This window comes from Polyodon spathula, chromosome 26 (assembly GCF_017654505.1).
Source record: "Polyodon spathula isolate WHYD16114869_AA chromosome 26, ASM1765450v1, whole genome shotgun sequence".
Taxonomy (NCBI): Eukaryota; Metazoa; Chordata; class Actinopteri; order Acipenseriformes; family Polyodontidae; genus Polyodon; species Polyodon spathula.
The window spans coordinates 9332862-9477040 of NC_054559.1; the positions used below are offsets into that span (position 1 = coordinate 9332862).

Here is a 144179-nt window from a genome sequence, read left to right on the forward strand (position 1 = left end):
CAAATATTTACAACCGACAGTATCTAAAACATTCTACCACATGGCAATTTATATATATTGATTTCATTGGGGACATGTTCTTCCAATGATAAATACTTGGTGATTGAATAAGACTTTATGTTGCTAACCTTAATGTTGAGACCATCTGTCTCCTGTTGTAACTTTATTGCTGTCCCCCTCACTCTCTCCCTGTACCATGTTACCATGGAGATCTGTTCATGAGCAAACCCTATCATAAAAGTCACCATTTCTATTATTTGCCTAACACAGAGATACAAATGCATCACACCAATAATAAAGATTTAAATTTAATCTACAGGGTAACAATTTAAAAATAAATACTTTATGTATATTGGATTAAATTTGTTTTTTAATACAGTAATAGACAATAATGCCACACTAGTTCAGTGTAGTCAATCACAGCCGGTCTAATCCAGGTTCAAAACATATTCTTAAGTATTCAATTGAACCAGTTAAAGCTCAGACCAGGTGTGATTCTTCCATAAGCTGCAATGATAAAAGATGATGCAGTTAGATTTTGGCTCTAGCTTCAGATCTTTTTCCTGGTGGTGCTTGGTAATTGGATGAAAAATGTATGATTAGACAGTTCAAATATAGCTCTTAAATCATTAAAACATCACCCATTATAACAACATGTTTTAAAAGCTGTACCCACACATCTGACAGTAAAACACACATCTTAGAAGTTTTGGCTGAAATTATTGAATGATTGCTCTATCATTAGGATTATTGAATGATTGCTCTCTCATTAGGATTATTGAATAATTGCTCTCTCATCAAATCACTTCCTTGTATGTTAATCTCAGGTAAACTCATTTTATTTCAGCAGTTTGCTTCCCAATGAGTCACCATCTTTTCCTTACTTTGCAGAAGTGGTTTGTCCTGGTTTGTCTACGAACATTTTGTTTAGGGCCTCTCTGCCTTTTAGCGTCGCTTATATGCTGCCGTGCTGTGTACCTTGTTGTGCTTTTACTTGTTTGTACAGTCCCGAGCCTGTTACCTCAGCCCCGCTGACCCATCCAGGCTTCAGAACTGGTAGCAACACATTCATTCTTCCTGAGGTGTTTCATTGCCGCTGCGCCCCCTACACTCACGACTGAGTTTGTCCTGTCTACATTAATTATGGCAGCATGGAATCGCGACATCATCTCATTGTGGCTTGCAATACTTCCCTATGCAATTTTGGTAATATATTATCTTACAAAATTAGAAATTGTTGGAAAGTCTTCTGCTGTCTGTCCAATGCTTTGCTCTCCACCTGTGAATAGACTCCAGTAATGGTGTCCGTAGTGATACTTGCATTGAATCATGAGATAGCACGATTGAACCATGGGTTTGATTATCCTATCCTTTTTTTTACTATCCCCAACGTAATTCAAACAGTTGCTGGTATCTGTCGCTAGGACACCCTCTTCTCAAGAGTGAAATTCTCCAGCCCCTAACAGGTTCTTGCAATTGTTGTTAACATAGTCCAATTAAACGTCTTATATATATTTTTGGGAGAAGTAAACCCTCAACAGAGTCATTACCTGAGTTTGGTGAGTAATGCCCTTTACAGCGGTCATTACCTGAGTTTGGTCAATAATCCCCTCGGCAACGGTCATTACCTGAGTTTGGTCAGTAATCCTCTAGGCAGTGGTCATTACCTGAGTTTAGTTTATAATTAGGGCTTCTGTTTTTCGGTTTTTATTAATTTTATTTTTCGGTGCTTATTTTTAGCTATTTTCGAGTTTTAAGTAAATAATTTTTTTCAGGGCTTTCGTTTTTGAAATACTGTATGAAATTAGTATTTTCGGTTACTTTACAAAATGCTTGAACGTTTTTTTTTCTGTCAAAACATGTATAATAAGTTGACAATATTTGCACACTTAAGTTGTACCTCCTTTCCTTTTCTGTCTTCCAGACTTACAATGAAATCCCTATGGTCACGGGTACATTCTTCTAGGGTTTTTGTGTGTAGGCATTGTTTTACATTTTGCCACAAATCCTCCATATCTTAACTGTAATACAGCTTTAAATCCCGCTAACAAGCCTCCATTCCTGATTATAATCTCGTTTTAAATCTAACAAGTGAAGTCTCTAATAGAAATGTAGGAATGTGCTGTCATTCAGTAGTTGGGGCGGGTTTAAAGTATTCAGAACGAATCAATGATAGATTCAAATCAAGAATGTGGGACATTGCACAGCAACACTTGGAAATGTATTTATCATTATTTTTGTAGTAGGTTTTATTTTTTAATGGGAAAAGGGTAAAGTCAACATTAATGGATTAACCATTTCCACAGTTTTTCTGGTGTTTTGTCGTGTTTATTGGCTATGCACCAATTTCATTTTTTTGTATCAAGGGTATTTTACTGGGTTTTATCGGTTAAAACTGAAAATCAAAGGCCCTATTTATAACAGAAGTGGTACCCTTGGCAGGGTCATTACCTGAGCTTGGTCAGTAAAACCCTCGACAGTGGTCATTACCTGAGCTTGGATAGTAATACCCTCAGCAGAGGCCATTGCCCGAGTTTGGTTTATAACGGCAGTAATACCCTCAGCAGGTTCAATACCTGAGTTTTAACCATTTCCTTATCAGATATAAGTCACTCTCTGTTATCTATTTGGCCAAACAGAATATTGCTAGTATGTCCAGAGAGGGGTCCATCTCTCAGCTGGGACCACCAGTGGTATCCTCCCACAAGGGGGGAGGGGAAGTGAAAAAAGCTTTTGACAAAGTCGTGTGTAAAAAATTAATTCTCAAACTGAACGCAGTAGGGATTCAAGGAAATGCATGCACATGGATTAGGGAGTGGTTAACATGTAGAAAATATAAAGTACTGATTAGAGGAGAAACCTCAAAATGGAGCGAGGCAACCAGTGGAGTACCACAGGGATCAGTATTAGGTCCTCTGCTATTCCTAATCTACATTAATGACTTAGATTCTGGTATAGTAAGCAAACTTGTTAAATTTGCAGATGACACAAAAATAGAAGCAGTGGCAAACACTGTTGCAGCAGCAAAGGTCATTCAAAATGTTCTAGACAATATTCAGAACTGGGCAGACACATGGCACATGACATTTAATAGAGAAAAGAGAAAAGTGTAAGGTACTGCACGCAGGCAATAAAAATGTGCATATAAATATCATATGGGAGATACTGAAATTGAAGAAGGAATCTATGAAAAAAACCTAGGAGTTTATGACTCAGAAATGTCTTCACCTAGACAATGTGGGGGAAGCTATAAAAAAGGCCAACAAGATGCTTGGATATATTATGAAAAGTGTTGAATTTAAATAAAGGGAAGTAATGTTAAAACTGTACAATGCATTAGTAAGACCTCATCTAGAATATTCTGTTGCGTTCTGGTCACCTCACTAGAAAAAGGTGCGCTAGAAAGAGTGCAAAGAAGAGTGACCAGAATTATTCTGGGATTAAAAGGCATGTCATATGCAGACAGGTTAAAATAATTTAATCTATTCAGTCTTGAACAAAGAAGACTACGCAGTGACCTGATTCAAACATTCAGAATTCTAAAAGGTATTGACAGTGTTGACCCAAGGGACTTTATCGACCTGAAAAAAAGAAACAAAGACCAGGGGTCACAAATGGAGATTAGACAAAGGGGCATTCAGAACAGAAAGTAGGAGACACTTTTTTACACAGAGAATTGTGAGGGTCTGGAACCATCTCCCCAGTAATGTTGTTGAAGCTGACACCCTGGGATCCTTCAAGAAGCTGCTTGATGAGATTCTGGGATCAATAAGCTACTAACAGCCAAACGAGCAAGATAGGCCTAACAGCCTCCTCTTGTTTGTTTAAGTTCTTGATATATTTATATATATGATATATATATATATATATATATATATATATATATATATATATATATATATATATATATAATATTTATATATATATATAAAAAGTAGGTTGGTTTATGGGGGGCTCCCAAGTGGCTGCACCCTATAGCCTGGATGTCGCTGGTTCGAGTCCAGGCTATTCCACTACCGACCATGGGCAGGAGCTCCCAAGGGACGGCGCACAGTTGGCCGAGCCCCACCCTGGGGGGGAGGGCTTAGGTTAGCCAGAATGTCCTCGGCCCACCGCGCACCAGTGACCGCTGTTGACCAGGGCGCCTGCGGGCTTGCCTGTAAGCTGCCCAGAGCTGCATTGTCATCCGACGCTGTAGCTCTGGGCTGGCTGCATGGTGGGCCTACAGAGTGAAAAGAAGCAGTTGGCTGACGGTACAGGCTTCAGTGGGCAGTGTGTGTTCGTCTTGCTGCTCCTAAGGCAGCTCAGGGGTAGTAGCGGTAGTTTGAGCCTAAATACATTTGGGCATTTCAAATTGGGAGTAAAAATTAATTGCCGACTACTAAATTAAAACAAAAACAAAAAAAGTAGATTGGTTTGATTTTGATCCTCATAAACACTCCCTGTAATAGGGAGAATACTAATAATTAGAATACTAATAATCAGAGCACCTCCTGCTGATGGGATATGTTATGTAACTTGATGCATTCGCAAACAAGCCTGTCCCCTTTTTCCTGGCTTGCTTTACTCCTCCACCACCTTTGGAACAGGCTTTCGACCATTGGGTTTTATGTCCTGTCCTCTGGCGAAGGATGAGCAAACTGTTTCAGTGGGGAAAAAATTGCTGGTGTTTTATACTGGACGTGTGTTTTTCAGTCTTGTTTATTTTCAGAGACTGCTCAAAAGGTAGAATGTACTTTTTTAACATGTCAAATATCCATGAGAGAAGAAACAGTAATACATTATGTTTAAAACACATAGCATAATATCATAAACAAATCAAAACAAAATTAAATATTATGCAGATTCAGAGGGTATAAAGTATTCCATTAATACCTGTTTTCTAAAAACAGTTAATATCTATCTAACTGTTAAATCTGACAGGATATTGGGATAATATTCAAACAAAATTAGATTCATAACAGTCGAACCGTAATGTTAATGGTGTGCTTTATTATAAGCATGTTGAAAAATCCCTGCATTTTAATGACATTGTTCAGAGTGCTCACCAATATTAAGTGCATTTTATTTTTTGTTTTGTGTGCAGAACATGGTGTTCTGATCCAGCGAGCTATATAAAGGATGCCTTAAATTCTCAATACCATTTGTCCATTAAAACCACAAATACTTTATATTGGCCTATTTACAGTATAAAGACAGACACTGCTTACTTGGCTAGTTAAATAACATTGGCATTTAAACATCATTAGGATATTAGGCCTTTCTAAGAGTTCAGATATGATGAGATTTTAAGTACTGTTTGCGCCTGTGCTTTTTAGCATTTCAAATCTGCATTAATTTTATTCTCTCCAGCTGCATACGGATGGTGTTGCTAATCTTCAAAGGACATTATGCAATGTTTTCCTACCACACTCTGTGGAAACTATATAATGTTGTTATTGATATTGTTGTTCTAAGTTTATGCAATATTAATTCAGATTAAACAAATGCATCATGATAATTATCCTCCTTGTTTTGTTACATGCCAGCTGCTTTCTTTTTATTTATTTTTATTTTTTTTATTTATTACTATAGTTGTTGTAAAAAGTAATTTTGAGGGACAGAAAAAGTTTAACCCCTGAAAGACTTTTCTACAGAACAGTTAAGTCAGAAATTGAATAATCCTGGATTCTAAACCATTAGAAGATACTTTCGTCTTTCTTTTATAAAGTAATGCCCTTCTGCAATATAATGCAGCAGGAAGAATCATTTTACGCTGTCCGTATTGCACAAGAGTGGTCTGTGATAAGAGCTTTTTTATTTAAAATGTTGGAGGTGCTTTCAATTTGCACCAAGTGTATAGTTGTAACGATAATACAGGAAAGAAAAACAGTGGAAGATATTGATTAACAAAAATAAGGTACCGTGTAGGCTATTTGACATGAAATATGCACTATTATTTTACAATTATTTGACCCTTAAAAGGAATGATTTTAAAATGAAGTGTAAAAGTTATATTTTGCTAAAATTGAACACAAACTTGGAGGGGGGAGGGGTGGGTGTGGTTGATTGTCAATAAATGAAAAACACATGTGGGTCTCTAAAATATGATGTAAATTGCCCTAGATCTGAAAAGGCAAGTTGTGATGGTTTGCTTGGCACTGGTTTGAAGATAGAATGTATTTGCTTGATTAACGTTGATCAGTTAGCTTGTGAGAACAGGTGCTAAAGACAATTGGTCATGCTGGAATGTTCTGTGTTGTAAAAAAACAAATTGCTATACTTTGAATCTATGAACTTATGATTTTAAAAAAGTTATCTCCTCTTGTTAGGGGGCAACACAGAAGTTGACAATGCTAATACTATGCATTTTCTGTGCTTTGATGTATTTGCATGACATTTGCTATGCTTTTAGTTGTAAACAGCTCTATGTTTTGCACCAGGTTAAGGCTATGTGCAGAAGTGATGTTTGTGTCTGTGTGTAGCATGCAGTATAAAGAGACACGTGTTTCTCCACTTGGAATGTGAAAGGGTTACCCCAGGCACTCGCTCTCCTAATGCTTGCTGTTGACCTCAGCTTCAGCAAAGACATTCTGACTTTGTCTTATAGGCTTTTAATAGTAAATGTCGGCTGCCATGTGTGGAAACTGTTGATTGAAAAACACTGATATGGAGACTATGTGTATGTGTGTCAGTGAGCTTTTCTGCTCATGAAAATGTCACTTTGATAAGAAAGAACCCAAACACCTTAAAAGTTAGTCTGTGTGTTTTGGTTCTCAGAGATTGCACGGTTTTGGAGTTGAGAATCGTAAATCTTTTAATGCACAGTTTTTTTCTTTCTGGAAGAGCAATCTGCAAGTTTCCAAATGTTTCAGTGCCGGCACACAAGCTTTCACCATAGCTGTCTGAAACAATATTACATTAAAATACCTCAGTCCTGTCAATTAGTAATTAACACTGCCAGACTCTGCCAGATGATTAGTTTTAAACCAACTTGGTTTTTTATGGATAAAGACATCAGCAATGATAAGGGAGGATTGAATGTACATCACCCACTCATTATATCGCGGGTGTCGGGGTCCAATATAAATGTACTATATATCAAGGGCCGTGATATAACAAGAGACCCATAGAAAAACAAATAGGCTAACACATACAGTACTGTACAAACTCTCCCAAGTTTTATAAGTCACAGGGCAATGACGTCAGCTCCCTAGCAACAAGCCTGTTGGGAGTGGATTGTTTCAATGCAGCAGGTTTGGGCATTTTAATTCGTACTGTGGAGGGTAATTGCTTCTCATCAACTTCAGACTCCAATTAATTTCATGAGTCTTCGTCTCCTTTCTCAAATGCCCAAACCTGCTGCATTGAAACAATTCACTCCCAACGGGCTTGTTGCTAGGGAGCTGACGTCATTGCCCTGTGACTTATGCTAGTGCATTGCTGCTGCCACAAGTAACACCTCACTGGCTAAAATAAAAACTGCTTCAGCAAGTAGATATTTAATTTGCTTTGTGTTATTATACAATATGTGTGTGTATAGCAGTATGATATTAATGCTTTGTTTTTTTATTGTTTTGTATATTTTTGTTTCTGAATGTGCAGTACAAAATAAAATGAACAGTAATTCTAAGTGAAATTGCCTGTGTATATTTCAGCTAAGGCATGCGCAGTTAGACTGTAAAAATAGGGAGCCAACTCCACGACCACTATACATCCGAATCAGCAGTATAGCAAGGGGCGATATAATGATGGGTGGGTGTACTTATAAAATATGAATAGCTGCCTCTCAACACAAGTCTACATTGCTTGTGTTTTCAGTGAGTATTTATTGAAATGTGTAAGAATCCTAATTCATTTAATGTCCTGTTTTGTTCACTCAAGCATGGAAATTAATTTGATCCTGATTTCAAGATGGCGGTACAGTAGCTATTAATTCTCCACTCACAAAAAGCTCAATAAATATGCAAAATTTCCATAGAATTGCCAAATCAATACAACTAGCTGCTTGTTTCTTTGTCCTTATATCCAGTTCGCAATAGATTGTACATCTAGGTTTGATTTAGAATGTGTCCTTGTTGAGAACCCTGAAGGGACATCAAAGCATAGCCCCGTGCACACAATTCCTTGCCACATCTCATTATAAGATATTGTTAACTCAAGCATTGCATAAATCTTCAATAGTACATTTTTAGCAAAACATGTACATAATGTGACTGAAAAGTAATCTCATTGAAATTGCTGAATTACAATTTGAAAGTTTATTCCTGGTGTAAATGTATAACATATGTGCAGGTATAAAGACAGTGATGTGTTTTTATCTAGCAGGAAGTAAAAGACTATCTATATTTTACCACCATAAACAGCCTAATTTTCAATTTTTTGAAATGCAAAGCAATCACACTGGTTACAGGCAGGCACAGTGAAGGCTGGGAGGGCTTTGCTGGCTTCTTAACAAACACCCGTAGAGGACCATCCCTGCCATATGGTTTTGTGCTGTTTCCAAACACTGACAGTTATAAAAAAAATGGAATTTTGGTACAGTGGTTTTCTGATGTGTTCCACAGACAACCAATAGCAGACCACCAAATTATTTAATAAAGCCTAATGTGTATATATTAAAGATAATAAAAAATTACATTACCTTTGAGAACTCTGAGAAACAGGGATATGCCATTTGTATGTTACAAAAAATATACCTTTAAGGTTTCTGGAAAGATTCATTTAATGTTAAGAATTAATTGAAAAAAAATAAATACTGTGTTCATTTCATTTTTACTGCTGTCAGCATTTAGTTTCTCTAAACCTTGGTGAAACATAACACCTGACCTGTTCATTATACAGAGGTATTTTACTAGATTTTCAATATAATAAATCCTAATAAAGTGATGTGTTGAAAAAGTAATATCGTTATGTGGAAATCCCAACAGACAGAATTTGAGTTCAATATGTTTGATTCATGTGTAAGCATTTTATATAATAGGTGCCTTTGAAATTAAAAAATGTTACCGTTTTATTATCAAAAACAGCTACCATCATCAGGAGCTAATGAGAGAAAGCCAATAAAAATATATACATATTGCAATCCTTTTAAAATATTTGAGATAACAAAATGCGTTTTGGACACCTTTAATATATTCTTTTCAGGGTCCTTATTGTATATGAGAGGAACCATTTGTTAACACTTTGTATTAAAATGCTGCTATCGAAGTGTCAAGTAGCGTTTTGATTAATTAAACTGAGTTCCACATGACACCAGGTGTTGAAGAATTAAATCTGACAAGCTGGTGGGTAAATGTAGGTGTGAAATGAAACATTGGTAGAAAACTCTGTGACATTTGGGAAAACTTATAAGGGTGAAACAGTGACAGGTTTACATTATTTTTAGTTTGTTATAATTAGGCTGTGAATAGATCACAGGGCTTTGCTTCCCTAGGCTGTAAGGCCACTGGCAAAACTAAAATATTAACACATTAAATATTAACAAACCTGGCCCTAAATAAAAAACAAAAACAAAAAAACACTTAGCCACAAAGGTATTTAGAGCTGTCTTATCTAATAGAACTATTACTTCCTCTAAACACAGGGACACTTCAGCCCTGATGTTAATGTTGATTAACATGTTGATGTTAATCCATAGCAGGGTCATGTATTCTATACACTTTGGTCATTTTTAACTAAGATTCCAATGTACAGATTCACACAGTATCCCTCCAATCCCCTGTTTGCTCACATATTATTTATTTGTAAATTCTGACAGGACAAGTTCTCAGCAGATATCCGTTTGTCACGACACGCATGAAAAAGAAATCAAGAGTCACAAACTGTGGCGCCAAGGCAGGGGGCATCTCTCAAATCTAAAATGCCAGCCATGTAATTTTAATCCTCTTTTCAAGCCAGACATTGATGTTCACAGAATGTTCACTTTATTTGAATAAAAAGAGGAACTTCTGTCTTTTTTCACTGTGTGGGAGACAGGAAGAAGAGGTCAATGCCTGAGCAATATGAAAACTAGTACAAGAAAGATGGATTTCTCTCCAAAGGCTTAATGTCATGACGTCCAGGGTTACAAAGCACTGCCTTTGCTTTGTGTGTGTGAGCACAACAGCTTTACATCAAGGTATCATTTATCTCTGTAAAACAAAGCTATGAGCGCTGCTGTCAGAAATAGGAGTTACTTAAATTAAAACCCTGGTGTGTGTTTCCTAAATATATTTTTTATGGGAACCATTTGTATTTCAGCCAGAGGCCTTTTGATACTGGTTTTCGAGCAGCTTTTAGACATTTTGATTAAATTGCAAGCACATCAACACACATGGATTTTATTCCAAAAAAGCAAATAAATGTTCGTACAGATATGTCTGCATTACGTTTGAAGGCAGTCCTTTGGTATTTGCATGTAGACATAACATTCTGTAATGAGCAAGCACTTTAGTGAAGCGGTACAACACGGCAACAACAGAAAAGACAACATAGTTGTGCATGCACAGGGAAGGCCTGGCTCCTGTTTAATGTTGAGGATAATAAATGAGACGTGCACACAGTCCTGCCTGAGGTCTCTGGTAGCCTCCGTAGGAAAACAACTTCCTTGGACTCAATGAGCAACCAATTGACATCTATCTATCTATCTATCTATCTATCTATCTATCTATCTATCTATCTACCTATCTATCTATCTATATATATATATATATATATATATATATATATATAGAGAGAGAGAGAGAGAGAGAGAGAGAGAGAGAGAGAGAGAGAGAGAGAGAGAGAGAGAGAGAGAGTAAACAATTGTTTAATCAGAGTAAACAAAATCGTACTATAAGGCAGCATCGGATATTGAAATATAGTAGTTCAGACAGATTGAATGGTGGCCAGCCACGCTTGATGCTGTGGAGTGATGATGGATTTAGCAGCATTGGTGAAGGCGGGAGTAACCCTCCTTTGCTCAGAATGTTCCAGCCTTGGCCTGCTTTAATTTCCCTGGTACTGTAGAGCAAGAGGCTTGTTAATTCTCCACAGTCGCTGTGTACCAGGATCTCTGATACTGAAGTGGTTCATCAATGACCGCAGAATTCATTTCACTTGAACCTGCAAAACGTGGAGTGTTTCATCCGGGGCTGTTGCATTTAGGTCAGACTTATGATAGTAAATGCATGTCTATCCATATTCCAGTTGGCTGAAATAGGCTAGAACATTGTACAATGTAAGAATACACTGTACACTCTCTGTAGCATTTTATGAGATGTTCACAAAAGTACGTTTTGCCATACCATAATGTCATACTGCAGCAGTACATTTGAAAGCTCTTTGCGTTACTAATGCCTGATTTCTATAATTACATCTTAGAGAATGGCTTTATTGTTTTCTTTTTATAGTGTTGTATCTGTGTTAATGTACAGTACTGTACGCTGTTTCAAAAATAACTAAATCAAACAATAATAGATCCAGGACTACTGAACAACACACAAGCGCTGCTGGAGATCACAGATCAATAATCAAAATTATAGCCTGCAGAGAAACCCAGCTGAGCCTTTAGAATGTTGACTTTCTTAGCTCAGTTCGGTTTACTGAGAATTGTGAAGGCTACTTAGTGCTTATATAATGCTGCAGGGAAAGTATCAAAACATATATAAGTGTGGTATGTTTCTAGATATAAATGGTTCCTTTAAAACAACCGTAAAATGGATCGTAGCTTGCTGTTGTTGTTACAAAGGAATCTGCACCACACTGGCAGCTTGTTTCCTTTTGAATGTCAAAGGGACATTGTGGGTGCAGAGGTAATTACACCTGGTCTAAGTGTCTGCTCAAGAACTAATTAAAGCCTTTCCTGGCCTCTAGGTACCATGTTATTACTCTTCACCACGGGGGGAAAACAAATACGGTACAGTTTTTCATTAGTGTTTGGTTACTGAAATTAGATGTTACAAGAAGACCAGCACTCACTTCATCTCTTTTTAAAAAAGATGACTTTATTTATTTATTTATTTGTTTTTAAAACAGCACACATGCAAGCACAGACCAGTGTGTTTTAAAATCAAGTTTATTATATTTTTGTATAATAAATTGGTGATTATTACAGTTAGATCATTTGTTTGTTCTTAAAGGGAAAGTCAACAGCACATAAAACACAAAAGCTGTTTGCCGATAGATTGTTTTACAATTATTTTACAACAGTACTATAAAAAACATGGAACCAGTGAAGGTTCTTTATTTAAACCCTTTGAATTTAAACATGCTATTTTACAATTTCTAGCAAATACTTGCCCCCTAATTTTTTTTTTTTATAATTAAAAATAAATAAATAAGTAAAGCATATTTTATCAGTGTAGTTCAATAATGTATGTTAAAGTAGTGAATATTTTGAATGCTTTGCATTATGGCCATGCATGGTGATTCCCAGAAATATTGATAAAATTATTCCCTTGTGTAGCATGCAAACAACGTCATTTTGAAACTATTATTTAATCCTGAGAGTAAATGAATGATTGGGCTGTAACATGTACTTGCAATTTAGAGTGCTAGACTTGATAGGTAGATGTACTAAGATGGTCTAGTCGCATTGTTGCGACAATTCACAAGGTATGCATTTTGTCGTATGTACTAAGAGAACATATGTTAATGAAGAGAGACGCAATATATTAATTTAAATATTTGTTGTGTCATCTTAGTGAAATCTGTAGCATTGCGAGAGTCAAATAAAATTTTGTTTCGAATAAATATTGAAAGGCAGTATAATCCCATCAGATTCTATAGTGGGGCCCCCACCTTCACCCCCCCCCAAAAAAATGAGTTTCTGTCAAAAAGCTTTTGATAACTCTACAGTAGCCCCTCGCTAGGCCAGACATGTTTGTCTGACAAAAGGAGGCGTTGAATAATAAAAAAAAAATGCAATAAAATCGCACACACATACATTTATAATGCTCAGTGTATTTTAAATGTAAATCATTGCGTTGAAATAACACTAATGTGTTTTGAGTAGGCTACACATTACATTATGTAAAAATATAAATCTGTACAGTAGGCCTACACAGTACAGTAGGAAAATCAAATGAATAGTGGAGCACTTTCTTTTTACTTTAGCCTGTAGGCTACCGGTAACACAAAATAAATCATGCTGCTGCATTGTAAATTCTAAGATTCATTTAAATAAATTTATTAATTAATAATAATATTATTATATTATGATTATGATTATTATTATTATTATGTTATTATTAACCTGGTCTACTCCCTAGACAATTAACACAAAATAGATCATGGTGCTACATTGATAAGTTCTGATACTTATAGGGGGGCAGTCAATTCTCGTCAATTCTCTTAATACTAATTTGAAGGGACCAGCAACAAATTTAGCATTATACCATTAATTCATATTATCATGAGTAGCCTATAAGCCAAATGTATACTGTCAGTTTTTGTTTAAGCTTGTCAGGAGTGCAGTGAACAATTACAAACCAGCTTCACATTAATAGAATAGGTGTTTTCTATTCCTACGCAGATGCTTAGAATGAGCTGGAGGGGTTAGCAGCACATGTGTGCGGTCTACTGTTACTTCCAATACGCTGGGGAAACCAGAAATGTCAGAGAAATAATTTTTCAAGGCTTGTATGCACACCATGCTTTTAGGGAAAAATAGGTTTGAGTGTTCGCCTCAAAAAGGCATTGAGCACAACTGGCAACGCATGAGAAAAATCAAACTGGGGAATGCCAGCAATTGCAACTGTTAAAAACGTGCTTTCAAAATTCTTAAATTGATGCAAGTGTAAGTGTAGCAGTTGCCAGCAGCTTTAGAACATCTTATTATAATATTTCAGAACCCTCATCTCCACTCCATTTTTGTGAATATATGCAGGAACGCCCATAATTACATATTCATCTAAAACTGAACTGCAAAGAAAAACAGCTGCCGCAAGCATTCCCTAAAAAGTTGCTAACAGTTTAGTACATTTCACCCTAGACTTCTGACTTGTTTGCAACTGATTTGCAACTATTGCGACAGGTACACTTTAATACATCTACTCTTCTGTTTCATGGGGTTAATACTGCAGCCAAGTCAATTGGGAGACAGGAGCTTGGATTAAATCAAAATCATGCTGGCACCATATCCATTATGAAGCATAGTTATAGCGGCATCATGAACTTGATTTAATTCAGGCCAGAGAGAGTAGCTGCGTTCATGTATATACTTCAGATAATGGATAATACCCTACGCCCAAACACTTTGGCACAACTGGATGCATGTTTCTGTGTTCTGCACACAGTTGTTGACTGTTATCCTGCACAGACAGCTTTCAGGTAGTTAATCAGTAAGCCAGTAATTGACTGTCATAGAGCTTTCATCTTACTTTAGTTCAAATTAGTCATCTTGGCTGGCTCTAGTCTGCAGGCTGCAGCAGAGGTTGCTATAGAATTGATTAGTCAAAGATGGCAGCGACTGTTACTAAGCAACTGAAAAATTACATAATGATGAGAAAGGGAAATGGTTATTCCAGTGAAGCCATGTGCTTATAGCTTCCTGACATGTTTGTCAACAAAATAAATCAATTGATTTTACACCTCGTTGTTGTCAATCAGATATGTCTGGATAAACTGAAGTTCTAATTAGAAGCAGCACTAATCCGATTTTATTAATTATCGATTTATCCTGTCTGTTTGTTTAGGGTTCCACATTACAGTTCAAATTCTTTCTACATACCATCCAACTTTTTTTTTTTTTTTTTTTTTTTTTTTTAGGTTTTAATTTGGTATCTGTCATTATTGGTCATAATCTTTGGTAAACACTGAGAATAATAAAAACCCTTTACTATAAAACCTTATTTGATCGGGATAATAATAAAGTGCATTTGCTGGAGGAGGTGATAATAATTATTAGGGCATTGACACTTTATGACATTTAAGTGAAATAAGAATGCTTCTAATTGTACACTGTCGACTTTCTGTTTCGTAGTTGTGATAAATATGTGCTCCCAATACCTGCTTATTTTCTTGTTGGTCAAATTGTCAGGGAATCCTACAGATGCTAAAATAATTAAAATAAATTGCTATTCCTGCAATTTATTTTTTTAATGCTATCTCCATTAATTTACAGCTGTCATCTCACTTTTGTATTCCTGGAAAGATGGATGTGTGGGCAGATACAAGCTTTCATTTCATATCTATAATAATAATAATAATAATAATAATAATAATAATAATAATAATAATAATAATAATAAATAGTAGGAATTGATGTTCAGTAAATGTAGCTTCAATTTTTTCTTTGAGAATTTGTTCAACCTGCACCCACCCCCCTTTTTTCAACACATCTGTGTGTGTGCATTTGTGCATGCATGCGTGTATAGAAGGCAATATGGGTCAAAAAGGGTCAAAAAATGCATTCCTAGTAACGTATTGATTTGGACCAATCAGAATACATAAAACAGTACGTGTTTTAAGTAAATGTAAATGAACTACGCATTTTTTACATAGCTGGTCATTTTACAGTAGTACTTAGTCATGCCAGTGTATTCGTTTATAATGGCTTTGTATTCGCTGTATAATTACAAGAGTAGTGAATTTGCATATAGACCTCCTCCTTTCCCCTTCATTTACATAATGTCAGGTGAGAAGAGGGTCATCGAGTAAAATAAACTGAGCTAATGGAAACCCGAAATGTATATGTCATTTTTCATTTGGCTCAATCACAATGTCTCGAGAAAAATTAGAAAATACATGGAAACGACCCCAAGAGCACTTTTAATTGGATAATTTATTACACATACTATCTTTAAATTCATTGGCTCTTATTTCATTTTCAGTGATCTGACTTGCCAAATGACTAAGTTTAATAATTAGAATTATAGCATGTGTCCTAAATATTTGAAATGTGTACTAAATAACGTGTTTTTGACCCAAATGGCCTTCCATATACATGCATGTGTGTGTGTGTGTGTGTGTGTGTGCATGTGTGCTAAATTGCCTCTCCTATGAAACACTCCAAGGGCTGTGCTTGGCTTAGAGGTGAGGGAATGGCAGTGTGAGTGGGTGGTGAGGAGGAGATTTCTGGCAATCCAGAGACAAGCTCAACTGTGGGAGATACCCAGCCTCGCTCTGCTCATTGCTCTCAAAACTAGCAAGCCACTTTTTTAGGAGTCATGGGGTGTGAAATGAAAATGTACTAACATGATCATTCAGTATGAGAGTGGGTGCATGCATTAAGTGATAGGCCTTCGTTATCCAAGTTGCTTTGAAATATTAATTGTCTGGGAGTGCTGTAGAAAATGTTTTTTGTGTGTTTTAGCAAAGACCCTTTAAATCCTCATCACTTTGACAGTAGGTTACTGCTTTCCAACTGCTGTAATGCTGAGATTTGTTAGTTTTAAATAGTGCGACTGTACAGAGAATGAGCTGTGGGTTGTCACTTAAAGATAATATCTCACCAAGCCTCATTCATTATATTATAACCCACACCCAAATATGGTCTTCTGGTCTATATGTTCCAAGAGAATTTCATACAGCATACATTATTTTTTTTAGAGAATCCTTAGGTGAAGCTAAAGCTAAACTGCAATAGATTATTTCTGTTTTTTTTTTTACTTCTTTTAAATTTGTGTTTGTTTGGAGAAATCACCTAGGCTAGGCTAACTGAGATAGGATTCAGCATTTAAATCATTTTGGGATTCATGTCTTCATTCAACTTAATAGTGTTTCATTTTCATCACTGTGCATTAGATTTAAAGTAGCCATCATCCAAGCCCTTGCTATTTTATTTCAAATGATATATTGGTTATGAAGGCTTTTATTTCCTTTGAAGTCTTATTGTTGAAGCCTTGTATATCCTTTGAGTAGCACATGATTGTGTGACCTCAAAATAAGGTCATACCTGGACTACCGAAACAGATTTAGTTTATTATTGAGTGGGCTGTCTACTATTGGTCCTTTATTGTGGTCAAGTAAAGGTTCCCATGTCTTGATTAAATTCCCTCTGTCTTCAGGTACAAGCTTTCCCTAAAAGAACACTAGTTGGATTATCATTCTTTATTGGAGGGCATTGATTTAGATTTTGTTATTTCAGTCGTAACCTCTGTTGCCTGTGACTCTCCAGATAGGTAACCTCTGATTACGTTAGGAGGTCTATACTGCAGTTATAAATGTGAGCAATCAGCTGATGAGAAAGAGGGGAACGTCATGTTGATATCAAGCTTGATTGCAAGATTGATGAGGACTCCTAGCCAGTGAAGAATCCTGGCTTTCTCCACCAGCAATTGCAGAAGTCTTCCATTTGTTCTGAGGAATGCACATTTTCTTGATTTTACAAGCAATCTACAAGCAAATACGGAAATATTGCTGAGATAATTAATCCCCAGCCCCAAATATTATATAATTATATATACATATATATATATATATATATATATATATATATATATATATATATATATATAATGTCATAAATGTGATGGCATCACATGTAGTGTTGCTGAGAACAGAAAATGGAGGTCTTATGACCTAATACTGGAAAAAAAGTTCATATCTAGATTTGGGTATAAATTTAATATAATAATTGGAAAAGAAAGGGTTTTTCATACAAGCAGCCTGTGAGTAGTCTGCAGTATCGTTTCCAGTCATCCCACGTTACTTTAACCATTTGAATTGGTCATCATATTACTACAAAGCATGTATCAGCAGATTAATAAACAGAACACTCTAGTTGGCTCCTGACATTTATTTAGCCCTTACATCCCTGTGAATACGTATAAGAGGATTTTAAAAGGAGTGTTTATTTTAAATATTATTTCAGAGAATGCATAAGTGTAAATAAATTATGTATAGACTTTAATTTACCAGTACACTTTTATGCTTATCATTTGTTTATAAAAAATGTCCTGATGTGTGTAATTTGTTAATGGATTTCCCATTTGTGGTACCGATCCCTGAACAGTAGAATTAATATAACAATGTACTGGAATCTATGCATTTTATAGATTTTGTAACATATGTAAGCTGTATTTTATTATTATTATTATTATTATTATTATTATTATTATTATTATTATTATTATTATTATTATTTATTATATTTAGTGTTATCTATTATTATTATTGGCTTTGTTTTGTTCTTTGAATATAATATAATTTAGTAAAAAGGTTGTTCATAAGGAGCCCAAATGTGTTACTTATGTTTGCATGAAAGACAAAAAAAATAAAAAATCCATTCTCAGTTCCTGTGCATTATGTTTTGCTATTATACTTTTTCATGGATTGACGTTGTTCTGTGAGAGTTTATTACAAGACTAATTATAAAAATGCTTTTAAAAAGACCAAATTCTTCTCATTTTTTAGATTCTATTTAGATTAGTTCAGATATTCTAGTTTTTGTGCACCTTGCTGTATGTGCTCCATGTGCAACCATTGCTGGTAGTGTCACGTGAGCTGCTCAGTGTGTTGATATGTAAATAAATTCTGTTCGCCCTCGGGGTGTATCAACTTCAACCTCCGTCTCGATCTCCTGCCTGTCACTCAGTAGCGAATGCATGCACCCGCTCGGCAGACGGCTACTCTGATAAGCATTAATAACCTGTATCTTTCTAAACAAGTGATTTAGGGGAGCTCCCTAATAGAAGCTCTCAGCAGGTAACTTCACAGGGTTGCAGTGATGCAGCATTTCTCCAATTCCACCTGTCTGTACCAAACACTGCCTCAGGGCATTAACAATCCCTATGAAGGAAGCGTGTGTGAATCTGCAAATCCACCGCTGCTGCTTCTACAAGTGTTAATATCTCAAACAACATTCCAGCTTTCAACTTCATATTTTCAGTATTTTGAAAACTCTTTGGGTCACATCTAACAGCACCATTCACTTTGACCTAAGAATTAAGATGGCCACCTGTGACAGAGACAGAATGATTCTTGCTGATAAATCTCCCTCCTGACCTGTGAAGGCGCTATATAAAGGGAACAGAGTGCCTTGGACGGGAGAAGGGGCGGGGCTATGGTACACCAAGTCATCGACCCGGAAGGGAAGCGATCTGGCAGCCGTGGATTGGAGGAGCGGGTTGCAATCGTTTACCATATTTTTTATCGTGAGTGTTTTGGGTTTTGTTTATTTTTCCGGATTAATTGTACTGTTTCTATATTATAGACGGCTAACACACCTATCGCTTAAGACCAGCACTCAACTCAGATTTCATTGCACTCGTATTAACGTGTATCGCACCACTAAATTCACTGCACTCACTCTGGACTTGTGATAGTGTTTGTGTTTGGTGTCATGTTTATATCATGTGTATTATTTCAGGACAGAACCCTGTATTTATTTAAAGGGGAAGGGACACACGTATCACTTTGTGATTATGGTATTAAAAAGGTACAAAAGCAATGTGATCTTGGATTTCTTTGTATTGTTTTTTTACTGGTATTTGTCAAACAAGCTGTTTAAACTCCTCGATTTATAAACCTGTAATTCGCCATGTCTGAAATTCACTTCTGGTGACATCAATGGTCCGAAGAATCAATCCAGTGTAATGTAAATTGCATAGGCCCTGACTGTGTAAATCCTTTTTTGTAAGAATTCGGGTTAACATAGAAGATCTTTGGTTCCCAGGTATGTGCATATCCCAACGTGACATTCGCCATCTCTGTTATGTTAAATCCTCCAGCCAGTCAAGTTATCCAACCAGTGATGTCACTGTCAATTTGGCAGAAGACGCTAACAAAGTGCCGGTTTCCGTATTTTTAAAAGTCGTTTTATTGTATTATATGATAAATATGATGTGTTTTGTATTGCACATGTTATTTTTATTACTTTGTAAATCATTAACGCACAGTAGTCATTGTGATTATTTGCTGTTGCCAAGTGACAGTGGATTACAAAAACAAGTCATCATTCCACCAGTACTTTGTTGTCTGTCGTTGTATTAAACCCTCATCACCTGTATACCTGTGTACTATCTACCACTTTGCCGCACCACCATATTGGGATAATAAAGGACTAACGCTTCAAAATATTGTTTTGACCTAAAGCTTCAAGGTTTTGGCTTGACCTAACACTTTGAGATATTCGATTGTGGGTATCGTGCATGAAACATGACCCCTTTTATAGATTAATAATTAAAACATGTCTTGTTAACATGTTTGTTCACCACAATAGGAACTATTTTTTGCTGTTTAATTTGATTGTCTGACACCTGTCCAGTGAAGTTCTTTTTGAACTAGTGAGAGTTAAAAAAGATAATACTTAAAACTTATTTGCCAATTTTACTGTTCAAAAAGGATTTGACAGACAGAGGTAAATCAATCAACGTGGTGTCAAGAGGGCGCGGATATCTGGCACTGATAGATGCATATACATTGCAGGCTTAATATTGGAACTGCACTCAGCCACTGCAAAACCATTTTCAGATTTTCATGGAAGAATTCAAATAAATTATGTTAGCCTTTCCTGATGCAATTTTTGAAGGAGCTGTAGCACTGGTGTGGTAGTAAATGGAGATAGTAAGTGCTGACCTAGGATAAGATCCAAAAACTCAAAAGGATCTCACAATCTGCTTGAAGGGGAAGCAGGTACTGCATGATGCTGCATCATATTTAAATGTTAGCTAAGTGTTTTCAGGTTTCTGAACCTGCATCTGCTTATTTACTGTTTCTGGTTTAATAGCATTGGTTACTTAACACAAAACTGGAGTGTCGCACAAGCAGGACAAAATGATGAGAAAAGGTTTAATGTTTTTGTTTTAATTTAATTTACTGTAAAACAGGATATTTTTGCTGCAACTTAATTTCGCTAATGGCCTTCAAGGTCATTTTTTTCTGCAATAAATGTTTGCGCTTCTTTTTCTTTTAATGTACAGCTCATATATGAATAACACTATGTAACACAATTTTTGTTCCTGGGTAGTAAGTGTTATTTCAAAATATCACTATTTCCAATGGGAAAACGGGCAAATGTGTGTCTTTTCATTCACATAAAGTCAGAAAAAAGCAATATATGAATCCAAATTAACATGTATTTATACTAAAGCAATACAGAAATGACTACAGAAGACTTAGAAGTGAGTAGTTTTTCGAGATTTACGATTATACTGTATTTACTATCTTTTGTAGTCATTTTTGTATTACTTTAGTACAAATACATGTTAATTTGGATTCATATGTTGTTTTTTTCTGACTTTATGTGAACGAAAAGACACACATTTGCCCGTTTCCCATTGGAAATAGTGATATTTTGAAATATCACTGTCCTGGTCACAAAAGCAAAGTTTGTGGGGAATAATAGCCATTTTCTATACTTTTGAGGCATAAGCAATTAGGAAATAACACTTACTACCCAGGAACAAAAAAAAAAAAAAAATTGTTACACCGTGTAATTAATTGGGATTTGTTAATAAGAACATTCACAACTCTTTGCAATTATAAAAATCATCTTTCTCCTTCCCCTTTCGTGCTGCTGGACAGTAAACAAGAAAAATCTGGAATCTGCTGGTACGTTGATTTCGGATTTTTAATAAATGCAAAATTAGCAAATATTTCTTGCTCACGAAATGTTCTTATTTTACAGTAATAGGAAACAAGCTTGTTAATCCTTTTTTTTTTTTTTTTTTTTGGAGGTGGGGGGAATTGCATAGTTTATATTTCAAGAATGCTTGCATGTGGTTCTTCAAACATAAATACTGAACTCAGATCTGCATTAATTGGCACATCTTTGGCCTATGTGAGCACAGAGAGGCCCGACCATGAGCTTAATAATAAGTTAAATGCTCTGCTGATCCTTTGCTAAGCCAGACAGTGTGGGGGAGTCCTTTGAACCTCTATGAACCAGCTTTGAGAGACCTGTGCCCTGTCTTTTGGTTGTAGAGAATTAACCATATTACGTAAATGCTTACAATAACTTTAGCAAACCAGGTATTAACTGATCCGTTGACTATGATTAAACAAGCTGTTACCTTATGTGTTTTTGCTTTGCTTAAACTAAGATATATTTGATTAGGTAGTGAGGTAATGCCATCAAAGTACACTGTAGCAAATTAGATATCTCATATGCTTTGTTTTCTAAAAAGAGTTAAAATAAATAATGGTTTGTAAAATATTGCTATGATACATTATTCTAGCGGCATTTTTCTAGTTCTCATGCGGTGACAGTAGGGTTGAGAAAAGTGTATATTTCATATTTATTATTTCATTCTATGTGACAACAGCTGCGCTCTCTCTCTTTCTCTCTCTCTCTCTTTCAATTCATGTCTGTTCAGATTACAATGTAAGCTTAAATTGGGGAGTCATTCCTCAGAAATTCATCGCTGAGGTGCTCCTATTTAATACAGATGCCAATAATAGTATTGTGAATATCCTATTAGGGTTAGTAAGAAACAACAGGACCCAGGGTTTACTTAGTTATCTTTCTTTTCTGAGAGTAGAAAAGTCAACATTAATCTTAAAAAACAAAACAGATCTGTCTGGGTATCAGAGTCTTTATACAGACTGATTAATACACTTTAATAAAATATTTAGTATTAATAAAGATCTCATGATGTTCTATGAGTTATTTTTAAGTTCTAAAAGTAATAATAGTACCAGTACAGTAAAAGCTTAGATTTTTCTAATCATTCAGCCTTCATCATCATTTGTGTGTGTGTGTATATATATATATATATATATTTTTTTTTTTTCTTTTTCTTTTTCTTGGTTTCTTATGAGCCCAGGGACTCCCAATTGTAAATTAGCTTATAGCTAAGTCTGGGTACAATACATCTTGTGACTTGTTATGAATGTTAAAAATTGTACATTGTCCCTGTTAAATAAACCATAAAAAAGTATAAGGCATTTTTTTAGAGAGGAATACATTATTCTAATGGTATAAAATATGCACTAAACATCTGTGAACATTGAACTTCTTCCTGCTAATAGTGTTAGCCCATTTTAATTGTTCTATCCCTCTATTTGCCTTTGCCATTGTACTTGCTTTAATATAGTCTCTTTGTTAAATTTTTTTCTGACTAAAAATCTGTTCCCTTTGAATTAGAAAACAACCACAAACAACATTATGTATGGGATATGCCTGCCCATTGGGTAGGTATCGCTGAGCTCTCTATATCAGAGCTGCCGGTAGGCCCCTTCCTTGGATGACGCACTCTGTCCCGCCCACCGAGGGTTTACAACTGTCATACTGAGGAAGCCATTTCTCTTTTTCCTTCTCAGGATGATATGATAAGAACCGTACAGTGCCTCACGCTACTCGGTGCACACGGTGCCCGGTGATACCACGCTAGTGCACGGGCACACAGCGCCGCACAGTACATGGTGCACATAGTGCTTGCGGTATTGGGTGCTCAGCATGCACTGTGCTCAGTGCACGCAGTGCAAACATTGCTTAATCACATGGTTATATATACATTGCTTGAGGCCCCTCTGGCTATGATACATGGTTAAAATAAATAATGTTTTGTAAAATATTGCTATGATACATTATTCTAGCAGGCCTCCCATAGCCAGTCCCCATCCCCACAGGCGAGAAGGGAGAAGTGGTCTAAACAAGCCAGGGATATTATGGACCTCAAGGCACAAATGGCCTAGGTCCTGGAGCTCCTGTCTCGACAGGCACCTGTGGCTCCAGCCACAGTTCCAGGGGAGGTCTTGGTGAATGGGAAGCCAGACAGCACAGGAGGACACGCTCTCAAACTACGCATCCTGTCAAGCACACTGCTACATATACCCGGCCTATATAAAGGGCAAGCTCTTTGCCAGAGCCCGACTAGCCTAGTGGTGGCTCGTAGACAGCTGTGGCTGTCACAAGCCAGGGTTCCTAATGTGGATAAGGCTGCGCTGCTAGATGCGCCTATATTCCCAGGACATACCCTTGGGCTAGCCGTGGAGGAGATCTGCGTATGAAGGTGCTGGCTTGCCCCCACCTGGGAGGGTAGCAACACTCTACTAGAGGGTTGGCTACGTCTTGGGCCCTCTTCAGAGGGGCCTCGCTGTTCAATATCTGTACTGCGACTAGCTGGCTATTCCGCCTACTTTCTCCAGGTTCTACCATCTTAATGTGGCAGATCCTGCCCTGCCTTCGTTAGGCATGAGGGTCCTTGAGGGTGTAAGCTCACACCGTTAACCCTGGGGTTATGCGGTTCTGATGCATCCCTCATATGCTGCTGTTCCTTCTCCCTCGCAATGGGTGTGGTATACATTATCCCATGTAATGTTGTTGGTGGTCATCTTCGAATTGAAAGGGAACATTAGGTTACTCACGTAACCCTGGTTCCCTGAAAGAGAAGACAACCACCAACCGCGAGGTCACATTGGTTGCCCTCACAGGTTCCATGGAAAAAGAGAAATGGCTTCCTCGGTTTTGACAGTTTTAATCCCTAGGTGGGCGGGACCCAGTGTGACATCCCAGGGAGGGGCCTAACGGCAGCTCTGATTTAGAGAGCTCAGCGATACCTACCCAATGGGCAGGCATATCCCATACATAATGTTGTTGGTGGTTGTTTTCTCTTTCAGGGAACCAGGGTTACGTGAGCAACCTAACATTACATTTCTACTTGCCATTAACTAGCACATATATTACAGAAAGCCCATATTTGTAAAATGTGATTTTTTTTTTTTCTCCAGTAGCATACAAATAAAGCTCCTAAGGGAGAAATGTCAAATGCAATAACAGCACTCATGTTCAACCCACCTAAGAACACATTTATATTGGAAATTCTATTCTTTATTGCTTCTCTTGGTGTCATAATGGATTCAGTACCGACTGCTGTGCTTTGTAAGAAATAAGTTTTATAAATATATCATATATTTTATATACTATAAATGTAGTCTCTCTACTATAATTTTATAATATATAAAAATAAATTTTTCTTACTATCAGAAAGATATAATTTGTTTATATATAAATTTTGTAATATATATATATATATATATATATATATATATATATATATATATATATATAATATATATGTGTGTCACGGATATCACACACAGTGCCTATAGAAAGTCTGCACCTCCTTTCAAAATGTTTATCTTTTATTTCCTCAGCCTGGAATTAAAATGTTTTTTTTTTTTTTTTTTTTCATTTATATGCACATCCTACCCAACAACTTCCAAGTGAAAAAAATAAGTGTCCACCTCCCTTATAATAGCGATCCTAAATTATCTCAGGTGTAACCAATCGCCTTCAAAATCACACACGCAGATAAGTGGCCTCCACATGTGTTAAATTATAGTGATTCACATGATTTCCTTCAGTGGCCCAGACCTAAATCCAATCGAAAATGTATGGCATGGGGGATTGCTGTCCATCAGCACTCCCCAAGGAATTTGTCAGAGCTTGAACTGTAGTTTATCCACTGTAAAATGTATAGTAAGCCTGTTTAACATCAACTTTCCCCAGTGAAACCTGTACCTGTGCTGGTTTTTGGTTCAAATGCCAACATGTTCTGCAAAGAGTGGGTCTTTTATTACTGTTGCACTGAAGTTTAATGTTATGTGAAGTTTTAACATAATCAGGTAGTTCTGTATTTTTACCTTTTTCATTTTTAATATGGATACAAAACAATGCAATGTATAAAGATCTGATTAGATATTTTCTTGGCTCAGGTACTGTATTTGTTTAATACATTCTGCTGCCATTGTTAATGTGAAAATAGTAATGAGGCTTCAAGGGCACTTTGACTTGAGCATTGCAGAAATACATCTGCTATGAAATTAATAGCAAACAGCAGAAATCTTGTTCCATTCAAGACTAATTCTTCAGGATTCAGGGTACAGTGTGAACTGACTGAGGTAGGTCGATGTCAGGGCTAAAGAAATCTCAGAAGAGATTGAGTCAAGCTGTACATAGGAATTATAAGTTGTTCTTGCTTACCCAGAGTATTGCCAAAAATTATTCTTTTTAAACTGGCATTTTAAGATATCCTTAGACTTTAACAGCATCAATCCGGTTTTGTCCAAACAAAACAAAAAAATATATAAATAAAACGAAAAAGGTGAAAGTCTGCTGAGAATGAATTTTACCTGAGGCAGATTGCTTTCTCCATCTCCTGAGACACATAGCGAGAGTACTTTTAACAGCTTTCAGCAGAAAAGGTTTCTGGATAACTGCCTCAGAACTGTTGAGTCAAGTCCCCTTGGGAAACACTTGATACCCCCTGTAATTGCCTCCTAATTGTAGAGGGCAGTTATTGTGTTTTGTTGTAGAATATAGCAAGGGTGTATCAGTCTGAGGGAGGTAATTACATGTGTACAATATTATAAATGGAAAAAAGCCCAATAGCATGGATCTGCCATGTGACAAAGTAATAAATAAATAAATAAACAAATACTTGTTACCTTGCATAAGTTCATAGTGAGCTGTGGTAGAACCATTTTTCACAAATGTAAATAATATTGTTTATGAGTTAAAATTGTACTTAATTAGATTAATTAAAACATTATAGCTCTTGCTCAGAACTGGTGCATGATTGGTTAAAACACAACATGATGTAATTGGTTATAATTCTTTAGTTGCTGTATGCAGTTCTATACTTAACAATTCTATAATTATCTATATACCTGATTATACTGACAGGAATGCCTTTTTATAAGTGCATTCAGGTTACCTGAAATGTATTGTTTTACACATAAAATATAACATATGCGTTCAGACTCCTCAATGGTTAATTGATGGGGCTCTAAAAAGGAATATTATTCATGGTTTTAGTGTTGTTGCTTCAAAAATCACATCATGGGTGATTTGAAGTAAACAGAACAGATGCTGTATCTCTGTGCACTTGGATGATGTTATATACAAGCTCTGCTTTTATACCTCTTTTAGCAGCACAGTCAGATTGTCTTGACAGGGACATTTCATCGCAGGAGCTGCAATAGGAGTCAGGGCTTTCAGCTGAGTTTGCATCAAACCCAATAATAAAGGGAAGGCCCTGTGTCTTCATGATAGCACCAACCAGACTGATCATGTCGCTGTCCTTGGTACTGATTGAGTTACTGGCTCTGAGGTGGTGCGCTGTCTTGAGTCCTCTCAATTCCTTGATATTAGCTGCTGACCAACTTATAGGAGCTGACTGTCACAGTGTTCACTACAAGTGAGCCAGAAGCTATTGGATTCGTCTCTCAGGAGAAGTTAGCTGATGCTGAACGAAGAGCAAGCTATGTCAATGAGACAGTGAGGTAATGAACATGTAAATCCCGCATGAAGAAATCAATTTACACCTAACAATGTTGTTTGTTTACTGGACATATTACCGTTCTTTTTTCTTTTCCATTTATTATGTTTAACCCTTGAGATGCCATTCAAAAGACTGAATATATATATATTCTGTCTTCATCCAGAACATGCTACTTGTGGGAACAATAAATGCTGTATTTTATGATGAGTAACAAACAACTGACAGCCTGATTTGCACTAATTAGTCTTTTTAAGGGGGTCCTCCCTTTTCTCTGTACCACACTGGGTTAAAATGGAATGTAGCTCAAGCAACTGAATTAATGAATGCTTTCTTTGCATCAGCACCCAGCTGTGCTCTGGCCAGATCTATTATATATTATACTGTGTCCTTCTATCCAAAGTCCTCTGCACACATTTCCTGTCACACAGGCATGCAAGACTTACTGTGCTTGGTCACACTCAATAAACCGGTTCATGTTTGAATCCCAGCCTGATAAAAATACCTTTTGTCCTTTTAATGCAAAAGGTCAGCACCCTCATCAACTCCTACCACTGCAGCGTAATGCCCTGCTTCTCCTGCTAAATAAAACCAGGAGTAGCTTATTTACTGTGACTAGAGTTAATGGACTGTTTTATGTGTGCTTTTGAACCCTTCTTTGCACCATGAATACCTTGCAGTCAGCACTTTCATTGAGAACTTGTTTCCAGGTATCCCCCAAGGAGACGCTCAAATAATAGGAGAGAATATTAAGGAAATGGCACACTATTCCATGAGACTTTATAACAACAATATTTGAAAGTGTCCCAAGAAGAATTTCCTAACCCTAACCACAATATATATAAATACTATATAGTACACCTACATTTAGTCCCTTCAGATCTGTAGACTTGTGCATCATGCTGCAGGATTCTTTGCGACATTGTAGCAGGGCGGTAGGAAAGCCCTGCTGTTTAATCATATTGTTTGTTTATTTTTTAGAACGGGGTCTCCCCCTCCGCCCCTGTGTTGTTATTTTGTATTTGTTTATTGTTTTATATTTGTGTTTATAGATGACGGTGAACCGCCATGTGTTTTGTTTGTTTATTATTTTGTATGACAGCGTAGCTATGCTTTTAGTTTTGTTATTGTTTTGCAGCGTGGATGGGAAGCCCCATCCACATTATAAAACTCATGCAGAAGGTGGCCATATCCCGAATTAGTTAAGTGACTAATTTGTTGTTAATCGGGAGATGGTCACCTGTATAAATACCAGCAGCTCTCTGCACTCCAGGTGGATGTTCAGAGGAGGAACGAGAGTAAGCGAGGAGTGAGAGAGGAGAAAGTAAATCTAAAAGAATATAAGGATCCATGAAGGCTACTACTGCCCAGCCGGACCTTAATTCATTTGTGTTCGAGATTTATTTTTGTTTAATTGTTTTATTTCTGCTCTGCCAGCAAGTGTTTATTTTTGTTCAAATATTTTATTTATTTTTTGTTTGCTTTAAATAAAACGGCGCATGCGCCACTGCCCTGTACCTTTGTTTTTGTTGTGCTTTCTTCTGGTCTGGGTCACCGCAACGTCATTTCCTGTCACAGACATATACTGCTGTTGTTGTTGTTAAGATACAAGTCACATGTGCGTCTGTTTGGTTGTACTGTAACAAAGTGCCGTTCCTGATCAGTAAACAATGACATCTAAGCAAAGCATTGGGTGGAATGTCTTTACCAAGCAGGAGAAAACGGAATTTGCAAACTGCCAAGAAAATATTTCATTCAAAGGAGTAAGCACACTTACTTAATGTGCTCCACATTTTATTTATTTGCTTATTTATTTTTAAATAAAGGCTACTTATTTTATCTTTTTGCACAATAACTGGTCATAGAGTTTTCACTGGCATACCCGGTTAGTAAAAAGAGACCCGGGTAACATCAGGCAATTTAAAACCCGACGGGTACCCGGGTTTTCAGGTACCCGGCCCAGCCTGTAATATATATAATTACACTAATTCAGCCTAGATGGCTGTGGAAATGAAATAAACATCCAAAGGCTAGCTTCAGTGGCTTCCAGCTCTAATGAAGTTGAACCATTTATTAAAGAAAATAATGTGAGGGAGTAAGGCAGAGATCAGGCAGAATAACCACTTTGCAGATAAAGTACCTTTCCATTAGGTTAACACTAAAGGCGATTTAATCTTTGGGTTACAGATAAAAACTGCTAAATCCTATTAGAAGATGACAAACTGTATGTACTATAAATGCTTATGCGTCATTCCTATAGGTTTAACACTTAGAACCATTACATTAATGTTTAATTTACTGAACACATAGTACCAGAGATGTTTTTATTTTTTTTTAGAGGCATTAGTACTTGCTTGTGACAATTCATACTGTACAGTTTTTCTTTTTTCTCTTTTGAAATTGTTCATGTTTCAGTAAATAGTAAGGACGCTTTTGCACTCACTATCATCTACGATTTTTTTTGTTTGTTTGTTGCCAAAACCGGAACATATTACTTGCATTTCTTTTGATCTTTATGCATTTTCACTCGTGATTGACCCTTCCTTGACTCTCCACCTCACTTGGTTTGAGCATGTCAGCATGCTCGTAATCCTCCTGAACTGCGCAACTTTGGGGATGTTCCAGCCCTGTGAAGATGTCAAGTGTCAGTCTGAGTGGTGCACCATCCTTCAGGTAAAACCCCTGCCTTATTGTCTTATTATCAACAGAGCCAGCGCGTCCAAGTTTTTTTTTTCTTAAGTTTCAATCTGCTTTGCTTTCTGGTGCCCATAAGGCCTTAAATGTCAGTAGAGCCAAGCTGAAAGTGATTTTAAAGTGTCCTCTTCGTTTCCATTGGCAGCAGATTGATTTTGACGCTCTGTTGTGTGATTCAACCATTTAACATTTTATTAAAATAGTACATGTGAAAAGTAATCAATATCAGACTACCCTTTTGTGACGATGGGTCTAACCTAATAGACAAAAGTAAGTAGTCTGATATTGATCACTTGTCCAATGTAACAACCTTAACATTTTTATGGAATGGACCAGTTTAGTTGTAGACTGCATATGGGACCAGGGACAGCCGCAGTTTGACAATGGAAATCTCTTCCAGCTCAGTTTCACAGTGCAAAATGTAGCATACAAAAGCACTCTCAAACAGCATCAGCTATAACAAAACATATGGACTTGTCCCCTGATACTGGAAGATTTGGTTATCTTGTTTAAAATACATTTAACCACTGTTTTGTGGATGAAGTGTTTTCACTTGGCCCTAAGCCAGATTTGCCTTGATGGATAGACTGGGACTTTTCTCAGATCATAGTTTAGTTGATCTGCCTGCCCACACATGCAGGTCAGATTCAAAAATACATCCAAGAGCACACACAATCTGATAAAGATGAGCATGTTATAGTGCTGATACTCACTCCATGTGCACTATCCTGTCACACTGAAAATGCATAATTAAAGTTGAGTATTATTTTTATACACTGTGAAGGATGAAGAGCATTCCCATTGGACTGTATAACTTAATAATCTTAGTCTGCTAGAGTATGACAGCTCTGATATTAGTTTTTATTAAAATAACATTGGTCTGCATTTTCAATTGTTTGTTTGTTTTTTCAGGCATTTGATGACTTTATTTTTGCATTCTTTGCTGTTGAGATGGTCATCAAGATGATTGCCCTGGGGATTTTTGGACAGAAATGTTACCTGGGAGACACGTGGAACCGTCTGGATTTCTTCATTGTCATGGCAGGGTCAGCATCTCTCCTAGAAAGCCAACATTCATCACAGCCCCTTCTATTATTTTTCACATGTTGTATTTGAGCAATGGAATAGCCTTTAAAACACAGGCTTGCAAATACATTGTAGCATTTTTCTTTTTTTTTTACAAACATAATTCAGACCAGATTCTAATAGAGAAGTCAGTGCTTAATTTTAAACATGAGACCACTTGGATGGCTCAGAGAAGCTTATCAATCAGTGCCACTGATGACATGACATCCGTAATATAGCTGGGCTACTTTATCTTCGCTCCGTTAATGACCTTTTTGTTTATTTGGCTGTCATTCTTACTGACTGAAAGGTGAGGGTTATAAAATCCCTGTTATTATTATTATTATTAGTGTTGAATTTCATTATTTTATTAACCACTGTTCACTACGGTGACTTAGTTGTCATTCTTTGAAAACAGTTCAGCTTGTTAGGCATGTCTTGTAACATGTCTCGTTGTCCTGCTTTTTCCAAAGTACAAATTATTAAAAGGTCAAAACTAAAGATCAGATCTTGTTAAATTTAGTAAACTTATTGCATTCACATACAGCAGTTAATGGTTCATAGCATAGTTTCAGTACAGACCAAAACATGAAAGTTTTGAAAATTGGAATAACAGAGGTCCCTAGCTATGGACATCAGCTTTGGAAGGTGTGCGGAAATTAACTTGTGCTAATCAGCATTCCCGAGATTCAACACAATGTAATACAGCAGGACTAACCCTAACCCTAACCCAGGAGATTGTGTTTAATGTCATTGTTACTCAATCTTAATAAATGCCTTTGTGATTTAGTATTGTAGTTACATAATAAATGCTACTATATTGATATTAAGCAATATTTACCCTCAGCAGGCCCTATCTGTGTGCTTAGTTTTAATTCCAGACCGGAGATTGAACCATTAATCTATTTGGCTAGAGTTTACAGCTTGAATTATTAAGTTTTCATTTATCTTTTTCAAGATAGAATGCCATGGATGTTGGTCTGTTAGAACTTCAGTATTGCATATTTCACACTTCTGAGACTTTTTTTAATTGACACCTCGCTGATTGTTTTTAGGTGAGACTAAAACCCAATTTTCCTGTTCCCGCTGTTAAACAGTGATGGAGCTCCCATGGCGCAGAGGATGATCTTGTGATTGATTTCGGCAGAAGTGCTGCACACAGAGAGGGGGAGGGGTGGGAGGGGAAGGGGTAGGGGGAGTGCTGTTGAATGATTTAGTACCAATTTAGTGCCAGGTGTTGACTTGGATGATAAGAAACGAAAATGTCACATGTGGCTCCCGGTTCATTGTTTTGATTAATCAGATATACCATGATAAGTTTATAAAACCCGAACCTGAACATTCTTTTTATATTAAAAACATTTTCTTGGAGAAATTGTGGAGCCTCCTTTGCTATTGTCTACCATTTCCAAAAAGTATTTTTGTTCTCTGCTTCCTTCTCCCCAATGCCTCCTTTATAACCATCTTCCTTTCCTGGGCCAATCTCAGCCTCAACATCCCAATATTTCAACATAAACTTTTCTAAAGTTCTTAAACCTATGATGTTACACCTACTGTACTTGATATGTTTTGAATGTGTTGTTCACATTGCGTGTTACTGAATTGAATGCTAATTCAATATGATAAATACCAGCACAGCTTTATCTCCTCTTTTGCAGGATGCTGGAGTACTCACTGGATGGGCACAACGTCAGCTTGTCTGCTATTCGTACTGTGCGGGTTCTCAGGCCTCTCAGAGCCATTAACAGAGTTCCTAGTAAGTAAAACTTACTTACAGCCTCACAATTTCTCTGCTCAATCTCTGTGGTACAAGTACAATACACTCAGACTGTTCGGCTGACAACATCACATGTTATTTGTTAAACTGAATTAGTTACAGTTTAAAGTACATGCTTTGGGGATAGTTAGGCTTAGAACATCTTTGTTTTTTTTGTGTTTTTTTTAAATTTGTGTGTCTATTTTAATCTTATTCTTTATTTCTTCATTTGGAAGACATCATAAAAAGAGGACTGTTCAAATTATGGCAATCCAGGTTTTAATCGATCATTGTATTAGTTATTTTGTTACATTCCTTGTAAACAACTGTGACAAAGTGCCTGTCCCAGTGTGTATTTTCTGTATATGTTGCGTGTGGTGTGTTAAATGTTGGTGTATAGGCATTGGTACACGGGATATAAACAGGTCTGTGTTTCACGTGTGTTTAAAAATGTATAATTGTGTTTAGGCACGGGATTGTACATCGATTCACGTGCATTTAAAGTATTTAATATGTGAGCATGAGGTTGCACATAATTCATTCACGTGCTGGGATTCAAGTGAATAATTAATTGGTAATTGAATCCCAGCAGAACAATATATATAGATGCACGTTTTACTCACTCTGGGTTGGGTGTTCGGTGAGTAGGGAACGGGAGAGAGAGGAGGAGAAAGAATTAGTTAGATATATCAATTGCTATTACGTGCCGGTGGGACGAGCACGGTATTTGTTTTTTTAAACTCACCGTTTGTTAAGTGTTAGTCCGTTTTTGTTTGTCTCTTTGTTTTGGCTACCAGTGCCGTGTCCTGTTTTGTCCTGTTTTATTTTGTAATAACAAACTGCGCAGCAGCTCATCCATTTATCATTTCCTCTCTGTACTGTGTGTTTCTTCTGGTCTGACGTCCCCACTACAGCCGTCTTTGTGACACGTGGTGTTAGGGTGGGATAAACAGCCTCCAAGCGTCAGAACAGAAGAAACACACAGTGTCTTGGATTTTAAACTTGGCATCCTAACACCACATATTATTTTAACTGTTTCAAGATGATTTAGTTAAGGATTGACTAACCAGAAAGGAAATACATTGCTTTTCTATTCTTTTGGCAATCTTTTCATTTCTGCCTTGCCCTGTGCTATTGTGCAGCACAGCAATGCCCAGTCCTCTTGGGTGAGATCCCAGCTCTGCCTCACAAGCTTGTTACGAGTTGCAGCTCCTGCACACTCCCTTCTGAGACGCACCGCCACACCTCTCCAGCTTTCATCTGGGTTTATGATGCTGTCTTCATTGTGTGGGTGTAGTTTAATTCCCTACTTGGATAATTAGATAGCACTGCATTTTGTTATGCTCTGGAGCCAAACAGCAATTCTGACGTTAAATATATCATCAGTTGACCATAAAAGCCTAAACTAACCATCTGACATCCTATTTTTCACTTTCTATCCCTCTTATAAGTGGATTTATAAAGAAATTTTTTTTTAAAAAACCCACAAATTTCTTTGCGTTTTGGTGTTATTCATATTGAAGAGGACATGACAATAACAAGACACTAATTTATGTACATAATGTATACAGTGGGTATCAGCCAAGTATGCAGAATGCTAATTTACTTTAAAAAAACAACACAAATTTTGATAAGTCTTTTTTTGTTTGTTTCTGACAAGAGCAATTGTTGAATCATTTTTTTTCTAGGCCATCTAGAGTTCATTTTTCCATAGACATTAAAATTAAATTGCAATAACTGCAGAGGCATACACAATATGTGTAACTTGAGTGCACTAGTGGGAATTTCTGGGTTAGAGAATCCCCATTGAAACAGGCACATTTGCCATGTTGCTTACTCACCACTGTGCTGAGAAATAACAGTCTTATTGATTATCCATTAATTATATATTCACTTGTACTGGTTGTCACAAAACAGAATCATATTTCACTGGTTGTGCCTGCTTCCACATGTCTGATTCCAAACAAATATAATATTATAGCTTATGCAAAAAATATATATTTTACATTAATGAAATGTTACCAGTGGTGTAGTGGTAAATAGAAAAAAAAATGGGTAAACTTCCCTGTTTGGTAGAGTTGAACAGATAGATTGAACAGATTAACATGAACAGATACATTGTTATTGGCCCTCAGCCAACCAGAGCCACCCATACAATCCTTTACCCTTTCAGGTGCTATTCACATGAACAGTCACAGAGCTGATGGTGCGCTTCACTGAACAGTCCTGTGAGTGTTCTTTCGCGGGCTAGGATGAAGGCTATTCACACCACCCTGCAGGTCCAGTGTGCCTAACAACATAGCATTAACAAAACATAAACAACCGATCATACCCACAAACGCACGCACACACACAAACACACAGACACAGAACACGCAGTCCAGTGGCCACGCTACCCTTTGCTGAGAGCCTTGAAATTATCTTGTCTTTAACGCAGGATTTGCATATCACAGGAGAGTAGAAGCGAGTAAACTCTGTGTCCCTTATGAGAAGTGAGTAAACGCTATATTGCCAAATTAAAAGTGGGTAAACAGCATTTACCTGCGTATACCCTCGACTACACCGTTGAGTGTTACTTACATGGTCAGCACACAATTGCAGGTCACCCAAAACTTATTACTAAGCCTCTGCTGTCTCACTTTCTTATGTAGGAAGCTGATGTGGCTTCATTTCTTATTTCCAACTCAGCAGAGTATCCTAGCAACCGTTTACAGCAGATAGGGCCGTCAGTAGCTTTCAAATTACACGCTCATTGGTCAGTAATGTGTTTGGCTTTTAGGTCAGGGCAGGTCCTGACTTGGCAGCTTGTTAGCCAGGATTTTATTTTGATACACGTATGGAGAGGCAACATCAGAGACTTGCCCTTTTTGAGACATTAAGTAAAGCATCATCTTTAAACACAAGGGTTGCTTATTTAATCAGAAGATACGTTGAAAAAACTCCTGAAATATATTACATAACCCCCTCAGAACATATACTATGGCATTGAAGGGGAGTCTGGAGAGGATAGTGATTTAAGCTTCTGCTCATGGGGCTTCATGCAGGTTATTAAAAATGATAAAGTGGGTTTCAGACATTAATATATTATTATTATTTTAACCCTAAACTAATGAAACAGCCTACATGAGCATGAATTTACTAAACGTGAATGTCTAGAGTTCCCCTTCAAGTATGAAATATAGCCATTACCTAGTAGGTGTTTACCTCCTAAAGACCTGAAACCTGAATATTCCATACCAAAGCTGCCCAGCCAAGCCTCTGATAAGGTCATGCCTGCCCCCGATGGTATAAAGGACTGCACACACAGATCTCCTTTCAAGAACTGACCTAACAGGAGTGCCTATTCAGATAAGTACTTGTTGCTTTTTCAGCTATAGATTGTTGCATTTTTTGTTTTTACACAAATTATGCCTTTTTTTTGTCTTGAATTTACTGACGCTATAGCTACTCTAAAGTTGTTAAAATAATTGTATATAAAACAACACAATAACAGTTTAAAAATTAAACATCGGATGAATTTGTTATAACAACTCATTATTCAGTAATTTTGCCAAATAGACCAAGACCACCTCTTTAGCGGACTGCTGGTCACACTTCACACCAAATGTACCAAATTGTACCGAGTGCAGACCAAACCCTCTAAACCAGTGGTGGGCAATTCCAGTCCTGGAGGGCAGGTGTGCCTCCTGGTTTTTGTTCCAGCTGTACCCTAAATTACTTAATTGGACCAATGAAGTGCTTATTAAAAGCTTAATTGGTCAGGTGGAACAAACACCAGGAGGGACACCGGCCTTCCAGGACCAGAATTGCCCACCCCTGCTCTAAACGAACCCAATGTGAACACACTCAAAATTAATTCAATGACAACCATTTCAACAATGTTTAGAATTCTGTTCATGTAAGCTTTAATTATACTCATCTGCTAACCTAATATGTATAAAAAAGACTTTGAAAAGACAGAAATTGATTTTTTTTTTCAATTCAGCTGTAGGGAATTAATTGCATGTATTGAGTGAAGTAGATTCTTACTACTTGATCGGCTTCTTATCACAGACACTTTGGGTCTGAATAGCAATTTAGTTTCTCATGCTCAACGTTCTTCTCTTCATTCTTAGTAATGTCCAATGTGTTTGTTTTTACAAGTAGCTTCTTAAACGCTAGTAAAGAAACTGCTAAGTTTGAAACCTGCTATGTTATGAAAATACTTTTTTTTTATTTTTTCTTCACAGAGTGGGTGGTCTGCTTTTGTTTTCTTAAAAGTTGTGACTACTTGCTGTCAATAGCATCGTCTTCCCCTTTATAAGATTATCATATGCAGAACTGCCACTGTTTCCATGCCTGTTATTGCAGCCACCGCTTAATAGATTGTGCATATCTCAGGGATGAATTTTTTCCATAAACTTAAAAATTTGCGGGCATAACATACACTCAGCAAACTCCAGGAAGAAGGTACTTTCTACACTGTTACAAATGAAACAGCGTCGACTTCAGTACTTTATACACTAACTTTGCAAATCTACATTTACCCTTCGTATAGAGTGAGTCTTGGTCTCACGCTTGATGAGGCAATTGATTTCCAGCGTGGTTCCCTGCTGCCAGTAAAAAAAAAAAATAAATGATCATCTCGGTGTCTCTTAATAAACATGCAACACTGCTTTCCCATCACTTCTCCGGATACTGGGCACCACTGTCTGTTACCTTGTTTTTCATCCTGCAAATAGCACAAAGGCTCTGGAAAGATAAATTTAACAATTCAGTCTCTGCTTCTACTTTATGAACCCCCTACCTCTGGAATTGTCATTAATTGATAACTCCTGTCTGCTCCCCTGTTATAGCAACCTGTCAGTGATGCAGTGGGTAAACTAACCTTTTTTTTGGTGTTCCAGGCCAGGCAGTTGCATGGTAGGTACTAAGGATGTGTAGATATGCTCATAGTAGGTTACGTGCATATCAGTTGAGATGATCGTGCAGAATTGTGGGTTAAAGGTTCATTGGAAGAGATCCTGGCCATCTTTAAATAATACATTGGAATATACCTTGGCTTTAGCCCTTGATATAGCCAGGATTTGCTTATCACAGGAGAGTAGGAGTGAGTGAACACTGTGGTTGTTTAATGAGAAGAGGGTAAAGTTTACCCACGTTTACCCTCAACTACACTACTGATACAACCCTACCGTGATCCCCTTGAATGCACTGTAACTAATGCATACAGTACCATTAAACACATTGCATAATGTCCAGAAGGCTTTCCAGATTGATGACATTGTTACTTGGTCCTCATAAGATAACTACTCAAAAAGGGTTTGAGGTTAAAGAGTCAATAATTTATATAGGAAGATGCTGTATTAAAAATACAAAGTGCAAACAGGGGTACATCGCAGAGATAACACCACAAGCAACAATTACCAAAGCTGGAAAGCCAGATGAAAGGGCAAACAAGCTTGAACTGAATTTTAAAAACCTTATTATGTGGAAACGAGCAAAGACCAATTACCTAAAAGGCTAAGGAAAAAGTTTGATTAAAATCAAAATCCATACAGTGTGTGCCAAGGATCAATTCTGCAAAGAGCTGTGCTGGTTGACAATTAAACAATTGGACAAATATTTTCATTGCGACCCTGCAGTTTCTTAAAGAGCCTAAGGTGAAGGTGAGGGGTGCTAGTCCAAGATCCTCAAAGAAAATAACCTTTTTTTGACAAACAGGTGGTTGTCAATAAAAATTCCCCTAAATTAATCCCTGCGTAAAACACTAGAACCTCTTTATACAGACGGCCGTTCTTTTGGTTGCTCACCCTGGCTATACCTGCAGTCATGCGGGATCTCCACAGATTTCACAATCCTTCCTCTTTGGCTTGTGGAGAACCTTGACTGGCTTTCCAGCCCCTTTTACAGGCATGTGGCCATGGTTAATTGATAATCAACTAGTCAATTAACACCTGGCCACCTACTGCACATCAAGTTACTATTAAGCAGGGCGGGAAGTCTAACCTCATAGACCTGTCTAGCACATACTTAATTTTTAACATACATTTTTAAACAATTGTATTTATAAATCAAACAAAAACACATTATATACAGGTGCAGGGCCTTAGCCCTACCAAATTGTACTAGAAAAAAAATATCTGCTACAAAAAATGTTGAAGGACAGTTTATTGTGATTTGGTCTTCTCAGTGGGAAACATTAAGAAAAAAATAAAACCGTTGCCTTGGGAAACCATTATCAGTATCCAGGTTCAGAGGCACAGTAGGTGAGGGGTTGAAATAATGGGGATGCGCTTTACAACTCAAAGTTTCTTTTGTTTGTTTGAATTTCTGTAGCTGCAAGATAAAGGCCATGTTCAATACAGCTGCAATCTGTCTTTGTAGTAGTATAGTTGTCATTTTCTCAGCTATTATATAAAACAACTGTATGTATTTCTAAGCATATGCATTTTCTTTTAGTCATACCAGACTGCCAAATGTGGAGCAGCAAACAGGGGTGTCATTTGCTATGCCCCCCCCCCCCCCCCCCCCCCACACACACTGTGTGGGTATTCTACAGCCAAAAGAAGTCTTTGTTTTTTGTATTAAGAAAACATTAGCTTTTGGGCTAGGTTTTTTTTTCTTAATTGACGACGGTTGCTATCTGATGTAATTGCTAGCACTCAGAGTCTCAACACATCGATGGCATTCATTAATTTGTGCTTGTTAATTTATTGTTGTCCAGTGATTATATCAACAACACAGAAGTACATTGCATTCTATTATTTCCATAATAATATTATTGCTACCGTGATGAGTCAAAGAGATATGTCAAATATATTTGCCACACCAGGTGGAAAATAGAAAAAAAGAAACACAGCGAGATAACAACGAGGGATTCACCTGTGGAAGAAACTATTAATATTGATTATGCCCAGGTACCACTTCTAAAGAAAGGTACCATAGATTTGAAAATGAGATTTAGGCTCATATGTAGGGCTGTGCTGTGACTCTATTTTGATTTTGGATTCTTGTCATTTCTTTATATTTCAGTTTTCTTTAAAAAAAACAAATAGTATTCGGTATTGCAGTTCTCGCAGAATATATATTAAACACCAAAAAAGTGTGGCACCACATTGCACAAGTTTTAGAATGGTACTGGAAGGCATAGCTGCTCTATCAACTAATCATTGTCTTTTTCACAGTGGGTCGGCAAAAAATTATATTTAAGGTAATTCGCTACTATATTAGATACAATCTGATTGAACTCTACTGTTATAATTACTGTTTTAAACTGTTACATTGCTTAAATATGCATGTGTATGGAAATAAATGATTAGACAATGTTATACATGAAAATCAATGGATTTCTTTTTCAAACAGGGTCAAAACATACCTGTGTACAGCTACTGGGGATGTGAGATTGAGTGATCTTTTGGTTATTGAGAACTAACCTGACAAAGCCAAGAATTTGCCAAGATGAAAGCGAGACACTCCCCTCTTTTATTTTAGTTTGTTCATGATTTTCTGTGTAAACATGTTATTTGAAACTTTGTTACTTGTTTCTGTTTTTGGCATTCAGAAGAATGATCTGAAATAATGTTTCTAGCTGCTACTGTAAAAGGATAAAAATTATTATTTTGTACCGCTGTTTGTTTAATGTAGCATTAGTTACAGTATGTAACTGTGAAATGTTTACTTAACTGGGATATCAGAAGCTGGCAGCAGAGCAATTCAGTTAGCGCTAAAGCCTTTACCCACTTTTTAAACACAAAAGTTTCGGGAAAAACAACGACCATAATGTTACACACTTTATTACTATAAAATGAGACTCAGTGGAATGACATTTTCGAGTTTGTTATAAACCTGTGACGTGCTTTAAGTATACTTGCATTGCACATTTTGTTTAATTTATTTTAAGAATAAGAACGATGTGGATAAAGCACAGCACGCTGTCTCGTTGTAAACTGGCCCAATTACTGACTTTTTTTTTTTTTTCTCATTCATCATGCTGTTTGGGACAGAGACTGTCAATGTTGACACAACTTTGCCCCCAGCCCCAGAATTTTTCTGAAATTATGCCCCTGGAAACAAATGATATGTTCAATGTCTTTGAAATCTTTTTATACCCATCTCCTGATCCGTGATTTTCCACAGCTTTATCCTGGAGTTGTTTTGAAAGCTTTTTTGTCTTAGTGGTAGTATCTTTGCTTTGAATGCACTACCTAACTGAGGGACCTTACAGAGACAGGTGTATTTAATCTGAAATCATGTGAACCACTTTTATTGCACACAGATGGACTCCATTTAACTTATTGTGTGAATTCTGAAGGCAATTGGTTGCACCTGAGCTTATTTAGGAGTGTCATAGTGTCAATCAAAGGAAAAAAAAAATCCCATTTAAATGCATCAAGATTTCAGGTTGTAACACAACAAACAGTGAAAATGTTTAATGAGGATGAATACTTACTATAAGCACGGTATGTATTGTTGTTGTTGTTGTCATGCCAGTAGAGTAAAGAAAATGTATTTTCATTGTTGAGTAAAAAAAAAAAAAAAAAAAAAATGCAGAGCCCTACTTCATTGACATGAGCACAACAAAGCAGAAAGCTGCTCCATTGATCAAGTCTGGAGTAAATGAAGAGACCTGATTTAGAAGCGAAGAAGAGGAGGACTGTCTGGAAGGCAAACGGATGTGTTATATCATGATGTCGTTTGTGTGTGTTTCTTTCTTGCAGGTATGAGAATACTGGTGACCCTGCTGTTAGATACTCTGCCTATGCTAGGCAACGTCCTTCTCCTTTGTTTTTTTGTCTTCTTTATATTTGGGATTGTTGGAGTGCAATTGTGGGCTGGCCTGCTGAGGAATAGGTGTTTCTTAGAAGACAATTTTAAAACGTAAGTACTTGTTTCTGCAGTTAAGTGGCAGCAGTTAACTGCTCCTAGCAAAAATAACTTTTTAGGAGCTGAGGATTTTGTAAAATAAACACTTCAGCCCAGCAGAACAGCACAACAACACTTTACATATCTGACAAACAGCAGCATAGAGACATTTTCACAAATCACTCCTTTTAATTACACTGGCTGGATCACTACAGATTACACTATGTAACACAATTTTTTTTCCTGGGTAGTAAGTGTTATTTCCTAATTGCTTATGCCTCAAAAGTATAGAAAATGGCTATTATTCCCCACAAACTTTGTTTTTGTGACCAGGACAGTGATATTTCAAAATATCACTATTTTCAATGGGAAAATGGGCAAATGTGTCTTTTCGTTCACATAAAGTCAGAAAAAAACAACATATGAATCCAAATTAACATGTATTTATACTAAAGTAATACAAAAATGACTACAAAAGATTTAGAAGTGAGTAGTTTTTTGAGATTTATGATTATACTGTATTTACAGTATTAAAAAAATTGTTACACAGTGTTATCTTACATTCTAAGGTTGTCAAAAACAAGAGGAAGTTGTGGAAAAGATTTGTAAGATAGATGCATACAGCAGGATTACCAATTTATGATCTTGGTAATTAGGTTGTTGATTGGAACAGTAATCAATAAATCATCACACTGTGCCTGTTGGTGGTGTTTGTTTTCTAATCTTGGTTGCTTGGTTATCATCAGGATGATACCAGTAGATGCATTATCTACATTTATATATTACTTATTTTAATTTCATGAGTAATTTGATTGCATTTCAATAATTTGCAAATCCAGATGATTCCTGACTGAAAGGCTTCAAGAAAAAAAGTCCAGTTAAATATGTTTGTTTTTAAAATATAGCCTGTTCTGTGTCCAATTTGTTATCTGCAAAGTACAAAGGGGGAGGTTCATCAAAGATGAACAATAACAAGGTTTTATAAGGATAATGAACAGAACTGAACATCTTTTTATACAATAAAAGCCTTTTCATAAAAGTGCACAGGACAGAAAAGCATAATTGGCAACAGACTGGAAATGTGTTGTGTTTGATGAAAGACGTAAAGTACAAGAACATCAATTCTGAGGTTTGGAAATGGAAACAAATGATTACATTCTAAAAATCCATAGCAGTTACACCATGTAACAATTATTTTTTTGTGTTTACATAATTGTGTTACATAGTGTTATCAAACCTACTGCAACATTTTACCCATTATTAAATACAGTAGTTAATATAATTTTCTATTCATATATAAACTCTGCATTGAAAAGATATCTGTCTTCGGTATGGGAAAGCTTTGCAAGTCTTATGAATTCAGCAAATCTGTAAAGTATAGAAAGCCCCTAATGAGGACAATCTTGACAGTTCTGTCATTTGAGCATCTGGTTCACAATGAAGTTCTGAATTTTTTTATGCCAACTTCTATTGCTTCAGTTGTGTGACTGCAGCTCCTCACACTAATGTTTACGATAGACTTGGGAAAGTGACTGAAGACAGCAGAATGTACTACCATACACTCAAAATTCACTCTGGGGAAGTTGAGAGGCATCTGTGGTTTCATTTTCAGCTTGGTACAGCAATATTTGAACTCAAGCCATGCAGTAAAAGTACAGCAAAGTCATGAAGCACAGTACCCAAATAAAAAAAAAAGAAAAAAAAAATGTATCCTCATTTTTAATGCCATAGAGTAAATGCTACTCTGCATTACATGGACAAGCAAATTGAACCTCTTAAAGAATCTGAATTTAGAGGTATTCATTGGTATTATAAAGGATTTATACCTTATTAATAAATGAATCTTTCAAGGCTAATCACACCCCCCCCCCCCAAGATCCACAAGAGAAAAAAAATAAATTTGCTGTCCTATTGAGTTGATTGACTAAAAAGCCTAGCATGAAAGCCACGCAGCCTCATGCACTATGAATTAAAATATTGTTGGTACTTAGACACTGATGAAACATTGCTGTTCTATTGCAGGACTTACAATCTATCTTTCTTAACCCCGTATTACAAACAAGAGGAGGGTGAAGAAACCCCATTCATCTGCTCCACCAATAGGGACAACGGGATGGTTAGGTGTCCGGACATCCCGCGCTTGAAGGAAAATAGGGTGGAGTGTTCTCTCAGCATGTTCTATGACAGCCACCCACACAACAGTATGGACGTTGGAAATGGCTGCATAAACTGGAACCAATATTACAATGTATGCAAGACTGGAGACCTGAACCCACACAAAGGAGCTATTAACTTTGACAATATTGGATATGCCTGGATCGCTATTTTTCAGGTAGGTTTCAACACAGTTTTTTAAAGTGTCATACCATGATTTACTTATTTGTCTGTTTTTGAGATAAAATAAGAAACATGTGCAGTCAGCGAGAAGCCAAGTCAAGAAGAAGACAGTAGAAACATAATTTCATACTGTACAAACCAGGGCCAGAAACCTATTGAAAAGCAGCTGGATCTCAAGTTCTTAAATGCATCAACTTTACCATCAGTTGACATCTGTAGATTCTTTGTTTAAAATGTTATATTTTTATTCCCCATACTTCATTTAACGCCAGTTAATCTAATATTTATAACATGACATAGATACATCAACAGACCTTGCTTTAAAACGTAATTTTCGTTTTCAGTGTAGTTGCAATATTTCTGCTCTTTCAAGATGAACGCATGGGGAAGGCTTTAGTTACACAGTTGCAACACAACTGTAGGAGTCTATCTCATGCTTAAAATGAATGCTCATACATCTGAAACTACCCTGAACAGATTGAACACCTGCATTGAAAGGGAGGCATATTGAATAAGCTAAACTAGATGCTGCTCCTCTGAGATCACAGTTATCAGTGTAATTGTGGGGCAAGGACTTTTATCTCCTTGCATCTTAACAAGAGAGTGCCTGGAGCCAGATACTTGAGACTTCCATTAACAGTAGCAGCAATATATTAAAGTCAAGTGTTGAGATACGTGTAACTGTGTAATGAAACCGGTTACATTTATACAGTGGTGGGGGATGCGAGCATTGGAGTTAAGAGCTTTTTTTTTTTTTTCTTAAGCTGAGAATGCAATTTTAGGATCTACACCAAGAGCTCAGACATACAAAATCTGTAAAGAAACAAACAAACAAATAAAAACACTATTGCTTAAAGCTGCAATGTCCTTTGGTCATTTTGTGTATTTTATCGGCTATATTTTAGTCTGGATCAGTTAAGCTACATGGAATTTATGTTTTTTTTTGTTTTTTTTTTAACTTTCTTCTGTTAAAAAAAAAAAAAACGATCCTGTGTACAATATTATTGTGAACTTGTTTTACGAAATTGTGAGTGTTACGTTTGCTTACAATTCTCCAGTCTGTCGGTACAACCCCTGTGACAAGAGACTGTTGCATGATTTTGGTTCGCAGTTTGGAAATTGAATGTTGTTTGTACTTATGTGGACGACAACTACCGGGTCATCTCCTGTTCGTTCTAGGAGCCTGTCCACGTTCTCAGTGATGTGCGTGACAAAGGCTCCTGGAAGGCAGCACACTGTTGTAGTAATGTGGTCCATTCTGTGAACTGAACTTGCTGTGTTTCTCAATATGAAGTCCCCAACAATCATGACCTCCCTTCTTTTGCTGTCTGGCCATCACTTTTCTCTTGATGTTGGTTGTTTGATGTTTTGATTTCTGGTGGTTGTGTTTGACAATGTTTTTTTTTTTTTCTTTCTCCCCTGCCTCTGCCTACCTGAACCCAGCTGTTTTGACCCTCTTCTACCTCCCTGGTGGCTTTAAGTCTGAAAGGGGTGTAGACTTCCAAGAATTGTGGGTGGGGCCAGCTCCTCAAGCTCCTTTTGCTGTCTCATTTCCTGCAGCTCCATTTCTAGCATACTTACTAGTTTAAGCAAGTCCTGGATCATGGGGCACTTTACGTACACTTGGTTTAGCTCTGCTGGGTTTTCTCGGATTTCCCACATCACAGGTGTCACAGGTTAATGGCTTGAAGACCATGTTGTTATTATTATTATTATTATTATTATTATTATTATTATTATTATTATTATAATAATAATAATAATAATAATAATAATAATAATAATAATAACAATAATAATGAATTAATGAATTAATTAGTTTATTTATTTATTTATTTGTAAGTTTAAGTTTCTTCAGCTGTCAATCTGCTTTCAAACTGCTTCTAACTGCTCTCACTTTTCAATGATGCCCTTCTTACACGATGTCGCTCCCATGTTGTTGCTGGAAAAACTGCCTTGTTGTGTTCTGTTGTGCTGGTTGCTCTGCCCCTCCCTCTTGTCTCAGAACAGCACTGAATTTGAATCAGCTGCTCTGACTTTCAGTTTGTGATCAGAAGAAGACACGCAGCTGTGAGTCTCTGCTTCCCAATCCTGATGATAAGCCAGCCTGCTGGAGGGAGCTGCCGATCATTTTAATTGAATCTTCCAGCCATTTCCCAGGCGCCACCACGACATAAGCAGTGCATCTAACTAAATTTTATTTTCATTGAATAAAAGAATAAAATACATTCTGTGAAATATTAATACTGTCCTTTGGTTTGGGGATGAGCTGATGAATTTAAAAAAGAAATAGTGAATGAAAGTATGTACTATAGGGGTGTACATTTGTTTTTCTGAGTTTTTTTTTTTTAATATATTTTAGACGGTTATCACATGAACACTGAATGTAAACTTTATATCGGCTTCTGTAAAGGAATGTTAAATTAAATCAAATAACAGCAGCAATGTTATATTTACAGATATGTGTCTATACTTCAGTTATTATAATAATGATGATTTTCAAAATCATTGCCAGTAAATTGGTCAAAACCATGAAAAACCTTTTTTATATATCAAATAGGCTTTTTGTCATAAAACTTTACATGGCTGCTTTACTTTATACCAGATCTACTTAACCAGGCAATTTCTTCATATTGACTCTTTCTCCTAACAGAGAATGAGCATGCAAGGGTTAGGAGAATTCAATGAACACTGGTAAATATTAATTTTATTGTGAGTCAGTCTGACCTTTAAACTGCTGCAGATAGATACATATTTAATTGTGAATCATCAGGGCTCTTCAGCAGTAATGGATCTTGAATTAATTGGAATAGCAATACAAATAGTTTTTAAAAAACATTTTCTTTTTTCATGCCAGGTGCTGTTTTTTTAACATTTAGCTTTTTAATTTAAAGTTATGAAAGTATATTGCAGTGAATCTCCTCCTAACGGCTGATGAGTTAATTATACCTACATTAGCATAAGACATGCCTCTTGACTACAGAGCTGGGTCTTTAGTTGAATGATAAGAGGTTTATCTTTGAACTGTGTGGTTTGCAATTCGCATCCAGCCCTTGCCTTTCCATTTAATGTAATGGCCTGAGAAGCCAGTTCATTACAGTGACACCCAAACAGGGAATATGATTCATTAAAATACTCAGTCTGTTATAAAATAACAACAAAAAAAAAGGTTTGCCATTGTACCCACTTTGTGATTGATCTTCTAAAGGCATAACTGAACTTGTGTGTCTGGTCAAATTGTTAAGTGTAACACTTTTGTCCTTTTTTTGGAAGATTAATTCTGATTGCTGCTGATTTTTGCCTAATTAGATTTCAGTAACACTTGAGGTGATGCTTATTAATGTTTTGTAAATTTATAATAAATACTTAATAACTCTGTTATAGAGTGTTAATAAAGTGATATAGATGGTTTATAAGCATGTTATAGCCATAGACAGAATTACGTTAAACATTCCAAAGTACAATATATGGCTAAAAACGGTCCCCTTTATAAAAATATAATTCCATCTATGGCTAGTACATGGTTAGCATCCCAAAGTAGAATAGGTGGCTAGAATCTGACCCTTTATAAAACTCTAATTATGTCATTGGCTATTGCATGGTTGTAAACCTTCTATGATGTTTATTAACACTATATAACATAGTTATTAAGCATCTATTATATGTATAAAATATTTATAAAACATTAATAAGCAGCACCTTAATATAAAGTGTAACCTAGATTTCAACCATATTATGCTATCAGTGCTAATGGCATTTTTTGTTTTATTTGCTTTTCTAGGTCATAACTTTGGAAGGTTGGGTGGATATCATGTATTATGTTATGGATGCACATTCTTTTTACAATTTTATATATTTTATATTACTTATAATCGTAAGTATATTTTTGTTTTTCAATATACACATCATTACTGCCCTGACATTTTAATGCTGCGTTTAATCACTTTCAGTAATGCTCAGCTTAGCATGATATAAACTACTAATATAGGAATCATGTGCAAGTGTCTTCTGATATAAGCAAAGGAATGGTAATGTACTATAAACACAACACTTGAAGAAGCCTGCATCAGCATCTTTCTGGATATACTATTGTCATACTTTACCAAGAAAGAGGATCATATTTTTTAATAACAAAGGAGTAAACCCAGAGTGCCTATAATCTGGCAGAGATGCCCTTGTTTGATAAAGATGATTAAGAGAGAACCAGGATAGACAGTGCCCTGTGGCTGTCCCAGCTTTGGTGACTGTATTATTACTCATTATGGTGTAAAGTGAGCAGTGTTTAGAGAAAAAGGATGGAGGCTAAAATATGTATCAAAGCAGCCCTGTAGCAATAAACCGTGTGTAAAAAATATGTTGTTTTAATAAAATAATAAAGTTTCTAAAAAGAAACAATTATAGCAAGATCGCCTGCATTAGTGAACAAATACAGCTTGTTTGTTTCTTTGCCCACAAAACCATTCAAGTGCACAGAATAAACAAGTTGCATTGGTGCCTAGAGGTCTCTCCAGACACTTTTAAGTACATGCTTATCAAGGGTGCAGGCGGAGTGTTGCTATAAATGCGAGCAATGGTTTTTTGAATGTAATTGTAAAGTTCTGGGGTTTTGGTTTTTTTTCCTCCAGGTGGGCTCGTTCTTTATGATTAACCTGTGCCTGGTTGTGATTGCAACCCAGTTCTCAGAGACAAAGCAGCGTGAAAACCAGCTCATGCAGGAGCAGCGCGCCCGCTATCTCTCCAACGACAGCACACTGGCCAGCTACTCGGAGCCAGGCAGCTGCTACGAGGAGCTGCTCAAGTACATCAGCCATCTCTATCGCAAGGTGAAGCGTCGAGTCGGGAGGCTGTACAGCAACTGGCAGAACAAGAGGAGGAAGAAAGTCAACCCCAACAGTAGCATCAGTGGTGGCAGTATTAAGAGACAGGGCAGAAGGTGTAGAAACAAGCGTCGAATCCGATCAATCCACCACCTGATTCACCATCACCACCACCACCACCACCATCACTACCACATCAGCAACGGCAGTCCCCGTGCCCTCAGGGGGAACTCTGAGATCTGTGATGTCATGGAGATGAGATCCATGAGACCTGGGAGTCGGTTAATGCTTCAGTCGCCCTCCCCCAATCTTCAAAGCCCCTCACCCGGCACAGAGTCAGTTCACAGCATCTATCACTCTGACTGCTATTTCCAAGGGTCACAGGTCAGATGCAAGTCTTACAATGCAGCAGGGAATGTTAAACACATCAACGGGATTAACGGAGGCATGAACTACCCCACCATCGTCTCCTCCATGTCCAGTAGTAGGTCCAGCACAATGCCAAAATCCAAGGGGAAAAGAAACAGCAATCACCCCATGAGTCTAAGCAAGGAAGCAGGTAATATCAGCATCCCAGATCCCTATGGGAAGATGCACCAGTTTGTGGGAGAGCATGGTAAGGGCTGTCTTTTAGCAGTTACTTGGCCACTGTGTAGAATATAAATCAGACTGATTTACATTTTTGCAAGGAGTACACATGCATACCATATTTTTGTATATGTAGTTCATAACTTTCAATGTAAGCACTTTAGACAAAAAATAAATAGAATAGTAATGCATACCAGTATCATTGAACTTAATAAGCTGCCAGGTTTCAGCCCAGCACATGTTAGTCTCACCCCCAAAACAAATTGCAATGTGGGGACAGCTGTAACTGCAAGCCCTTCTGTGCAGGTGGAGTGATGGACTAATTATTATGTTGTGCTTATGATTACCATTACAGGACAATTCTACATGTTTTCTAGCTTCTGTCTGCCTTCCATCACTCTGTCCCAGGTGGCATCCAATCACATTTATCTCTTGTTGTCGTTCTAGGGGTCACATAGATGTTATATAGATGTTTCTGAAACTGGTGCATAAGCCTCAGTACACAGAGAGTGGCTCAGTTCGGTTACCATATATTTATATATTCATTTTGTTATGTTTTAGTTTTTTGCTCTTAATTAGTTACATGATCACTAAGGCAGATATCTCAATATTCGTAGTTTCAGAGTGCAGCAGTCAATTGTCCTAATTTAGACATTGCTTTAACTGATTCATTTACATTTGTACTAATGTTCTGCCTTTGCCCTGCACTTATTGGTACTGAATGTGTTTTGTACTCATAGTACATTATCAAGAGGAAACACAGCCAGCACTTTCCACTCACTCGTCTCCTCTGTTGCTTAACTCTTTTGTCTCCTCAACTTGTTAGTTTGTTGATTTCATAGTGCCCTGAAGCAAAATCATAGACTTCCACAAAAATCAGCAAAGAAGACACAGATGTATAATCAACGTTAATGAGCTAAGACTGGCACAGAAAGCACACTATCACATACTGCAGGAAGAGGGAGTTTTGCTTTATGTAGTCTTGTAGAAAATCACGACTTCTGCAAAAAGACTTGTGCAGAGACAGTGCACTGAAGCACATCCTAGAACTTGAATTTCTAAAGTAGCTCCATACCTGTTTCCATGCCAAACTTAAAACCAATTAAAGCTCTCACAAAGCCTATGAAGGATTTTGGAATTGATTCCTCAACCTGCCAACAAGCTTAAATATATAAATGTATGCATTACAGGAAAATTCCAGCACTCCTGGATTTGTATAAGCTAAAAGTTCACAAATACTAAGAAAGGAAACGTTTTCAAATCTGGACTCGATCAACACAACCTATACAAATCATCCATCCACACTGCATTAAACAAAAGTAAATTATAGCAAAGTTATGGTTTAATGCAACACAGCTGTGTGTAGATAAACAGAGATAATCTGTGCATGTCCAACAAATAAATAATGTGTACGCTGAAGGCTGCTACCCACCAGACGTGATGCGACAAGCGAAACTGCAACGACATTTTGTGCGACAACTATGGAATTAACCAATCAGAGAACAGCCTCAATGCATGTGGTCCAGCAGGGTGAAGCAGTATCCAGAATGACAGTGGAAACAATAATATTTGCCGTTGGAAAAAAACCTAGAGCTTTATGACAAAGGTCATTGCAATTATACAGATACAGATTTGAAAGACAATATATGGGAGTCAATTTTGAAGGAACTAGATAAGCCTGGAGTACATGATTTATTGCCATATAATACAGTCAGAGAAGACACTAATAATTTCAACATTATGTTGACGAATATGTACCAGTCTTGATAATAGTTTTGTCAATAGTAAGTTTTAATAGCTTTATAGATCTGTCAGTTTTTAAACCTGTGACGTCGTGTATTTGTCACTTCTGGTGTGTATCGTCACGTTGCCGCGAAAGTATCTTGTTGCCCAGTGAAAAATTGCATTGTGTCTGGTGTGTGGCTGCCTTTAGTACAGTATATAAAACAAATGAAAATGGTCAACATTATTGTCATTTTTTTAGGCCCAGTAGACATTCTTTGAGTAGAGCATGTCAAATATCTGCGAAAAATACTAAATAATGCCTCTGTGTTTCAGGTGTGTATCAGACTACCAGCCGCCTCTCTGGCCTCAATATGCCTTGTTCAGTTACCAGCAATCAGCCCAGCCTGCTATCCTGTGAGCTGACCAAATGCCCCTACTGTACAAGCATACTGGACAACCCTGAGTTAGATCTCAGTGACTCTGACAGCGGCGACTCCGACGTGGTTTATGAGTTCACACAGGACCTGAGGCATGGCATAGAGCGCAGGAACTGCCAGTCCAGGAGAAAAAATAAACCAAAGGAAAAAAACAAGCTTGCACAATGCTGGGATTTGTTCTGCCAGAAACTGAAAACGATTGTGGAAAGTAAATACTTTAACCGTGGGATTATGATAGCAATCCTGATCAACACTTTGAGCATGGGGATAGAGTACCATGAGCAGGTATGTTATTATTATTATTATTATTATTATTATTATTATTATTATTATTATTATTATTATTATTATTATTATTATTATTATTATTCAGTATTTTGGAAATTATGAGTGCTTGCACAGTGATGTGTATTCTGTTCTTAGCAGATCCATACAAAGCAAGGACCACTGGGCCAGTTCATGCCATTGAAATTAAAATAGAAAGATTTTGTTTTTTTCTGTTTGAATTAAAACTGTTCAGAAGCTGCAATACTCTGAAAGCCCATTGCTGCAGAGAGACTAAACTGTCTGTGTTTCCTATCTGATAATCTGTGTCAGATATATGGAACTGCCCCTGAGAAATTTACAATCATTATTGGTTTATAAAAAGGTTGTTTTATGTTGAAAGTTTGTCTTGGCAGTTTTTCAAAAAAAATTATTTGCTGCAAACTTCAAAAGATTAAAGTTAAAAGCAATACTGGTTAATATGTTTAACCACCACCAGTGTTTATAGAAAAAAATAGACTTGCCTTCTATGAACAAATGTTTTATTGGAAATGAAGGCTGTTTACTTCTGTGCCCATAGTGATGGTAGACACTTGTAATAAACATGAGTTTAATCATTGAATATCTATATAAATAATAAAAAAGATTTACCAGAGTATTTGCTCTAATGCTTACAACATGCTAAGCATAAAATGTTTAGGACACACAAATCGAAAAATAATGTATAATGTTATGATCCACATAAATTTAGCAATATAGAAATGTCTTCTTTACTTATAAAATCAGGTTGAACTGTTGTATTTTATGTACAGTAGTCGTTGTAGACAAGGACAAGTGTCTAATGCATTCCAACGACTAGCCAATACTTGTGAGATTGCAATCATGTGATTTATAAAATATCCCGCCACTGTTGTGAGCTGAGCAGTCTATTATCATTTGTGCTCCAAAGCAATGTAAAAAGGCTCAATGCACTGCACACAGAGCTCATACGAATCACAAAACTAGCAGGATTTATAATTGCACAACACCCATAGTTACTGTTCCCTTGATAAGATGTCCATCTAAAAAAAAAAATCAAATTAGGTGCCTAGTGTTTACAGGCAGTAAATGATTGAAGTCAAGGTTTTATTTTACCTTGCAAATGACCATCTGTTGCACAGTAATAAATGTCCTGTATTGCAAATGCCACAGTGGTAATTTACTTAATCATTTGTATATTTACTATTTTAAGGTTGGTATTATTTGGATTGTGTTTTGAAGTCAGGGTTATGATTCGTACATAGTGTTCAGTCTCTGAAACTTGTCAGAGTTTAAAAGGTTCACCTAAATTGGTTCATTGTCCTCCTGTTCTTTAAAGTTGTTGCTATATTTCAATTTAATATGACTTGCAATACAGGCTATATAGTAAATAATGAGTGCATTAATACTGCTTTGATTTCCTTGAAAAGCTTGATGATGAATAATTCAGCAGAATGGCTTGTATTTTTAATGATGTGCTTGTGAAGGTGGATGGGTTCTCTGGAGGCTCGTTAATTCTTCTCAGTTATCATCAGGGAGGTAGTTGTGGGGTAGGCTTTCTATGGGTGTCATTCGATACTGCAGGTGGACCTTGGGTGATAAGAATAAACGTATTCGATAAATATTGATATACTACACTACACAGTGGTTTTTTGGGTGTTGTAAAGGCAACATGTAAAATCTCACTAGTACCTGCTTCCCTTTAAATGTATGTGAACAGCTGACCGTAACGTTTCCCAGGATGAAAACTGCTGTGTACTATAGTGTAGTAAATCAAAGGTAATAGTGGTATTGTAACTGCATATTGTAAAGGTACCAATTTACAATGCTAAACTTAAACAACTGGTTGAGTTTTCCACATTAAACTGAAGTCAGTGTCATGTTTGCTCCTAATACAGTGCAGCAATTAAAAGCAGCTGCCAGTTTACATTTTTAATGCTGAATGGCTGATACTTTATCTTGTTTGTCATCAAGGGATATTCATCTAAGCATCCAGTAAGTGGGAAACACTCTTTACTGCTAAACTAATAAATCTTCTCATCTGAAGATGCCAATTTCTAAATACTGAACATTCATCATTCAGCAATTACATTGTTTCCAAGCAATTAGTAGATTAACTTGTATATTCACCCCAAACAAATTGGTTTATTCCATCATCAAGCTTGCACTAGTTCATATACCCCTTGAATAACCAATCATAATGTCCTTATGCCATTTTTCTATTGAAATATGGCCAGGGTGCAGTACTGTGGCAGTGTGAAAGCTGCAGATGTAATGAGGTGCTGTTAAATTAATTAGGCAATGAAAATCTTAAAAGGAAAAGCCATCTTTTTCAAATGTGCAAGCTGCTCTTGAAAGTCATGTCTTAAATGCTTCATTTGCAGATTTTCATCATGTAATAAGGAATGGGATAAGCCATCAAATAATTACAGTAAATCTTACCAAATGTATATTATCGTTGCTTTGAAATTCTCACATTTTTATACCAGGTGGACACATTATGGTAAAAATGTATTTGTTTTTTTAACAGATATTTTTTCCTATATATAGCAGTTAGAAATGTCCCGAGTATTCCTTGCATATACATGTATGTCAGTGATTGGTTACTGAGATGTGAGGATGAGTTGCAATCGCCTCTGGGAGTTAGAGTTAATATAAAACAAAAAGAAAAGTCAAGGCATGGATATTTAGTGTGCCTAAAAGACAAATAACGAATTGTTTCTGGTTTCCAGCATGCTTAAACCTAGTTATTAATATAACTTTTTCTTTCAAAATTAACAGATTATTACCACAATCAAACATTTGTCTGAATTTGCATCTAATTTTGGCTCTTTGTTTGACTATACAATATTATGAGGAGAATATTTAATTATGTTAATTCTGTGGTCTAAATTGGTAATTATCCAGGATAAGTGATGAAAGGCAACATTCAAATGAATATTAGTGTTTAGGTATGCAATAAATGCTGGAGAAAGTATTATCACAGGAACCACTGTGTAATTCTGTGCCGGACCCAGTACACTGCCTCTGGGCTTTTGGTAATTAGCAATAAAATAAGCATAGTGGTGATATTAAAAGCATGGCTGCTTCTATTAAGACTGGTTGTATGGAATAGTGGAGCAGTGTTGGGCTTGTGGGTTTATAACAGTTAATTTCACTGCAAGGAGGATATTTTTTCCAGCTTGCAGCAGCGTAGTACATAGAATCCAATCAGTGCAGGGATAGCAATAAGACTTGTTTTGCTTAACATTTTGAGCCAGTCCAGGCTTTAATGTGTGCTTACTTAGACACAGCTGAGTTACCTGTCTATACGTGGTGCTCAATCAAGCTCATAGTAAAATCCGGAATGGATCAAGCCCTTTTTTTTATATTTCTTTTTTAGTAAACACATACATTTCCCAGAAATTGTATACAAAACAACAAACTATGAGGCATTGATTATAACATAGGTCTAGAACATGAATTTACATCCATCATTAGTGAAAATGCCATGCAACAAAATATTTAAAAGAATTGTCTGACACCCCATTAAGCAAATGAGCACAGGAACTGTCATCCCATAATTGGAACAGATTATGTTGTGCTTAATTAAAAGTCATACTGTGGACAACCCAGTTTGATTCTCTGTTAATTTCAGTCTCAGTTTTGTAATACTTTTTAATTAACATTTCGCAGTTCAGAGCAGATGCAGTAACATTGTGATACAGCTGTGTGATGACAGCACATTACAACAAGTGGCACATAGTGCCATTCATTGTGATTCATTGTGAGGAAAGCACACAAGTTCCTGAACAATCCAGTCGCAATGGACTGAACCCCCTGCTCCGATTTAAATGGGCTTCAGAATGCATAAGTCAAAGTGTATGTATGATAGGAAAACATAGGTTGAACTTTTAAGGTCATCAATTTTGCAAACTACATAAAAATATATATTTATATATACTTGTTTACAGCTCTCTCTCTCTCTCTCTCTTCTCTCTCTCTCTCTCTCTCTCTCTCTCTCTCTCTCTCTCTCTCTCTCTCTCTCTCTCTCTATATATATATATATATATATATATATATATATATATATATATATATATATATATAATTTGTTTTTTAGAATCTCTTCATGATACAATTAATATTTCTTCAAAACTTCTATTCCAGCTAAGTTCCTGTAAGATTCATGCTGAGTAAATTATCGCATTATTTTCCAGTTCAGCTGCAGCATGTTCATATTGGCTTGATAAAAACAACCTCAGTTCCAGAGGCTGCATTTGATTTTCTAAAATCACCATAGAAACTGCATTGAAATACCCTGGTGCACGTGGTTAGGGTAGCATGTTTGCTTTATTTTCGCTCTCTGTCTCCCAAACCCTATTGACATACCTGATTTACTTGTTTAAATTTCATAGATAAAGCAAATGCTTGTGCAAGTCCGCATCCAGTATATTAGGAAAGCAAACTAAGCATAGGAATTGCAAAATAATAAGTACCGGTATCATTTAGATTTAACACGATTAGCAAAGCCAAGTATGACTGTGTCCAGTTGCATTTTTAAAAGCAGTTAATTTCATGAATTAATAGGATGGCTTTTGCTATTGCACCCATTCAAAGGCCTCCTGATTAGATTGGCTCTCATCCTTTTGTGTTAAAAAAAGGAAAAAAAGTTTCTGTGAGTTTGAAAATGCTCACATTTGTATTATTCAAAATGTAGATTAATATTTAAATAATATTGCATTGGTAATATACAGTATTTTGTTAACTTGCGATAGATATTGAGATTTTTCTACCTTGTTTAATATTAAACTTCATGAAGGCACAGAAGTCAATTACTTGTACACAATTTCCTTTTTGTCTGATGTAATGTTCATGCATTGAAATGTGCTTGTGCACTGTACACATTGTTTGTTGTGTCTTCTTTAATTCGATTTGCATTTGTTTTTATTCTCCACCTTGCTCAAGGGGGAATTATCCCTTGTTTCAAAAGTCTTGCTCTCTCCACGGTTGCTTGAAAACGTCATCTATCACCAGATTAACAGATCAAAGGATGTCTCCCCTAGCTCACGGTTTTACTATTCAAAATACAGCATCTACCCGAGGCACACTGCAACATCAGGACATAATTCAATATCACCTTCCCAGATGTATTATCTCCTCTCATTTTCTTTGAGGAGTTCCAGTAGGGCAAATGTTTCTGCTTTCTTTCCCTGGAGGAGTAAAACAAAGACGTTGAAAACTCCTGCCAGGCAAAGAGGATCACTCAGCCTTGAAAGCAATTAAGAAAATACAGCTTTGTACTCGCCTACTGACAGGGTTTCCCTGAACATAAGGAAGGCTTTGATTTTCCATAGTCATAGTTTCTTTACTTCTCTTAAAACAGATGGAAAAAAGTGTTTAACACGAAGAATGTTTTGGAGCGTTTGGGCCTCAAGTACCCCCCTAGGTTTTAGTTTTAACTAGGTACTGTTAAAATACATGTTTAAAACATGCATTTCTTTTTTAGTGCCCTGTGAGGCATGTGAGTAAAAATGGATTTTCCAGACAGCGATTTACGTGTAAAAAAAAATTAAAATTTTATTTAATATTACACGGAAAAGAAAAAAAAAACAATAAAGGAGGATGTGAGGGAGGGAGTGCTGGAGTAATCACAAATAAAGGAGCGGAAGCCTCTTAATCCTCTTCGTGATCTGCTCAATCCAAAATGAAACAAAAAGGAATAAAAACAGGAGAAAAGTTAGTAAGGCCTCCGTCCGTAATTAAAAGTAAATAACACAATCCATCCCACACGTACTTCCCTCCAGCCTTTTTTTCCCCGCCTCTACTCCTCAGGACCAACCCCGAACACAGTAGCACGTTCCCTTTAGTATGCAAATGCCGCCTCGGTAGTCAGTGGATCACCAATCCCAGACTGACAGGTATCCTTAACTTCACTTGACTCCAGTGGCTGGAATTTACATACTCGTACTTCCGCCCCTCACCAAGGTGCAGCCCCTCAAAAAGATGACTTTTGTCATGGTCACAAGACCTTGGTAAGGGAAGTCCCGAGTTGGTTTGATGCCTTCTACTGTTGGGAGGCTGAATTGCAGACCGAAACCCCTTTGACTCATCACATATCCCACCCCTCAGAGTGGAGCCGAAGGAACACTCGGAAACCTCTAACCCCTCCTTTTCCCCTCCCTCCCGGGAAAAAAAACAGTGTTTTGATGTAACTTACCTGCACTTTGCCTTATTTGAAAGGCGAAGGGTTGGAGCGCCAGGTACCACCGCGTAATCCTAGCGTTTGAATCCTTCATTGTGTCTAACCACTTTAAAGGGGCGTGATCTGTAATGAGTACAAAGGGTCGTCCCAGAAGATAGTATTTTAAGGACTCCACCGCCCATTTTACTGTCAGGCATTCTTTCTCTACCACAGAGTACCTTTGTTCTCTCGGCAGTAACTTCCGACTAATATACAGTATTGGGTGTTCTATACCATTTTTTTTCTGGGACAGAACCGCCCCCAGACCAGTCTGTGATGCATCGGTCTGAAGGATGAACTCTCGGCTGAAATCCGGGCTTACTAACTCAAGTTAGTTTTAATAGACTTAAAAGCCGTCTGACACTCTGCACTCCACTTAATTTTATTTGGAGCGTTCTTTTTAGTGAGATCAGTGAGAGGGGCGGCTATAGTGGAAAAGTGTGGAATGAAGCGGCGGTAATAACCAGCCAATCCCAACAATGATCTCACCTGGGTTTTTGTGGTAGGTACAGGTGAATCCAACAAAGCCTGGACTTTTGAAACCAATGGTTTCACTCTACCCTTACCCATTATGAAACCTAAATATTTTGTTTCTTCTTTTCCAATAGCACACTTTGCCATGTTCGCTGTGAGCCCCGCCTTCCTCAGAGACTGTAGGACGGCTTTTAATCTACTCAAATGTTCTTTCCAGGAAGAACTGTATATGACTACATCATCGATATAAGCAGCCGCATACTCTCGATGAGGTTGTAATACCTTGTCCATCAGTCTCTGGAAAGTTGCGGGAGCTCCATGAAATCCGAACGGCATAGTACAAAATTGAAAAAGACCATCTGGGTTGAGAATGCCGTTTTCTCACAAGAGGCTTTTGCTAATGGAATTTGCCAGTATCCTTTCGTCAGATCCAAAGTTGAAATAAACCGAGCTCGCCCCAGCCTTTCTAAGAGTTCATCTACCCGAGGCATGGGATATGCATCAAACTTAGAGATAGCATTCACCCTCCTAAAGTCTATACATAACCATAGTGACCCATCTGGTTTGTCTATTGGTACAATTGGGCTACACCACTCACTTCGGGAAGGTTCAATTATCCCAAGTTTCAACATACACTCCACCTCCCTCCGGACAGAATCTCTCCGACTTTCTGGAATGCGATATGGTCTCTGTCTAACTCTCAGACCTGGCGGAGTGATAACCGCGTGTTCAATCAAATGCGTTCTTCCGGGCACATTAGAAAACACATCACCAAACATTTTGATTAAATTGCTTACCTCTTTGCGTTGATCAGGAGTTAATTGTTCCCCCATCGGAACCCCAGCTGCTGATACTGGCTCAATTGAGGGTCCATAGTCCTCTCCCTCCTGTTCGGGAGATATAAAATGGACCTCCCGTTCTTTCCACGGTTTGAGGAGATTAACATGATAAATTTGATTTTCCTTCCGATGCCCAGGCTGTCGGATCTCATAATTAACTTTACCAATTGCTCGAATAACCTGAAAGGGACCCTGCCATTTAGCAAACAACTTAGATTCTGATGAGGGAAGCAACAACAACACTTTGTCTCCAGGTCGAAAGTTCCTAATTCTTGCATTTTTATTGTAGCTTTGCTGCTGCTTCTGCTGTGCCACTTTGAGATTGTCATGTGCCAATCGACCGACTAATTCTAAGCGATCGCGTAGCTGTAATACATATTTCACTATATTTTTAGAGTCTTTTGACTGTTCTTCCCAGCCTTCTCTTATGAGATCCAAGATACCCCGCGGCTGCCGACCGTACAAGAGCTCAAATGGAGAGAACCCCGTTGAGGATTGTGGTACCTCACGAACTGCAAAGAGCAAGTAGGGAAGCAGTTTAGCCCAATTACGTTTCTCCTGATCTACAAAGCGGCGCAACATACTTTTTAAAGTCTGATTAAATCGTTCAACAAGCCCATCCGTTTGAGGATGAAAAACTGAGGTTCAAATTGAACGGATTTTCAATAATTTGTATAATTGCTGAATACAGCCAGACATAAAATTAGTGCCCTGATCAGTGAGAATTTCTTTCGGGATTCCCACCCTAGAAAATATTTTAACCAATTCATTTGCTACTACTTCTGCACTCATAGAGCGTAAGGGAACAGCTTCTGGATATCGTGTTGCGTAGTCCACTACTACTAAAATATACCGATATCCTGACTCTGCTCCCTCCAGAGGGCCTACTAAATCTACACCAATCCTCTCAAACGGTACCCCAATAATTGGCAGTGAGACCAGAGGTGCGGGGCGAACTAACTTAGGGGCAGCTAATTGACATTCCGGACACTCAGATACATACTTCCGCACAAGACCATAAACCCCTGGCCAAAAAAAAACGGGCCAAAATTCGTTCCTGGGTCTTTTCAGTTCCTAAATGACCTGCAAATGGAATGTCATGCGCCAATCTCATGACTTCCAACTGAAAAGGCCCAGGAACCAATAACTGTTTTACGAGCTGTCCCGTCCCGGGAGCCCGGGTTATTCTATATAATAAGTGCCCAGATACAGAAAAATGCGGAAATACCACTGGTTGTCCTTCCTGCATATCCTTCCCCTCAACATATCTAACCTGTTTCCAAGCATACTGTAACGTGGGATCATTTTGTTGTTCATAGCCCAGGTCAATATCTCGGTCCCAATGATTAGGTACACTGAGAGGAGTGTCTTTTATTATGTGACCTTCCACATCAGTAACCTCGCAGCCCCGGTCACACTGAACACCTACTCCTTTACCCTGCCGTTTACAAGATTGGTTTACCTTTGAGTCAGACCCCTCCCCTTGTCGTCTCAGAGTTCCCTCATATTTTTCCACCCTGCGCTCTCTCTTTGTTTTTCTCAGGCGGATTTTAGGGTTAAACAGGTCGGATTGTAACGGGAAAATCTCGCCAATTGTTTTCTCCCGTTGCTTAGATTGTCCCCTGGTAGAAACTAAGACCATTTCCCGACGTAAAATATGATCAAAAAACGGCCAGTCTCTTCCCAGGAGAACAGGGTATGGTAAACATTGCGCTACAGCCACTTTAACGTAAGCTGAGTAACCATCAACAGTAAGTCTAACTTTAGTGGTGGGATAAACCCGAGTTTCTCCATGGATACATGAGATAGCCACTTTACCCTGTGGCTCCCAGGCTACCCCATCCAAGAGAGCTTGTCGAATCAATGTGCACACCCAGAGTCCGCAAATGCATTAGTACTCTTATCCCCGACCTGTACTCTTAATTGATAAGGGCCCTCCCGACATTCCCCAGTGTTCTTACCTGTTACTGCCGACCAGGTTTTCTTGCCAGGTCTACCTCCATCATCGGACAATCCCTGGCTATATGTCCGGGCTCATTGCATCGGTAACAAACTGGGGTAGAAGGCACCAATGGAGTTTGCTTGTCCTGTGAGTCAGTGACCGACAGGTTAGGGGGTTTTTCTCTCACCCAAGATGGGGCTAACCTCGACCTCCATGGTCTGAAGGTCTGGTTACCTCCTCTGGGCTTCACTGATGGGTTGGTCCTGGTTAGTTTAGGCGCAGGAGTGGGGTCAGAGGTCATCCTCATATGCCTCTGCCAGGATGATGGCCTTTTCGAGAGTGGTAGGTTGATTCCTTTTAACCCACTCCCGATTTCCTGGCGGTAATATGGATGTGAACTGCTCTATGGCGATCTTCTGCACCAGTTCTTGGGGTGTGTGTTCTTCCGGTTGCAGCCACCGGGTGCACTGATCCAGGAGATACTGTCCCCGCAACCCGGGGCCGCACCTCCTTGGACAGCTGGTATTCCCAGAAACGGCGCCGGTATGTTTCTTCTATGATCCCGAGGCATGAGAGAATGGCTTCTTTTACTTTTGTATAATCCACAGCCTCCGAGGACATTAATGCTCTGTACGCTGCTTGCGCTTCTCCTGTCAAACAGGGTGCCAATTTCATGGCCCAGTGTTCCTTGGGCCACCCTGCTGCTTCTGCCACTCTCTCAAAGGTGACCAAGAACGCCTCAGGATCATCTTCCGGAGTCATCTTCTGTAACTTTGGTTGTGAAGAAAACATCCGGGCAACCACTGTTTCCGCCGCTGGTGTCAAGATTTTCTCTACCAGCTGACCAAAGAACTGGGCGAGCTGTTCCTGGCTCCTCTCGCTTCTCCTCCTGCTCCCTAAACATCGCCAAGACTGTAGCTGGATCCATCTCCCACAATGACACCACTAGTGAGGCATGTGAGTAAAAATGGATTTTCCAGACAGCGATTTACGTGTAAAAAAAATTAAAATTTTATTTAATATTACACGGAAAAGAAAAAAAAAACAATAAAGAAGGATGTGAGGGAGGGAGTGCTGGAGTAATCACAAATAAAGGAACGGAAGCCTCTTAATCCTCTTCGTGATCTGCTCAATCCAAAATGAAACAAAAAGGAATAAAAACAGAAAAGAGAAAAGTTAGTAAGGCCTCCGTCCGTAATTAAAAGTAAATAACACAGTCCACCCTGCATGTACTTCCCTCCAGCCTTTTTTTCCCCGCCTCTATTCCTCAGGACCAACCCCGAACACAGTAGCACGTTCCCTTTAGTATGCAAACCCTGCCCCGGTAGTCAGTGGATCACCAATCCCAGACTGACAGGTATCCTTAACTTCACTTGACTCCAGTGGCTGGAATTTACATACTCGTACTTCCACCCCTCACCAAGGTGCAGCCCCTCAAAAAGATGACTTTTGTCATGGTCACAAGACCTTGGTAAGGGAAGTCCTGAGTTGGTTTGATGCCTTCTACTGTTGGGAGGCTGAATTGCAGACCGAAACCCCTTTGACTCATCACATGCCCATATTACCCATGTGGAAAAAATATAAAATAAATACATTTTAAAAATATATTTTAAAACATATATTGAAATATAAAAAAGCTGCAAAAATATATTGAAATACATTGTATAAATATATAATTGTATATATTTAAATATATTTTAGACATACCTTGACATATACAGATGAGCCTGCTTTATATTATGATTGCCGTGCAGGCATAATTCATGATATAAACTGGTTTCACGTTTGCCTGTGGCATCACATTACGAGTGTAAGAAAAAAAGAAAGAAAACTAACAGTGAATTAAAGAACAGTGTTAAGACAGCCCACTTTATCAGCTGAGATGAGATATTGGTTGTTAGTTGCGTTGGAAATTAATTTTATCATGTGGTTACTTAGTAAATCCCGGCCACTCAGCATTTGACAGGCTGCACAAAAAGTGACACTAAGTGGGTTTATGAGATGATATTAAGAGAGGTAACATCTCAAAGAACCTATGGTGTATGGCAAGTGGTTTTTGAAAAATCGTGATCATAAACAGGGCATGATATTAAGCGAGGGGATATCAAACAAGTTAATCTGTATTTCAAAATATATCCCAGCATCTAGTATGAAATGTAATGGAACATATTTCAAAGTATGCTTCGAAATACTTTGAAATATGTTGGAAATATATATCAAAAATATATTTAAATATATAAAATGTTCATAAAATGAAATATAAGGGAACACATTTCAAAGTATGCTTCCATATACTTTGATATATGAAATATACATATTTTGTATATCATATACAAAATATATGAAATTATATTTTTACAATATTTTGATTTATATTGTAATATTTTGTAACATATTGTAACATTACTGCTAATGCGTTCTACCCAGAAGTGATGACAGATTAATCAGAGTTAAATCAAGTTAACTCAAACAGCTGCAGAGCACAACATAGGTCAGGTGATTTCACGTGTAGTCAGGAGAGACAGGGGGTCACACTAAATGACTCACAAACACTGCACAGTAATACATCACACTTACCCCAGACAGGACAGTATGGTGCTACACACAATCTGAAACAATAACACAAGGATCAACATCCAAAAAGGGGAACAGAACAGTCCACGTGTCTTTTGTAGCCGCTAGAAAGTCCAATCACTCGGTCCCAGCATGCCCTGCTCCAGCCATATGCTAATTAAGTCCCTAATTCCTTGTACTGTGAGGAAATTTCATTTATATAGTTGTTTTGTATCAAGTCAATAATGACTTGTGTGTTATCATATAAAGCATTCAACTTCTTCAGGGGAAAGGATAAATACAAATTAATAATAAATCAAAAATACAATATATGAATGTTTCTTTTCTTTCCTATATCAGTAAAATATTTAGACCCAGGATAACTTTTTAAGAATTTTTAAAATGCACTAAATAAAATGTGTGTTACAGAAACAGTGTGGGCACGCAAGGCATGCAAAGCGGCCTCTTTTTGTTTTAGACTGTATTGTAATATATTTTGATGAAATCCAAAATATATTTTAGAATTCTGGCTATATAAAATATCTATAAAATATTTCTTGTATTCTTTTAGGAATGTACTGCAATATATTTTGAATGTTTTCTGAAATATATCAGAATATATTAAAAAATATATTGCACTATACAACATATATTTAGGAAAGAGAGGACAATATATAACCATGTATTTTAAATATATTTTTTATTACTTTGACATATACTGCAATATATATATATATATATATATATATATATATATATATATATATATATATATATATATATATATATATATTGTTCCATATCGGTACTGCCATAGCCTTTTAGACAGTAAACTGTGTGTAGCTGTAGAGATTTCTGAAGTTTCTCTGTTTATCGGTGGACTGCAATACAAGTTCTAAAAGAAAATAAAACTGACAGTTAAAAGTTCCAGCAGGAGTCATTGTGGTGAAAACTGTACAGGGATTAATACAAAAAAATGCATGGTTTTATTTTAGAAATGACAAAAATAAACCGTATTTCAGCTACAGTGAATAATGTATTGTTGTTTTGAAAGCTTTTTGCTATATATATAATTTAGCTGTTTTTAATTCTTGTGCAAGCAGGACTAGGTTTTGAATAATAACTCAGTTGATGAGGCAGTACTGGCATACACTGGTAGGAGTATTTTGCATTCTTGGATGCTGGATCCCTTTTGATGGCTTGGCCACTTCTCCATGTTTTTTTAGTCGCTGTCATAGTCGAAGGTTATTTGTCTCGCTTGCTTGTTTGGTGCTCCCGTTGATGGAGGATGCTTGTAAATCATCACAGAGACAGATTTGATAAAAGTGCCTGAAAACTGTGAATTGTGGATGTTGTTGAGTGATTGAAAGAGACATTTTGAGTTTGAAAGTGGTCTCAGGGGTGCACAGGAGTCAAAAATGTCGAGTTAACCAAGGTTGACTGTATGTATGTATGTATGTATGTATGTGTGTGTATATGTTATATATATATATATATATATATATATATATATATATATATATATATATATATATATATATATATATTATTAGTATATGTGGGTACTTGTGGGATTATGTGATTGAAGCCCTGATTAGTGCTGCTGATTGGGCTAGTTCTGTAAGAGAGAGATTAGAAGGAGATGAAGGATTGCTGTATGTACGAATGAGGGACTCGTCATGTAGTAACACACAGGCGGCTGTGATTGTCACAGTGGATATGGAGGTGGAGTTCCTCTTTAGAAAGTCTTATTAAAGTGTTCCTTCATCTTTTCCTTTAACCTTCCCCTGCTGGATTGATTTTCCTGAGCTATAGTGGATCTTTTACACTGCTGTACAGCTATAGCCAAGTTTTATATTATTGCATCACCCTATCAAATTAACTATTTTTGCTTCATAAAATTGAATGAAACCTGCAGAATAATGTTACATTAACATATTGAATTACATACTGGTTTGTAGTTTTTCATATACAGTAGATGCCGCTTATTAACAACCTCAAAAAGTTCTTAATAACCGAAAATTGTCTTTATCAGGGTTGCTAATAACAGGAACCTACTGTACTTAACACTGCTTTACTAAGCTGTTATCATTCTTCCAAGGGTACAATAAGAGAAAAAACAGTTTGATCTGAAAACATTAATACGCATAACAAACACCTGTTCTCCCCCCCCCCCCCCCCCCGAGAGATGTGACATTTTAGATACATAAACTCTGTAATGGCGAATATTCCAGAACACTCCTTCAAACAAAATGATTAAGCAATGTAACAAAAAATGTTATTGTTTTAATTATAAACATGTATTTAATTGGGATACCCTGGTTTTAGGGTAGAAATGACTGTATGTATTAGTCAGAAAACACAATTGCAATATCATTGCATTTTTATTTGTATAGTAACTGTATAATTACATCCAATGATGAGGCTATCAATCCTTTAGTGTCACATGGTTTGCTTGTTTCTGTTTCATTACCGTAGTGATATATGCCATCCACCAAATAAACTATGATTTAAAAAAATAAACTTTGCACAGAAATATCAATATCAATTAAATAACTTAAAACACTAGTATAATCTGAATTTGTTACCATGTAAACAACAATGGATTGTAAACATCATCAACACAAAGTACTTTCAATTTGTTTTATAGTCCATACGTTTTCAGCGGTTTACTGGTTTTCCAGTAAATGCTCTTGCAAAGACAGTGGCAGTAAAGATAATTTGCTGCTGTTCCCAGTGTTTAGAAAATGGCCAGTTAACTGAAGTTAACTGTGGTTGGTAATAGGATTCGATCTGCCTGACATCTTGATGGGCCAAACATACACAACCAGCTGCAGAGTTATATATGTTTGCTCATCATAGTGTCAGAAATAATTAGCTGAAGTTAACTGTAGCTGATAGGATTTGGCTAAATAAACATTACAACACTCGTGCTACAGCCCAATTTATATCCTGTGCATCAATATCCACATACAACAGACAACATGAAATACACCATATACAACATAAAACACAAAATACGCACAAGGGCGGGATCACCCCGCCACATACCCATACCATCAGATTGTAACATTTTACCAGGGAACAACCTTTGAATAAATATTAGAATTTCTATCAGTTACTACAATACTTTGGGACATATTTTCAAAGCATTTACTCCAGTCTGTTTTAACTCCTATTTATATATATTGCGTTGTCTTTTCAGTAAAGGGCAAATCCTAGGAATTATATTTATATGAAAAGTGTAGCATTTTATTTTCTGGTTACAGTGTGTAAGTATATACATGTTTTTTTTATAAATTGTGCATATATTCTAATATTAATGTTCACATTGTTCTTCATTGGATAACGGATAATATATGAACATATGTAGTCATTTGTATAAAACATTTACCAAATGAAGGGGTATATCAAGAAATCGCAAGGTGCTGTACAACAGTAACAAACCCACAAAACAAAAATAAAATCAACACCAACACAAAAAAAACCAACAACAAAAAAAAAAACAAGCACTTGGAGCAATAATAACAATTGAGTAACGAGTAAGCTTTAAATGGTCAGGCGTATTGATTAATTTACTATAACTTTTTTATACAGCAAGCATTTTTCATCCATAACATAACTTCATGGTTTCTTGATTTTAATTGTTTTTCATAATCAATAAAGAAAGCGCCACTTGGAATGATTGGGGAGTAATACTGTATTTAAGTAGAGCATTATCTGGAGTATGTGGCTCGTTAGGAATCTGATTGATTTCACTGTAATATGAGACGTATTCTGTTTTGTTTTTTATTCAGCAGAATATGTTTCCTGTGCATCTCACATGCAATACATCTTTGTTAATTAGTAAAGGAAATGAAACCCAAGAGATCCTGAACAAAGATCATAGTCTTGGAGCTACAGAGAGCAAAGCTGAGATTGTTTATTTTCAAGCACAAATTAGTATAATTGCCAGAAAACAGTATGGAGTAATTAAAAGTAATTACTTTTTTTTAAAAAAACAGCAGAAATTAGCAATGAAAGTGACAGACTCCAAAAGCTGATATTCATTTTCCAAATGTTGTACAGATGGTCAACCTTCCGGAGAACCAAGCTTTTGGTTTTAAGGCATTCTTAAAACAGTATAGCTACACTGAATTGACAAAGACATAGAGCCATAACAATAATCATGAAATCTATCCCAAACTGATCTGATTGTTTTTGGACATTGGGTCCAAGTATTTGGACAGGCCTTTCATCAATGCACAATATATGATGGTTTATTCGCATTGATTCTCAATCTTTGTATTTGTTATGTTTCACAAATGTGTAAAATAACAGTTTTGTATTTTTCTGCATAAATATTGTACAACTGTGAGGAACACACAATAATCCTGGTCACTTTGCAGATTCATTTTTTCCAGACTTGTTCATATGCTGTACAAACCAAAGAATTTGGCTTGCATTGCAAATAAAATTAATTCATATTGTACTGCCATTGATTATATTGGTATCTGGTCCCTTTGGGTGATATGCTTCCTTATATACATGATAACTCACTTTATCCCTAATTGCATGCACCAGCAAAAAAATGTAATGAGGTCATATAGATATGAAACTGCAGTATTTCCATGAGATGGTTATATTTTCTGAACGGTTCCTAGTTGGCAATTAAGGCTTCTAATAAGAAGTTTTCTCAAGGCCCAGGCATGATTCATTTTACTGTAAGACAACTCATACCAGGGGCTCACGCAATATGAGGACAGAAGATACCCTTTGAATTCCAGCAAAAGAGCTTGCCAAGTTTCAAGGTGGGTTAAAAAATAATTAGGGAGCCTCCTTATGTTGCAGCAAAACTACAGAACTGGCTTAACCTTTAATCATTATTTTGAATTCTTTAACTCCCCTACATGTTTCACTCACACGACAGCGTGGTGCATTTCCAAGTGAGCAAACCTTTTCTTCAGTCACTCTGTACTAACTAATACTTTCTGTCAAACCCACAAAGCACCCATTTTTCTTCTAATGCTAAGACGATTTTATATTGGAACTGGTTTTCTGATGTTTTGCATAGTGTGCCGCAGTCTGTTCGGGTTATAGTTCTTAATATGCTTAGTTTATAGTTTTCTAAACAGTACGCTATCGTTGTTGTGCTAGGATTGTATACAACAGTACACATTATGCACAATCTGCAACCCAAAGATGATTAGTCATGTGCATTGTACACAGGGGGCCATTAAATTGCAAAAAAAGTACTGTATATTTCTGGAAATAAAAGATCATGTTAATACACAGTTTTAAGGGTCACATGTTTTAGGGAAGGAGGGGAAGGGTGTTGTAACAATGATATTCTTCTCTAAGACACAGCTTTGGATTTCATATGGAATTGCTTCAGTAAATAAATACAGCACTTTGCGCAGTAGATGGAAGGTAGCAGCTGGAAACACAGTGTGCAAGTTATTTGCTCTGTCTTTTAATTTGTGTCCAGACCACCCCCCTGCAGCACCAGCTATGGGATTCAACAGGGAAATTAGCATCACTTTTATGCTTTTTTTCTAAGATATTTTAAACTGCTTTAAACTGGATTTTGAAAAATGATATTTCTGCATACATAGACCTCAAAATGTCAACATATTTTCATATCAAGACAGGGTAAGAACCAAAACTGGTTGCCTTTTCAGTTAAATATCATTCATTTTCTTTGGATCTACACCACTCATAATAGTGGTTATGTGTGTTGGCTTTGTTTCAGTGAAAGGAATCCTATTTAAAGTTGTTGTGTTTTATTGCAGCCAGATGAGTTGACAGATGCCCTGGAGATAAGTAACATTGTCTTCACCAGCATGTTCGCCCTGGAAATGCTGCTGAAGCTCCTGGCATTCGGCCTCTTTGGATACATTAAGAACCCCTACAACATCTTCGATGGGATCATTGTTATTATCAGGTTAATTTACACTGCCTGCTTTTTGTTTTTCGGTTGTTTCAGAAAGCTGGCTCTGGGGTCTATGAATCATGCACTCTCAGCACTGCAACGCAATTACTGGAACGCTGTTTATTTGTGCCTTACTAGAACATATTGAACTGTTTTGTTTTTTAATATAGAGGAAAATACAAAGTCTAACGTTATATTCTTTGGAACCTAGCTACTTACTCTTTAAGTCTAGCACAACCTATTTTTGAGGCGGTCCATCATCTATAAAAAACACGTGATGCACTTTTGGGGGGAATTCTTTCAGAGCCAACTAAGCATGTTCATGCTTTCACAAACAGATGAAACAAATATTGAAAATTACAACACAGCCTAGAGCAAATGGAGTATAAATCTGGTATACTATCTGTAAAGGAGAATGTTGAAATGAAAGGGCTCCAATGGGCTCCTGCAATACCAAGAGCCAGACTCGGTATTCACCTGTGTGTCATCTTTATAACCCATGTTTCTCCCTGTGTTTCAGTGTGTGGGAGATTATTGGACAGTCAGATGGAGGCCTCTCGGTCCTCAGGACTTTCCGGCTGCTCCGGGTCCTCAAACTGGTGCGTTTCTTGCCAGCGCTGAGACGACAGCTCGTCGTTCTGATGAAGACCATGGATAACGTGGCTACTTTCTGCATGCTGCTCATGCTCTTCATCTTCATTTTCAGGTACTGAGCTGCAACATCCCTGATTTACAAGAGTGTTAAAAAAAAAACTAAAAGAATGGATTGAACTGACTGTTCTATCACTGCCCATATTGAACTTGTGCTATCATCTTGATATATTCTTGGTCTACATTCTTAGCATAGGTTGCTAGTATTTCTAAATGCAGATGAACATTGTGAACATTTTGTACATTCCTGCATGCTTCTTATGCTCTTCAATGGCTTTGAGTTTCTGAAAATCCTGGGCAATTATTTTGCAAATCTGTTATGCATTCTTCTTTTAGCATTCTTGGAATGCATCTTTTTGGATGCAAGTTCAGTCTGACAACAGAAAATGGAGACACGATTCCAGACAGAAAGAATTTTGATTCCTTGCTGTGGGCAATCGTCACTGTGTTTCAGGTAAGACGAGCAACTCTGTTAATCAAATAATAAATCAACATTTACAAGACCATGTGTTTATGGAAAGGAAAAGTTCCAGCTATTACTTAACACACAATGTCAACATAAATGTTCGTTTGTCAGCTGTTCTGCAGTGCTACACAGGAAACTGTTGTTAGAACCCTAGGACAAGCTGGTATAGATATTGATTTGTTGAGCTGCATATTGGTTATTTCAAATCTTCACTTTTTTTTTCAAATGGCAGTCTCTATGGCAACTTCGTAAAAAGGGCCATGTGCCCTGAAACTGTGGTCGAGGGAGCGGCTTGTGTTTGCAAACAGATGACAGCTGCTTGCAGCTGGGAACCTAGCCTGTTTGGCTCATGTCCAAAAGACTACAACAGAATGATAACTTAAAGGCTTGTTTAGTTTTGTAAGTCCACCCTATACAGTACCAGCAAGAAGCAGGTGGGAAAACACTAAAGGAAAGACCAATGCTGTATTCTGCTGCTGGAAACCTTTGCATTGTGATAGAACAGTGCCCATCCATAAATATCAATTCTATTTAGGCTAGCATTATGTACTCTACAGTAGAGGCACATGCATGTACATTTATTTTGATTACGCTTACAACGTAACACTTACAATACTAAGAAAGCATTTCTAACAAAACAGTCCTGCAGAAAAGACTTGCAATCAGATTAATTGAGAGCTCAAGTCACAAATAGCTTTTCATTTCCATTGCTTGATAGTAAAGGGATTTATCAACTGAACGAGACACACTCATCTTGTTTAAGATGTGCAACAGTCCCCCCAGTGGCTAAAATTCTTTGAATAGCAGAGGTTATTTTTTTCTTTAGTTTGTAACAAATAGTATTTACATAAAAGGTTTGGCTTCCTAGTTTTAATTAGCCCAGAGCTCTTCCATAATTCTTTGGCATCAAAGAGCTGATTTGTTTTGAGAGGGGATTTTCCTTTCTGCCTTACTTTTAAACATAAATTACTGCATGTTTCTCAATATAAGTGTGGCAAAGTGCCTGCCCCTGTATATATTTTGTGTTATGTGTTGTGTTTTAATGTTGGTGTATAGTCATCGGTACACGGGATATAAACGGGTCTCTGTAACACGAGTGTTTAAAATCTATATTTGTATTTTGTCACTAGGATTGCATAGTACTTCAAGTGCAAGTAAAACGTGATAATATGTGAGCACGGGGAATTGCACTTTATTAATTCACGTGCAGTTGTACCACGATTCCAATTGAATGATTGATTAGCAATCAAGTCATGGTACAGCTGCATAAAAGCTGCATGTTTTCACCCACTCGGGGTTGTGTGTTCAGTGAGTGGAGAACGGGATTGGAGATGGAGGTAATAACATAAAGTAAATAAGTGAAATATCTGCTCGCCGTGGTTGTCTGTGTAGTTCGTTTTGTTTGTCTTTTTGTTTTGGCGACGAGTGCCGTGTCCTGTATTTTTGTTTGTACAACCTTTTTATTTACTATTGTGTTCACTCATTAAATGCTGAGCGAAACCATTCACTCAGCTCCACCAAACTTCACCTCTCTTGTTGTTTATTTCCTATTTCTGGTCTGACGTCACCCACTCCGGCCATCTTTGTGACAATAAGACACTAGTTGAATCTTCCACGCATCAAGCTTGTGTTTCAGTGAATCCAGTGAAATGTATGGAATCTGTTGCCTTCTCCATGGTGTCAAATACCATCTTGCACTTAAGGGCGTATATATCTTTATTAAAAATAATGCTTCCTATTGTACTGGTTAATATATTTATGAATGATCCTCATAATCATAATATGCAGATCCTTACCCAAGAAGACTGGAATGTGGTCCTCTATAATGGAATGGCATCCACTTCCCCCTGGGCTGCCTTGTACTTTGTGGCTTTGATGACTTTTGGAAATTATGTGCTGTTTAACCTACTGGTCGCTATTCTGGTGGAAGGGTTTCAAGCAGAGGTAAGATTTTTTTTTTTTTTTTTTTTTAATTAAATATTCACCAGCAGCTAAACTTCTTATCCCTTCACTTAATGCAGTTCTCATTAAATATCTGCTCCTTCATTGTAGGGGGATGCAAACCGTTCTGACACAGACGAAGATAAAATGTCAACAAACTTTGATGACGAGGACAAATGCAGGGACTTGCATTCATCAGGTACAGTAAGCAAGCTAAGTTTCAAAATGAACTATGTCGTACAGCAATGGGGCAAGTTTATCTATGCAACTAAGGGTAGTTGTAAAGCCAATGAGAGATTTAAAATGGTCTGGGAAGCCTTGATTTAATGATAGACGTAAGAATGAATTGATCTTTTATAACTAATCCAACAGAAAATCACAAATTATTAACTTGTTATATTATTATTATTAACTGTTTTTATTTGAAAAAAAAGAAAAAATTATATATATGTTTGTGTGTGTGTTTGGTCTTATATAATGGTGCTGCTAAAGTGCTGTTTGACAAAGACTGCTTTGTGATTATCACATAAAAAAGGTTAGATATGTCTTAGAGATTTAAATAAATAATATCCAAGATTATTATTTTTTTTTTTAATCATTCTGAAGAGGGGTCCTCAAGTGGCTCACCTAATGAAAGCATAGCTGTGTGGTATGCAGGGTGAGTCGTACAGTCACGGGAGCTCAGGTTCACGTTCTGGCTGTGCAAGCTGCCGGATTTCGCTGGGGATTTCGGAGGGAGCTTCACATTGGCTCTGGTGCTCCTGTGGGTTAGGGAGGCAAGACCAGAACTGTTTCTCCTCATTGCACCACAGCAGACCCTACTGACCAGGTGACTAATGAGCTCAGTCAGACACCAGCAGGGCTGGCCTTTGCCCTCCAGAGGCTGGTAGCCCGCTGACATCTGCTCTCAAGTTCCTGGGTGTAGAAGAGGAAGCTGGCTTGGTCATGGGATTGGAAGATGCCCACTGAACCATCAGTTACCCTGAACTGTGTGGAGAATTGCTGTGGTGAGGAGAAAATAAATAATTAGATACTCTACATTGGGGAGAAAAACAATTGGGCAAATTGTTTAGAATGACTTTTGCCTCAGATAGAAGTCTTACTACAAAAACCTGAGCACAGACCCTTCCTAGTTGTTTTTTAATGCTTGTTTCATTCAGTTCTCTTATTGACTAGTTTTCATTACTCAATATTTCTGCTGTGGTTCGATCACAGCTCTGGGAAGCAGTTGAAGCATTCTATTTCTATGCACTCTTGCTCAATAGAGTGTCTATTTTCTAAAAGTACAACTCTTCTTTTACAAATACTACTGATTTCTGAATGTAGCTTTTTTCTAAACTATAGCTGTTTACTTTTTAACATTTAAACAGCGTCAGATCTAAATACTGCTACTGATAAAATAGAAATTTGAGTACCAAGGTTATAAAAATCAAACAGTGCTTGTGAATCACTTTAGTGACTTTCTGTCTAAAAATAAATAAAACACCAGAGAATGTCCTGTTGAGTGATTTCAACGCCAATGGTACAGATTCACCAATGTTAAGATACATTGAATAGACCTTTTTGACCCACGTTTTACTTGTATTACTGTCCTTTAATGAGGAGTTGCCAGCTGTAATGGGGTCCCTGTTTTCCAGAATTGAAGATGTACTCTTTGATGATGACCCCTAACGGACATGTGGACTCACGTGCAAGCATAGCCCCTCCCATCATCATGCGCACTGCTGCCACACCCATGCCAACGCCCAAGAGCTCGCCATTCATGGATTCAGTCCACACCCTCAATGAGTCAAGACGGGCCAGCAGCTCCTCCATCGACCCCAACGCTTACGACCAGAGGTCCCTGGTGAGTGAGAAACAGATCAACTGGGCTCGTTAATACTCATGTGTCTCCAAGTAGTCAGAAAGAGGTGCGATGTTTAATAGGCTGTTATGAATGGGAGGTGTCATTATGTTTGCATAGCACTGACACTTATTATAAAGTGTTCTTTCATTCAAGTTTTACGCTTTTCAATCCTCGGTAGGTTTCCTAGGCTTTATACTGTCATTCTCCATTACCACCCATTTGATATTTGACTGAAGGAAAGGAACAGTAAGTATTATTGCAATCCAGCCAGCTTTAAAGTATATAATATTATAATGTTTAAAAAGTGGTGGATCTTTATACTGTCCCCTTTAAATCTTTAAATTTAATGCAGACCTATGTGTATGTTATCGGTGTTAATAATTAAGATTAGGGTCAAGAGTAAATCAGGACCAAAGGGACTAATATAGAGGTTAAGGCAAGATCCTTAAAATATACCTCAAGAAAGGCTTATTTGATTTCAGAGCAGTTTTTGGTGCTGAAAATGTAAATTTTTTATAGCATGGTAGACAAATCTCTTTTTTTAACAGTTTATTTTTGGGCCGTTGAGCACATTATGACAACCACATTTATCAAATAAAATAACCTGGCAGTGGCATTCACTGGTTTATCAAAATTATGTGAAAGGCCATAGTGCATGAACAAGTGCTATAGAAATGCAAGACAATACATTATTGTTTGATAAGCGTTATTTATTTATTTATTTCTTAAATCACAAAGCTTATGCAGTCATTTTCATTTTCAGTTTTGACATGTGAGGGAAGCTTCATGGAGATACTGTGCATGCTTGAGCAGCAGTTTAACCATACCTATTGAAAAGCATTTCTTTCCTGCTCTTCACAGTCCAGCACCCGCAGCTCCCCGTGTGCCCCCTGGGGTTCGGCCAGTAACTGGGGCAGCCGGCGGTCTAGCTGGAACAGTCTGAGCCGGCCTCCCAGCCTCAAGCGGAAGAACCTTTCTGGGGAACACGAGTCTCTGCTGTCCGGGGAAGGTCGGGGCAGCTACGAGGACGAGGATTCGGATGGTGACAAGTCCAGTAAAGCTGGCAGTGTCAGTGGAGCATCTCTGCAGCACCGTGCGGAGTCATTGGATGCCCGAGGCTCTCTCGATCTGCCTGAGCTCCTGCAGATCCCCATGCTGCGCCACCACAGCATGGTCGAGCACCAAGACTGCAACGGCAAGGCCCTCCACATCCCTCACGAGTTCTTCCTTCGCGTCGACAACCACAAGGATGAGCCCAGTGACTACGATGAGGACATTGACGATGTGAGTTCAGCTTTGTACCCAGACACACAATGTCACATTTCACAAATGGGAAATACAGAGGTATGGCCTCTGGAGGTTTTATTTAATCATTCAATAATCGATTAAAAAGGCAACACAACCGATACAGACGGATGCAGAAATTTCTTCTGGAAAATAATGTTTTCATTTCCGTGAGATACGTCAGTTTGGCATCAAGGCGCGATAAATTGTTTAATGTTATCAATCACTATTTGAAACTCAGAAACACCACCCAATGAATTTATTAGGTATTCGCAGATTGTTTTTTCCAGGAGATTGTTATGTAGTTTTATCACACAATAAGTGAGTAAACTGTGTGTACTGTGCACAAATTCCACATGGTATGTGTGGGACACAAAAACGGAGCCTTCTGTGGAGATATCTAATCTGTTTTGTTATTTCACTGTATAAACTGTGTGCCTAGTCATTGCAGCCAAACACCCATTATGAAGGAGGTATTGAAATTCACATACATGCATGACTGTGGAGTTATCTAAATGGGGGTATTTAAAAAGAGGCAAACACTATGGTATAATTGACTTAGTAAAGGTATACTCTGACAGTAATTGGTGGCTTGATGGGTGGAAATGACCTCTTAAATTCAGTAATAGTATTCAAGCCATCAGTAGGCAGTGTGTTGGAATACATTTACCACAGATGCAAATTAATTAGAAGGCTCTTGAAAACAATTTGAATTCAAATGTGTATTTCAATGTGAAGGATTAGAGGCATGAGACCAACAGGCCTGAATAGCATGAATAGCATGCTCAAAACTGCTATAATTTTGATTAGCAAAGCTTTAATATGCTTTAATGTTAAACTTCCATAAACACTTTTTCTAACTTTACAGTAGCTTACTATATATATATATATATATATATATATATATATATATATATATATATATATATATATATATATATATATATATATATATATATATATAATATTGATGTATATATTAATTGTTTGAAATTATGCAAGGATTATTTTATTGAGTATGGTTTACGTAGGTCTCTCTTTGCATTAGTGCTTGCACTTTTGAGGTATACCTGTGCTGGCCCTGTGGGCACAAAGTAAATAAACTAAACATAATAGCTAAGCTTATTCCAGGTCACAGCCTAGCATCAAATTAATGGATTAAAGTGTATGCAAAGAATCAGTGTGGGGTGTCTTTTAGTGTAATGATGCCATTCACTATTCTCTTTGTATTCCTAATTATGGTTAATTGAGCTCTTTCTAAAATGTGTGTAATTGCTTAATTTGACATTGTGTGTTTTACTTAATTAATCAAGTGAAATGGAACTCAACAAATGTACAACAAAACTTGGAACAGGGTTTTTAATTGTGCGGGAATGGCATGCTATATAGTAGGGCTCCAGGGTTAGCTCATACAATACCGGCTTGTCATTTACAGAGTTACTGCTTCAGGATCAGGAAGATGCTTGAGCCGTACAAACCCGAATGGTGTAAAGATCACGAGGACTGGTCTCTTTATTTGTTTTCTCCACAGAACCAGTAAGTTGTTCAGTTTTCTCTCTTCTTCTGAACCCCGTTTTACCCTGGTATCTGTTCCTTCTTACCAGCTTTAGGAAGGCTAAGACAAATTACCATATACATTGAATTGGATCTTTTCAAAAACAGATCCAGTCACCATTTCGGAGAGGCAAATATTATTTAAATTGTTAAACATTTTCTTTCTCCACAAAGGACGACCGACATTAATTCCTGTAAAGAAGAAGACAAACTCAAAGCAAGAGTGCCAGTCGATCTGAAAGCCTTGCCTAGCCTATTATTTGTGTACCTTTTATTGCAATGCAGCAATGGGATATTGGATGACTCTTTAAGCATTCATTAAATAAGAGCTATTATGTTTTCAAGAGATTCAAGATGTCTCTAATGCTGAGAAATCATTACAATCAGAGAATGCAATTTTAACATCTTTTAACGACAGCTTTTGTACTTGCATTGAGACTCTTAACCTCTAGGGCAATAATCAGAAGAAACCGCAATATGACAACAGAGTCTGAGGCCCCAATTCAATTCCCATTTTATCTGTAATGAAACGTGAAGGGGAATTACAACGACCTGAATAGGTGACCCGCTCCTACCATACCAGCTAGTAAACCCAAAGAACAGATTTTTAACTTTGGTTAAAATGACATTTATGTTAGCACCATCTGGTGTTGAAACATTGTAATTACACTGTTGTATGCTTAGTTTAAAGAGATAGTGGTTATTGGTCAAATGCATGTTTTCTGCACACCTTTATACAGTGTTATGCAGTATGTTATAGATTACCAATTTATGAACAAATCAGGCACACAGTTTAAAAACACAAATCATGTAAGATTATTAAGTAGTATAGAGTCACACATTTGATTTTTAGTTTGGTTTTCCACATATTCCATTTATGATCACTGGAATATATTGGTCGACGACATAGGCAGTTTCTTATCTGATTAATAATATAGAGACTCAAGAAACAAGAGCTGATCTATATTTGGTGTCAAAATAACAAATTTCAACTCCACATTTTGAATTTGCTCTAATCACAGAAGAAGCAGAAAGAGAACAGAAAGACAGTTATTGAAATATACCGAGTTCCAAAATTGATAGGTGTTCGGAGCTCCACTCCCACTCTTCACAAACAAAATAATTACACAGGCTATTACATATGATCATACCTTCTGTCCTCTCTCTGTCTCTGACTCCCAGGTTTCGCGTGATGTGTCAGAAGGTTATTTCCCACAAGATCTTTGACCATGTGGTTCTTGTTTTCATCTTCCTCAATTGTATCACCATTGCGCTGGAGAGACCTGATATTCAACCTCACAGCACAGTAAGCAGTATTAGTTTAATAATTCTCTCCCTAGCCCCGACCTCCAGCATGACACACCTCAAGCCTTCAATACTGTTGCTCTCATGTTCCAGAGGAATGCTTTCTCAGAGGAGCTTCAAGATTTAGTGTACTCCAATCTTTCATTAACTCGATGTTACAAAATGTCAAAAACTAAGATTTAGTTAAAGACGTTTTGGTAAGCGTGACTCTTGGCTTCCTGACAGCAGAAACTCAATCCAATCAAATAGAGCTATCCGCTATTTAAAATTATCGAAATTGAACATCGATTTCTGCTTTAAGAAAAGAGCAGTAGTGCAGCTGGAATTGCACGGTATGTGATAACTTGATTGGTAGCTTTGCTAGATATTGAACATACCTGCAATTACTAATGTTATACTGATTTTTTTGTCTTTTTTTTGCATTCTTCTTGTTTATAAAGGAGAGAGTGTTTCTGAGTGTCTCCAATCACATCTTCACCGCCATTTTTGTCACAGAAACGACAGTTAAGGTAGGTTTCTTTCTTCCTGTAACTTTGTTTTACTTATTGGTTGGGACTTTCAGAATAGTATTTCCCACATTTGACTCAACCTTGCATTGAAAGGTATAGGAAAAGAAGTTATTCTTTGAGGTTAGGTCATGATGACCTCATGATTTGTGTTACTGAAACACCTGATTAATTCAGGGATGGAAATAAGACTCCCATTGCATAGCAGTTTGATCCATTCCTGGTTTTACTGTGAGTTTAATAAGACACACCTGAGCTTGTTACCTATAATCTGGAATGTGTGAAACTGCTGTGGAATAGGAGTCTTATTTCCATCCCTGTTGGCTGAACCACTGAAGACCCTTGGAAGTCCAGTATTGAAATATGTGGTTATGTTATGACTGGTGATGATGACCTACTTTTTCATGATGTCATAATGTGTTATGTGTTGATATTATCCATGCAACAGACATACCTTTGCCATTCACATCGCATGTTTAATACAGCAACAGTTAATGCTTTACTTGGCAGCTGAGCAAACAGCAAGTGTTCATTCTAATTTACTGAGAGACCACTCCTGTGGCTTAGTGAATGTAATTACCACTAAGGGAAAATTAAAATGATGATTGTTTTAAAAATAATGAAAATGTATATCAGTGTCTGCCAGCTTGAGAACACACAGAGAGGTTTAGCTAGGGCCTGGGGAGACACAGTGCTTGATTTTGTTGTCTTCCCAAGATAGACTTTCACTGGAGATACTAAACAACAATAGCATCACAGCCCAGTTAGCAAGGTAGAATTCCTCTGTTGGTTCTTCTCATCTTCTCACAAGAGAGTCTCAAGTATAAAGTAAATACTCTATTAGATATAGTAAGTGTACCAAATTGAACAGTGTTTCCTGGCATCGTTCCCTCAATATAATGGTTTTGTATCAATGCCATCCATATATTTTGTTGGACAACAATGTGTCAGAACATGTTCTGTGTGGAAATTGCATTGTGTATTAATGTGAAAAGTTGACTTCCAAAAAAAACAAACCCTTAAATTGAATTTGCATACCACTTAGTATACAATTAGATTACTAAGTATAGGAGCAAAAGTTCAACTGCAGCTGAAACCAAATGATAGAAAACAGTTTTAACTCTGTTTACAGGTCTGTGAAAAATAACTCCACTCAAAACTACAGACACATAGGCTTCTGGGTTTAATGGAAATACAAAGGCAAAATCAGCTGTAACATTAAGTGAAACTGTTAATTCAGTTTAATCTTGACTTACTTTCAAATTACTGTAAAAAAAGTCGATTTTCTAGGCATTTTTCAGGGCCCTAAAAAGCGGGAGCAACTAATACACCAGTGCAACATTGTACCAGTGCCACAATGGGATTAGTACAGCCACGGCTCACACAAACGTAACTGTCAACAACCCAATTATTTTTTCAGGATCTACGGCATTCAGATCATGTTGCTAGGTAGAAACACAAACCACTGTTCTAATTAAACGTTTTAATTTGTTATCTCAATAACTTAAATGCAAGCTTTCAGACTTTTGACTGACCTCCTCTCGAGCCGGATGCGTGTAAGTGGAGAAAAACAATACTAGCTACTGGTAACACAATAGCTGTCCATCTCTATGAATTTCCTTATTCCCACCCTCCCACACCATTGCTTTGTCAATATTAAGACTGTACCTGCCCCTGGGATCCATAGCAAAGAGCTATTGGTTAGAAAGCTGAGTAAACTTATCAAGTCTTCCGTTCGTTGTAACTGCAATGCAGTAGTGCATAATGCAGGTGTCCTTGAGACTGGATAAAGTAAGACAGTCAGACAAAAAATGAAAATGCTACACAAGGCGAAAGAAAATAGGTTAATACAGATGTGATGTAGGATGTATAACTTGATTTTACTTACTGGTGTACTGTTAATTGTTACTTTTAAAAAGTACCATTTGTCAGTGGTTTACACTGTTACTACTGGAATTAACAGACAGATGGAGAAAGTTTAAGACCACAGTCACTCTACCCAGGAGCAGTCGTCCTACCAAAATCTCTCCAAGAACAAACTGGAAAATCATCAAGGAAGTCACAAAGAACCCCAGAGTAACATCCAAGGATCTGCAGGCCACCTCACCTTGGCTAATGTGAGTGTTCATGACTCAACTATCAGAAAAAGACTGAACAAGAATGGTATTCATGGAAGGATAGCCAGGAGGAAACTAATGCTCTCTAAAACGAACATTGCTACCTGTCTGAAGTTCACCAAAGAGCACATAGATGATCGAAAAGACTTTTGGAACAAAATTCTCTGGACAGACAAGTCAAAGGTAGAACTTTTTGGCCTCAATGAGAAACATGTTTGGCGAAAACCAAACACTGCGTTCAAACAGAAGAAAGTCACCCCAACCGTCAAGCATGGTAGTGGGAGTGTGATGGTTTGGGGCTGTTTTGCTGCCTCAGGACCTTGACGGCTTGCCATCATTGACACAACCATGAATTCTGCATTTTATCAGAAGATTCTAGAGGAGAATGTCAGGCCATCCGTCCTCGAGCTGAAGCTGAACCGAAAGTGGGTCACGCAGCAAGACAATGATCCTAAACATACAAGCAGAGCTACAAAAGAATGCCACCAGAGGGGGTGACACCAGTTACTGAATCTAAAAGTTCACATACTTTTTCACACATGGATATTGAATGTTGAATCATTTTTGGATAAATAAATATTGAAAAAGTATCATGTATTTGTGTCATTTGTTTAATCGGATTATCTTTATCTATTATTAGGACTTAGATTAAGATTCACAAACTTTTTCTTGGCACTGTGTATGTTGATGTATTTTGACATTGCACTTAAATTACTTGAACCAATTATTTTGAAAAATGGAACAGAGTTTATATTAGCAGTATAGCTAAAAACAAAAAACAACACTGTCAGATTATTAATGGAATAAAATGTTGCAAACAAGGGTTATTTAGAAACTAAACCTATGTATCTTTATTTATCGGTGTTGAGCATGTAGACAAAAAAAATCTATTTAACAAAAAAAAAGTATGATTTTTACAGTACCTCCAGTGTTTTGTGTTTTTATTTGGGGCTGGGGGCTTGTGTGTCTCTGTTCCAAGTACTGTATTGTTTTGAAACACGCATTTTTGTGGCTATTATGTCCTGTGCAACATAATTGTTTTAAATCTATCGTTGATCCACTTCGACTATTGATTGTTTAATTTATATTAAAGTTCCTTGAGGTTGATCCTCGTACACTTCTTGGCAGTGCAATGTGTCTCATCAGTCTCTGGCATGCTTACAGGTTGTTGCTCTGGGATTTTTCTCTGGTGAGAATACCTACCTCCAGAGCAGCTGGAACATTCTGGATGGGGTGTTGGTCTTCGTCTCAGTAATTGATATCATTGTCTCCTTGGCCTCCGCTGGGGGAGCAAAGATTCTTGGGATACTTCGGGTTCTTCGACTGCTGAGAACACTCCGGCCGCTAAGGTGAGATCCGGACATCACTATTTAGTTGTTTCTTTTTACTCAATTTGTTAGGCACTCTTAATTTTACATGCAGCTCCATTCATGGCATACATGGCCTGAATTTCTTCTTAACCCTGACCACAGTTTCCTGTTGTCATTCAGTCAGGTCTAAAAGCGTGACATGCTTTAATGTGGTCATTCTGAAAGGTGTTTTCATTGAAAGGTGATACAGAGAAGGCATGCATTACATGGAAGACAATTCAAACAACAACCTGAGTTAAATTGGAGAAATTCTGTATTGTAAAGAAAAAGCAAGACGTTGTTTACTCCTTGCTATCATTTCTTACAGTACACAGCACCACTATCCCAATTCTCCTGTCACCAAAACACATAGCAGAAACCATTGTATTCTGATTATTGCGGGAGCCCTGGATTTTCCCATTCAGCACCAGGGGAGACAGAACTATGGATCTTGGATTGATCAGAGTGCTTACTGTAGACTGGTGATCCTTATATAAAAGTGGCCTAATACAGTTTTGATTATTATTACTAAAGCATTGGAGTAAATTATGTTTTCAGTTTTTTAGCACTATAGTAAAATAAATTCATGTTTTAATTAGTTTGGTCCCTAGGAGGATACAGGTGTACATTCTTTCATGTTTATTGAGAATATTGGTGTCTTTATTCTGTTTCCACATGGTAGCTCACAATGCAACCGATGACAGATAAATGAGGAAGTACACAGTATCTTCAGTGTTTATTGGCACGTCTAGACGTGCACATCTTAATGGTGATTTAATCGACAATTCTGATCTTATTACATTGTATTATTGTAATATATTAGTTAAATGTCATAGCCAAATTAGTCTCTCTCTGTCTTGATTATTAAAATGTATTGTGCTACCACTATTAAAAAAGGGTTAGGGTTAGGGTTAGGGTTAATTATTTAAAAAAATAATTTTTCACAAACGTGGGTCTTGTTAGCAGACATCTGTTGATATCATATTCCAATCTATATTTTGTTGTGTTTACAAAGCAGTCGAATGTAGTTGTAATATTTTTATCTATATAGGATACTTATCCGCTATTCAGTGTTATTCAATGGGCTGAGCTAATGTTTGAAATAGTTGCTGTTAATAACCATAGTATCTAGTCTTTTGTAATCACCCTTAAATTGTCCTGATGGTTAACCAGGTTACTTGATTATAAAGTTTCACAGGACTGTCTCCTGCCTCTGCAGCATAATGACACACTATGAAAAGAAAGTTCAGCAAAGAAATAGCCATCGAGAGAGAGCTGGTTCAGGCCTTCAAGGATTCATATATCCGCAAAATAACTTTAGCAGAGAGCCAATTGAATTTTTCTCATTTGATATATTAATTGTGTTAGATGTGAATAAAACATGTATATTAAAAAATGATTACTCTCTAGTCATGCAAAGATGCATCATATTTCCATAAGGAAAATAAAACTAGTGACGATGTAATAAAACTTTTATTAACGTTAATGATTATCAACTCATGATAATGGCATTCCCTGCTCCTGTAAGGCTTGGGGTTTATTATGAACATGTGTGTAATGTATTATTAACTGATTTGCTTCATATCAATTTAATTGGAATAACAAAGTAGTTTTAAAGTAATCGCATTTTAAATTTTAGTTTTAAAGTAATCGCAATATATATTTTCCAGTCATCAGTTTATCAAAACAAACTATTGAGCGTGTCAAAAAGCTTTCAGTTTCTGTATACAATGAGCACTCGTTGACACTGTGATCTTGTGATTCCTTGCAGAGTCATTAGCCGAGCTCCAGGCCTCAAGCTGGTGGTAGAGACCTTAATAACATCTCTTCGGCCCATTGGTAATATTGTGCTGATCTGTTGTGCATTCTTCATCATCTTCGGTATCCTCGGGGTGCAGGTACAGTACCTATAAGCATGAATTAACTATGGGGTTCAATTCAAGTTTACAGTGCTAGCAGGAATAAACTAGCAGCATCTTTCATTTCTTTCATTCTTTGAAGCTGTAAAATGTCGTATTCATGAAAATGATACAACGTAAACAAATACAAAAATGTTAAAGCTGTGAATCTCAAATTCCTAAGCTTTTTGGTATCATAAGTATGTGCACACCCCCCCCTAGCCACATGTAAAGATGTAATGTGTGGTGGACTTGTGTTGGCCTCTGGCTAGACGCACAGCGGAGGTCAGTGTGCTAAACCTGAACAATGTTCAATGTGACCTTCCAGAACAGGAAATAGGGTTAACAATTTGTAAATGGTTTATGGGATCAACAGTTTGTGAACACACAAATCATTTCAGGCACGTGCATTAGGTATGTCCTTTTCTTTTTTGCATTGCAACCTCAACAGCTGTCATTGGATTTACTTAACTAGCAATAGTATTTAAAATCAAAACCTTACAAGCTATTAGTTGAATTACCATTTTCATAAATAAATAAATAAATATATAAATATATATATATATATATATATATATATATATATATATATATATATATATATATATATATATATATACCAGTCAAAGAAATAGGAGCAGAGTTGCCTTCCCAACAGATCTGCTTTGATCTCTAGTGAAGGGAACTCGTCCAGAATGACTCTCCTTTCATCCCTGTCTGGTCCTAACATCAACGGGCTGTCTGTCACAACTTGCTCTGTGCTATAAGGGCTAATGAACTTTTGTAATATTGTGTTTCATTTAAAGGCAGTTCTCACTGTTTTGTGTTTGCCTTCTCTATAACCAAAGCCAGATCTGATCATGTGTAAAAAAAAAAAAATTAAAAAATTAAAATGCACATACCGAAACTGACCCTTTATTTTGCAGCTGTTTAAAGGAAAATTTTACTACTGTGATGGATTTGACACAAAAAACATAACCAACAAATCTGACTGTCTGCAAACAAACTACCGATGGGTTCGGCGAAAGTACAACTTTGACAACTTGGGACAGGTATGGGGGATACGGAATGACTCATCAACGCAATGTCATAAAGAAAATCACAACAGAATGTGATGACTGGAATAGTAAATGATGTACTAAGTGAATCTAAACAAGAAGAACAGTAGAAGAGAACTATGCTATTTCATACCCATATCAAGAAATCTGTACATTTAACTGAAATAAACAGTGGCAGTATTTTATGAGTGTATGAGCTAAGTTCGAAGGAAGCGAGTATATGTGTGAGCTTTGCTTTGCAGGCCCTGATGTCGCTGTTCGTGCTCTCCTCCAAGGATGGCTGGGTGAACATCATGTATGATGGTCTGGACGCCGTGGGGATAGATCAGCAGGTACGATGATTAAGTCAGGGATGTTTAATAATACAACCCCTTTACTGTACCTATCGAATCGTCTATGCCTCGCACTGCCTTTATTTAAGCAATGCAGATTGCTGACATTGCATTGTTGTTGCCTGGTTCTGGACAGACTATAGTATCCAAAATGGTTGGAAGTTAGAGTGCTGTTACTCTTCTAGTACCCTTTAATTGTGTAATGACTAAATGGCTAACAGGATAATGAATAATAAATACAGTATGCAAGGGCTGATGTGAAAGACTACCAAACTGCAATTACCTGCAGTTTTAATTGAAGCTGTTCAAGTCAAGTACAATGAGGAAATGCAGCTGTGAAACTGGCCAAAGTCCTTCAATGTATAGGTGTTATATCTGTTTGTTGCTTCCCACACTGCTCCCAATTAGAGCACACCAAGATTTCTCTCCTTCATGCTGCTCTTCTCTAGACAACGAATGGATACATTGTTTTAGGATTAGAAAGTTGGCTGTTATGTGTCCAGTCCTGGGCCTGCCTTGAATAGTTCTGTTTTGTATTTGTAGTTCTCCTTAGGCCTTATTACTTATCATTCTAGCTTTTTTCCAATGGCAACTGGGCCCCCATAGACCGAATTAGTGGCCAAAACTGTTTTGATTATCCCTCATTATATGGGACATTATAAACTTTCTCAGTCCTGTTTCAACGTTTTTGCTGACTTACACTTGGATGTCATTCATTCCTTGTATTATAAAGTCATGATTTTATTTTTAAAAATGCATATGCAAACCAAGACATTCCTAATGAAGGGGCCTGTTGTTCTGTATTTCCATCAGCTGAGCAAGTAGGCAAGCAATGCATGAATCGAGTCTTGCAGAATGTTATATTCTAGTATTGTGTATGCTATTCCTGTTGCCAAGTCATAATCCCAGTATCTACCACTTGATAGGAGACACATTTGGAACTCCCTGTAGTCTGACTGTCAGGTCTGATATCTATGTATAAAAATCAATGCACTTTAATACAACACCTATTGACAGCAATATGTCCTTGAACATAATATACCTTACCTTTTTCTTTGAAATTGTGCTTGTCTTCTCTTCTTCTGTTCCACTTCTGGAGAATTGTTTTTATCCTCATTTGTTTCTGACAGCCTGTTAGAAACCACAACCCGTGGATGCTGCTGTTCTTCATCTCCTTCCTGCTGATCGTCAGCTTCTTCGTGCTCAACATGTTTGTGGGCGTGGTGGTGGAGAACTTCCACAAGTGCCGCCAGCACCAGGAGGCAGAGGAGGCACGCCTCCGAGAGGAGAAACGTCTCCGGAGGCTGGAGAAAAAGCGCAGGAGTAAGGAGCTATACGTGTCTGGTCGGTTGAATATCTTTCTGAGCCCTGCCTGCTTCCAGAATCTGAAAATAAAACAATTGTAATCTGTGAGAACTGTGCCGAGGGAACGAGAGAGTGGCAAAAAGAATCTTCTCATCATGTTAACATAAAGCATGCCCATGCATGCCACACAAATGTTGCATGAGGGCATGACAAAGCAGCTGGCTTGAAAACACACTACTGAGCAGCAAAACAGGAAAAAAGCTCATGCAATCCTTGATTCTTACAAAATACAGTAACCTAATCTAAAGTACAAAACAGTTGGCTTGATTTATCTTTCATACTCCAGAAAGAAAAGAAGAAATGACAAAACCCTTTCCTACCATTAGACTGCTGCCAATTTCTTATTTAATTGATAGGAGAAGAGAGCATAATTAACGATCCATTCAACAGTTCTTCATATTGGCGAGGCTGGGTCTGCTAGTCATGATGGTTCTGTACCTGAATTAATGTTGGGCTTTTAATGTGGATAAAATGTGGAATCTATCATTTACATTTGTTTACTGCAAAGGAATACTCTAGTAAGGCTATCTTCCAAATGTGGCCATATTGTTTACCTATAATCCTAAAGTTTATATGGAGTGTCTTTTGAATGGCTGTCGAATTAAGTGATACCACTCAGTCTCCTGTGTGTACAACACAGTAAAATCTAAAAAAGGCCTTGGGCTAGCTTGGTAGGACACTACATAGCAAGGATAGCTTTGTAAGTAAGCTTGCTTACATCCCCAAGCACTCACTTTTCAGAGTTATTACAAGCACCCACAGCATAGCAAATACAATTATTTTCTCACAGATATGATGAAATCACAGATGAGGAACCACAACTGGTTGTAACTGAGAAAAAGGCAAGCCTCAGTAGTTCTGTGCATGGTTTATAAACTGGAAAAGATAAAAGCACACAGAGCTCATTGTCGGTTTTTGCTGATGAAGACACCTAAACCTTGAAGTGACAAGACTTGTGATCGATATGGGCTTCAATCGCAGCTCTCTGTATGCACAACACTTAAAATAATGAATTCTGCTAATTATACAGGTGGTGGCTTAATCATGCCTGTGACAGTGTTCCGTTCTGTTCAGAAAGCCAGGTCATTGTGCACTACATTGCAACATCTTTCCTGTTTAGAGGGGGAGTTGAGATTTATTCCATGTAGGGCGGTGGGCATTTAAATTATTTTGCCCCTATTGTAATTTTTTTTTATTCTAAATTCCATACATAATGTAGGCTTACTAATGTTTACAATGTTACTGTTACCATACATGTGAGAGATGTTTGCAGAGTTTTTACATTTATTGACAGTTCCACGGTAGGCTAATGTGTTTAAGAAGCAGCTAATTCCACACAATTTAAACCAAAGCGACAACCGGTAATGTAGATCAAATTAGCCAGATTCGCGTATGTTAATAGACACACAGGCCTCTACAATGTAATACTAATGGTAGGTTTTCAAGTGCGTGCTGTTTTTTTTTGTTTTTTTTTCAGTACGGTAGTAAAAGAACACCCAAGCACATTGTGATCAAGACTGTGCAGAGATTTGATGGCCCATGTGAAGCGAAAGTTTCTCCTAAAACTTTTTGCAAAACCTTCAGTTTTGCTTGTGCAGATACATAATTCATTGATTTGAAGTGTTAGCTCTCTCTCTGTCTTCCCTGTGTCAGTGAGTCCACCAAGAAGCTAAAAAGCTAAAAGTTATGTATCTGAATCCCCATAGCCCTGTTGTTTTTAACATCGCTCCTGCTGAACCTCATAGCATGCTGCTGGAAGCTGTCAGTATACCATCAAAGTTGCTGATCTGCACCAGTCCAATTTAGTAACAGCTTTAGGTATCAGGACTGTATGAAGCCTTCATATCATATATACATATGTAGCGATCTCGGTTCCCGCAGGCAAGCGCATCATACAGGGTGAGGCAATCGCACACAGACGGAAGGCTGTCGTGAACCCAGGACCTCTAGCATTAAAGCACAGCGGCAATACCACTGTACAAAAGAGTCGGCTCCTTTTCATAAGGCATATATGGGGCTTCTGTCTTTGTATGTGATTACATCACCTACCAGCCCTGCTGCTGCCATCCTCCGTGCACGCTACATTCTCCCCTGCCATCCTTAGGTCCGCCTCGGACTTGCTCACCAGGCTACAGTCCGACGAGTGCGTGCCGGGGTACCTCCATCCCACTACTGACACCAATGTAGCGATCTTGGTTCCCGCAGGCAAGCGCATCACACAGGGTGAGGCAATTCACATCCAATACTGCTGTACAAAAGAGCCAACTCCTTTGCAAGGAGCGTATATCAGGCTTATGTCTCTGTATGTGATTACATCACCTACCTAAGGAGTCGGCTCTTTTGTACAGTGGTATCGGTGCTATGCTTTACTGCAAGAGGTCCTGGTTTCGCGTGCGGATTGCCTTGCCCTGTGTGATGCGCGGGAACCGAGATCGCTACACTGGTGTCAGAGTGGGATGCAGGTACCCTGGCATGCACTCGACAGACTGTAACCTGGTGAGCAAGTCCGGGGCGGACTTGAGGCTGGTAGGGGAGAAGGTAGCGTGCATGGGGGAAGGAAGCAGCAGGGCTGGTAGGTGACGTAATCACATACAGAGACATAAGCCCGATATACACTCCTTTCAAAGGAGTCGGCTATTTTGTACAGCGGTATCGGCGCTATTTCTCATGGGAAGATCATGATCAGACATGCTGTCTAGTGCATCCCCAGGAAATACACCAGGATCACAGAAACTGACATATCAAAGAGAAATCCCCTTGTGCCTAGATGAGTCAGGAAGCAGGTAAACAACATAAATAGAAATATATCAAATGAATTACAAAATGATATCTCAAAAGTCTACCAGAAGCCATGATAGTAGTACAGAATTTACTAGATTTTAATTTTTTTGGAAAACTACAAAGCGGCATGTAAATATGTTACCGTAACATTATTCAGCAGGTTTTCGTTCAACTTTATGAAGCAAAATTAGTTAATTCTATAGGATAATGCAAAACTTTTGGCCACAGGTTTAATTTTATTAGATGACAATTGCATCAACTATAGACTCTTCCATTGTAACACTATACATTTCACTGAAGAAGTTATTCCAGCACCGCAGTCTATAGCACTGGTAAAAAAGCATTATGGCAGTTTATTCTCTGCAATACCATAATTGGAAAGAAACAGTGCTGTTTCAGTTATTATACTGCTTAAATTATTATTGTTATAAAACACAGCTCTGATATACATCAGTACTATTACGCTTTTTTAAAAACTCAAATTATGTCTCTTTAAACTATAACATCGTGCTTCATGGAGCTTCTGGCTTCTTTCATAGAAATAGAAATTCCAGTTTGTTTCACCAGGACCTTCACAGACATATAGTCTCAGTGTGTCAGAAGGGAACAAACACGTTTCAGGGTTACTGGATTGGGTTTGTCAAAGCAGATCTCTCTGAAGCCACTGTCATCAAGATACGAAGTGGCAGAAGTGTACCTCCACTGAATTAGGGCTGTCAGATCTACAAAAGCTCTAGTTCTCATTCTTAACCGAAGATAGACACTGAACAGAATTATAGTAAGTCAGCTTTAACATTTTTTTTCAGTGCCATATAGTGAACCCTAAACAAATGTATATGTCACTGTTTGCACACACAAGAAGACTTGAATATATGGGCAGGACAAAACTAATCGTACTGAATAAAGAACAGATTGCCTCTGAAAGTATACATATTGTATACGTATATACATATCTAATCTATTACTAAATTAAATAAAAATAAACTGTAAAATACAAATGTGGTGGGGTCTCCTGAGTGGTGCATCCAGTAAAGGCACTCCGACCATGGACTGGAGCTATGCCACAGCCGACCATGGATGGGAGTTTCCAGGGGGCTGCGCACAATTGGCCAAGCGCTGCCTGGGAGGGGTAGGGGTTAGGTCTGTTAGGGAGTCCTTGGCTCACCACACACAAGCGACCCCTGTGGCAGGCCGGGTGCCTGCAGGCCAGCCTGTACGCAGTTCAGAACTGCATGGTCCTCCAACACTGTAAGTTCTTGATATGACTGCGTGGCGGGCTTGCAGTGTGAAAAAAAAAACGGACGGCTGACGGCACTCATTTTCATCTCTCCTGAGTTAGTTCAAGTGTTGCCACCGCGGTGAGCCAGGTTGAATAATAATTGGTCATTCCAAATTGGGAGAATTTGAAAATGAATAAAAAATAATTGTTAAAAAATAAATAAAATACAAATGTGGTATAACATGCTATGTGAACACTGATTGAGTATGGTCATTAGTACAGTAGTATGGTAAAAGCACAGTTATTATAGTGTAGTATTGTGTGGTAGTTCGGATTTTGTGTATCACTTGTCAATACTCCCACAGTGTCCTGTATATTAGCTGTAGATTTTGACTTTAAAGAACAAAAGTATTGTTTGATTTTGGAAATAGTATTTTTTTAAAACATCTGTTTATAAGTGGCAGACTCAGAAAGATGGTTTGTGAAGTGTGTTCAGTGTTATTGTAATTGCTGATGAGAACTTTTATGTGTAAAATAATATCATGGCTCTTATTTGGGCTATTCAGACTTGAATTTCAATTGGGGAAAAGTAATATCCTCTGTTATCATCATGATCTATGCATTTCATTTTAGTTTATATTTATTTATTTTTTACTGTATTATCTGAAGATTCCCGTCTGCCCTAAACTTGCAAAGCAGCAACGCATGTTAATTTGAATATTGCATGCCTTAATGCAACAAATGTAGCAAATGCACGGGACACATGCATGAAACATGTAACCAAATAACTTTTTTAATAATTTTTGTTTCTTTATAAGAATTGGATTGGGCCATGCTTTAATGATCTTTGAAAGAAGTAGCAAAGCATATATGATTAGTGAAAGTACTGGCAGGCAATGGTGCAAAAAAAAAAAAAAAATAACCCCCATTATTATTATTGTTACTACTTTGGAATCTAAATAAAGTAATTACAACAGTTGATTAGCCCTGGCCTGTTTGGTTGTAAATTTGACAAACAGTAGTGCTCTGAATAATGATTTTGCTTAATGGGTCTATGATGTTAGAATTTAAAATGATGGCTGAAAGATAGTAGTAATAAAACTATAATCTTTTGGTCAGGAGCTATGGTAGTATTAGTTTTTTTTTTAAACTACAATAAGCTCTTTTTTCCATCCCCATAAGCAAAAATCAATATCTACAAGTTTAAAAAAGTGATAAATAATACAATTGGGAATATATTCCCAATTGTACTTGCTGTATGCTAGGTGGAAATTCACAATAAGTGGGCAGGAAATGTTTAAATGTAATATACTGTATGCAGTATATCATCCATCCATTTGGCAGAATAAAATATTGTGTTAAAGCATCTTCTGCTATTCTCTTTTTTTGCATAAGTAATTTAGTCACTAAAATATTCCCAAACTAAACACTGAAGCAGAACTTCATTGTTACTGATAATTTGTTCATCAAATTTGTTTAAGTCAAAATGCTATTTGAGGAAAATCTTGATGCATTCCACACTTAGAACCAATAACTGCAATGTAAGCTGAGTTCACATGACTAGTCGCTTATTGTTAAGAGTCACAGACCCACCTCTGTTGTGCAGTATACTGCTGGTTTCTGTTGACTCATCCTTTGCTGTCTCTTGTTGTGTATAGAAGCCCAGCGCCGCCCGTACTATGCCAATTACTCTCCTGCCCGCCTCTACATCCACACTCTGTGTACCAGCCACTACCTGGACCTCTTCATCACCTTCATCATCGGGATTAATGTCGTCACCATGTCCATGGAGCACTACCATCAGCCAAAGGTAACAGCAGTGGCTACTACATGAAAACGGGGCTGTGCTTTTAAAAGTGAACTGTGGTATAGGCGTGATGTGGCGTGGTGGAGCGTTCAGCAAGCTCCAGATTTACCACAGTACAATGTCATTGAAAGTGTCATACATTTAAAAAACCATTGTGTTTGACCACCCGTGGATTTATAGTTAGCAACATGGCTAAGTGAGTAAATGGAAAATGTGCTGATTAGACTAAAGGGAATCATGATTCAAACTGACAATTCAATAAGGTCTATGAGGGACCTCACAAGATACATGAAACTTCAAGCCAATTCCCTATGTGTGTTATGGGTGTTAAAGATCCAGCGGCTCTTCTCGAAGGCCAGAGGTGCTGACCCTGTTCCACAGTCCATTCCCCTGAGAAACTGTACCACAGTGCCTCAGCAATGGACAGGTCATTTGTTAGGGTTCAAGGTGAGGGTTTAGCTGTTTAAGGAGCAGCTGTTCGAGGAAGTACATGTTTGTGATGTCTTGAAGGATACATCCATTCTAATTTTTATTTTATTCTATTTAATTTATGTACCAACTATGTACAATTTCAATCCCAGCTCTGGTCATCTGGGGCCCTGAACAGGTGTAGTTTTCATTTTAATCAAGCCCTGTATTGTAAATATGCTTTGTAAACCTGACACTTTGCTTGTTAAGCTGTAGTGATTATTCAGTGTGCATCCTCAGATTACCAGCTGCAATACCCTGCTAGTATTTTAATGTCGAGGTGGCTGTAGAACAAAATCTAATGTGGACAGTGTCCAGCAGGTGGGCTTGGATTATAAGACTGGGGGGTAATAGACATTAAGTGCAATCATTAAAATGCCAGTGGCGCCACACTTTTGTATGCAGATTAATCACTGATACTCTGCTATTGAGTTCTCTGGTACAGTCATAGTTTTTCTGTTTGTATTTCCCCACAGTCCCTGGATGAGGCCCTGAAATACTGCAACTACGTGTTCACCATAGTGTTTGTGTTCGAGGCGATCTTAAAACTGGTGGCATTTGGGTTTCGAAGATTCTTTAAAGACAGGTGAGATGTCATGTTAATGACAAGTGTGTTCCAGTGGTTAAAATCCAGAACTTGTAACCAGGAGGTCACCGGTAGGTCACCAGGAGGTGACCAGGAAGTCACCTTGTGACCCTGAGCAAGTCACTTAACCTCCATGTGCTCCATCCTGCAGAAAAGATGTTAAATCAATGTCCTGTTCTAAGTGAGTCTGCATATAATGCAGAGTTCACAGCCTACCTCTGTAAAGTGCTTTGTGATGGTGGTTCACCATGAAAGGCGCTATATAAAGATATTATTATGTTATATTATCAGATGAGGGTTTTTTTTTAAGTAAACCGGTTGATTCTGTATTTTTATTTTATTTATTTTATTTTTTTTTTACATGCTTGTTTAGAGTAAACTTCTTTACAAACTTTGTAAGATCAGGCCCTTTGATATTTTGGCATCTAAAGTAGTTCATCCACACCAATGCACAGCTCAACTCAGCTCAGGTCCCCAAGCAACAGGGCTTTTCCTTTTACACTACTTGTCTGAGATACACTCTGCCGACAGATCCTCAACACTCTCAGCTTTTAAGACTAGTTACTGTGACCTGAGCTGTCGTTATTGTTTTTGGTGTCTACAAAGGGCCTTGACACGCACATACAGTACATGGAAGGCACTTTATTAGATCAATTCAAATGTGTGCTCTACCTTGGAAATTGATTTATTTTTTGTTTAATACTTCTGTGTTAAACAGGCAGCAAGCAATAAACACAACAGGATTTGGAAGGGTTATTCTTGTTTGATGTATGCCAGGAACGTCCTTGTGTTTTATAGTCCACCATGCTTAACAGGCAGTAATCCTGGAACATAATTATAATTTTTCAATACAAGTGAATGACAGAGACCCCTTCAGTCCCGATGGAGACAGGGTCATTCAGATTTCCCTATAGTTATATGTCCATAATGAGCCCATTTCATCCATGTCAAGGATTCAGATTGGATTAAGTTGCTTTCAGTCGTCCTGCTGGAGAAAACATGACTGAAACAACCCACCACACAGTTTTCGAGAGGTCAGAAATATAACACCTTGCTTCTTTAAAATGATCATGTACAGTGTATAAAGAGTAAGATATATTTGTAAGCAGATAATGTGTTTTGACTAGTGTTACATAAAAGTGTTGACTAAAACACAGTGCTTACTCAGCCATACTCATCTGAACTGACAGTTGCTTCGTATCACGACAGAAAGAAAGTTAAATATTCTGGCAGGGCTTGAGTTTCTTGCCTCTCACTTCTGACTACAGGCTTTGTGCCCTTGGAGGGTTTATACTAATTTATTTTTAGTTTGATGGTACAGTACATGATGGGCATTATATTTCTTCACACTTTGATTGTGTGTGAGTGTATGTAGTCATACATCCTCTTACTTCTGTTCTGAACTGCGCATACATGTGTGCTAAATGTAAATATGAGAAATGCTAGTACCCGCCATGTGAACAGTGTAGTTACACATACAACATGCTGGCCTGTGATGTCACAGGTTTGAACAACACTGCTGATTGAGGAATGGAAGTGTCAACAGGTTAATAAGATAGACGAATATAAAAATCATTTTCCAGAACATTTGAATGTATTTATGCTGGACATATAAGTCTACATGCAGGACTGTCCTAGTTGAGGAAATGAGGACTTATTATTATTATTAGTAGTAGTAGTAGTAGTAGTAGTAGTAGTAGTAGTAGCAGTCCTATTTAAAGCCCATAAATGGGACCGTCCAATGTAGAGGACATCTCCAGCCGTCATTTGACGGCTGGAAAAAATAATTCAAATTAGAATCCTCAATTTGAGGATGCTAAAAGGGATGGGCTTTTAACTAATTTAACGAAAAACCAGAAAAAAGGACTGTAAATTAAATGTTTAGAACCAAAGGGGAGGTGGTACAGAGCACGCCCCCTAGAGTCCACTGGTCGACAAAGGATGCCATGTCGCCAGCAGACTCCGCGTGGGTGCGCTCTAACTGAATCCGGGAATGGACGAGGGCCCTGAACATGGCCTCGCAGTCAAAGAGACCTTCCCCGCTCATCTTACGCTTCCTGGTCTTGTAAATTGCTAGTTTAGCAAGAGCCAGGAGCAGATTCATGAGGAGGTCTCTCTTAGTAGTAGTAGCAGTATTTATTTTTTAGCAGACACCCTTATCCAGGACAACTTACAGTTGTTCCAGACTATCACATTACAAAGATTAACCAGTGTATGTATTGCCTGCAACACCTGTGCACCGTCAGCTCATAGCAGTATAAAGAAATCCATCTTGGACCGCTCAGGGCGACAAGATGAAAGGACAAGTTATAATAATACCTGCTCTGCTCTTGTTGGTGCCCTAAAGCCATATATTGAATTTTGGTCAGAACTATGGAAGGGGCAAAATGACAAGAGTGACTGTTATTAGTAATGTGATGAATGTCTGAAATTACCTTGGGTCAGAATTGGTACGGGGGGGAATGGAAGCTATGACAAGAGCGGCATCTTTGAGTGGCTCTGGCAATATAATTCAATACTCCTCAGTGTCTTTGTAGCACAGCAGCATCTCAAAGCATGTGAATGACAGGCCAAGGTGAAGGGAACTGCTGCAAATGTAACGTTGGTATGTTTTATTTCAGTGCCAGTTGTGATGATGGTGTAACTGCTATGGACTTCACTAGGAATCAAGCCAATATCCTCAGAATTCAATTCAAATGTAGTCTCCTGGCATGATCTGATCTTGATCCTAGAAATTACCTTTTCCAAAGTGCCACACTGATTGAGTGCAGGGAGAATATCAGATCCATCGAGTGTCGGTCTGATTGATTTGACTTGGATTTGGGGTTTTATTTATTTATTTATTTTGTAAGATTAATTAGGAGTGATGTTTTCTATTGAATGTTTTTTTTTTAATATGTTAGGACATTTTTGCATGTATGTAGAATTGATCAGTTTAGTTTCCTTCATTTATTTATTTTTTTCTTGGACAGATGGAACCAGCTAGATCTGTCCATTGTACTTTTGTCTATAATGGGAATAACATTGGAAGAAATTGAAATGAATGCCTCTCTTCCAATTAATCCAACAATCATCCGCATCATGAGAGTGCTAAGAATCGCAAGAGGTACAGCTTTTAATCTGCCGTTTTTTCTGTTTGGAGTCTTTCTTTGAGTTTTGTATTATGGAAACACAAACATCAGTACATGTGTTGCTAACAAAATGAGCGACCAAAATGAAAAATAAACAAAAGCATTGACTTTGTGTAAGAAACTAAACAATTGCAATTTTACATTTGAAATATGCTGGGCATTACTCCATGATTAAGTGTTTTTTTGGGGGGGGGTTGAATACTTATTGAATCAATTGCAAAAAATAATGGCATTCCATTGTCCTGCCTATTTCTTCTGATGGAATTGGGCAATATATCACTTGTGTCTGTCAGAGTTGATTGAGAAAGAGATTTTGAACAAAGCAGTCTCAAAATAATAACTTGAGCATAAACCATGGTAAAAACCTTTTTCACAATGCATACAGTAATGGATTTCTGATTTCCCTCTTTCTCAGTTCTGAAGCTATTAAAGATGGCTACTGGAATGCGAGCTTTGCTGGATACAGTGGTGCAGGCTTTGCCACAGGTAAGGATCCTACTCTGTGAACACGGTGTGTTTGTCTGTCATTCTACTGATCACTTGAATGTATCTTCAGAACCAATAGATTACTCGTTGGAATAAGGCTTTGCTATATTCTTCAGTTTAACCATGCAAAATCTTTAAATAAATACCGAAACATATGCAGCTTTATCTGTTTCTGCATCCAACTTTCATCTATTTATTGGCAATAAAACAAGACACAGAAGTATTATTTTGAAAAGGTGAAATTCATCCTGATAAACCTGGCTTTTTGTTATTATTATTATTATTATTATTATTATTATTATTATTATTATTATTACTAATTTCTATTCTTTCTCTGTAGTGTATTGTGTTTTGGGGGTTTGAATAATGAACAGTAAGATTAAATTAATTCACAGTAACTGGAAATATGATTAAATAAGGTATCTGAAAAGCTGATTCTAAAAGGTTTCCAACTCTGTGGTCCCCAGCAGGTGCTACTCTACTAAGGCTTCTAGAGGCAAAGGTTACATTTTAGCTCTGATTATGTGAGAGTGGAGAGTGCTCCCAGTGAGGCATTGTTGTAGACAGTCACACTGACACATTGTTTACATGGATGTCTGAAACATCAATGTGTGGACCATGATACAGAAAATATCAGTGTCGGTTCACCGAGACAAAACATAGACTGTATTAACCAGGCCTGATGTCGCTATTGAACTGGAATGAGTTGAGGCTTCCTTTTAAAATAGCATGTATCTTTTAATAGAACAAAACAGGATGATGAAAGATCTGTTCTGCTTTCGGAAATAACTAGCTGAAAATATAGCACCAAAGTACTGGATAACTGCTTTAATCATTTATCTGCTCATCTATCTGCCTGGCTCTGTGAGTTTAACTAAATGTACAACAGCTTATATGTGTTACATCTTTCTATAATAAGAATGTTTATTATTATTTAGGAATGGAATTAATACTCCTATAGCATAGCAGTTTCACCCATTCCCGGTTTTAATATGTTCTCTATTATCCCCATTGTATAGGTTAAAAGCAGGTGTGTCTTATTAAACTCATAGCAAAACCAGATAAGGATTAAACTGCTGTGTAATGGGAGTCTTATTTCCATCCCTTTTATGATTTTGGTTTTGGTTTTTCCTCTCCATTCCAGTACTGAGCAAAATGCAAATCATTCAAATGCTATCTTCTTCTTTATAATCACCTAACAGTGACCTATTTACATAGCCTGCTGGCAGTTAGACAGGCAAGAATTTGGGTGGCCTTGTTTAAGCCTCGCTTGTCTCATCTCCAGGTTGGGAATCTCGGCTTGCTCTTCATGCTCTTGTTCTTCATCTATGCAGCTCTGGGAGTGGAGCTCTTTGGGAAGTTAAGTGAGTAAGAGGCTCAACCAGCCCACTGCCACTGCTACTGCTGTGTATAAAAGAAGTCTAATGGCAGCAGCAGCTGTCCTTTTAATCTGAACTTTTCTATGGAATTAAAACTGCCTCCTAATGCCATAGTGTTGAGCATGTGGGCTAAACTATTACTGGGGCAAAAGGTGCAGTAAAAGGAAGCAAAGTTTGATAGTACTTTATTCAATGCTAGCAGGAATTACTGTAAAATATCTGTCCTTTTTATGCTAATCATTTTTTCATTCTGGTACAAAAGTGATCAGTGAAGGTGGCAGAGTGACAAATATCCTTCCAATTCAGAAAGCAGGCAATTATTTTAAAATGAAAAACATATCAGCTCTCTCTTGACCTTGGAATTCTATTTACTGTAAAACTCAAGTCTTTGTCAGAACTATCTGACATTTTAGGAACTCTGCTGAAACTGCTTAATTGAACAAGGATCCAAAGATTAAACCAGTGTACTGTTGTATGCAATGTCATTTCCACTGTTCAGATGAATTGTGTTAGGGTGTAAAAGAAATGACTCTTCCTTTTATTTCAGTTTGTAATGATGAAAACCCTTGTGAAGGTTTAAGCAGACACGCCACATTTGAGAACTTTGGAATGGCATTTCTTACACTGTTCCGTGTGTCCACTGGTGATAATTGGAATGGCATAATGAAGGTAAATTTAAATCTTCAATTATTTTTCTTATTGATTTGGCTTTTATGTTTCGCTGCCTCTCATGTTATCACTTTATGTGCACAATTAAAGTGTGTCAGGTACTTCTCCTGCATAGACTTCCTGAACAAACTAGTGGTGAGTGCCTGTATTGTATCACTAAACCTATTGCATTCTATTGTATAATTGTGGTCTTTTATAAATCCTATCTTTCATGTCTCAGGGAGGCTGGGGTTTTGTTTACAGGGCAGCTTGTAAGTGGAATAAACATGGTGATTCATCGTTTATCCTTTTTATATGAAATAATGTATACTGTAGAAAGTAATTCAATGTACAACACAGTGCACACTGCTGATAATTTGAATGTAACACACACTCAAAAGGTGTCTGCCCTGAATGAGCGTGACCCAGCCCAGAGAATCTTGCTTGAGTGGAATTCTCCACCCACCTCTTACACAATGAATGCAGTGGTGTCAGTACGGTACAGAACCTCTGCTCTCTTTCCCCTGGTCCCAGGACACCCTGCGTGAGTGTAGCAGTGAGGACAAGCACTGCCTGAGCTACCTGCCTCTGTTCTCGCCAGTGTACTTCGTGACCTTCGTGCTGATTGCGCAGTTCGTGCTGGTCAACGTGGTGGTGGCTGTGCTCATGAAGCACCTGGAGGAGAGCAACAAGGAGGCCAAAGAGGATGCAGAGATGGACGCTGAGATCGAGATGGAGATTTCGAGACGGCTCAGCGCCTCAGCAGGGGGGAGGCCACTGGGGCCTGATAGCAGGGCCAGCTACGTGGGGCCAAGGCCAGACTCCCCAGTACAGGTAAAGCAAGAAACTTGGAACACCATAGCTAACCATTTATCATCCAGTAACATTGTCCTGTACATATAAAACTAGATTCCTCACTACAAGCTAATTGCTGAACTTGAAACCCAATGAAATATTATCCCTGTGACCCAGCAAAACCACCTGTATCTACCTTTCACTCCCAAGTTTTGTACAGATTCATTATTTGCTTTAGTAACAATGGCTTCCAAAGAGCCAAATACAGCGTCAGATTTTTCTGATGCATTTCAAAGGTCATATCAGACCAGGACAGCAACATTGCAGGAGTGATTGACAAACACTTTGCCTTTGCCTGCTGAAACTCTACTGATCTCTGGATCATCCACTGCTCTGGGTGCTGTGCAGACAGCACAAGGTGAATTAGCCTGGAGCGCTAATTAAATGTCCATGTCAATGACATCTGAGCCAAGATTTAGAAAAGCTACTGATACACTGTGGTGAGTAAAGAAGGTAGGGTTATAATTGCTTTATTGAGGAGTTAGAAGCCATGACTAAACAATAACAGTTTCAAGACCTTTATTCTGAGCGTATCAAAACACCCAGAAGGAAGACTTTAGGTTCAATACAGGAACTGATCATTCACACTCCAGTGTTCAGAATTACAGATTTAGTTGAAATTGCTGCTGAAAGTAGAATAACTCGTGTTTCCAAGTGCCTGCATTGGGTTATGCTAATGTGAATTATAAGTGCAAGTGGTACACAAATGCAAGTGGTACACACTTTTGTATACCTGCATTCTTAATGCCACGACAGTTCAGACTTTAAAAAAAGAGATCATCATCTGATCAGGTTGTCTTGCATTTTTAACAACACACTTGGTTGTGCTTGTTTCAGTTCAGTGGTTCTACCCCTCTCTCATTTCATCAGTTAAAGATTGTTATTGGTGCAGTGATTTGGTTTTGAGCTTTCACAGTGATGTCCATTTTTCTGATAATGTACAATAAACTAAATTAATTGCCTACGAAACACACATTGTGAGAATGTGAAGTCTATACCTTTCGTCTGTTAACATTTCAAGAGGCTGATGGAAACAGACACACATTTAATGTGTGGATTGTCAGAGAACTGCCCGTTCAATTTTTCAGATGGATTCGAGGCGTTGATTTCCTAGTAGCAAATGGCCCGGTGGGAAATGTGTAATATAATTGGCTGCCTCGGAAAAGTTTGCTGGCGGAGTCACCTTACAGTGGATTGTTCAGGATCCTCACTGGACCTGCTGCAGAAGGAACACCATTAAGCTTCATCTTGGAGTCAGGTGGAAAGAGAGTGGTGCTTTATGAAGCTACAGCTACTTGGGGTTAACTCCATATAATTCGATTTTTCTAAAATAAACAGGTGCCTTAAATATGTCCTGAAACAAAACACTGGCATCAGTAAGGAAACATTCATAAAAGATTTTAACATTTTGTTTACTAGCTTGCTAAAACACAGTAATTTTGTGTGTTGTACAGAAAAGCCCTAGGTTTTTAGCTTTTAAGCCCCTGGTTCTGTTCCTTAGGAAATAAACAGCTTCTTGTTATCCTATGCCTATCCAATGTTAGTTTATTTATGAGCAAGGTTGTTGACAGGTTGGCAGAAGCACAATAAAATCAAGAATAAGTACTAGTGAGTGGTTTCTATTTAGTACTGGTGAATGGTGTATTAGTATATTTCTAATGTTACAAGTAATTCACTTTGTAGTGAAGAATGTAAACATTCCTATTCCACCAAATACCTAAAAGTGTGTCAAGTCTGAGTCATAAACTAAACTAAACATTTGGCAAACTGGCAGGCTGTGTTGTAAAGGTAAAGGACAGCAATACGAATGTAAGCTGTTCTATTGAACAACAACTTGGTGCTAGATTTGGGGGATTAAACACCTGTCCTAAAAGGCATGAAGCTAAAAAAATGTTTTTTTTTTTAAAATCCACATTCCATTCTTCCATGATCATCCTTTTCCATAGTCATTGAGCATTCCTTTTGTGTGTGGCACTTCCTACTGGGATCCAAGCCTTGAATTCTTTGTTAGCTCTGAAAGTCATAAATTATGCAAATGTTTACAGTTCTTTAACTCCTCTGAGCAGGTTTGTGCAGAAAACGCATTAACAATGGAGAATAAACATTTAATTTTCTTTCTTTATTTGCAGGATGGAGTTAGGTGTGGCAGACCAGGGCAGGAAGCTGGACAGGAGAATCTTCTCTCTGTGAGGAAAGTTTCTGTGTCCAGAATGCACTCTCTGCCCAATGATAGCTATATGTTCCGGCCGGTGAAGTCAGCTAACACCCCTTACCCCCTGACAGAGGTTGAGTCTTTTGATGGAGAACTGCAGTCAGGTAACAGAGACAATCATAACCCTAACCCTAATGTGCAGAGTTCCCTATCCCCCCCACCCCCCCTATCTCCCCCATACATGATTGATACAGGGTAAACTGAACACATTCCATAGTTTTAGGTATTTCAGTATTCTAATCTTCTCCATGTTTAGGGTCTATGATATCAATGCAGTTTCCAGAAGCTGAATTGGATTCTTTGCTCCGGGTCCCGGTGACAACTGTTCACTCAAACTCTGCATCTCCTCTCCATGAGAAAAGCAGCCTGCCCAAAATCCCAGCCCAACAGATTGCTTCCCGATCTCCCAGCATCAACAGGCTTCTGCAAAGACAGGTAGACTTCTGCACGGCATATGCATTGCATTTGCAACAGGGACCTGTTGTTAGTCCAACTGTATTTCAGTTATAAAATATTTCAGATTCCAGGAAATCACTATTTGTTTTCTTTACAGGAAGCAATAAAACATGACTCCTTTGACACTCAAAGCGATGATTTGAGGGACAACCTTCATGGCCAGTCCAGCGATAGTCTACAGTTCAAAGTTCCGGTCCAGAGCAGCCTGACTCTGCCATTACTACGGCCCATGGCGGTGTCTGCCCACAGCACCCCTCAGCTGTCTCCCCTCCTGCCACCCCGCAGCCGCACTTCCAGCGTGCACACCCACAGGCTGGTGTACAGCCAGCACAGCATTCCTAGTCGGCCCTCCAGCCAAACCAGCAGCACCAGCCCGGTCAGCTCCATGTTCGATTCGGTGGATCCAACGGATGAGGAGGTGCAGCACATCAACAGCTCGGCCAAAGATTGGAGCAGGCAGTCAGAGGCTAGGAGCCACTCCCTGTCCCCGTTCATCTCCCCTGCCCAGTCGCCAGTCCCCCTGAAGAACTGCTGCAGTGTCACCAGCCTGGCAGGAGCTAACATGAAGGACAAGGACCTGAAGAAGTTTTACAGCGTTGACACCGAGGGGTTCTTGGCTAAACCATCATGGACCGATGACCCACGCAGGCACTCCATTGAGATCTGCCCCTCAATCGATGATGGAGACTCTGTCTATGACCAGTCCTTGGATGATAAGAGACGTTCTTCTCTACACGGCCAATTAGAATCTCCATACACACCAGGTACGCGGAGGAAGAAAAAGATGAGCCCGCCTTGTATCTCTATAGATCCTCCTTTAGAGAATGAGAACTCTGCCCCTGCTGCATCTCTAACCAAAGTATCTGAAAACAGCATGTTGTTGCGCAGGAGGACACCGTCTTGTGAGTCCACTCTTTACAGGGACTCCCTGGACCTTTTAGAAGCTCAGCCTACGGCAGACCAACCTTCAAAATCCGAAAAGCGGATCTCAATCTCCTGCCGGAATGAGCACCTTTCCATCCCCCAATTCTCCTTCGACCAATCAGACGTCGGCTCAATGAGCAGCCTTTCGGACATCTTGTCTGATAGTGACCAATCCACCCCTTCATCCTCTATTTCCTTTGACTCCAAAAACGAAACTGGGGTGGCCTCAGAACTGCAGAAACCCGACAACCTCAAAGTTCAGCACACTGACAACCCTGAAACCAGCAGTAAAGGATCGCTCAGTGTAACGAGAAGCCCTTTGAGAAAGCATGGGCTCGTCCGCATGGTCAGCACGAGAGATGAAGACACAGACGACTCCGTCTTATAGCCGTCAGAAGGTTTAAGGCAAAGACTTGTATTCGAGCAAATAAGGTGTTACTACTAGACCCCATGTTTTCCTGTCCAACACCTTTACCAGTATTTTTTTTAAACAAGTTACCATGAAGGGAGCACAAAAATGGGATATGCAAAAAAAAATTCAGAATGGAACTGGGGTTAGCGTCCCACAGCTCAATCACATTGATTTGGGTTCAGTTTTTTTGTCATTTTTTAAAATGCGTACTTACTTACGGGCACTATATTGTTCTGATGCACAGTATGAAAAAGTGCAACAAAAAAGAGAACTGTACATTTTATATATATATATATATATATATATATATATATATATATATATATATATATATTGCAACACATTTTATCTCCTGTTTTTAAATCAGGAAAAACTTCTTTATTGGTGAACAGAAGTATACGTGTTAAAAAACATATATCTTGACATTACAAAACGTGTGTAGTTAAACTTTAGGTTCAACCAAGCACAAAAAAACACGAAATCACTTACGTAAAAATAAACCGTTGTCAAAACAATTGAAAACCGAACGAACTGACGGATGGATACGCATGAATAACAAATATAAAATAAAATATAAAAAACATAACTTTGAAATTTAGGTTACTTTACTTGGGGATTACTAGACATCGGTACGTTACGTTATTAGTATCAATAAGAAATTTGTTGTGACAAAAAAAAAAAAAATAATATAATAATAATAATCTTGTTATAATAGCCAGGTAAACGGTGCAATACTCACAGATAGAGTTTGTAATAAGTAGAAAAAAAAGGTAAATTACTAAATTATTCAATTGTATTTTTACATTCAAATTAATACTATTGTAATGATTGAAGAATTGTCCTAAATGGTGTTCACTGTGGTCCTAATAAAATAGTAAAAACCTTTCTAGAGTCACAGAATGGTGGAACAATTTCTGTAATTGAAGTTAAATGCTTGTCTGTTTCTGTATTGAATTTTGGTTTCTTGCTGATAATCAGATTATATCAAACAAATGTTTCTGTTGCTTTACAGTGTAGAGATACCACAATGCTTCTATAATTAAAGAAATGTGTGTAGGAGTTACGTCTTCTTGCAGAACACAGACAAAAATCCATCACAGTTACCTCCTAGTGTGCATACTTCTATTAATTAATAGCTTGCCAAGACAGTAGTACAGAATTCATTATGTGGTTATGTCCTTTTAAGGACAGTATACTGTGCATTAAGTCTGCTATATGTTTTACATCATATCAAAATCATTTCAGAAAGTAGATCACAGAAAGAGCACATTTTGCCTTTATCACAAGTTTGACAGATTTAGATTTTGCATGCCTTACTTGTACATCTGTCATGCATGTGCATGAGTTAAAATCAAATGGAAAACCACAACTGTGGTATAATCAGAATTACATTAAATAACTATGTTTAAATCTCATAAAGATCAAATTAAAGAGAAATGGCTTTTGCACCTACCTGCTGATCATCATGCATCCCGTGAGAGCCATCCAGTTTAATATTAGCTCTCACGTCTCCACCCCATTCTGTGTGCGGTGTGAAGATATAATTCTGTCATTTCCACCCTGTATCTCTCCCTTATTAAAATAATAACCATATGTTCAGACTCTTCTGAAATTTGGAACAATGTTGAACGGTCTTGGACTTAAATGTGTCTGTATCACCTGTTCAGCCATAATTAAAATGGATTAAGAAGCCTTGGCTTATCTTCAGAACAGCATGCAAGGTATTGCCCAGCACTATCACTCAGCCAGGACTGACTACCAATCTGGTGGCAAGAACCTAAACCCTTGATAACCCATCAAGGAATCTAACAATCTGTTGTGTTTGGAAATACCATGCAGACTTCTAGTAAAGCACACAGACACAATATAATTTCACTTTCAAGAGCAACCTTTATTTCAGTGACTACTTTTAAGGTCTAGTGTTATTTTTTGTATGTTATTTGACACTTTTTTTATTTTCAACTTGATAACTGATGGACCTGTGCATCTCATATCACCTTGGACGACTTTCAGGTTCAAAAAGATTGATTTATATCATGGGACTGATTACCTTTTCAATACATCTTATATGAGTAATCTGTCACTGTGATAAGTTTTCAGCATTATATCATTGCTATTTATCATCATAAATTGAAATAGTTGCAGCTGTCTCTAATAAGATCAGGATCATTAAGCTTTAATGAAGAAGTGTTGAGCCATCCGGAGTTTGAGAAAGACAGTACATGAACAGCAAACAGCAGCTCACTTACTTTATGATCATATTCATGTTAAACAGGTATTGTACCAACTTTATTATTAATAATACAAATATATTTTTAATTGGCCTTGTTAGACTTTAAGCCTATTTAAATTTAGCTTGATTATACCAAAAGCCTTATCGGAATGATTATACTAAAGCTAAAACTAATTAAGTATTTTCTACACCACAAATAGTAAATAAAACACACTAGTCAAGAGAACTCCATACACATTACCAGAACTATAAAAAGCTACTGAAATTGCATGAACATGAAAACTTGAAATCCATAACAATCAGGAGAATGGTGAAAACAGCACATAGGTTCTAAGTACAGCAAACCTGCATTAATGAAAGTGAGAAAATAATGAAACATATGCTGCTATCTATGGCCTAACCTCACAAAATGACATTTGCAAACTTTCTTGCATCTGTATTAAGACTTGCCTGTTGATAGAACTACCATGTTAAGTACACAATATTATTGGATACAGAAGACTGTGGTAATATTTGCTGTTCGAAAGCCTTACAGGAAATGTACAATGACTAACGATGGTGTACAATGTTAAGTGCTTATGAAGTTAGCATCCCCCCTGTGACTGATGAGACTGTGGAGTCAATCAATCAGGAACACATTGTCAAAGGCCTGCCAATCTGTACATTTGTAACAGCACATTAATTGCAATCTGCTATCAGTGAACCTGCTTAAGCAAGCGATGGCATGTATTTCAAATTAATTTATAACTGCAGCTAACTTTTGTAATAGAGATGTGGGAACAAGCTTTACTGTAGCTATAAAAGATTTTAAATGTACATAATATACTAAAATAAGTAATGATTAGAATAAAGAGATCAGCAGTATGTATAGAGCTGAAACTTTTCAAAAAACCTACGATTTAAACCTACAACTCATTGGGCTAATGAGACCAGCATTTGGGGGGGGGGGGGTTTGTCCATTCTGACTGTAAAAAGCAGGAAGTCAGAAGACAGACTAGAAATTCCTGAGAGATGGTTACAAGACTCACATAGTAAATCCCTTATTTTATTCTCATAAGCTGTGCCTGTGAAAACCAAAAGATTACTTCTTTGTCCCCAAATACTTAAGTCTTCAACAAAAGACTTTTTTTTTTTTTTTTAATTATCTAATGAATAGATAAATCTGCAGACACATGCATATAACCATATGGTGTGATGGTAAAGACTTCTGGTCAAACTGCTTGTCAAAGAGTTTCTACATGCTGTATATGGGACATGATGAAACGAAAGGTAACAAAATCAAAATAATCATGACACAAGAAAATGTGGCAATGCTTTTCAGAATTGAGTATCAAATCCATGCCTCTCACAGCACCTTATACAACTCTGCAAGCCTGACTCACTGTGAAGCAGGGAACTTCCTAATCCCTGTTAAATTAACATGCTCCAAATGGCAGACTCCTAGATGCACCTTCTTCTCCCCAGATCCTGTTGAGTAAATCCATGTTTAAGGTGACCTTTGGAAACTGGCAGATAATGGAAGCCTGCCTGACTGCTCAGCGTGAACACATTATACTGCTGTTCCAGCCTGCCTCTGTCAGCCACTAGCTAAGACAGGGAGGTGGCAATTGCCTGTCCTTAAGATGGATGGGATAGTACGGTGATGTGAGGACAAACCTCAAAGCTTTTGGATTGGTCAATTTAGCACAGTGCTGTCCTTATTAATTTGCTTTACCGGTATTTATTTTTCAAATACATTGTTACACAGACTGCATATGACTTGCATTGCTTCATATCTCCACAGTGAATGGAATTGTATTTTACTCAGCTAAAAAGTCAATTGAATTGGCCCCTTTGGTGTATTGCAAAAGGTTTAATCAAGGTCTAACAGCTAACAATCAAGAAAACCATTGTGCTGCTTACCCAGTCTGGTTCTCTACCACTTCATTCCAGTGGATATAAATGAATAAGTAAGCAGCTACAATAATATCTGCAGAAAATAAAATGTAACAGTCTCTAGAAATGAAGTAATGAAACTTTGATAAGTGGATTGTGAAGTTATTTACTAAGAAGTCAACATTTTCCTGCAGTCAATGAAATAGGACATTACAACTATGATGTTCTATGAGTGGGTAGTTATATAACAATTTCCGTGATTGTTTGTTAAATAATACGGCGATGGTGTATTATATACTAGATGCAATATCATTAAATGAGTGATTGATTGTTATACGACTGCAGCTGCCTTCATGTGAAGGTGATTGTCATAAAACAGGCTACATCCAAAACAGTGAGATGCTTCAAGACATATGGTTTAGGTCACTGGGGATGTAATGCTGGATTTCACTATACAACATATATTTCTTTCTTTATTTATTTATTTGATGCAGAGAGGAAGCATGTAATTGGCTTGCAGACTGTAAAATGCATTTGAGATGCAAGATCTGAGCTCTCTGGAATGCTTAAGGAGAGGATGTTTTATTCAGCTCTGTTCTTGTCTGATGTACTTTCTTCCAGCGACCTGACATCTCAACTGCCTGAACAAACCGCTGGGAGCTGTCAGGAGAACCTCTGCTCTAGGCCTGACGAGAACTGGACTCAAGGTCTATAGCTTTATACAATGACCTTTCACTGCCATGTAATAAGCTGGTATTGTATCATTTTTTTTCTTATCCGTACACAGTTATGAAGGGTGCTATAGAGATCTAAGTCTGCTGCTACTGAACTGCCACATGTGCCTGTGGCTGTTCTGTGAAAAATCTAACCTACAACACACTACTGTCTTTAGATGCCCAAGTGAACAATATTTAATAGACATATGTCATGTCCTGTCATGATCCTGTACAGAATGCACAGAGTTAAAGAAACTCTATATCAATTCATTTAAGTAAAATAAAATCTTAACGAGTAAATATCGGGTTTCCAAAAAATATAGCTTTACATGTCCCCACATGTTGCTACAACTGTTTAAATAATGTACGTGTAATTTTTCATTTCATTAACATCCTGACAAATTTTTACACTTATAACTTGAGTCTGTTTCAAAGCTCTTTTCAAAATGGCTGCTCTAGTGTACTGTTAGTCTAAGGATTGCCCACATTGTCAAACAGGTAACACGGCAATAACGAGCCATGATGGGGTACAGAACAGAAAAGCCAGAGCACTTACTGTTTTTTTTTTTTTTTGTTTTGTTTTGTTTTATTGCTTCCTGCAGTGATTTAGAGGACAGATCTGAACCCCCAGTGCACTAGAGCGACAATTTTGAAAAGAGCTTTGAAACAGACTTTAAAGTTGTAAAGTTAAATTTCACCTGCAGCGTGGTACCATAAATTTTAGAACTCTCTCCCCCCCCCCCCCCCCCCCCCCCCCAAAAAAAAAAAAAAAAAACAAAAACAAGGTTGCTAAATGGTTGTAAAAAAAAGGATTAGGTCACTAAATGATTGTATTTTCAAAAGTCAAAAGTGGCAAACTAACAGCATTTTTGTCTGTCCCTAAAGAACCTCTTATCGTTCTTATTTTAACCAGGTTTGTTGAACAGGATTTACAGTATGTGATTTACAGTTCAGAATGGGATAGGCTCTACTTTATAAAGAGCGTTTAAAAGTTTCAGGGACATTTTTAAAAGCTTAACAGTAGGATGCACAATCCCGTTTTAGTAAATTGTGTATGTTATGTATCAGGCATTCCTCATTTGTATTCTTCCTTAATGGAAAATACCTTCTGTGATGGTTCCTTGTATGGAAGGCATGCAACCCAATGCTTTATACAGCTGCCTGTGAGTCGTATAGCGATTTCATGGGTTCAGAGGCAGATTGTGGGAAATGACCTTTTCGAACAAGCCTGGCATTACAAAAGTCTGCAATGTTTACTCCGGGGGCTTGGTCCCTAAACCTCATAAAGAGACAAACAGATGAGCCTGGGAAAGCGGCCTGTTTCTCAGAGTGAAATCACAGCTGCCCCTCCCCCACCCCCCCTGGAGTGCTACACCAATAAAAACTCATCAATTCTATTAGTCACCAGGTCAAACCAGGAGAAGCCATAACCATTTCACTTTCATCCACAGTGCAGCAATTTTCTGAGGTGGGTGGGCAAATGGTTTATTTTTGTATAGCAACACTTAGTATTTCATCGATAAAGACTAAAAATAGTCCATCAAAACTAATGTATTTCTCCAGCTACCTACCTCCACATATCCCACATTAGGAGGCTGATCCTTACATCAACCAGGCACTGAAGCTTAGGCACACCCAGAAAAAAAAAATTCCCTCACTGTCAGTAAAGAATATGTCCAAAACTGGGAACGATATTACTGTTTTGTTCAAAATAGAAAATAAATATGAACATACACAGTATATAGCAGGCTGAGTTTCCTATTCAATCTGCACTGTTTTCAGTTATGTAAAATGAGAACATACATGTCAAACTGTGTGCCTTTCATACAAATTCTGGTACCACTTGGACTGGCTTTCCAAAGAGTATGCTAATTCCCCAAAAGTTAACCTTCAAAGGGAATATCTGTTGTTACACGACACAGTGTCTTCAGAACAGTACAAGTGTAGTGGAAATGATTCCCTCCATTAATTAACAACTGATATGCTGTTGCTAAGCAACCTGGAAATGAAGTGGACTTCATATGATGATCCTTCTAAAAGAATGAATTGAAAGCTAAGCGATAAATTACCTTAAAAAAACTTTTTATGTTGAAATTTCAAAGTCAACGTCTCCATTAAATTTAAACATATAATGTAAAAATCAAGTGGACTTCATATGATGATCCTTCTAAAAGAAATAATTGAAAGCTAAGCGATAAATTTCCTTAAGCGATAAATTTTCTTAAAAAAACCTTTTATGTTGAAATTTCAAAGTCAACGTCTCCATTAAATTTAAACATATAATGTAAAAATTAGGGAAGTGGTCAATGCTTACCTTTTCAAACTGCAGGCCATTATAAAGAGTAATGCATCTGGAGTTATACATAAGAAGTATATCATGAAATTCCATACAGTGCATGATAAGACAGGACCTCAATGGGACCAGCAGTCCAAATCTAATAATAGCATTTGACAGGTCAAGTGGATTGGAGGACTTGGGTAGGCTGTGTAAACAATCTGTACAAAGACCAGCTGTCCCCTGGGATCATCTTATTTTAGTTTAGAAATATTTTACCTTAATGGGTCTCAAGAAAAAAAGGACATAACCAAAAACAACAAAAAAACAAAACAACAGCAACTCACTGAAAGCATTAAGGCACCAGGCTAGTATATGGTTTGGAACTATACAGTATACTTAACAGTTGAATCTGCTAGAGATGTCACTGTTTACTGTTAGCAGTTTGTTAAATCTTATAATGCTTTCAGCAAAGTGCATTTTATAGCAAATAATCATTTCCAAACAATCTTCGCTTCTAATCCAACCCTGTACCTCTGACAGTCTTTCAGGGTTCAAAACTGCATATTCTCTTGTGTTATTTGCAAGATTGCATTCATTTTTCACTCTGCCTGTAAATGCAAAGCTGGATGAGACGGTATTAATAAAGTATGTCCAGTCTCCCATGAGCCTGGAGCAGAACCAAGCGGGAGCCCCTTATATAAATGACATCCTTGCAAGCAAAGGTCACTGCAAAGTGACTAACAAGTGCTCGGAGACAGGCCATTGTTTCCCTACAAGCTGAAGTGGAATGTTGTGCTTTCACAGACCTCTGGTTATTAGCCAGGGACTTTTAAGCAACAACCTTATTCATCTTGTGCATGTAATAGGCAGCCCTAAATCAGAGGATGGAGTAATTATCTGCTGGTGTGGAGTGCATCCCCAGGGAAGCATTTTCCTTTTCAACTAAAGACTGAAGATGCACTGCAGGAAGAAAACACAGCTATCTTCAGTTTCAGAAATATCCATTGTGTAACAGGATCATGTGATGTACCCTATTTATATATAGTATATCACAAGGTGCCATCTGTTTTCATGAAACACACAATATGAAGGTACTGGCAGAAACGTTTGTCTACTTCTCCAGACTGCTAATGAGAATGTTGATGAGAATGTTATATTCCATCCTAACTATAGAATGGCAAAGGTATGATGCTGCATATGGTGTGTGATGTGCAAACTTCCTACTTATGATGTACAAACATGAGAAAGCTGTGGAGTCAACTATGCCCCCTTGCTACATTTAATGTTTGTCATAAAAAAAAAAAAAAAATACAAAATTAGGAATATGCTAAAAGCTGAGTTCCTGGCAAATTCTCTTAATGCTAGTGGGAAATAGAGATGATGAAATAGTAGTCAATATCATACGATTGGCAAGTAAGACTGTATTGATCAAACTTCTGTGTATAAGGATAGACCAATCACTTGGATTGGTCTTTAAGCTGCTTAAAACAGGGTCACAAACCTAAAACAGCATCCAGTACCATCAGTCCTCCCCCAACACCTCCCCCAAGTCAGCAGCTGATGGTGGTGTCACTAGCAAGAGGCCAGAATGATCACTTTAGATCACTTTATCTGGGTCTTTGTGCATATTGACTTTATAAAAATAATTTGAATTGAATTGATAAAACAGAATCAATTATAGATTGTAGTAAAAAGCTTTGAGAATAGGTCTAAGGAAGCTATATTTGTGCAGTATATCTTTAAATGCTTTTAATGGCAATAGATTACACTATGTAACATAATTTTTGTTCCTGGGTAGTAAGTGTTATTTCCTAATTGCTTATGCCTCAGTAGTATAGAACATGGCTATTATTCCCCACAAACTTTGCTTTTGTGATCAGGACAGTGATATTTCAAAATATCACTATTTCCAATGGGAAAACGGGCAAATGTGTGTCTTTTCGTTCACATAAAGTCAGAAAAAAACAACATATGAATCCAAATTAATATGTATTTATACTAAAGTAATACAAAAATGACTACAAAAGATTTAGAAGTGAGTAGTTTTTCGAGATTTACGATTATACTGTAAATTTACAGTATAATCATAAATCTCGAAAAACTACTCACTTCTACGTCTTTTGTAGTCATTTTTGTATTACTTTAGTGTAAATACAAGTTAATTGGGATTCATATGTTGTTTTTTCTGACTTTATGTGAACGAAAGGACACAAAAGCGCACATTTTCTCATTGGAAATAGTGATATTTCAAAATATCACTGTCCTGGTCACAAAAGCGAAGTTTGTGGGGAATAATAGCCATTTTCTATACTTTTGAGGCATAAGCAATTAGGAAATAACACTTATTACCCAGGAACAAAAAAAAAAAAAAAAAAAACTTTGTTACACGTTGTTATCTGTTCATAGTTCTTGTTCCACCAACCTAAGATTTTAAGCCAGTAAACCTCAGATGCTTTGAGTTCAGGCCAGATCTTAAATATTAGTCTCACCTACACCTGTTTGCCACCAAAGTGAAGAAGCCAACCTGAACACTACATTCATCACTCAGGACAGACTAAACTCTGGTTTTGCTACTGGTCACAGGATACAAAGCACAGCTGACACAGTGCCACAACCCTTTCACCCTGCTCTCCCCATGCAGTGATGAAATGTCTAACTGAGACCCAGCCTGTGAAATCCTATTTAGTCAATAATAGCTTATTTACAGATCTATTTTGCACTGACTTTGGGGGATCCATCATTTCACCAGGGTCATGTCAGAGATCCTCCCCTGCTGAAATAAATGACAAAAACGTTTCACCCTTTTATCTCCTTGCCTAGCCATAGCCTCCAATTAATTTCTTCTGTGCATTCAGGAGTCTTAATACATTTGTTTTACCCTTGGAACTCTGGCTACTTCACAAATCATTGTCAATAATTACCAGAGGCTCCCAAAGCAGATCTGACTTGATAAACATGCAACAAATTACAACAGGGCTCCTTCCAAATGTATTCAGTTGAGACGTGCGATACCCTGGCATTAAAAGGTTTCCCGATTGTTGTTAATAGTGATGGCTTTACATGGGGTTAATTTACGTGAGTGTTTGCTTTTTCTCGAGACATTTCTGTCTCGTGAAATAAACGTGAACATGGTACCCTTTTGCATTTACATGTGAAGCCTTTCATTTTCCTGGGAATGCCTACATTTGCCTGAACGCTATGCAAATGAAGGAAAGGGGGAGGGAGGGCTCATTTTTAAATTAGCCACACATAAGGTCCAGTTCGACAATCATGCTGTTTACCGTGAAAGTCCCCAAAATACTGTTTACATGTACAGAGAACAGTTTCACGAGGGAGAATTCATGTGTCATAATGTTTGATGTAAATGGTTATTAAAGATCTGATTTGCTGATGGATAGTGCCTATTTCTTAATACTTTGTTTTAGTGCTGTAGCCCACACTGCTTTTCACACATCATCTGTGGAGGGTTATATCTTTATTAATAATAAACTGGGCCAAATCTGAATGGTGATTGAACAGGGTAGTGGTGGATACTACTGAAGCATACTAAAGTGAACCACAAGTTTGTTGCCCAAATTAATACTGCCTGCTGTATCCTGCACAATCTGTGCCAGGACAATAAAAAGGTGTTCAGGCATCAGTGGCTGCTAACGGTGAGAGAATCAAAGGAACAGCTACCTCAGCTGTCAGCAGGAATTGCACAACAGCGATATGAAGAGGGTCCTGCTATTAGAGATGCATGCAGGGCTGACTCTCACAGTGCCTGAGTAAAATAAGTTAAAGAGCCAGGTTGCCGGCAGGATATTTAACACTGGGAAGACCCTATAGTGTTAATTGGCCCATGGCTACGTCAGGGTACACTGACAAATGAGACACATTTCACATTCTTCCATCAGTCAACAGGTATGTATTTGTGCCTTTCATCTTTTGGATCTGTAAGGGGCCGGTATATTTGTTTTGCCTCTGTTGACATGTACTAGGCGTCTTACATGTCCAAAATTAATCTCTTGATTTGGAAGTTGGATTCTTTGCACTTCTTTTGATATTAGTGTACATTTTCATCTTTTGTTGTTTTCTCTGCACTGTCTCTTGTACATATTATTCACATCAGATGCTCTTGACAGGTAGCACATTTAGCTTTGATCTCATTTTTGTTCCATACATCAATTCAAGTGGAGGAATGTCCATCATAGTGTGTGGTGTAGCTCTATAGCTTTGTATAAAATATGTTATGAAATGCTTCCAAGGCTTGCTTTCCTTTTCTGAAGTTAGGTGCCTTCTTTCAGCACTCTGTTGAATCTTTCAACAGTACCATTTGCTTGCGGGTAGTAAACTGAAGAGTGAATGTGTTTGATATCTCTTTCTTTCATAAATGAAACAAAATCCACTGAGATAAACTGTTATCAGTTACAATCTAGCATGGTTTCCCTTTCTGGTTAAAAATAAAGTTAAGAAAGAAATGATGGTCTCAGTGTTGACATACAACACAAATGCAACTTCCAGCCACTTGCTATAATAATCCAGAACAGTGATCACATATCTACAATTCCAAGAGCCACTTTTGAACAGTCCAACAATGCCAATTTGCAACCTTGTGCCAAGGTCCTTCTCGTAATTGTACTGGTATCAATGGAGCAGGCGTGGTCCTTGCGATCTTATCATTCACCTGGCATGGTACACAGAAAGAAATGACAGACTGAACTAAGTAGTCCATCTTCAGCCACCAGTAAAGGTTTCTGAGATGCTGTTTAGTATGCACTGATGTCCCTGAAGACCTTCATGAGCTAAGTTCACTAGCTTTGGTCAAAGAGCAATGGGCACCGGTTGGTTACTTCCTCTCATCACAAATGAGTCCTGCATGGCAAGTTCATGTCGAATGGGAAAGTAAGGAGCACTATCTGGAGACCGGTGTTTAGCAGTTTTAGGCCAACCTTGCTCAATTTGAGCTCAAAGTTTTGTCAGCTCAGGGCAGGTGTTGCAGGTGTAAGTAAATTCACACAAAAGAATAGCACACAATGAGGTGAAAATAGCAGCAACTAATTCAGGTTCAGAATCACCATTGACAGGTGTGGAATTAGGCAATGGAAATCTGGATAAGCAGTCATCTGTTTGGTTTTGTGATCTGGGTTTGTAAAAATCGTCTGACGTGAAGCAAAGTAAGCATCTGGTGATTTTCATCCCAGCACGACCTAATCTTTACATTGCTAGCAAAGTGGTTAGTGCTTGGTGATCTGTTCTTAAGATGAAGCACCTACCCCATAGGTATGTTCTCCATCTTTTAGTGGCCAATACACAAGCTAAGGCTTTTTTTGATAGTGGAATACTTTCTTTCGGTCGCAGATATGGTCCTGGAAGTGAAAGCAACTGTACGCTCAGTATTATCAGGATGGAGCTGTGTTAGTGCACCCCCAATGCCATAATCAGAGGCATCAGTCAAAACGAAGGTAGGCAATGATCAACGGTCAAACTGTAATAGAGCCGGACTCTCGTGGATAAGCTTCTTGACAGTGTGAAAGCTGTCCTGTACTTCAGCAGTCCAGATAAAATCAGATGTATATCACAGCAGTGCTCTCCTTGGTTCTACTACTGTAGCATAGTTGGGCTGAAACTTGGCATACAAAGCAGTGAGGCCTAAAAATGAGCAGATTGAAAGAGCATCCTTAGGAGCAGATGCATCTGAAATAGGCCTAATGTGTTATGTGTCATTCTTTCCATATCACATGTCTTAGAAAACATAGTCTTTTCTGGTGAAACTTAAATTTTGACTTATTCAACTGCAATCTAGCATCTAGTAATGTCTGTATAACTGAGCACAAATGTGAAATGTGCTCTTCAGGGTTGCGTCCATACACAATATGTCATCTAATAGTTCTGTGCTCCAGGTAGATCTTTTAAAATGGTAGCCATCATCTTCTGAAAAGCAACTGATGCAGAAGCTAGACCATATGGCAATAGACAGAATCGAAACAGTCCTTCATGCGTGATGAATGTGGTCAAATTTCTTCTATCCTCAAGCAGGGGCACATGATGGTAAGCACTAGCAAGGTCGATTGTGGAGAATACAGCAGAACTTCTCAGTTCTGTAAATAAATACTCCATAATTGTAATTAGGTAACTGTCAATAATTATTGCTTTGATTGGCTTTCGCAAATCTGCACACATTTGAATTCCTTCTTTCGTGTGATGATAATTGGCAAAACCCAGGCAGATGCATTTATGTTTTCAATGATGCCAGCCTCCGAAAGCTGATATAGTTCTGCTGATACAGCACTTCTGATAGAAAGAGACAGTCTTTGAAGCTTTTGCTGTACTGGAGTGACACAATCTTTTTGTTTTTTTTATTTTGTGTGCAAAGCCTTTTGCACAACCGCTGAGAGGTAGAGGAGCTGTAGAAGTTTCTAGAACAGGCAGTGGTTGGAGCGAGATGCAAACTATTTTGCCAGAGATGTTGTCCATTCCTAATAATGATGTGCCTGCTTTCACTATGTAAAATGTTGTTCGTGCAGAAATTGCCTCTTGCATGATATTTGTAAATAAACAAATAAATAAATAAATAAATAAAATAAGTACTGGGAGATCATCTCTGGAATAGGTCACAAGCCGGATATCTGGATTTCTCAAGGGCAAGTCAGCAAAAGTCTTGTATACCCATTCAGGCAGAAGTGAAACAGATGAACCAGCTTTAGATACGGGGCATGATGTCCATTTCCTAAATGAGAAGGAGAGCCACAGCGGAAACATTTACTAGAAGCTTGACTCCCGGATGAACTTGCATATTTCTCTTTGCTTGCAACCAGAAGCTATTACTTCTTTCCTGCATGACATGGAACGTTTGCATAGGTAGTGAATCCCCCTTTGGGAGTTTGGTTGCATGTTCAACAGCTGATTCAATCTGACAAACAATTTAAATGGTCTTATCCAAAGTTAAGTCTGACTCGAGCAGAAACCTTTCGCAGATTCTACAATTAGTAGTTTTTTCAACAATTTGATCTCTCAGCATTTCATCTTCTTTACTCCTGAAATCACACAGATGTATAAGTTCATGGAGCGCTGTGAAGTACTGCATAATATTTTCATCAACCCTCTGTTCCCGTTGTCTAAATTTATGCAATTCGGCCACAACATCAATAATTTTGTAATGCAGTAACAGCAGAGGCATATGTCATATCTGTGTTCGGAAGAGAGTAGAATATTCTCTGTCCCTCAGTTCCGAGACAATGAAGCAGGACAGAGTGTTTTTGGCATTCAGGCCAATCTTCCCCAGTAGCATTTACCACCAGCATGTAATTCACAAACATTTTCATCCAAGTTTGAAATTGTATCATAGGCGTGCCCGGGCTGGGTAAAAACGGTGCAGGAAGAGGTACAGATGCGGTGGCCAAACTCATCGCCAATTTGTGGTGTTGAAGGATAAAGCCGTACAAGTAAAAGGGTGAACTTATACAAACTTTATTTTCAATCAGCCAGATGCTGAACATACATCCCAGAAGCTGAACTTCCTTTCAAAGGCAACTAGAGTGAAGATCCAGTGCCACCTAGTGGTCGATTTTAGTAAGGCAGACACAACAATGGGCTAAACAATTTTCTTGTGCATTATATCAAGCTGACTCATCATATCCTCTTCCCTTATGGCTATTAACACCCAAGTCTCTTCATCGCTACAACGAACGTAAGTGGAAGGTAGCCACGGATTTTGCTCAGACATAACTTGGAGAAACTGGATAGGAATAGTTATCCACATTTAAACATAGTACTTAGTAGTACTTTACAATAAAGTCATGTTGACAGTTGTTTGGAAAGCTATTTGCAAGTGTATTCTGAAGTACTGTACTGTAACTGTAACCACCTGAATTCACAAGGCCACAATGCAGTTTCTCAAACATTTTAGTGATAGTTTTAAACAGAAACTTAGTAAATACAACCTGTATGATACTTTACAAACGCATGTATATCCATGCATGATTTGCAAAGTTTTAGGGAAGATGGACCATGGTAACTTCCATATTCCCATGTGGCTTTAGGTAAAGCACTTGAGTGAGCTAATTAACATTTTCATGAGAAACGCATGTTTCCATGTGTAAGTGGACGTTAATTTCACAAGCATTTCCTTGATTCTCGCGGGTAAATGAAACTTTCCTGTTAAAATAGTGCAACTGTTTTTTCGGCATTTTCATGCACTTTCCCTGCCAACTTGCACACGCATTGCCAATCTACGTGAGACAAACCACTCATGAAAACTGGCCCTGCGGGTAGGTACGTGAGAACATTGATGAATTTCACAGAAGGACATTGTCCTTTAGATTAATTATTCACAGCGAGTCTTCTGTATATATTGTCGCAAAATTACAAAGCAATTAGTGAATGTATAGTAATGCGTTAGGTATAATTTCATATATATCCCATACCCAATTAATCAAAATAACAAGGCAGGCCTGGTAAATGTGGATAATACACAAACTGAGAAAAAGAGAGATTTAGATGATGCCAAATTGAATCGAAAACTCTTTCAAATGTAATCATCTACACAATTTCTTCTCAAATCCACTAATACCTGAGAAAGGGACCCATACAGGCTAGAAAGTATGTATATTTTCAACCTCAGTGTTGGTCCAATAAAAGGAATGAACTTCAACATTGTTTCTTCTTTTTCATCCCTGGACCAATGTGACTTACAAAATAATTTTAAAACAAAATAGAAATAGAGTAAGTAGTGGGCTTCCAAAAAATATAGAGTTACATGTCCCCACATCCTGCTACAACTCTTTAAATAATGTACCTGTAATTTTTCTTTTCATTTTTACACTTTAAAAGTACTAGAGTGGCCATTTTAAAAAGATCTTTGAAACAGGCTTGAAGGGTCTAAAGTTTGAAGTGTAAAACGTTGTTAGGATGTTAACAATGAACAACATTATTTAAAAAGCTGACGCTATATTTGTCGGAACCCTGTGACTTACTCTTTAACTTGCATAACACAACTCAGGTTGCTGCAGCACACCATCATAGACAGACACATGTCCCACTGACAACCCATTGACAAGCAACGTAACTGTTGATGAAGCTCTATGTATTATTTTCACATCGGACTACTTTATAAAATCAAGTTCCGTTTTCAGAATCAGCAGATAAACCTCCTCCCAGTGTGCTCGCAGATTGTAAAACACAGCCAAGTTCCCCTTGTTTAATTATGGAAGCTATAAATATTAAACAGGCATAAAGGCAATATGTTATTTACATTCCTGAGACACATACATCAGTGCTTGCACACATCTCATTAAAACTGAAATTTCCTTCAGTATGTATCAGCTCACAGTGTTCTAGCAGTTTATTCTATATGTGTAAATAGCCATATTGCTGATTTATTTTATGTACCCTTCAAAACTTGAAAATGTAGTTGTCACAGTTATAAAATGATTACTAAACCATTCTGATGGTCAAAAGACCCATTTAATGATCAATTAATTAAGTTGTTTTCACCTTGCTCTGAAACATGTGGTGTAAACTTTGTGCACACATTGGATCTAAGTTTTAGTAAATGCATAGCAATTTACACTTTAGTTGAAGGACAGCATATTACCATTGGAATCATAATAGGAGTTTTATTCCCATCTCTGTATACAGCTCTCATTTAGAACCACTGTAACCACGGCATTGTTACACTTTACAGAACCTTGTGCAGTAGATGACATTTTACATGTTGGTTCAGGACAAACAATTATAGGTTAATTGCATATTGTCTACAAGGTGAACCATATGTGCAAATACTTAATGACCCCCAGGCACATGACATTTTGTTCATATTTTTATTGTGTCAAAAATAAATCTTCCAGTTTGCATACCAGTGTAAATGTCAACAGATGTGATCAAAATAATAACAAGTTTATCAACGGCATTACTGATGCCATCTGATTCTAAATGCAGCAAAAGTGGCCCAGAAAATAAAAAGGCAAAAGAGTTTTCACATTACAATAAAGTGGTAGAAAGTAGTTTGAATCTATTAATAGGGGTTCAAACATCATTCCACCAGACGCAGGAGTGCCAAACTTCCACAAGCCAGGACAATCCTGTGAAACTGGGACACATGGAGGGCATTTGAAATTAATTCCCACTACTTGACATTGAAGAATACTGATCAAAAGCCTGGGCATTCACAAAGATTTATCACATCATTTATTTTTGTGTTTTGAAAAAATTAATAAATCCCTGTATGTATTCAGCTTCTGGGCCATTGTTAAATAAACAAACAAGGTTAAAGTACAATGGTGTATTTATCCGTCCAAACAGAAAAAAACAGACGTTCAGGAGAAACTGCTCATGCTTCAGAAAAATAAAAGCGAATAGATTTGATTCACCCATTGCAAAATGCTCCAGGAATTCCTGCACTTTTAATAACTGCATAAAGAATATTATTTCTATCTTTCCTCGCTGCGGGAACTCCTCACAACAACTCAGGAGAACTAAAGGGCAGTGGACGACCTCTGATGCCACCACCAAGTCAACCATCTTTTTATACATAAGAGCCCCCTAGAGGATGGAGGACAGAGTTGCAGTGGTGTTGTGATAGGCAACTTGGCTATATGACAACACCCTATATAACTCACAGTCGTACCTTAACCAGGTGAACCACTCTGGGGATCCTACTTGGCACATTTTACAGTAGTTTTTTATAGCCACTATTGAGAATTTTGACATTGGCTTAACTAGTAAGTAGCAGAGTTCCACAAAAACATAACGTCACATGTCCCCATGTGTTGCTACAACTGTTTAAATAATGTACCCGTAATTTGTTAACATCCTAATAATGTTTTACACTTATAATTTTAAAGTCTGTTTCAAATGTCTTTTCAAAATGTCCGCTCTAGTGCACTGACAGTGTAAGGATTATTACCATCATTGTCAAACAGGTTACACAGCAATAAGGATCCATGATGGGGTACGGAACAGAAAAGCCAGCGCACTTGTTGTTATGTTTTGTTTTGTTTTTTTAATTGCTCTTCCGGCAGTGATTTAGAGGACAGTGCACTAGAGCAGCCATTTTGAAAAGACTTTATAAGTTATAAGTGTAAAAAGTAATCAGGATGTCACAAATTACAGGTACTCTATTTAAACAGTTGCAGCAACATGTAGGAATGATAACGCTATATTTTTCGGAACCACGCTACTTACTCTAAGTCACTGTTTGATCTAGTTTGGAATATTTAAACAGATTTTTTATTTTTTTATTTTTTATTTTTTTATTTGCAGACTGTCAGAATGTACATAACCAGGAGTTGTTCAAAATGATTTTAAAAAAGTAGGCATTGCATTTAAAACTATAATATTTTCAGTTTTAGTACAATACTAAAAAAAAAAAAAAAAAAAAAAAAAACATCATTAAGACAGTTAGGAATAAAAAGTTTGAAAAGGTCTGTACAGGCCTGAGGCCGCAATCAAGTCACAGGCTTGGAGCAAACATCGGTCTCAGCTCAGCACTGAAAATAAAACTGTTCTCAGTGGCAGCAGTCACATATATCATATATATATATATATATATATATATATTATATATCTAATATATATATATACATATATATATAGATAATAGATATATATATATAATCTCAGGGACAGCTAGTCTGTTCTTTCCTAAAGGTCTCTTAGCTGGCTATTGACAAAGGAACACTCTTCACTATAGGCTACAGGTCTGGAAACAGCTTTTTGGAAAGATGTGTACAGCATTATGGTATTTGGCATCAGCTTTACATTTGCTTAATATTTAAAACCGTATCTGTTCACTATCCTATAGTTGTTGTAGCAGTGGTCTTTTCTAGAACCTTACTTCAGAAATTCAGCTTTTATGAGTCTTGTATTTCCATTTAGGAGAAATGTATGCAGCTACAACTCCTGCCATCACATGGAGAAAAAAATGTATTACAACAAACTCAATAATACATATTTATTGCATTTATGATTTTTTAAAAGTAACAAAAAACAAGAATGAAAAATCTCCTTATTAGTTGTCCTAGGTTTCCATTTTAGTCTTACACATAAACTCAGATCTAATGATTGAGATTAAAGAAACTATTAAATAATGATATATTTTGTTCCAGGATCAGCCTGTGAAATATATTTTAATGAAGGGACAACAGTACCCTGAGTGTGTTTAACGACAACTCCTGTCATAAGTGAGCAGTGGGCTGTGTGGCAACTCCCTCGTCACTGCGGAATGTCATTGGGAGGACATGATAGGAGAATCATCATCATTATCATCATCAATCAAAGCTCTATGCTAGAGCAGCGACAGCTGAATGCACAGAGCAGCACAATCTAAAGTCCTTTCTGTGGTCTTGCCTTTAACAAGCAGTACCTGTCAAACTAGGCTGTCTCACAATCAGGCCTGGCTGGGCAGCAGTTACAGATTCAATACATTCAGATGTGCAGTACAGTACAATATAACCTTGTTGTGTCTCCAATAATCACAATTAAATATGTTCAAAGGTGTTTTGCTTTTCTTAGTACAATTTGTATCCCCTTCCCCAATCACTGTGTAGAGAAAGTGTTATTGATGAGTATTTTCTGTTTTTCATCTTGGCTCAACCCAATTGAACTTTAATATTTATATTAATATTATACTAATTGTTTACTTCTTATCCTTTTTAATATCATATTTTGTGTGTTCTCTGTTATAGCTATTCAAGCTAGAATTACTTCTCAAAAGGCTCAAGGTTTGGAAGCATAAATGAAATGCACAATCATTAGCTGGTAGACCTTTAGCCCAAGCAGTACAATGCTGTGGATTAAGCGATAATAATTAGACTCAGTGGGGAAACGTGTGATGAAAGGTTTTCAAATCCTACATTCAGAGCATCACATTCAAATTCAGTCTGTGATGAAGAAAGAACAGGGTTTCGACAGGCATTGCTTTCATTTGCATTTCATTCTGAGCAGATGAATAATGATGCTTTGTCTCACAGGAACTCGGTTCAATGTGATCATTAGAAATCATCTGATTCCCAGGTCACTGTGATCATAGTTTAAATTTCACCCCAACTTTAATCCAGATATCACCCATGGCTGAACACCAGGCCAATCTACAGCACTACAGCAATGACTGCTGATAAAATAGGTGTGAGCCAATTAGATATATTGTAACAAACTACAGCAGTTTTCTAATAAAATGTGTGATGTATGATTTATTCAATTCTCTTGTAATATTAGACCTAATAGTGTATGCCATGCTTTGCCACTCCATTAGGCAATTGTGGTGGGTGCTTGAATTCAACATGGAACCACACTACTGACAGGATTGTCAGGCTTCTGTTTAAAACATACAAATGAAGAACCATTCTGTTCCGGTACATTATGTATTTCTAGTTTGGATGCAGCATACACTGAATATGTTATTCATGTGTTTAAGTTTAGACTCACAGTATTCAGTCTTTGATTTTTTTGACCGGTGATTATTTTATTTATTTTTTTAATAAAGTGGATTTTAAAACATTAACACTCTCTAAAGGCTGCAAAAATCCAAGATAGATTTTAATGACTATTGAAATATTTGCTCTGTCTATAACAAAGACTTTTAAAAACCCTCAGCACGTTTCCAGTTTTGTTCCCTCAAGTCTGCTTAAACCTTACTGTTAACAGTTGTTCTAGGTAATTGAGTTTGGATTAGTTGAATTTGCTGCAGTGTAAAGACATTAAAATAAAAGTGTTATATCTAGCCAAAGTATTTCATGGCTAAACATTATTTAAATTGGTCTAGGAGAGAATAAATCAGCCTGCATCTATATTTCTTCAATGGAACCTCAATTATAGTGTGCACACAGTGATGATTAAATAAAATCTCTCTTCATCTAGTATTTCTAAATGTTCAGTTCTACTACTTTGTTCAAGATATGTATCTTATAATGCTGACATGTGTTCCTGCACAATTTTTCACCACTTGACTATTATACCTTATTAATTTCTCCTCAACAGCAGTAGTGCTGACCTGTGCTGCCATTGTCAATCTGTGTTCTGTGTTCCACACAGTTACCTGACAGGGGATGTGACAGTGATCCATATGCATCGCGTGTACAAACCACTTAAAAATACTGTGCAGCAGTATTGTACACTGGCCCGACTCATCACACCATGGGTGCCAGCAGCACAATGTCTTGTTGTTCATGTGAATGCCTCTGGCCTTGTGCACTTGGATCAATTCTGCAAGGGCTCCACTCTGCCAAGTCACCAATTACTAAAAAGCAAAAGGAGGAGCAGATTTCTATTTTAGAAATCCAGCGTGAATCTCATTTTTACATCTGTCCTCCATATATATATATATATATATGATTAATATATATATATATAATATATATAATATATATTAATTTATTATTTTCTGACGTTGTGTACATTTATCATGTTTTGAGATGACATAATCATAATCATCTGTCTGTAGTCTATTTTTCTTAAATATCTTGTGTCTTTACCATTTAAAAATGGTACTTTTATTCTACTCATGTTTAGCCCTCTCTGTGACATCTACAGCTGGCTTACATTCCCTAAAGGTGGTTGCCTTTGAAGGCACTCTGACTCCTGCCACATTAAGCAATCCTGCCACCCTGTCACTCTGAACTACACAGGAGTGCTCCTGCTACTACTTGCAGCAGCAGGAGGTTATGGATCTTTGCCAGCTATGCCACCACTCCAGGAATCAATACAGAAATGAAAATTAATGTCAAGAAGACATGTGGAAACCTTTTTAAATAATAGTATTGCATAGAAAATATACATATTCTAATCTGATACATTAATAACGCAACCTTTGACAAACTGGGGTTCATTTTCTTTAAGTTTAAATTTCTTGTTTCTTGTTTGTTGAAGGTTTTTGCAGTGCAGTAGAATACATTTAAACTTGGTTTAACATTACGTGTAGGCTGTTCTTTGGTGCCATCTGGAGGTAGGGAGAGGGAGTGGTAGTTGTGCAAACGTTGTGGACTGTTAGATAAACTGTTAGATAATCTTGCTCTGTTTACAAGAACAGAAAGAACAAGAAAAAATGTCTAATTAAGTAAATTATCAGTTCAATTAAGCCTCTAATTAACTAACTGAGAGCTCAGTTGGAATGAAAACCAGCAGACACAGACACAACTTCCGTTAAGAAAGCAGGGAAGAGCCATTCAAATCCAGTAAGTTTTTGGTCTTTTTTTTAACAGAATTTATCATATTTTTCCACCATTAAGAAAAAGGTATGTAAATATTTACCAATACATTGGGTCTTGTATATTTTCTTTACTTCTGCAACTGCTGTGGACTTCTCATTTTTGTCTTGTTCATGGAGAATTTTTTTTTTTTTTTTTTTTTTTTAAAAAATTGTTTCCAGTTTGCAAAAAAAAACAAACAAAAAAAAAACACATTTATAATTAACGTTAAATGTACCTGTCTGACAATGGTTTAACACCCATCAGATCGCACCTGTACCAAAATCTGACAGCGTACCTCTTTGACATTACACAGGGTAAGTTTTGGTACATATACCACTTTCTAACACTACACCGGTGCTCAAAGCCCATTTTTGTTAAGCAGCTTTTCCAAGCAGATTCAAAAATATTACCGGTAAAACACAATATAATGCTCTTTTTAAAAACACGAGTCAATGCGTATTTGTGTTACTGGTACTCCCGGCTCAGGGAAAGCACACAATATGGTACCGTACTGTAGTACTCGTGTGTGCAAAACTTCACTTTGCAGGCATGGTAGTGCAATGGACAGAACCCTGGCCATGACAGATATCGCATCATTCAACGATCCACTAAAATGCACTGTGTGTGCAAAGCATAGCAATGAGTATGTGGATTGTATTGGAGATTAAAATTGTTAAATTCTGCAATCCAAGTCAGGCTTACAACACATGTAGTTAAAATGTTTTCTGTCAAGTATCTGCAGATCACATTATGTGTGTGGATATTCGTTGTCCAAGACAAACATTATTAATGTGGATATCAGCGTTCTGTTCTGACTGATGCAAATCTTTGCGTCTCTGTATTGCTCTTGCTGAGCTCACCTGTAACTCAAGGCCCTTGAAGACCTGCCACTTCTTCCACTTCCTGTGAGTATTAGCCGATTATAAATGTACTGAATGTAAAATTACTGAGTTTATTATTTTTAATTCACTTGAAAGAGAAAGCAGTGATATTTCAGTTCAGTTTTTTTTTCTACTTGTGCTACAATTTGCTTTGTTTTTGCAATGGTGAAACTCAATGTTTGGCTCTGCTAAAACACACACAAGAAAACAGTAGTTATGCAATTACATGGTTTTGGCAAGAAAATAACTTATGCAGTAATAAGTCGGTAAAGAAGACAGACCAGTACAAATGAGACATTTATTCCGTCCAAAACTCCTTTAAACCTAGCAAAGAACTCTCAACTATATTTGCGTATGTCTGTCAGTATGGGAATGGGAGTGAAAACGTGCTCCGGACCTTGAAGTAACCAAGAATTGTGGACCGTCACTAAAATAATTGAGTACCCCAGCACTAGACTTTCACCTCATTAAACCTGGTTTCATATAGTTAAAAAATAAAAACCAATGCAAGTTCTTAAGCAATACGATTTATTTTTTAACCACTCCAGCTACAGGCCTTTTATTATTTGCTGCTGTTTAGATGTTAAAACAATCACATTTTTCTAATGTGACTTTCCTAAAAAAAAAACATCACAGAGAAATAAGATACAGAACAATATGTTACAATAGTACAAATGATAAATTATATTACAGTAATAATGCCAACAAGTCAAGCACAAATCCATAAAAAAGCAGCCTGCTCCCAGTAATATGAAACAGTTTGGTGAACAGACACAATAAAGAAATTAATTTGTTTATTCAAAAATGTTAATAGTCCACAATAATTGCATTAGTACATAGGAACAGTATGTGAGAAACATTAGAAATGGTTACAGCAAAGACAGTAATGACAAAGTGAGCTAGTTATTGTATGTAGTTAAAAACATTGCATCTACATGTTTGATTTTCTTCCGCTCAGTACATATCTATCCTTCCAATGGTAATTAAAGTATGCATATTTCAGATATGCATAATATATCTGAAATGGTTCAAAGCTATTGATCCTACAGTTTGTACAATCCTTATCAGATTAGTATACACTAATCCAAAACTGTAGCTTAAAGCTTTATATTAAAAAAAAAAAAAAAAAAAAAAAAAGCCTGAGTAAAATGTCGATAATACATAATAAACTGCATCTCAATACAACTAGAATTTGATGAGCCCCTCTTTAAACACTACCATGTTATGTCCAGCTGGGGGAACTGTTGTACACAAACTAGGAGTGGAAGTCTAATAGAGAAACACATATGGCCTGTTTGCTATTCTGCCTAGTCATTGTTTTGATAACGTACTTTCAAAACAGGTTTTTGTTTTTTGTAATACAAAAAAAAAAAAAATAGAACAAACATCATTGCCATACTTATTTCAAAAGTGCTGTTCTTATTGTGCCATTTGTCGACTGACAACTCTGAGTGTTTTACATCATCTAGGTTTTGTGTGTCCATGCTATGTCATTTTTGTAGCACTACACATGTAGCACAAACTGCAGTCGACGGTTGAGCCATCAGCTCAAATGGACAAATATTTTGATTTATAATACCGCCACCAAAATTAAAACAAATATAATTTACAATACAAATTCTAGGTTACCAGTTCAGTATAACACATATGTTCATGGTAACAGTCATGAATAAAGTCTTATTTGTAATGACCAATCAGGTTAATCGGCAATGTATCTCCCTACTTTTATATATAAATGATAAATGATGTTGCCTAAAAACTGTGCTTAAAAAAAAAGTGCCAAATAAACATTAATTTTTGTTAAAATGTTTAACTTTTAAATTAGCTGTAAAAGCAAACTACAGAAACAGTCATCAATTAGTTACCTTAATACATTACATACACCTGGTGGTAGATAGACTTGTCTTTTTTTTATTATTATTTTTTTTTTACCTTTGATTTAATTTTAAGTACTGTTTATTTAAATGCTAAAATACTAGAAATAAGCCAATGCAACCGAGGCACATACCCATCATATTAATGTAACTAAACAATTATAACTTAACAAGTCTGTTTGTCTGATTTTTAAAGCAAAACATCATGCCCTGTGGATCAATATTTTGTTTATGTTTCAACATTTACATAGTGAAGTCCTATAAGCAAACATATTCCTTGGTATTAGCGCCTGAATGAGGAGTTGTATAAAATACCCAACAAGTATTTTTTTAAACCCTGGGTAACGGTCTGTATGATTCAGAAAGCACAACACCCTGTTTAATGTAACTCCAATGAAGGACGTGATAACTGACACCTACATGACATTAGAAAAAAAAAAAAAAACACAGTACTGATGAAAGAAAAATTCTACAAAAACACTGACGTAACCAAATAGATATCTCATAGAAATAGTTCATACAAAAATGTTCAGTACTTCAGATAAAGTTTAAAAGCATTAAAACCTAAATTCATCAAGAAATGCCTAAAAAGAGACAGCTCTAAACTTCTCACTGCTAAGTATTATTTCTTGCACTGTTTTAAAAAATTAAATTAAATACAGGATTCAGTTAGAACAGATTCAATGTTTCTCAACCTCTGGGTTTTTATTTTTACTTTTTTTTTAATCTACAAAGTTAACTTTACCCAAGAAAAAAGGTCTCTAAAACCTTTTTTTTTTTTTTTTTTTTTTAAAGGCTGTTATTGGATATTGGGTCACAACTGATTGTTTACTTTTTACACTACTGTGTCACCATTTTCATCACAAAGTCGTCGTTTGGCATCATCTGATTTGTTGTTAGTAAACAGTCAGGTAAATATATGTACAATCCAATACATTGCATATATAAATTTATAACAGGTGACGTATAACGGATTATAGCAAAACTATATTCTTGATAAGAATTTCTGGACAGCATATAATCTTTGAGCAGGTACATTTTAGGCTTAATATAAACACAGTGTATCATTGTTAGCATCAAAAACTAGCACTTAAAGCAGTAGAACTAAATTCATCAATTCAATATTCTGTAGAAACCTGGATATAAATAAAGTGTGATGCAATTATAACAAAACATGAGAAAATTGGCAAGTATAAGGCTAGGCCTTTTTAGTGTTAACAGACTTTTTTCCCTTAACTCTTTTTTACTTCTTTATAAAAATGAATACATTTCTTTATGTTAACAGCTACTAAGGATTTTAAGTATATTTAATTCTAATGACATGACTCAAAGATCTATTAATCTAAGCAATAATAAAATCTAAAAAGGCTAATTAGGTCTATATAAAACTACAGTATAGTCACACACAAAAACAATTGTGCGCAAGAGAGTACAAGATATACCGGTATGCATATTACTAGGAAATCCAGATTAGTTTAATGTTCACCCAATAAACAAATTTTGCAGATTGTATACTCCAAAACAATGGCAGATTTAACAAATAAAACCATTAAAAAAAAAAAAACCTCTTGAAAAGCCTCCCTACTACATTAAACCACCATTTATTTTGGTTTCAAATCTTTCAAAACTAGAAAGTCTCGCACAACTAACGTCCCAACAGTAACAGTGCAGACCGTGCCACTAAACACTTTATACCGGGTATTGATAACACACAGTTTGTAAAGAACAGTCTTTTCACTCGTTTTTCATTAGCTAAGGTTAAAAACTTAGGCATGTAATAAAAACTCTCAGTAGAAACTCAAGCAATAAAATTTAAAAATTAAATTAAATTAAGTGAATGCCTTGCTTTAAAACAAAGGGAGTAGGATTCCTTACTTTATACCTTTGAAGAAATTAAAGCAAAGTGTTAGAGGGTACCTTAGTAAATACTATGCTGGCTTTTGGTGAGCTGCTATACATTTAAGGGTACTAGGAAAGCACACTTACACACAGTAATTACCAAGTTTGTGTCTAAATACTATTTCTGAATGAGCGTCCAACTAAATTAAATTAAAAAATTGAAAAAAATCACTTCAGGGTATCTACCTCCAGTGACAGATGTGATCATCTGCCAAAAAGTCAAAACTGTAAACACCAAATTACTCCAAAGTCATTAAAACAAATACAATAAATAAAACAAATTCCACTCCACAAAACCAGTCTCAACACACAACAGACCACTAAAAACTATAGAGGTGTTTGTCTTTGATGAGGACTGACGAGTTTGTTGAAGGTCATCACAGTACCTTCTTCACAATAAGAAAGGGTTAGTCGTAGTAGCTGCCTGGGTTGTGGCTGGAGGGATTCCAGTACTGATAAATGACTGGGGCATTGATCCCACCATGTGCATTTCTACTCCAGGAACCATACTGCCCATTGGTGCGATGGCTGGCATGCCTGGCATTGGGACCATGCTCATTGAGACAGGTGGTGCCATGGCAGAAATGGGCATGGGCTCCATGCTCAGAGAGGGCATGGTGCTGAAGCCTTGAGGACTGATACCCATCATGGGGCTCGCTCGCATCTGGTTTAATGTTGGAGGCTGCGGTTGGGTTATCTGGAAAGGGTTGATTGGAGCTGTGACTGGAACTGGAGCTGGAGCTGGAGCAGAAGCTCCTATAAAACATAAAAGTAATAAAAGAATTAAACCAAAAATGTTTTTTTGTTTTTTTTTGTTTGTTTTTTTGCTTTTTTTACACATACCAAGTGCAAGGACAGTAAGAAGTTAAATGTTCAGTATACAAAAAAGTGTAAGAACCCCTTTTGTGGTAATGTACCGTACAGATATTACTATTTTCTCTTAATCAAGGACTTGAACTTCTGTAGAAAATTACAGCTTGACTGTGTATTTTGCCAACCAACCTCAACATCCCATTTTTTCCCCACCAGAACAATGTTAACAAAAATGAAATGCTTTTCCAAACAGAGAAACTTGTATATGTATAGAAACATATTTTTCACATTAATCTTCATATTAACTACAGTGTACTAAGATATAAATATCTCATGTCAAGTAGAACAATAATTGTACATGGAAGAGAAGGGGTCTGTTATTAAGGACAAAAAAATGAATACTGCCTAATCAGGCCTGTTAACATACCTAGAGCTAAGAAAGGGTTAGAGACAGTTGCCTGCTGCAGTGGCTTGGATATGAGCGAATCCAGGTTGACCAAAGCTGCATTAGGACCAAGGAAAGACTCAGGTGTTTTTCGAGCAGTGCTGGTCTGGTTAACAGAAGCATAACTGTTCTGCTGGGAATCGAACAAGTCTGGACTGACGGAACCACTGGGTCTTGAGGGCTCTGTAGCACTTCCACGAGAATCACCTTAAAGTAAAAAAAAAAATAAAAAAAAAAACACAACTTCCACTGTAATCTTCACTAAACAACCACCAGGCTCCACAGGAAAATAATGCTGGGTATACTGGTTACAAAAATGAAAATGCTTAAGTTCAGTGAGGGACCCATTTACTTCCAGATACAAAACAGAAATAAACAATAAAAAATACTTTTTCCATTATTCTCTCACTTATCGTGAATTTGCACACCTTTAGAAATTACCAAACCCTAAACATACCCAATAAAAAAATAAGTACTGTAATCTGTATACATAAATACTCCAAATCTTTACAAAATCAATACCAGAACTATTACCTCCAAATCAAAAGTATCTAAAATGAATTACTCCAAATACTTTCTCTCCTTATAAAAAGTTGCCCTTGTAAATAGATGCTATACTTTCGTAAGCATCTAAAGTATCAGCAACAGCTGGAGATGGAAACCGATTGGCTTTCTAATATTTTTTATTATTTTGTTTTGCTAGTCTTTAGTTACGGTGAATAGATTTTTGCAGTTATATCTATTCAGATGACTTGAAATGTACGTGTGAGCAAGCATGCATGCAGGACCAGTTTGCTGTCTGTAAATGAGTGGAGTGGCATGGGTAAAAGACCTCTTTCCCCAAAGACAGAAATGGACCAGATTGTACGACTATGGCCTGCATAAGAGGTTGCCTTTGTTCTACAATACAGATATTTGCTAGATGAAATAATCTATAAGCATCACCAGGTTACCAATGCAATAAATTAGCTCAGTAAAATATCAGCCGCTGGCCACGGGAATATAATTTCCAGTGTAACCAGACACAACCTCTCAACTGTTTGCTTTTGAATAAAAAGATTAACAGTAAAACTAATGCAGAACTGATCACTAGTGCTGCCTACATTTTTAATTATATGACCTAGTATGGTAGCAGAGTTGGTTTTCCTTGAAAACTATTTCACTCTGCCACAAGCTGAGATTTGTTTATTTATGTTTGGGTGACTTATTGTTTAACTTAAATGGTATGTATGCACTTAATATATATGCACTGTAACTACAGGATGTGCAGTAACACAAATAGCATTTGTAATACAGTTACATGGTTGAGCTAATATGCACGCACACACTTACCTTGCTTTGTGGAAGAAGTTCGAAGGCTGTCAAATTCAGAAAAGTCATCCCTTGCGGTACCATTTAGTGTGCTGAAAGGATCGAAGTTTTCATTTCCTACATCAAAATAAGAATGATCATTATTAAAACCATATTACACATTGAAGTCTGATGCATTTAAGTAAAATTAGTGTAGACAGAAATAAAATCATGTAGATCTATAAAATAAGCTTCAGTAATGACCAATTTTGCACCAATACAAATAAATGCAGTGATATTAGTGATTAAAGTAAAAGTTAAATTTACTTTTTACTGATTACAAAATAAAGAGAAAGCTTACTTCATGTAATTACTATAATTGTAGCATCACTGAATACAGCACATCCTGCAATGTGAAAATAGCTTCAGAATGCAATAAAGAACAATAAGCAACACCACCACTTATACACACTAGTGCCTGGGCTGTGGAACATCAATGAACATTCTGTAAGATAAAAACAAAAACTAAAAGAAACAGTAGAAATAATTATCCATCAGGGAACTGTAGCTTAGTCAGAAGCAAAACTAATTAACTATGAAGAGCCTGATGAGTGCTTAATTCTTAAAAAATAAAAAATAAATTAATTAAACACAAGTGCCAAATTTGACGGTATGTTTTGTATGGAAGCATTCTGAGTGGTGTAAAACGGGCAATAGCCCACCCCCAAACACTGTAGTACTGCAGTAACCAAAGTTTTACCACAATTAGTTAGTTAACTAGAAAAATCTGGGTAAAGTGTGACGTACAGGTGCCTCCATTTATCTGGAATTTTTATTCAGTCTTTTATTAGTAGTCCTTTCAAAGAACTAAACTGAACTGAAATAAAAGTTTGAATTTGTATTTGTTGTTCTTCAGTAAACAAAGGCAGACAGAGGCTGCTGCTAAACCATAAACATTAGTTCACATTGTACAAGTCAACAGGTATTTATCTCACCTGCAGATGAAACAGTAGATCTGCTACCTGGCCCTGAAGACCACGGGTCTCCTGAAGACTTGGGTGCAGAGCTCTGAGCCCAAGGATCAACACCTTTAAGAGGGGATGCTGTGTTTGATGTTCCACCCCATGGATCAGCAGAGGCTACTTGCTTAGAACCTGTAACATAAAAAACACACAATATTAAAGAACACCTTCTAAAGCTGGATACCAGACAATTACAGGCTTCTATGTTTTAAATCTGTACATTAATTAAAATAAAACATGCTGCTTTATAAAACGATTTTTTGTAGATCGACTACGTGTCATGCTGGTACTGTAACAAGTTCAAATACAGTTCACTCAATGACCTTAGACCCATTTCCCACTACCCTGTCAGTACATCCCACTTCCTGCCTAAGGATTGGTTTGTGGTTTCTGCAACTGATTCAGTATCTCACTGCACAGGACCTCCTGCACACAAGCGTCTCCAATTACCCCAAAATAGGAAGCAGAGCCGCAATCCAGCCTCTCTGTCCATCAGAGGAGACATTGCAGGACCAACCTGTTTACCAGGATTAGTCACAGTAGAACAACACTCAAATGTCTTTTTTTTTTTTCGCATGTACATCAATAGCATAAAAAAAGTAAGCCTCTGTACCATATGTGGTAGAAACATCTGACATATTAAAAGTCAAGTTCATTAAAACAGCTTTCAAATGTGCAGTTAACACTCCAAATGTTGACTGTGCTATATTGTAAATCTTTATACAAAATTAGCTTATAATTAGTTAATAATTAGAAAATCTGACCACACATTTCAATACCTATATTAAAAAAATAAAACAGAATAAAAGGTATTTTTGCTTCTAAAAATATATAAAACAGTACAACTAGTACCTTGTTCAAGTCCTTTCATCTGCTTTAATTATTTGCACAAAGTCATTGTTTCTAACTGCACTTTAATAACTCCCCAAAAGTACTGGTACATCATTAACCATCTTGTGGGGCCATTTGTTTTAACTATACACAAGGGTTATCTGCCAAAACATACTTAAATAAATCTGTGTAATTTGTTCTTTTGTTTTTTCTTTTCTTTTCTACAAAAACTGGAGATGATTTTATTGATTTCCACCTGCACGTGCTCTGTTGTTTTAAAAAATAGGCAGCGCTTCCAATCTTGCAACATATCTCGGTAGAACGTAAAAGGCTTGAATTCCCTGAATTTGTTCAGCTAGCAGATGTATATGTTTACATGTTCATCTCAGCCTTGGAAAACTTGCTGCTCTGTCTAAACAGAGTAATGAAGTGAAAAGGCACTCCTACAGCAAACTGCAGCTTCAAATAAAAAAATGGAACAAAAGGTATAATATACCATGCAAAATAAAAGCTATTGTATTTTTGAACACCACATTCAAAGTATGAAACAATGTGTGAGATAACCTCTGGATTATTTTGTGCAGTTATCATCCACATTCATTATTTAGTCAAATCTGCTGTCAAAAAAAAATACACAGGCTTCCAAACTGTGCGACAAAGGTTTTAAACATCTGAAGTCAATCCATGTACAGACAGTACAGAGATCTTCATAGCAAACACATTACTGATGTTTTGCCAAAATGGATAAGCGTAATCAGACACTGAGCACATCTATAATTAGATTGTTGTGTACCCTGAGCATTAAATTGGAGGTGGTGTCCCTGTAAAGCAGGGGAAATAGGTTTTGTAATAGAATCACACCACTCAAGAGTCTCACCACAGGACTGCCAGGGGTCAGGGGTGGCCGCAGCAGCTCCTCCTCCCCAGGGGTCCGGCTTCTCTGCGACAACAGGGCCACCCCAGGGCTCAGACTTTGGGGTGGAAGGGGTTGTCGACAAGGCATCCATCAAGTTCATCAACACCGGCTGTGGGTGGAGAAGCGCTTTAAAACACTGCTGCTACACCAATCTGTTTATAAATGTATGCTTGCTTTAGTAGTAAATTCAGTTGCACCTATGTAACATTACCATAACAAGTTACCAAAAGTAAATATAAGGTGCCAATTTGAATTAGTTTCACGATGCAAGACACTGTGCCAAAGCAACAGATTCACTGCCTGATGTATGACATTTTACAGTAGTTCTGGTAAACAGTCATTTTATCTGACTAATGAGACAAGTTACAAAACTGCCTGTGTTCCAAGCTTTTTTAAACAATCTTACTGCATTGTATATATGGGAACCAGTTACCATTTGGCCAAAAACAACACATTCAAATGAAATACTCATAAGATGTATGCAGAACTTCCCTAAGAAATGTAAATTAGGATAGCAAGAGGCACAGTGCAGAAGTTGAGCCAAAAATAACCAAGTTATATATGGGAAAAATGTCCAGTCTGCTCCACAAAGGCACATGTAGTACCTCTGCCCCTCCAGGCTTCCAAATAATTTGTAAAAATTCTATCAGCATTTAAAATTCAAAAACAGACAGTAGTGTTGCTTACTTTGTTTATGTATCAAAATTATCTATTCAAAGGTTACTCACAACAGTTTGTGTGAAAATTCAAGGTTCACATTCTCAAATATTTTGGTCATTTTGACTTCCCAAATTGTGTTGTAAAATATTTTCGATGTGTAACTATACCCTCTGTTGGTAACAGGGAGTTCCTGTGAACAAGATGCTGAATCTCACTGTATGTAAATAAAATCAGAGAGGGGGCTCCCAAGTGGCGCTTCCGGTAAAGGCGCTCCGCGTGGAGTCCAGGATGCTTCCTGGGGGTGGGGGCGGCACTCAGCCAATTGTACGCAGGGTAAAATTAATTGCCGACTACTAAATTTAAAAATAAATAAATAAAATAAATAAAAATCAGAACAGCAAAAAAAGTTAAATGTTAACATATACCTCTTTCTTCTTTTTAGATGTTTTCAGGCTGTTTCTGCGACTCTCCTCGAGTGCCATCTGCAGCCTCAAATCATCCCCTCGACGCACACGGTCTTCCTGAAACAGCAACAGGGATACTGTATCAGAATGATGCTCTGCACTGGCCACTGTCATACTCAAACTGCATACACTTTAGCGATACTGTATCAGAATGATGCTCTGCATTGGCCACTGTCATACTCAAACTGTATACACTCTTTAGGTCAAACTAACAGTACCTCCATGCTGTCATATTAGGAAACGGGGGGATGCATAAGGGGTGAAGAAAATATTTGAACCGTACAAAAGAAGGATATTGCTGGATAGGGTTGTATTGTACAGGTATATACAACTTTTAAAAAGAGATTCAAATGACACAATTAAAATTTATCCTTTTTATTGTAGTTAATTTCTCACAACACACTGAAGAAATGCTCCAGATGCAAAACATATCAACTTCATGGTCATCTTACAAATTTCATTTTTGTGGTAAGAACGTGAAATTGGTGAGAATTTGAACCAAATACAGCCTAATAAACACCGAACAGAAGGCAACTTCACCATGTATATTACTGCTTCGTCCTACCCTCAATACAAATGACTGCTTGTAAACCTTGGAACAGCAACATTTCTCTTCAGACTTAACAATAATATAAAATAAGCATTATGTGGTTCTTTAAAAGTGTATTAAGCAGGAATACAGAGTTGGGGTCAATCCCATTTTTTCAATTCCAATTCCATTTCTAATCCCAATTCTCTCTTTAATCAATTCAAATTCCTATTCCAATCATTTTACAACAAATGCTTTATTGAGCAAATAAATACTGTATACAGCTTAATGAACTGGTCAGGTAACCTGACAAAACCTACGGCATAAACCTCACCAAAGACTATGCTATAAAACGGAATTGGCATCGATATAAGGAAAAAACCACAATGGTCAGTTTTTGTTATTTTGGCTGATAATGTACATCAATCTATATGATAATCTTCCAGCACAGAAGGTAATGTTTCATCAGGCATGTTTACTAATGAGGCACAAACACTGAGACAGTCATTTTCCTTGCTGTGCTGTGTAACGTGTGATTAAATTGAAGTAAATATGTCTCAAAAGAGCGATGTTTGAAATTTGTTTGAAATATCTGAAAACAACAACAGGATAGCCAAGTTGTGTGCAGCAGAACAGACTTAATACAACATTAAATCCAACGATGAACTGCAAGTAGAATATTATTCTGATGCTTTTTTTTTTTTTTTAGGTTGAATCCTACGTAACATTTATGGTTTAAGTTATTATTATTACTACACAATGTACATTAAGCAAGATAAGCACAACATTACCTTTTGTAATTTGTGCTTATCTTGCTTAATCTGCATGTGTTATGGGTGTATTCAGCAGCATTTTGAAGCAGAAATTGATTACTCTGCCGTCTTTTGTTAAGTAACAAATTCAAGTTTGACAAGAGTATTGTAACCGGAGATTTTATATTTTTATGACACTTTTTTTTTTTGATCAAGTCAACAATTTAAGCTGATGTATTTTTAAGCAGTGTATGCTTAAGGATTTTACAGAACTTGGTGTAGTAGACATTGCATAGGCTACATTTTTCTTTTCTACTGTACGGTATAGGTAGAAGTTATAATACACATACAATAGTGTTTTTACTAGTACAAATGCAAAATGTTATTTTTGTGAGACTATGTTATAAAACAAATGTATAAACTGCTGTCAAGCTCACAATATAATACTAAGTTATTAGTTGTATACATTTTCTGAAGTAAATGCAACAAATAAACAATACCTGTTCATTTTTTAACATCCATAAGTATAAAAGTGTTTCATTTAGGCCCTATGTTCTAGTAGTTTACAATAGCTTACCTGCTTACCATCTATTATTCATCAGCTATCGGTATTGGCCAAGAAAATCTTTATCAGTGCACCACTAATATTTACTGTACCAAGTTACAGTAAATCCCTTTAATTGGTCATATATATGGCTACTAGTATAATCAACACACCTTTATATATAGGGCAAAAACATACCATCTTGAAGGTAGTTTATTGAGGTACTCTATTAAGGAGTTTATTTTTTTTTTTTCAGGTGAGCAAAACCTACCGTACAACATACCTTAATTAAAAGTGTTTGAAACAAAACACTCCCAGTTGGTTTTTTAGTGATATAAAAGCTAGTGATTCACAGATGCATCCCCTGATTGGGGAGGCTTAATAATACTATAACCAGTGACACCTGTATCTTGGTTTGCTTTCTGAGGTTGATATCAGAGGAGCCCTTTACCTGTTCTGCTGCTTCTCTGCTCATTGCCAAGGCCAGCTGTAACTGGAGCTCCTCCTCCCCACTGGTCTGTGGCCGGGCCTGCTCCAGCTCAGAGGACGCATGTGGCAATGTGGCTGAAAAAACAAATACGATAACAGGACTCATGTGTTGTCAGGGATGATCATCTGTTCCAGATTTAAATTAGCAATTATTTACCCGGGCAGAGTTCCTTTAGGGAGTAACTGCAATTGCAGTACAAATCTCAAAACTGAACTGTGTGAAATCAGGTTCCATCATGGTTAAAGTAAACAGTACCTTTTCAAACATCCCTAACAGGAATATGCTTACGTTTTAATTGCAACACGTATTCCTTGTCAATTAAAAAATGAGTGTACCTGAACACCGAAATTTAAATTTTTAAAATAAATGTTCTGGTTCTAAATTGAGACACTTAAAAACAGTATCCTTTTCTTTCCTGTCCATTTAAACACAGCTGTGGTACTACGAGACATACATTAAAAGTAGCTTTCATGTGACGTTAGTCATCCCGGGGCACACTGTTAAAAGATTAAAAAAGGAACATTCTACGTCTACACTGTTGATTGCTTTAAACGACTGAGGGCAACTACTGCAGAGCTGCACATCCATGCTTACTTTGCTTATTTGTACTTCTGTGTAAGCATTCACATTTATTTGTTGTTTACTAATCACTTTAACTTTACATTGCCTCCAATTCAATAGATGTGTACAGCTCTCTTCACAGAGTGGAAACAAATGGCAAAACCGTCATATAATCATGGTCATCTGCTGCAGAGCAGTTAAAGGCTTGCTCAACTTGGATTTTAGGTAGACAGTCTTAACAGTGAGATCAGTATTTACAACTCTCAAGAGGTCTACACTACAAATAAGGCAGCAGCACAAGGTCATTCACAATGTTCTAGTGAAAAGCTACATTTTAAAATCAACCCTGGCCTATACTTTACTGGCACATACAGAAGTCGCGCTAGTTTTTCTGTTCATGCCTTCCTGAAACACAGTGCATGATCTCGTCTGATGAACCTTCGAAGATTTAAAACAATGGCTAGTGAACAAACATTTGAACCTTCAGGCACAGCCCTACCACATTTTTTTTTTTTTTTTTTTTTTTGGATTAAATCCAAAGATTTACAAATCAGACTCTTGTTTCTGTAATTGTAAGTAAAGCACCTGAAGATACTTCAAAACATGTCATAATGCTTATAAACATCCATTGGCTCATTGCTGGTATTAAAATAAGCAGGAAAACTAAAATGATATTTAGGGCTTCTAGTTTTTGGTTTTTATTTTCCACCTATCCCTCCCTTTAAACATTAATAGCTGCTATGCCTTAACTCAATACCAGATTGAACGCAGTGGAAATTAATAAGTTGAATTCCGCGATAAGAACCAGAACGAAATGCAGGTTCAAATAGAAACAGGTGACATCACTGCACCTCATTTGTTAACTCAATCAAGACACTAGGGTAAAAAGAAACAACTTTCTTTGGTAATTAGAGTTTGACTAAGAAATCGAATCGGCTCAAAATATGTTTAAAGGGACATCACGTGATCAAAAATAAAACCCGAAAACCAGAAGCCCTAATTATATTACAACAGTTCAGAAAACAAATGTCCAGCACCGTTATGAGAGAATCATATTTAAAGTCTTCCTTTGACACTAGTTCAGTCTACAAATTAAGGTATTTTGAAAAGACCTGATCAGTGTTTTACTGGCATTATGATAACCAGGATAATATATGAAACACTTTGATAAAAATATAAATAAAAAAGTATGTTGACTGACTTGTTGGTATACAGGCTCTTTGCTGTGCATCACCCCACTGTAATTTAAATAGCTTCCCTTTTAATGTGTAACCGCATAACAAATCCTCCCAATTGTTTCTTTGTTAATTCTGCCTTATTTGCTAAATTTAACAAGAGGTGTGTCTCCAGACAGAATGTCTTTATGAAACAAACAGTGTGTAGTGTAGTGACTACATCCTTTACACAGTAAAGCGATCAATTTCTTTTAAGGAATGTATAGCTAGAAAAATTGCTTTGAGCTTGTTTTTTTAATCGTCAGATAATATAATTTAATTAGCTTTTCAGCATTTGTTGCTATCTTTTTTGCTTTCTTGTTATCTACATGTTTACGACTGGCAATATGATCTTAATGGTATTGAATCGTACATGATCAATCGAATGACAGCAACATTTGCAGAATTGTATCTTACCATCCTCAAACAGAGGATCAGAAAATGTTTTAGGTCTGTTTGCTGAAACCTTTTTTTCATTGGTGCGGTTGCCATGTTGAGTTTTTAGAGAGACATGTGAGTGAAGTCACATGATTAATTAACTCAACTTGACTGGGTGTAGTGTAAAAAAAAAAAAAAACTTCAGCAAACTGGAGTTGTAAGGTGTTCTCACAGACACGCAAACTACAGTGCAAAGAAATCACAGCCACCAATCTGTTCATTGTTCGAGCAGGACCTTTTTCTTGCCATGTGTTACAAAAGTTCATTTCCAGTTCAGTCAGTATTGTGGTAGTATCAAGGACAAATTATAATATATCAAGGCTGCTAGATGGCACAGTACAGTCAATCCAGATCGCTGTAAATCGTGATCCTAACAAAGACAAAATTCCCCCTTTTACAAACTTTTAAATACAAACTTCCCTGCAGTAACTTTGTGTCAACATTGAAGGGTTAAATTCTTATTATTCCTAATATTCTTAAACTCTCTTATGTCATTCTCAAACTTTCTCCCTAGAACTTTGCCGCTGGCATAGTAACAGCCTTCAGTGAATCTTTCTATGCTGTTCTCTGCAGCATGGGGCCTATTTCTTTCTGTATGTCTGGGTCTCCTGCAGGTGGCATCTCTCCCATCGGTTCCAGGGAGGATAAGGTGTTCCTCCCTACCTGGTGCAATGCTTGTTTCTCAAACTACAAGGACACAGATGACATAGGGAGGTTGGGAGGATGATCTAAGGTTGGCTCCTTAGATCCTTAGAATTCCAGACCTGAACAACTCAGACCTTTGTCTATCACCTCTTACTGTCTTACTGTTTTGCCCCTGGGAGGAGCACCATTGTAACTTGTAGTTTATTGGCTTGTGTGCTCATGTTGTTTTGCTGCTAGAACCTATCCAGGGGCTCAGGAACTCCCACCCTGTCTCTTCACTCCTCCTATGGGGCCTAGTAATGCTTATGTCTTCTGCGTTTGCTTCAGTCTATTGAGCCTAGCAAGCAGACATAGCCTCCACACTGCAGTATGTAATAAAGAAAGACCGATCTGCTTGATACACAAAGACAATCTCTGAGTTTTATGGCTTCAACATCCATATCTGAATCAACCAGAATATCAGTCAACCTCCTGGCTAATAGATTAGGCACACAGACATTGAAAAAAATACCAATAGTTTTGGATGGATCAGAGAGCCATGCACTGTAGTAAAATGTGTGTTTAGTTAGATCTTGAAAACAAGAAAAAAGACAAACATAGAAACTAAACTAGTTAAGTGTGTGTCTAAAGTCATCTATTGTTCGGATTTCACATAGTGTACAGACTACTGTAGTTCTGAATCAGTAAGAAAACAGATGCCTCTCCACTGATCTAGAGTACACATTTCAGCCACAATCCCCTAGAAGCCTGCTGCTGGGCATGTCCATTTCCTTGTCCCATCATAATGTTCTAAAGGACACAGTAGGAGTAAGAACATAAAACAACAAAGTACATTTCTTCAGCATGTACACAACTAAAAGTAAACGTTTCAATAGTAATGATCAATTTAAAAATAACCCGTTATCAATTGAACTGCATACATTTTTTTAAACACACAGTACAAAGTCAAATTATAGAGGAAATATTATTGAGGCCTCTTACACCATCTCAATGTCGGTTCTCTGGGTCCAGATTA

General features: G+C 37.3%; 2 protein-coding genes across 2 annotated transcripts in view; one reads left to right on the forward strand and one right to left on the reverse strand.

Annotated features, from left to right (window-relative positions):
* Positions 1-29673: 29673 nt before the first annotated feature.
* LOC121300795 (voltage-dependent T-type calcium channel subunit alpha-1H-like) lies at positions 29674-104897 on the forward strand. The gene is made up of 33 exons (XM_041229671.1): positions 29674-29780; positions 30714-30847; positions 32525-32622; positions 41322-41481; positions 43489-43798; positions 47585-47677; positions 48429-49236; positions 51267-51655; positions 69455-69606; positions 70115-70300; positions 70582-70699; positions 72500-72655; positions 72764-72851; positions 74290-74498; positions 75360-75782; positions 77218-77318; positions 78519-78642; positions 79082-79150; positions 82429-82613; positions 84385-84511; positions 85438-85563; positions 85812-85901; positions 87032-87224; positions 92925-93076; positions 94018-94127; positions 97100-97233; positions 97674-97744; positions 99030-99108; positions 99671-99792; positions 100306-100605; positions 102756-102942; positions 103095-103273; positions 103392-104897. Exons 1-33 carry the CDS (start codon positions 29688-29690, stop codon positions 104604-104606), a joined length of 6981 nt encoding a protein of 2326 aa, XP_041085605.1. The 5' UTR covers positions 29674-29687; the 3' UTR covers positions 104607-104897.
* A 23394-nt stretch (positions 104898-128291) lies between these two features.
* The window catches only part of LOC121300782 (epsin-2-like), a 32650-nt gene continuing 16762 nt past the window's right edge, over positions 128292-144179 (reverse strand). The window contains exons 3-9 of the mRNA XM_041229648.1: positions 140268-140380; positions 137953-138048; positions 136829-136976; positions 135094-135252; positions 134141-134236; positions 132791-133015; positions 128292-132306 (exon numbers count right to left, since the gene is read on the reverse strand). Of these exons, the coding sequence (XP_041085582.1) occupies positions 131942-132306; positions 132791-133015; positions 134141-134236; positions 135094-135252; positions 136829-136976; positions 137953-138048; positions 140268-140380 (1202 nt within the window). The 3' untranslated portion in view covers positions 128292-131941. The remainder of the gene's footprint in view (positions 132307-132790; positions 133016-134140; positions 134237-135093; positions 135253-136828; positions 136977-137952; positions 138049-140267; positions 140381-144179) is intronic.

Coding starts and splice junctions, on each gene's coding strand:
- LOC121300795 (XM_041229671.1), top strand. CDS start 29,688: ATGCTCGTAATCCTCCTGAACTGCGCAACTTTGGGGATGTTCCAGCCC. Junction 30,848..32,524: donor TTCTTCATTGTCATGGCAGG/GTCAGCATCTCT, acceptor CCTCTTTTGCAG/GATGCTGGAGTACTCACTGG. Junction 41,482..43,488: donor TTAGAAGACAATTTTAAAAC/GTAAGTACTTGT, acceptor GTTCTATTGCAG/GACTTACAATCTATCTTTCT.